At 41.1% G+C, this 144,179-nt stretch overlaps 1 protein-coding gene across 2 annotated transcripts; it reads right to left on the minus strand.

The window, feature by feature from the left end:
* Nucleotides 1–10,545: 10,545 nt before the first annotated feature.
* On the minus strand, nt 10,546–97,776 carry plppr1 (phospholipid phosphatase related 1). Of its 2 annotated transcripts, XM_077243272.1 has the most exons (8): nt 97,552–97,776; nt 63,999–64,095; nt 33,699–33,887; nt 28,057–28,189; nt 15,932–16,182; nt 14,383–14,559; nt 12,686–12,817; nt 10,546–10,686 (listed from the first exon to the last, which is right to left on the minus strand). In XM_077243272.1, the coding sequence occupies exons 2-8, from the start codon at nt 64,056–64,058 to the stop codon at nt 10,654–10,656; spliced, it is 975 nt and encodes a 324-aa protein (XP_077099387.1). In that variant the 5' UTR covers nt 64,059–64,095; nt 97,552–97,776; the 3' UTR covers nt 10,546–10,653. The 2 variants fall into 2 exon arrangements, with proteins under 2 accessions (XP_077099387.1, XP_077099388.1); XM_077243273.1 differs by lacking the exon at nt 33,699–33,887 and having other exon boundaries at nt 97,552–97,753.
* Between the last annotated feature and the right edge of the window lie 46,403 nt (nt 97,777–144,179).

Genomic DNA, 144,179 nt, shown 5'->3' on the forward strand with positions numbered 1-144,179 from the left:
AACTCAGTGTCCAAACTTTTTCTCCAAGAGCAGGGATGCGCTGGCCCACATATGGCCCCGTTGCCCCCTCTATGCTTTTCCCCCCGTCTCGCTCCTGCCTCAAGTGCTGGAACGAATCAGGGAAAACGGATGCCCAGTGCTGCTCGTGGCTCCGCTCTGGACGAACCAGATTTGGTTCCCAGTCCTAATGCGGCTGACCAGCACTCCCCCGTGGCCTATACCAGTGAGGAGAGACCTCCTCTTTCAGGCAAAGGGCTAGATTTGGCATCCTCGCCCGGAATTATTGTCCCTACATGGATGGGCCATCAACGGGTACCCGCTAACCTCCCGGAGGGAGTGTTAAACACGATCACGCAGGCTAAAGCCCCGTCTACTAGACGGCTCTATTCCTCGAAATGGTCAGTATTCTCTGCCTGGTGTCAAGCTCAGGGCTTTTCACCCGTAGACTGCGGGATCACGGAAGTGCTCTCCTTCCTTCAGGAGCTGTTGGATAAGGGCAGAACCCCGTCCACACTCAAAGTATATGTGGTGGCCATAGCGGCGTTTGCAAAATCAACGTCTGGCCAGTCACTGGGGAAAAACGACCTGGTCGTGCGATTCCTCAGGGGAGCTCGGAGGCTGAAAGGAGGAGGATGTGAGTCTCCTTTGCCCTGTCAGGGCACTGAGAGCTTATGTATCCCGCTCATCTGTCTTCTGACAGACCAAGCAGCACTTTGTTTTGTTCGGTGGACGCTCCAATGGACTGGCTGTATCAAAACAGAGCCTATCCAGATGGATAGTCGATGCCATATCGCTGGCTTACACTTCTAAGGGCCTGCAGTGTCCTTTGAGTCTCAGAGCGCACTCCACGAGAGGCGTGGCCTCGTCGTGGGCGTGGTCTAGCGGGATTTCCTTGCAGGATATCTGTATGGCGGCAAGCTGGGCCTCGCCGTCTACATTTATAAGATTTATAAGTACATCTAGAGGTTCCCGCCTTACAGGCCAAGCTGCTGTCGGCGCAGAATGCTGAGTTTTGCTTGTGCATCGCTCACTGATCGATAGAACAGCTCCACGGGTGTTGAATAACCCGTACTTATACCCAGTTCAGGCTGAACACGTTCACCCTGTCTGCGTGAAACACTGTTAACATAACTAGCTCCTGTGGGATGCTATTTCATGGGGAATGATGCTTGTAGCCTCTCTTCTCCGACTATCTGTGAGTCTACGGTGATTATACACTATATGAGCCCCGGGCTACTGCCCTTGGGAATTTGGTGTCGGATCCCAGTACGCACGGCGTGTTGCATTGTGTTCCCCATAGCGTAAGATATTACGCAGTACGAGATATACTCTCGTAAGAGAACGTACTCGATTACTAACATAACCTCGGTTCTCTCTAGAGAGGGAACGAGTACTGCGTATCTTGCCGTGCAAACAACAGCGCTGGTTCGCTTCAGTGATGAAAACCAGTTTGTATCAGCCTGTCGAGCATATTTATAGGCCAAGGCCACGCCTATTCTGGCGGGACGTGACGAAATGGGCGCGAAGTGCCCCCGTTGGGTATCACGTCACACAGGGCCTCTCTCGATAGGCTGCTTCTGTTGCCACAGGGCAGCCAATAGGCGCGCGAGCCGTCTTGCCTATGTCTGCATGCTGCCGCACAGCCAGGGGCGGCGCCAGATAATTTTTAACGCAGGTGCTGAGGGGGTGCTAGATCATTGACAGGGGGAGCTGCGCAATTATATATATATATATATATATATATATATATATATATATATATATATATTAGGCTACACACACACATACACAATTATTTAAATGAGCAAAAAGTATGATGAGATGTGCTCCAATTCACGTGCAATGCAATCGCACCGGCGCCTCCATATCATGATCATATTGTCTGCTATATTTGCTTATTTATTATATCCAGGCCATTGGTTGATGAAAAATTGATTAAAATTAAGATACAATTTATAAAAAACGAAATTCACTTTAAAGAAAGGGTTTCTACAAAACAAAACCTAATTTAGTGGTCAAAATCATGTCTGACCCATCATAGGCTATCTTCCAATATATTGAGAATCTTACTCATGCTGTTCAATTTCCATAATCAGCATAGATGTAAAAAAAAAAACATTATAATTTAACAAAAATGAAACTAAATGCGCTTATTTAATGGCACGATAGTGGGCCTACAGACTATCTAAATATTGAAATTAACATTAATAATGCTGTAGAAGAGCAGTTTATTAATAGTAAATGTTAACTAATTTAATTAAGTTACCGATTTTTTTATACACCGATTCAGAGGTCTCGTGAGTTCAGTGTTGGACAGGTCAGTTGTTTTAACTATTCATTAAGGTGAATGGTTAAAATGAGTCGTTTGCTTATCGGACGTGTCATAGTGGACGTCCAGCCTACGGCACGCTTGTGTGATTATTTAGGCAGTTTAGGACATCGCACAAGATTTGCGTCAATACAGAAAACATTTAATCACTGGATAGGTTTTTTCGTTTAGTGAAATGTGGTTTATGTCAGCTGAATGGGGGGAACGATTTTTAGAGAAGGTAGGGCAACGTGTTCTCTTTCATCATCTCGTGTTCGAGATCCACCTATGGGAAGGGCATCCGTACCTGACCTCTGCAGAAGCATCCAATTGCACCAAGTCTGGCTAGACAGACAGAAGCGCGCAGCCAATGCCAGGTGAGGCCACACCCCCTCACCTAAGGGCATATAACATCTGGGCGCGCTGCTATTCCTCAGTTGACATTCGCTTCTCGCGATCTCTGCATCTCACAGCTCGGTTGGATTTTTACACTGCTCACCTCGTGTCTTCAGGAGGACATATCGACCAGATCAGCCTCCGCCGGACGTGACAGTTGTTTATTTTTCAACTACTGCTGCTTTGCATTCGGAGCCGCCCACGCTCTCGCTATTTTCACCGTTTCTCCTCACGGCTGCCCGCCACGGATTTCTCCGTTTTCTTCGCTGGTATGTCACTGTCTAAGCCTGCAGCCTCTCCAGGGGATAGCATGTCACGGGCCTGCCCGGCCGCGTGTGGTGCCCTCATCGCAGCTAAGGATCTTCATCAGCTTTGCGTGGTCTGTTTGGGTCTTAAGCACGCTCGGGAAGCCCTTGAAAACCCGGAGAATTGCAGTTTCTGCCTCTTGCTGCCTAGGAAGCTGCTAAAACGCCGTCTTAAGGTGGCAGTGACACAGTGCACCGGGCTCAGCCCTTCTGACTCGGACGGGGGACACGGTGATGACGACGCGCTACCGGGGGCCTCCCGGGGCGCAACGTCTCTCGTCTGGGCTGACCAGCCCAATCCCGCCTTCCCCGAGGAGGACATCTTCGGGGACAACCTCACTCTCGTCCACGACCTGCCCGGTTCTGGCGAAGAGGAGGATGCGGCCATTCTTGGGGTTTCAGAGGACGAGGAGGCCATCCCGCCCTCTGGTGTTCCCCAGGCTACGGCCCACGCGGTTCTGCCTCAAGCCATCCTCCTGGAAGTGTGTGAGCGAGCGGCCGCTCGTCTCAACATCGAATGGCCGGCACCGCAGAGCGCCACCGACCAGGAGAGGGATATTTATGATGGGAAAGTGCTGGGACCCCCTCCCGGCCCGAGGAAACAACTCTTCCCCATCCTCCCGGCGTGCGCGAAGCACATGAGAAATTATTGGAGCGACCCGCTCGACTTCAAACACGGTCTCACGGGACTCGAGGTTAAGGACATGGCGGCGCACGGTATGGGCGAACCTCCCACCGTCGAACCTTCCATCGCCAGGCACCTTAACCCCGCTCAGGGCGGGCTGCTCGCTCCCCCCAAGCCGGTCTTGCCCAACAAGATGGACCGTTTTGCTGCCTCCGTTCACCAGGCAGCTTATAAGTCCTCGGCCGTGGCTGTCAGGGCCCTTAACGTTTCTTCGCTCCTCTCCGCCTACCAGGCGGAGATCCTTGAAGAGTTAGGGCAACAATTGGAAAAGGGAAATCCTTCTGAAACCCTGTGGAAGGAGATCCTAACGGTGAACGACCTCGTCCTCCGTAACGCTCGGCAGGCCGTCCAAGCTTGCGGGCGCTCCATGGCGCTTTCCGTGGTCGGAGAGCGCGCGCTCTGGCTGAACCTGTCGGGACTCCCTGACAGTGAGAAACGGCGCATCGCGGGCGCGCCGGTGGAGCCCGGCCGGGCTCTCTTCGGCCCCGCCGTCGCACTGATGCAACAACGGTGTGACGATAAGAAAAAGGAGGATGAGGCCTTCAAACTTTGCCTTCCTAGGAAGTCAGTCCCACGCCAGGCGCCCCCTGTGCGTTTGCCTAACCCACCGGCCACGGGACGACAGTTTCATCAGGGCAGAGAAAAGCCCCGCAACAAACCACCCCCTCGGCAACATAACCCAGCACCTACACACAAGCACTGGGGTAAGCCCGCTCCCGCCGCGGCCGCGGCCGGGAGACCTGCGAATTCCAACCCCACCGACTCGAAACGCAAGCGGCCTGCCTGATGTTCAGCCGATGGGGGCTTCGAGTCCATGTTCACGGGCCGCAAGCCCTTCGGACTCCCCTCCTCTTCTAGGACCCCCGTCCAAAAAACCCAGGGGGTCCCGCGGATGGGTCAGCTCTCCGTGTGTAAACGAGACTGCCCAGCTCGTGTGTTCGAGAGATGTGTGTTTTCCCCCCACGTTCAGGGGGCCCTTTGTAAGGGAAAGTTTAAGCTCAGTGACACCACACTGCCCACACTCTGTTCCCCTCACTCTCTCAATAAAGGCTTCGGCCCCAGTGTTTGCCCAACACAAAACACACAAAACACAAAAAAATACGAATCAAATGAATTCGTTTCGGCGGGAAAACCTCTCTCCGCAGAGAGAATTCATCTCACTGCAGAGAGAGGAAATCCCTCCGAACCCCTGCATGTCGCCTCTAGTGTACCCACTAGATGGCGCCATTGCATCACAAATAAACCTGTCGGTCTCACACAGCTCCGCTCTGGCCCGAGCGGGAGCTCTCGCGAGTCACGAAGCGGCTTGGCGAACCGTTTCAGCTCCCGAGTGGGTGATGCGTACAGTAATGCAGGGTTACAGATTGCAATTCGCAGTAAAACCCCCGCATTTCAACGGCATTCTCTTTTCTCACACGGAAGAGAACGCCTCTCACATTCTGAAAGAGGAAATTTCATCTCTCTTAAACAAGGGAGCGATTCAGGTGGTACCTCCCAATCTGATGAACCAGGGTTTTTATTCCCGTTATTTTCTGGTCCCGAAAAAAGGCGGCTCTCTCCGCCCTATCTTGGACCTTCGAGTGTTGAACAAACATTTGAGGAAATACAATTTCAGAATGCTGACACAAGGCGCACTCGCCCGTGCCATAAAACAGAACGACTGGTTCACATCAGTCGATCTGAAAGATGCTTTCTTTCACATAAGCATCTATCCTCCGCACAGGAAGTTTCTTCGTTTCGCCTACCAGGGCATATGTTACGAATTCACAGTTCTTCCGTTTGGACTCAGTTTGAGTCCCCGGTCTTTCTGTCGGTGCGCGGAGGCGGGCTTAGCACCTCTGAGAATATCAGGTCTGAGAATCCTGACTTATATAGACGATTGGCTCATCATAGCCGAATCAAAGGAGAAGGTGTTGCAGGACACCGACCGTGTGCTCGCGCACATCACATCGCTCGGGTTTCAAGTGAATGTGAGCAAGAGCAATTTCACGCCCAGTCAGAATGTCATTTTCTTGGGCTTGGAGTTGAATTCGGTCTCCATGCGAGCGCGCCTCTCTCAAGAGCGCGTTCGCTCTCTGATGAACTGTCTGACGCAGTTCAGAGAAGGGGCGAAAGTGCAATATCGCACATGTCTCAGGCTACAGGGTCTCATGGCTTCATCCACCCAAGTTGTGCCATTGGGACTTCTGAGGATGAGGGCGTTCATGAAATGGGTCTTGTCACTACATTTCAGCCCGATTCGCGACCTTTGCCGCTCGGTAACAGTGACACGCGCCTGCTCGGCGACCTTGCGCCACTGGGAGAGCGAGAACTTTTACGCACGGGGAACCCCTCTGGGGGCGGTTACGATGCGGAAAGTTGTGACGACAGATGCGTCCTTGACAGGCTGGGGTGCCACCCAGGAGGGCAGAACGGTGAACGGTCTGTGGCCAAACAGACTACGTTCAGCGCACATAAACTATTTAGAGCTTTTAACCATTTGGAAAGCTCTGAATCATTTTCTGCCTCGCCTGCAGGGACATCACGTTCTAGTACGGTGCGACAATACCACGGCTGTGGCTTATATCAACCGTCAGGGCGGCATGCGCTCGTCGAAACTCCACGCTCTAGCTTACAAGCTTTTGGTGTGGAGCAGACGGGTTTTCCTGTCGTTACGCGCAACTCACGTTCCGGGCATTCTGAACAGAGGTGCGGATCTGCTATCAAGGGGAAACCCAATCTACGGAGATTGGCGTCTTCACCCTCAGATAGTGGAAATGCTATGGATGAGATTCGGACGGGCGAGCGTAGATCTATTCGCCTCGCGCGAAAACTACCATTGTCCTATGTTCTTCTCTCTAAGGGACATGGACGCGCCCCTCGGGGTAGACGCACTGGCCCACCCATGGCCCAGAGTGCTCCTGTATGCTTTTCCTCCCCTGTGCCTGATAATTCCCTCATTGGCCAGGGTGAGAGAGCAGGGCCTGTCTCTCATTCTGATAGCACCCAGGTGGCCCAAGGCACCATGGCTGGCGGAGATAATTCCTCTGTTATACGCCGAGCCGTGGCGCCTTCCCGTTCGCACGGATCTATTGTCCCAAGCCAACGGGGAGATTTACCACCCCCACCCGGACAGGGTGGCTCTCTGGGCCTGGCCCGTGAGAGGACGAACCTGAACGCACTTGGGCTTTCGCCGCGTGTGGTCGCCACTATTCAGAATGCCAGGGCCGTCTCTACACGGTCCTTATATGGCTGTAAGTGGCACGTGTTCGAAGGGTGGTGCGATGGGCGCGGTCTCACATCTTATCAGTGCTCAGTTCCTGATATTTTGTGTTTCCTTCAGGACCTCATGGAAAAAGGGAGGTCTTTTTCCACCATTAAGGTCTATTTGGCTGCGATTTCAGCCTGTCATGTGGGTTTTGAGGGCTCTACTGTCGGGCAGCACCCTCTAATCCGCAGATTCATGAAGGGTGCACGCCGCTCGTTGCCAGTCATCAGGAGAACTGTTCCGGAATGGGACCTCTCCATGGTGCTGGAAGCACTGTCTCAACATCCTTTTGAGCCCCTGGGGAGTATTTCCCTTAAGCTGCTGTCCTTCAAGACAGCTTTGCTCTTGGCCTTGGCATCTGCCAAACGTGTCAGTGAGCTACATGCACTCTCGGTTCACCCCTCGTGCACTAAGTTCTCCCTCAGTGGAGATAAGGTTTCCCTTAAGCCTAACCCGGCCTTCATGCCGAAGTGCTTCCCTGCGTTCACTTCGGAGGTGTTGGAGCTGTCCGCTTTTCACCCTCCACCTTTTACCTCTCTGGAGGATCAGAGGCTGAATGCTCTGTGTCCAGTCCGTGCTTTACAGGCTTATATGACCAGGACCAGCGCTTTCCGGAAGAGCGACCAGCTCTTTGTTTCATGGGCCCCTCCGCACAGAGGGAGTCCCATATCGAAGCAACGCCTCTCACATTGGGTTGTGGGCGCTATAACTATGGCTTATGAAGCAAAGGGAGTGCAGCCCCCAAGGGGCATCAGAGCTCATTCCACAAGGGGCTTAGCCGCCTCTTGGGCTTTGTTTAGGGGAGTGTCACTGCAGGACATCTGCTCCGCTGCCAGTTGGGCTTCTCCTCATACCTTTGTGCGTTACTACCGGCTGGATGTCACCAGAACCTCGGTAGCACATTCGGTTTTAGGGGTTGGGTCTTCTTAGCTCTTCCCTGTACCCTGTTGAAACCAATAAGAGTGAATGGCCCGGCTGGTCATGTTCATTCTTGCCACCAAACATTTACTTCCCGTTATGGGTTTAGTTTATGTGCCTTGGTGGGTTGGGGGTACTTTCATGTATGTGTCTCATGCATGCTTCATGTCCTGCGTGTCCACAGCAGTCGGTGTGGCGTCACCTTTGCAGGTTCATGATTAATGGACGTGTCAGGCACCGCCTCCCCGGGGTGACCGTCTTTCTCTGGCTTTCAGAACCTCACTGTGAGTGTATTGGGCAATCGGGGAGCTGTCCATGTCTCTCCCATAGGTGGATCTCGAACACGAGATGATGAAAGAGAACAATAGGTTACTATCGTAACCCCGGTTCTCTGAAACATCGAGTGGAGAGATCCACCAGCTTTGCCCCGCTTGCTGCACGAGAAGCGAATATACTTACTGAGGAATAGCAGCGCGCCCAGATGTTATATGCCCTTAGGTGAGGGGGTGTGGCCTCACCTGGCATTGGCTGCGCGCTTCTGTCTGTCTAGCCAGACTTGGTGCAATTGGATGCTTCTGCAGAGGTCAGGTACGGATGCCCTTCCCATAGGTGGATCTCTCCACTCGATGTTTCAGAGAACCGGGGTTACGATAGTAACCTATTGTTTTTTTAGCACAATTCGCACACCGCGGTAATTCAGGAGAAAAAAAAAATCTCCAAATGCTCCACGTGAAACTGTGGTCTTCCGACCTTTTACTATCGTGTCAATTGATTTTGATTAATATGCGCGAGGGAGAGAGAGCAACACAGCCCTCGTGTTGTTTGAAGAGTGCGCGCGCGCGGCCTGTGCGTTCTCTCTCTGTTCGTTTGCGCCCTGTCAAGAGCAGCAGTCATTCTATTCTACATCACTCACCGATCAAAAAAGGCTTTGCGGGACAAAAATTTGCTTTATCAACCGCCAAAAAAATTCAATGCAGGAAAACCCCTGTTATTATGTCGAAATAAGGAGATATTATATTGACATAACGACTTGAAATCTCGAAATAACAAGATAAGTTTTCTTTTTTCTTCACCATGCGGCTTCCAAAGAATACAGCCTGAATATAATTGATTCCAGACATTATGTTTGGGGGTGCTAGCGGGGTGCTTTGGTCTTTCTTGGGGGTGCTGAAGCACCTGCTAGCCCCTCCCTAGCGCCACCCATGCGCACAGCGTTTAACATTAATTCAAAATTAAGGATAATTTTTGGCTTCAATATCTCGTGGAAAAGATATTACGCAGTACGTACGAGAGATACTCTCGTAAGAGAACCGAGGTTACTTTAGTAACCGAGTACGTTTTATGCTTCAACCACTAGAGGGCCAATATTATTGAAGCTGATCTGCAAAATTAGTACAGTATTGTAACGACCCTGAGTGTTCTCCTTACCTGATGCTGGCAGTCTGTGGGAGTTATGAGTCACTCCCCCATGTGAATTGCTAATTAGTGAAATGGAGCATATAAATGCTCTGAGTTTTCATTTGGTTAGCACTATCTGTGGGAGAGTTTCTCACAGGAGCGGGTCTTAGCATCTCATTGATTCCCTTTCTTATACGCATCTTATATCATGTAGCTTTAATATTTTATTGTAGTTGTTTTGTTTATTATTTCTTTGTTTCTTTATTTTAGTGGTTATATTTGTTAAAGAAAATAAAAAAATAAAAATTAATTAATTGAAAGCTGGTGTTTGATCCCTCTTTTATGTTGCGGCTTGAAACGAGCTGGCCGTGATATTATCATCAGCTCATATTTAATGCTTTTTTTGTCTTCTTGAGATGTAGATATTTACTAGAAACAAAATACAGCATTCTGGAGGAACTTTGTGATTTGTAACTTTGCAGACCTTTTTCATGCTCAAACAGCAGCAGGAGTAAGTAAAAAAAAAAAACAGTTAAAAAAATATTTTACAAAAAAAAAACATAATAGGACACCTTTAAACACCACTTGGCTGAAAAAAAGTGTTTTTAACTAAAGTGGTAGTAATAAGATTAAAAGCATTCTTGTCATCACGAAATTATGGCACAAAATACATTAACATTCTTAAAAATGAAGCCAACTCAAGTTATTGGACTCAGCTACAGACTATTTATTTGACAGACTACTCAGGAAAATATATTTAGCATTTCAAATGAAATGGCAACTTTAAAGAAAAACAAAAAACAAGTCGAGAATAACAGGTTATTCAAACAGTGTTGTGTATTACATGCTGAGTACATGGCCATTCAAAGATGCCCGAGGAGAATCAGATACAACGATGTGTAACAATTCAACATGTTTTCTTTCAAACTTACACCAAAAAATAGGTATACCAAAAACATTCCTGGAAAATCAGCAGGCAAAGTTGATAAATGCTTTATACAGTTAACAAAAAGAATACAAAAAGATCTTTGTCCAAAAATGTACAGGAAAAAAATCTAAATAAAATCATTCTTTGTACAAATACCACATAACAACATCGATATTTGAATTACATTATATATATAGACTGTATATATTTACTTTGTGATGTAAAACATGACAAAGAAGGCAGGAATTTGGACATGAATTGAGCAGTGTTGACATTATGAGGGAAAGCTACAGCACTCTCTTATACAAAATGTACAAAACAGCTGCTTCTAGGTACAACTAGTTACAACATAATACTGTCTTTTTCCTTTCTTTCTTTTTTTTTTTACAGTATGCCACAGTACAAAAAAATGTTTTGTGCCTAGAAGTGTTGAGGTGAAGCGAAAGTGACTCTGTGCTGCCCCCTTAGTCATGTGACTTCAGTCATGGACGCCGAATGGTTCTGAAAGACAAACAAAATTGGATTCAGAGTCGTGCTGTGCCGTTGCAGACGGTAATAGGCATTTGGCTTCTCACTTAAATGCTTATTACCAATCAGGCACATTTAGCAGAAACACCAGAGAGACACGGAGCAAAATGTGTAATTTCTCAATGCCAATTTCTTCAATTATTGTACTTGTCCAGATCGTGATAGAACACATGATTTTCCTTGTTTTCCAAACACAGTGACTTGCATAGCCAGCTATAAAGTGCTCTAGGGTGTTAAGCGGTGTCTAAAGCAAAGGAGGATTACTCTGACCCACATCTGTTGCTCAAGCGCTCCAGGTATTTCACTGGCTGGCTGTCAATAGAATCGTCTGACAAGACATTCCCTGCTGAAAACCGTGCCGGAGTGAAGCCACATTCGAACTCCCTGCTGTATAATGTGACAAATTGCATCTTTTTGGAGGATAAATGTACAAACTGCAAAATCAAAGCCAAAGCATGGAGCTACTATCTAACTAACAAACTAATTAACTAATACATTTTTTTTAAAAAATTGTGTGTGTATGTAAAGAAATTTCATAAAAACATGCAGGTTATCTGGTTCTATAGAGTTTTGAAAAAAGTTTAACGCGTTTAAATTTCACACATGGCTCATGGCATAAGACACTGAAAAAACAGCTTGGCATGAGACAATGACTAAAAATGTCAGTCTGCATATTTATATATACCAAAAATTACAATAAAATATATATAATATAGAATAAATAATATATAAATAAATCAATTGCAGACGAAACAAGAACTTGTCATGTGTGAACAACTAACTCAACCAAAGCATCTCGATAGCACAATGCATTGCTGTGGACTGAAAGTCAGTGATAATGGATATGGAATGTTACTAGTATGCCACAATTATGTAGTAATTGATAATGATAGTTTAGCTTAATTTGCTGGCTTTTCTCACCAAATATTGATATACGCGACATGTTAGCGTAGTGAAAATATCTAAACCACATTGTGCCTGCAATGTAAATTACTCTAGATTAAATGACTGTTTATGTAACTGTAACATCACATTCTGTACTGAATATCAGCATGATCTCATTCTAACGATGCTGATATTTAGTGCAACAACACCCTTGGTTGTTAGATATTCCTTAAAGAAATTACTTATTAATGCAAGTTAATTCAGGGGACCGGTTACCACAACTTAAATAAATGAATGGATGCAAGTTAAAATTTCAAATTTATTGTTTCAATTAATCCTTTTAAGTTGCAAACATTATTTTATCGAGTTCTGTTGACATAATAATGCTACATTACATTAACTTAATATCATCTGTAATTTAAACCTCAAATGTATACGTTAATCTGATTTTTTTTATTAGGTTGTAGTAACGTAATGAAATTGTTTTGATAACTTTGGAAATTAGGCAGTGGATTTCTAGTTCCCAGCATGCTTTGCATAGGACTGGATAAGGAGAACAAATGTTGGAATGAAGAGTTAATTTATTTGTTTTTAGTGAAGGGAAAGACCTGTTAGAGTTGTATTCTGTAATGTAGAAGTTGTGCCCCATTGTGCTGAAGAGTAGATACATGAAGGTAAACACTACATTGACTCAATAGGCAATGACTGCGCTAATGCCAGTGACAAGTAATATCTATTAAATATACATGTTAAATAAGTTATGTTAGCATATGCTATGATAGCTGTTGATTTGAAAGAAATAGATATGGTTAACTGGTTCCAGGGCTACAATTCTAGCAGTTGAACACAGATTTTTAAGTTAATTACTCAAAAAAATTAAGTTCCTCTAACTCAATGTAGCTTGTTGGTTGAACATAAATTCACTCAAAGTTGTCATAACTCAAACACATTGATGCAAACTGTTGCTTTTTTTTGTTGTTGTTGAGTCAACACATTATTTTTGGAGTGTGTGTAAAATAGCAAGAGCTGATTGTGAGAAGGATAAGAGATCGATGATTTACTGAGGGCTACAGATTATGGCAGTTACCTGTGCGCTGAGAGTCTCCAAAGGGCTTTCCACACGAGGGAACGTCATCAAGGGAAGACCACGATAATCCTCCTGCTTCTGTTTGGTAGGAGTGGAGAGGGTCCCTTTGAAGTTGTTCACTACACAGATTCCCTATGGCGAGAAAGGAACTTTTTGAAGATTGGGATGGTTATGATACCGACTACAGCAAAGTCATGAAAAAACTTTATTTCTTAATATAAATTTGTAAAAAAAATTTGAAATGTATTTTATTCCTGTTATGCAAAACTGAGTTCTCAGCAGCCGAGAATCATGTGACTGCTATTACGGTCTTCAGTGTCACATGATACTTAAGAAATCATTCTAATATGCTGCTTTGTTGCTTAAAAAAAAACATTTCTGATTATTATTGGTTGAAAACAGTTGTGCTGCTTCATATACAGTATATATAGTGAGTATTCAGGATTCTTTGATGAACAAAAAGTTTAAAGGAAATGTGATAAAGTCACATTAGCTGCTACCGCTGGGGAAGCATCACTGGCACACACATATACACACAAATACTCACATACATACTGACCACATTCATCCACTTCTTGTTCCTCCCTGCCATTGCCGCTATCATAGGAGCGGGTGAACACGCGATGCTGATAGCACCTGGGGCCGGTTACATAAACATAGCCATTACGTTAAGACAGTGTCTTAAGTTCTAATATGACCCACTAGCAGTTATTCAGGGGCAGTCAGTCTTACTTTTCGGTATTAAATTAGGCCAATCTACGTTTTTATGTAACTGATTTAAAAAAGCTATGAACAGTCTAAAAGAAACAAATTTGTCTAACTTGTAAGACTAGTCTTAGAGGTTTATGGAACCGGGCCCTGGACATTCATCCACTTCCCCACTTTCCATATTAATTTCCCGGTCATTTCATACACTTACACTACACAGTCTTGTCGTTTTGTCCCTGTGTTGTTTGTCTGTGTGGGCGTAGTCAGTCTTACAGCGGGAAATTTGCACCGGCCAAAACGAACAATTGAGGGGCGGCCGCTTATGAGATAACGGCTGGGTCGCGCTAGTGCAACGAAACCAGACGCTGAAGAAATCATTGTCGAGTGTGAATAGGTGTTTGTGTGTGTATTTAAATGCAAATATTATGTGTTAAGTGTATTATGTGTGAATGGATTATAGGGGCGGGGTTTGGCCTATTTAAGCCAAGGCCAAACCTGAAATCAGGACTGCGATGCCTCAAGCAAACCTTAATATACTGTGGATACGGTTTGGGAACTTTTCATCTTTATTCTTTTTGGTACTTTAGGTTTTTGTGTGCACCTGTATATATATATATACTTCACTGTGGACTGTCTTTCTTATTGACACTGTAAATAAAATCCACCTTGCACTATTGCACCATCCTTTTTTTTTTACATCCTCATGGACCCCAGTTACACCCCCCCCCCCCCCCTTTTTTTTTTAAAGCATCATGACAACCAAATAATACAAATTTTACCAATTAGCTGATTTTATGATGCATCATGTTACTGTATTTACTAAATATATCACTTTCATATACAAGTAAAGCGCTACAGAGCACAAAATTGTATTTTGTATATCAATACAGGGGAGAAAAAAACAATCAGAGACAACAAAATACATATTTAAAAATTAGAAAATATAAAAATGTTTTATTATTTGAGTTACAGCAAACTATGAAACCCACCAGAAAAAGAGCTATGGAGCTTCCTAATATGAAGCCAGCAATAACGTCAGAGCAGTGATTGCGGTATTCTGATACCCGGTTCAGGCCGCTGAGGAAAGCAGCGCACAGGATACCCAGACAAAGCACAGGCTTGGCCAAACGACTGCTTTTCGTCTTGATGGTGCTTGTGATGTACATCTGAAACAGGCAAACACACACACACACACACACACACACACACACACACACACACACACACGTTAAGGGGCAGATTTAATTCACTGGATTTGTTGTGCAGCAGCAGGTGACTGTGGAAATAAACTTAAATAAATACACAGCGCTTACTCCACCTCAGGGAAATTATTGCCAATTATAAAGAACGGAATCCGAGTAAAAAAACTCTTATACCCATGAAGGAGAGATAAGGAAAAAAACAAATCCTGGCAATTCAACATCACTAATCTGATAATGAAACGCATTAAAGGCAGAATTCAGTGAGAGAGTGAGAAATAAAATCAATTTTGACAAAATGTGTAGTTACACAAATTGCCTTTGTATGGTAATGTCGGAGATATCTAGTAAATACATATGTAAATGTTTTGTTTAAATAAAATAAAAATCAATTATCTTGTTTTAAGTATTTTAGGTATTTTACGTTTGTACTTTATTTTTGTATTTTAATTGCATTTACATTTTATTTACTAAATGTTTACGTGAATAATTCTGTTAGACACGTGAAAAACATCCAGCACCATATACTACATTTGTATCTTCTATTATGTTTTACTTGTAATTTGTTCTATTGTTCTTTATTTTTTATGACCTTACATAATTGAGAAATATTTGAAGGATGCGTGCCATTGTTTAGTTTATTTTGATAACATTTAACGTTTTAATAGCATATTCGTTTTTTTATATCTTCATTTCTATTGAAAATTTCTCTAGTATTGGTATCAACTTTGCATAAGAATAAACAGTCACACTTTATATTAGAGATCTTTAACTACAGTGCACTTTTTTTTAATAAAATATTATTAAGTTCAGTGTACTTATTGTGTTTATGTTGTGCTGTTATTGCGGAGGGATATGGGTAAGATTAGGACAGGTTGGTAGTTTGGGTTAAACAGTGTAATTATCGATGTAATCACAGAAATTAATTACAGCTGTAATTACATTCAGATGTTTAAATATAAATATAATGTAAAATCATGTATGTAAACAATAAGTGCATTGTATCAAATGGTTAATTTAAATGTCATAACATAGTAGTATATAATAATGTGGGACCCAATATATTCTTTATATCTTAGTCTTTACATTTAAAATGCAGTGTAGCTCACCTTTGTTTTCCCTGTATAAAACTTATTCACACAATTTACCATGTTTCAAGTTTCCAGTGACAGGCATTTCAAGACTAATCGCTTGCCACTTTATTGCACTGGACTTGGTTGTGTAAAGCAAATTTCTTTTCAAAGTTAACAACTCATGAAATATGAGCCAGTTGAAATAAAGTCAACACATAAAAGTCAAATAAAACTACCCTTATTTAGGATGCACACTAGTGTCTTACCGTAACATAGACGGCAGAGTAGACACTGAGCGAAGCATCTTTGGATGGGAAAGACCTCCTGGCTCTTTCCACAACCACCTGGTTCCCAGTGCAGATGTTTCCATTGGCGATGAATTGGTGGCTGAAGTGACAATCCAACCCAGTGTAATTTGGCTTGCAGACGCTCAGGAAATATGGCGCCAGATTGCCAGTCACGATCTGGCCAGCGTTGACAAAGATGTCGGTGGCGAACAGACCAAATGCGAAGACACCTGCGGTAAAAAAAAAAAGAGGCAAAAATATATTCAGCTTGTTACTCCCAATCAAAGCTCTGAATATATAAGCAAATCAGACAAGGGTTTGGAAGACAGCCTTGAATACCAATGCAGTCTTGATGGAGCAATGTTATTTTTATCTTCATCCAGAAGTAATTACAAATGCCCACTAAAGCAAAAGCTACATTTGCATACACCATTTGGCACAAAAAAAATCTCCTATGCTTATTATCTTATGCATGTAATTATGATGTCCTCTAGTTATTTGAACTCTCTCAGTCTGACTTTTTCCAGATGATTTTGTGATCTTGCAAGGAATAAAATGTCAACCAACATGTTGTCATGTCTGTCTAGATTTTGGTTCTTGTTTCAAGTTTTCAATTTATGTTTATCATGCCATGTTTTTTACTGGGATTCATGTGATTCCCTGTTACCCTCATGTTATCTTGTCTAGGGTTGGGCATCGTTTGAATTTTAACGATTCCAATTCTGATTCTGCTTATCAATTCCGATTCTTATGGATTCCTAATTTTGATGAGGAATGAGTAAAAAATAAAAAAAGAAGAAACTTCAAGGCATAAAGTTTCCTCGTGGAGGGAGCTATGGATTGTAGAATGGTCTCCGCAACCTCGGTTGAGAGACCTGACCCTATGAGCTGGACCCCCTCAGAGGCCAAGCCCACAGGTTCCACAATTCGGGACTAGCTTGAGACAGTAGGTCCATCCTGACGGGAACCTCCATAGGAGGTCCGTTGAGGAGAGACACTAGATCTGCAAACCACACTCTGCCCGGCCACTGCGGGGCTATAAGAAGCAGGCGCAGATGGTCCCTGCAAACTCTCTCCAGAACTCCCGGGAGCAGAGCAATCGGGGGAAAAGCATACAAACGCAGCCTAGGCCAAGTCTGTACCATCGCATCCAGTCCGAGGCCAAGTATGTACCATCGCATCCAGTCCGAGAGGAGCTGGATGCGTGAGGGAGAACCAGAGTGGACAGTGAGACGTCTCTCGAGAAGCAAACAGATCCACTTGAGACTGGCCGAACTCACTCCATATCAGCTCCACCACCTCGGGGTGGAGCCTCCATTCCGCGGGCCTCGGCCCCTGTCTCGACAGGATGTCTGCTCATATGTTCTGGGCCCCCGGGATATAAGTTGCTCTGAGTGAAAGCAGCTTGCCCTGGGTCCACAAGAGGATTTGGTGCGCCAGTTTGCACAGTGGACGCGAACACAAACCCCCTTGATGATTTATATAGGCTACCACTGATGTATTGTCCGTGTGGACCAACACATGGTGGCCCCTGAGGTCTGGGAGGAAATACTTGAGAGCAAGAAAAACGGCCATCATCTCCAGGCGATTGATATGCCAGGAGAGATGATGGCCCCCCATAGACCCTGAGCCGAGCGTCCCTCTAGGATCGCTCCCCAGCCCGGGAGGGAGGCATCTGTCGTTAGCATCCTGCGATGACAAGAAGCTCCCAACACGGGTCCCTGGGACAGGAACCAAGGTTTCTTCCACATAACCAGGGCACGTAAGCATCGCCGCGTAACCTTAATCATGCGAAAGGGGTTGCCCCTCGGGGAAAACCCTTTGGTCCTGAGTCACCACTGCAAGGGTCTCATGGGCAGCAGGCCAAAAGTAATAACGTTGGACGCTGCTGCCATCAGACCCAACAGTCTCTGAAACTGTTTCACAGTGAGCGACTGGCCTAGCTTTATCCTTTTTACGGCTGACGGAATGGACTCTATGTGTGCCGGAGACAGGCGCGCCCGCATCGACATAGAATCCCAAACTACCCCTAGATAAGTGGTTCTCTGTAGTGGAGAAAGTACACTCTTCTTGGCGTTTAGCCGTAACCCCAGCTCTTTCATGGATATAATTTCTATTCTTAAAGTAATTTTATTCTTAACATTTGAAAAAAATGTTTTATTGGTGTTGGCATTGATAGTACTTAGCGAAAATATGCTGTTCAACAAATATAATTTAAAATATACTTTGGGAACACTGTGTAAACATATTTATGATTACAAATTTAAAAGGGTCATGAAACCCTAAACTTAATTTTTCCTTAATTTTAACAGTTATGTTAGTTGAACATCATTGAAGATAATGTTACCTTCCTTTAGTTTTAATAGTATGAGAAAACTCGTAAATTTTAAGCTTTTTTTGCGTTATTTTCATCTTCCGGGTTAAAATTTGTCTTCGTGTCAACATCACAGGATATACATGGTACATCGATGACTCAACTAGTGTTGTCAAAAATGTCAACATTTCGATATGTATCATTACTGAAATATCTATAATGGTTACAATCCTCCTTTTCTTCAGTATCAATAAACCGATACCAGCTGCTCTGTCTTACTCTCTTCTCTCTGACGGTGAATTGACACATACCATATAGGCAAGGCAAGGCAAGGCAAGGCAAGTTTATTTATATAGCACATTTCATACACAATGGTAATTCAAAGTGCTTTACATAGAAGAAATTAAAATAATCAAAAGAAATCAGAATAATTAAAACAGTTTAGAATAAAAGATAAAATACAGAAATCAGAATAATTAAAACATAAAATAAAATACAGTGCAAACAGTCGGACGAACAGTGGCACATCTTCCCACATCTTCCCATATATTACCACAGGTTTTGTGCTCACACCAAAAACGTGCGCACCACTGAAGCCGGCTCTCAAATTGAGTGGCATACTGTGGTTAAATGGTCAAATACACACAAAATTATGTCAAAATGACCGTCTTGGCGAGTGATCAGTTAAACAGTCAGTTTTGGAACTTAAAGTAAACTAAACCCCTGGTCAGAGCCTGACTCCACCCCACTGGCAATATTTGAAAAATGCTGGAAAAGTGGGCAGAGCCCAGGGGAGGGGGGCGTGCACCTGAGATGCATCTCTTTGTATGGAACCTGGCTACGTCACCTGCAACCGCTACGTCACGAACCACCGCAAACATCCAATAGGAAAATTCAACTGCTGTAGCCACCGTTCAACCTGAAGAAGGCAGCACTCAGACGTTTTTAAACCATATAATGTAGAATTAAAACACTTTAAACCCAAATGTCAAAACATTTACTGGAATCAATGAAAAGCATTTATGAAGCTCCATTCTTACAGATCATTAACTAAAAAAGGTTGTTTTAGTGTTCAGTTACCCTTTAAATAGTTGAGAAAAAAAATGCTTGTTGTGTAACAGTATATTGGATCCATGCATAAGATCTTAAAATGACAGCAGCATAATATTACTGCTGCAAAAGAGAAAATCACTCACTGCTCTTGACTGAATCACTTTTGTAGCTTTAATTGCAAACATTAATCTGTATTTAATTTTACAATGAAGACTACCCAGTGTTATTTTACATTGTATTACTTTACTAGTATTTCTTTTTACATTTCTATTCATTCTATTTTATTTATTTGTGCTATCATTTGCAATTTCTTTATTTTGTTCTTATTGTATTACTAACTTTTTACTTTTTCCTGTAAATTTAGTTAAGAGTTTCAAATAAAACCTCCCTGTGCTATGTATAAGCTCTATAATTATGAGATGATAATAAAACTATATGCATGGCAGTATATTAGGGTATCGAATATCGATATTTTTCAAGGTATCTGATCAAGTTGGAAATTCCAATATTGTGGCGCCGCTAGACTCAACATTGTGTCTCATTATTAATAATGAGACTGCTTGTCCTTATTTTATGAGAAGATGCCTCGTTTAATTCAGGACAACACGCGTTGATTTCCTTTGACAGACGCTTGAGATTGCAAACAGAACAGTGAGATCGCATACAGTATGTAAGAGATGCATTAATGGAGCAAAAATTGGTTTGTAAGAATGGTTGTGCGCTTATTTGGGCATTACATTATAGCTGTCACAGGATATGTATTTGACATTTTGGCCAATGCAGATTATTTCTTAATGGCTGATTAATCAACTTGGCTCATAATACTAAAAAATCCTGAGCAAACACCACTAGTAATTCTTTAGTGAGCTCTCAGAAGTAAAAGTCCAAGACACATCCAATAAATATTTGACTTTGTTTGGTTGTATGATTTACCTGGAGATTTTAAAGTAAAACCGCAGAGTTGTGGCTATTTTATTGATTGGGAATAACACCACCTCCAAAACGCATCAATTTTAAATGTTTTCTACAGACATAATGAGAGACACAATCAACAAAACTTTCTTTGAAAATTTCCACTCAAGGTATTTCTTTGATGCAGTCATATTTTCTTTTAGTACACATTTCCATGTTCCCAACCAAGTTCTTGATGTAAAATGAAAGTAAAAGCATGGGGAGCACTGGATTTAATGGATGTGATGCATAATGTAGTGGAGATTCTGGTAATGGTGTCCTCTGAGGCTTGGGATTGCAGTGATATGGACCATCGTATTGCAGCCTTTTCACAATATTGAGCAATTGTGGCTAGAGCGAATCCCAGCACTTTTTTTTTCTTTTTCACTCCAGTTTCTTTTTCCTTTTTTTTTTTTTTTTTTCTTGCTTGCTTGCTTGCTTGTTTTCAGTAGCTCAACTTTTTGGTCATATAGGAACCCTTCATACTTTGAGGCACCATGAATTGTAATCTAGTTTCTGTTCTAAAGTCCATAAAAGTGCATCCATCCAACCATGATAAAAGTGCTCCGCACGGCTCTGGGGGTTAATGAAGGCATTCTGAAGTGAAAACACTTAAAAATATATATATGGCCATTCACTGCCAGTATAAAGCTTGGAAGAGCCAGGACATTTTGTTTTATATAACTCTGATTTTATTCGTCTGGGGTGATTTTTAATATTTGGGTGAACTATCCATTTAATTGAATGAAAACAAATTCAAAATAAACGCGTGACATCACCGTCGGCCGGAGTGACTGCGAAAAAGTCTGAGCGGCAGCATTTGTTTTCAGCGTGAATGCCACGAAAAACCCACAAAACATCTAAAACGGGAAAGAGCTTTGCGATTGACTGTACAACTAGATTTGACAAGAAATCTGAGGTATATTTTAAAGACTGTGAAAGCTACAGAAAAGAGAAGCATATATACCTATATATATTGTATTGTTATAAATTGTATTGACAACTCATCAATTAAATGTTTATCGTCATATACTATGCATAATTGGATGTTTTTAAATAAACAATGACAAAAAACTACAAGTTTTAGGGCTGGACGATATGATGATATATATATATATATATATATATATATATATATATATAAAACATTGATATTAGTGATCACATGGATTTAGACCTACATATTTTATTTGTTCACAGGCAAATGTGCTTTATGTATTTCCCCGGCGTCGAAATCAGGCAAATATAAATGTCAGGAAAAACTATTTCTGGCTGCATGTCAATATTCATGGATCACTGGATCTTTGGTAAGCTGTAAGGAACACTATATTGAGTCCAACCTTTAGTTTCAACTGGTTATCGTTCGTTTTACTCGCGTTTGGTGTGTTCCAGCGGGAAAGTGACATCAATGTATACCCTCTACAGTGTTGGGAACTTTACTTTAAAAAAGTAATTAGTTATAGTTACTCACTACTTGTTCCAAAAAGTAACTGAGTTAGTAACTAAATTACTCTATAATAAAAGTAACTCGTTACCAGGGAAAGTAACTATTTGCATTACTGTAAAAAAAAAAAAAGCTGCTATATGTCAAAGAATTTGGATTCCTTTTCAAGGGAACTCGTGTTGCAACGATTGATGATGTTTCGAAGTGCTCTGTATCAGGGTTCGGAAGCACGCGCTGCAGTTTCTTTCGCCCCGATACACGCACCAACATTTCAACTATCCAGTTCCGAGGAATTGGATGTTGTAAGTGTTGATACACGTGAGTCTGTGGATTCGCCACCTCAGTGTCACGCATATGAGGAGCTTGTTGAGGTTGTGACGAGAGCGTTCGAGAGACTAAATATAGATTGGCCGTCAGATAAGCAGGACGTTCGTTCGAAAAGCAAGCTCGACGAATGCTTCCTGCCCTCTCGTGCACAACCTCAACACTGGGGTCTCCTGTTTTTCCCCGATCTTCACACTGAGGTGTCGAGATCGTGGGAGAAACCAGTGTCATATAGAGTTTACAGTGCACAAACATCACACTACTCAAATATTTCACAATATAAAGAGCACGGTTATGGGCAGATGCCAAAGGTGGAAGAGACGCTTGCGAGCTATCACTCCCCTGATGCTGCATCTTCCCTTAAGGTCCCGACGTTACCCACCAAGCCAGTTAGAGTTACATCTGCTTTGGTGGGTAAGGCTTATTCTGCTGCTGGTCAGGCTGCAGCATGTTTACACACTATGTCGCTGCTGCAGGCTTACCAGGCTTACCAGGCAGAGGTGTTAGGATATTTAGATGAAGGCGGGGGTATTGGCCCGAACGCAGTTTGCGAACTGTGTCGGGCGACAGATTTGTCTCTCAGGGCCGCCAAGGAGATGGTTAAATCAATCGGCCGGTCTATGGCAGCCCTGGTGACCACTGAGGGTCATCTCTGGCTAAATTTAAGCAGTATTAAAAAAAGAGATTAGCACTTTCTTTTGGATGTGCCGGTCTCGACTTCTGGCCTCTTCGGCGAGCGGGAGCAGCCCCAAACATCAAAAGCCAGCTCCTCACACCGTGCCACTCAAAAACAGAGCGTGGCTTCCCATGCTCCCCCACAAAAAAACTCGGGACAGGGAAAGCCCCCTCAACAGCAGCCTTCAAGGCAAAAAACGGATATGAGGACCGTTATTTTGTCCAAGAAGGCTGCGAAGAAAAGGTCCTGATGTCCGAGGGCGCAGGCCATCTAGGGCAGTTCCCCCCCAAAAGGAGAGCGGTTAACACCTCATTATACGGTGCCCACCTCCCTTCGGTGCCCTCGGGGGACCGTTATGCCAACCCTTGGGATCTTGGGATGCCCGCCCCCTCCGAGGAGGCTTCTAGAGCAGTCAGTTCAGTCGTTCCCTGCCGGTTCGCCGTTACAGGGCGACGAGCTGATTGCTCAACAACAACTAAATCCAGAAACCAGTCTCAAAGGGCTGGTAACTTTTAGTAGAATTTTTGACAGCGTGGAAGCTACTGCCAAATGTTTCCCAAATTCAGTTTGGGTCTCACCCACCCAGGTTTATGGTGGACTTACCCACGGTGGTGGACCTTGAGCAGGAACAAGGAGTGAAAATCTGCTGGACAAGGGGGCCATAGAATATGTACCTCCCTCCAGCCGGGACTCCGGGTTTTACAGCCGATACTTCATCGTTCTGAAGAAGGATGGGGGGTTGCGTCCCATTTTGGATCTTAGGGTTCTGAACGAATCAGTCATGCAGCTAAAGTTCAAAATGTTAACGTTGAGACAAATCGTCCCACAGATCAGATCCGAGGACTGGTTTGTCACGATAGACCTCAAGGACGCATACTTCCATATTTCCATCCTTCCATATCACAGGAAGTTCCTAAGGTTTGCTTTTGGGGGCAAAGCATACCAATATCAAGTTCTTCCATTCGGTCTACCACTATCACCCCGCACTTTCACGGAATGTGTGGATGCAGCTCTGGCGCCACTACCCATACAGGATATCTGCATCATGAACTATATCGATGATTGGTTGATTTTAGCTCAGTCACATCAGTTGGCGGTTCAGCATCGAGATGTCGTCCTCGCCAACATGAAAGAGCTGGGGTTACGGCTAAACGCCAAGAAGAGTGTACTTTCTCCACTACAGAGAACCACTTATCTAGGGGTAGTTTGGGATTCTATGTCGATGCGGGCGCGCCTGTCTCCGGCACACATAGAGTCCATTCCGTCAGCCGTAAAAAGGATAAAGCTAGGCCAGTCGCTCACTGTGAAACAGTTTCAGAGACTGTTGGGTCTGATGGCAGCAGCATCCAACGTTATTACTTTTGGCCTGCTGCCCATGAGACCCTTGCAGTGGTGACTCAGGACCAAAGGGTTTTCCCCGAGGGGCAACCCCTTTCGCATGATTAAGGTTACGCGGCGATGCTTACGTGCCCTGGTTATGTGGAAGAAACCTTGGTTCCTGTCCCAGGGACCCGTGTTGGGAGCTTCTTGTCATCGCAGGATGCTAACGACAGATGCCTCCCTCCCGGGCTGGGGAGCGATCCTAGAGGGACGCTCGGCTCAGGGTCTATGGGGGGCCATCATCTCTCCTGGCATATCAATCGCCTGGAGATGATGGCCGTTTTTCTTGCTCTCAAGTATTTCCTCCCAGACCTCAGGGGCCACCATGTGTTGGTCCACACGGACAATACATCAGTGGTAGCCTATATAAATCATCAAGGGGGTTTGTGTTCGCGTCCACTGTGCAAACTGGCGCACCAAATCCTCTTGTGGACCCAGGGCAAGCTGCTTTCACTCAGAGCAACTTATATCCCGGGGGCCCAGAACATATGAGCAGACATCCTGTCGAGACAGGGGCCGAGGCCCGCGGAATGGAGGCTCCACCCCGAGGTGGTGGAGCTGATATGGAGTGAGTTCGGCCAGTCTCAAGTGGATCTGTTTGCTTCTCGAGAGACGTCTCACTGTCCACTCTGGTTCTCCCTCACGCATCCAGCTCCTCTCGGACTGGATGCGATGGTACATACTTGGCCTCGGACTGGATGCGATGGTACAGACTTGGCCTAGGCTGCGTTTGTATGCTTTTCCCCCGATTGCTCTGCTCCCGGGAGTTCTGGAGAGAGTTTGCAGGGACCATCTGCGCCTGCTTCTTATAGCCCCGCAGTGGCCGGGCAGAGTGTGGTTTGCAGATCTAGTGTCTCTCCTCAACGGACCTCCTATGGAGGTTCCCGTCAGGATGGACCTACTGTCTCAAGCTAGTCCCGAATTGTGGAACCTGTGGGCTTGGCCTCTGAGGGGGTCCAGCTCATAGGGTCAGGTCTCTCAACCGAGGTTGCGGAGACCATTCTACAATCCATAGCTCCCTCCACGAGGAAACTTTATGCCTTGAAGTTTCTTCTTTTTTTATTTTTTCTTTTAAAAAGAAAAAAAAAGTGCTGGGATTCGCTCTAGCCACAATTGCTCAATATTGTGAAAAGGCTGCAATACGATGGTCCATATCACTGCAATCCCAAGCCTCAGAGGACACCATTACCAGAATCTCCACTACATTATGCATCACATCCATTAAATCCAGTGCTCCCCATGCTTTTACTTTCATTTTACATCAAGAACTTGGTTGGGAACATGGAAATGTGTACTAAAAGAAAATATGACTGCATCAAAGAAATACCTTGAGTGGAAATTTTCAAAGAAAGTTTTGTTGATTGTGTCTCTCATTATGTCTGTAGAAAACATTTAAAATTGATGCGTTTTGGAGGTGGTGTTATTCCCAATCAATAAAATAGCCACAACTCTGCGGTTTTACTTTAAAATCTCCAGGTAAATCATACAACCAAACAAAGTCAAATATTTATTGGATGTGTCTTGGACTTTTACTTCTGAGAGCTCACTAAAGAATTACTAGTGGTGTTTGCTCAGGATTTTTTAGTATTATGAGCCAAGTTGATTAATCAGCCATTAAGAAATAATCTGCATTGGCCAAAATGTCAAATACATATCCTGTGACAGCTATAATGTAATGCCCAAATAAGCGCACAACCATTCTTACAAACCAATTTTTGCTCCATTAATGCATCTCTTACATACTGTATGCGATCTCACTGTTCTGTTTGCAATCTCAAGCGTCTGTCAAAGGAAATCAACGCGTGTTGTCCTGAATTAAACGAGGCATCTTCTCATAAAATAAGGACAAGCAGTCTCATTATTAATAATGAGACACAATGTTGAGTCTAGCGGCGCCACAATATTGGAATTTCCAACTTGATCAGATACCTTGAAAAATATCGATATTCGATACCCTAATATACTGCCATGCATATAGTTTTATTATCATCTCATAATTATAGAGCTTATACATAGCACAGGGAGGTTTTATTTGAAACTCTTAACTAAATTTACAGGAAAAAGTAAAAAGTTAGTAATACAATAAGAACAGAATAAAGAAATTGCAAATGATAGCACAAATAAATAAAATAGAATGAATAGAAATGTAAAAAGAAATACTAGTAAAGTAATACAATGTAAAATAACACTGGGTAGTCTTCATTGTAAAATTAAATACAGATTAATGTTTGCAATTAAAGCTACAAAAGTGATTCAGTCAAGAGCAGTGAGTGATTTTCTCTTTTGCAGCAGTAATATTATGCTGCTGTCATTTTAAGATCTTATGCATGGATCCAATATACTGTTACACAACAAGCATTTTTTTTCTCAACTATTTAAAGGGTAACTGAACACTAAAACAACCTTTTTTAGTTAATGATCTGTAAGAATGGAGCTTCATAAATGCTTTTCATTGATTCCAGTAAATGTTTTGACATTTGGGTTTAAAGTGTTTTAATTCTACATTATATGGTTTAAAAACGTCTGAGTGCTGCCTTCTTCAGGTTGAACGGTGGCTACAGCAGTTGAATTTTCCTATTGGATGTTTGCGGTGGTTCGTGACGTAGCGGTTGCAGGTGACGTAGCCAGGTTCCATACAAAGAGATGCATCTCAGGTGCACGCCCCCCTCCCCTGGGCTCTGCCCACTTTTCCAGCATTTTTCAAATATTGCCAGTGGGGTGGAGTCAGGCTCTGACCAGGGGTTTAGTTTACTTTAAGTTCCAAAACTGACTGTTTAACTGATCACTCGCCAAGACGGTCATTTTGACATAATTTTGTGTGTATTTGACCATTTAACCACAGTATGCCACTCAATTTGAGAGCCGGCTTCAGTGGTGCGCACGTTTTTGGTGTGAGCACAAAACCTGTGGTAATATATGGGAAGATGTGGGAAGATGTGCCACTGTTCGTCCGACTGTTTGCACTGTATTTTATTTTATGTTTTAATTATTCTGATTTCTGTATTTTATCTTTTATTCTAAACTGTTTTAATTATTCTGATTTCTTTTGATTATTTTAATTTCTTCTATGTAAAGCACTTTGAATTACCATTGTGTATGAAATGTGCTATATAAATAAACTTGCCTTGCCTTGCCTTGCCTTGCCTATATGGTATGTGTCAATTCACCGTCAGAGAGAAGAGAGTAAGACAGAGCAGCTGGTATCGGTTTATTGATACTGAAGAAAAGGAGGATTGTAACCATTATAGATATTTCAGTAATGATACATATCGAAATGTTGACATTTTTGACAACACTAGTTGAGTCATCGATGTACCATGTATATCCTGTGATGTTGACACGAAGACAAATTTTAACCCGGAAGATGAAAATAACGCAAAAAAAGCTTAAAATTTACGAGTTTTCTCATACTATTAAAACTAAAGGAAGGTAACATTATCTTCAATGATGTTCAACTAACATAACTGTTAAAATTAAGGAAAAATTAAGTTTAGGGTTTCATGACCCTTTTAAATTTGTAATCATAAATATGTTTACACAGTGTTCCCAAAGTATATTTTAAATTATATTTGTTGAACAGCATATTTTCGCTAAGTACTATCAATGCCAACACCAATAAAACATTTTTTTCAAATGTTAAGAATAAAATTACTTTAAGAATAGAAATTATATCCATTCAACATATTTGAATAATTTTTAACATTTAATGAGCAAACTGCAGACTAATGTTTTTGTTTATCATTAACTTGTTTATCATTCATAATACATGATCAATATATATTTTTTTAAATGTCAAGAAATTTACACCAATCATCCCTTAAACCCATAATTATAAATGTTGCAAATCCCAACTATGCATTATCTCACCATGGTGCCATCAGTTGTGACAACTGGAAAATACACATAGGACCCAAACAATACTGAGCTGAAATGTTTAGCACTAATGAAAACAGAAGACTCACCAATGAACCGAATGATTCTGCGGATGAGTGGGTTTAGGTAGCAGCACTCTCCAGTCACAATGGTTTTCTCCTGGGATATTAGGGCTTCTCTAGTGGACTTCATGATATACATGGAGATCTCCCCAACAAATATCTACAGACAGAAAAAAAAAAAGATTTAAGCAGTTAATGCGTAATGTGAGATTCATGTCTATTATATTTTTGGGGATTTTGCTCATTACTTGAATTGGAGGAACTATATTCTTAAGTCGTTGTGTTATTCAAGTTGTCTTGCACCAAAAACAGTCACACTTTGGTGTAAAGGGTCACTTTCCCAATGTCGGGCTGAACAGTTTCAAGAACGGTAAGTAACGGTTCCAGATTTATCCGCTTGAGCTTAATTAAGCACGGCACGATTACAAACCATTACCGCTCTGGAATTCTCATCACGGTTGGCTAACCATGCTGAACTGTGCTGTTCGAATCCGTGTAGTGACGCATGGGATCTTTGTTGTACTTTTACTTCAGAGAGGTCACTAAAGAATTACTAGTGGTGTTTGCTCAGATTTTTATTCTATATAATGTATAATTAGTATTAATGGGCCAAGTTGATTAATCAGCCATTAAGAAATAATCTGCATTGGCTTAAGTGTCAAAATAGGTTTGTCAGTGGATAAGTACATACACTAAATGAAAACCACCCCAAAAATGACCATGTTGAACGTGTGTAGTGATGTCACATCGCCACTCAGGATTAGTCACTTGTCTGTTGCCTGGCTACCAGTTTCTCTGTAGCTGGCCAAGCTTGCTATTTCAGCAAAGTAAACAAGTTTAAAACAGAAATATCTGATCATCCTCCATAACACAGTCCCTATTTAAATCTCATAGCATTTGTAAACTTGTTTGTTACAAAGGGAACGACTGGCGCATTTGTATTACATTCCAAAGAGCTCTGTTATCAGCCCCACAGTGGAAAATCAAACCATGTCCGCATCGGCTAGGTTAAGCAAACAAGAATGGTTTGGCCTGACAGTGAAAAAGCAGCTATTGACATCAATGTTTCAAAATTTCAATTTTGAAACCATTAAGTTTTTTCTTATGTACTTTTAAAGGGGTCATGAATTGAGAAATTTAATTTCCCTTGATCTTTTGGCATGTAGGAGGTCATTATAGAAACATCCTCTAAGTTTCGAAACTCAAAACCTCCCCAGTCCAAAAACAGCTTTTATTGAAACCAAGCTTCGAAGACGACTAGTTTCGGATTTCGTCACATTATGATGTAATAGTGCAATGAAAAACCACCTCTGGGGAATCAAATCAGCCAACTCCTACATTATCACATCTTTGGCCCCACCCACTGACGCATTAGAGAGATGAGAGAACAAGAGATACAGGATCACTGGCCAAAAAAGTCATTACCTTCCAAAGGATCCTAATGCTTGGAAAGTGCTTATTTATGTGAATGTCTCAGTACTAGCATTATTTGTTTGTTTGGTACATTTCACTGTGGATTATATGGTAAACCAGTCGCAATTTCAGGGCAGGCTTTGCGAACAGACTTTCACAGTAAAGATATGGACCTGACAGTAATGCCCCACAACATGTATGTGGCAAGCAGGGCAGGCCCGGGAGCCTTGGGAATGGAGCGAGGCCAGTGGTGCGAGTGCTAATGAGTGTCGCGTGCCACTCGGACTTACGTCTCATGGAAGGAGATCCGGAAGGATGAAAATAGGAGTGATGACAGAGAGGACCAGGCCTGTACTTTATGTTGGTGTTTTTATTGTTTATACGAGGCAGTCATCTGTGAGGTCCTGTTTTCACATGTGAGAGGGGTCCTGTTTTAACATGTGAACTTTATGAAACTTAAAAACATGTCAATTTGACAGTTTAATAAAGTAGATTTGCTCAATTGGATGCATGTTTCCCACAGCATCAGTCACGTTGCACATGTGTACGTCTGTATACAAATGGCAAAACAGTCACAACGGTTTTCACATGTGAAAACAGGAGCGGTTCAACACATTGTATATCAGGACGGGTCGCTGAACTGCCACAAAGGCATGTACACAATATAAAAATGTGGGCAGTCATATCGTGATATCGTAACCATGATGATTTCTGAAAGTTTCAAGTTTATGTTCTGGGACATAGTGAATGTTAGAATGACATATTTAGAAATCTTTGTTGAAAGAGTTTGTACTAAGAGTTTCTATCTCCATTTTACTAGCTAAATCAGGTTTTCGAAGTCCTTTGTGCCTTGAAATTGAATGAACCTCTAATGATCAGTTCACTTCGCCCTTGTATTATTTTTAATAAGCCAACTGTGACTAAACATGGTGTTTCGCACTACTGGTAATAATAATGACGATGTACAAACCAAATTCATACTTTGTCACCTGGCACAGATTTCATTTGTTGAAAAGTATTCAAGGTATTCAAAGTATTCAAAGTATAACACATCAAATATTATAAAGACATTTAAGCAATATTTCACCAAAAAATTAATATTGTCATGATTTATTCACCCTCACGTTATTCCAAACCCATATGCTTTTATTTTATTTGTGGCACACAATAGTAGCATTTCAAAGAATCTTTACACAGCTCTTTTTTTCTCTCCATACTTTCCTTCCATCAAATCTCTAAAATATTATCCTTAATTATGCATAATCAAAATAGCAGATTGTGTTGGCTACAACATACAGTACATCATTCAGAACCAAATGCCTTTTGATTATGATTCTGAATCAGTTTCGGTTTCAAACACACATGGCTGAATTAAACCAATATTTCCACTTGCCATATGCAGCGTTTATCCAAAGACTGTAGATATAGAAAGGGACTTTGGTTTACCTGAGTAGAGTTGACTGAGTGGATCTCTGAGCTGGAGTGAGTGTGTGGAGGCAGGGCTAATTTGAATATTCATGGTTCCACGTATACTAAATGAGGCAAGGGTTTAGAGTTACATTCAAGCTAGTTTAACGTAAGGCATGAATTTAAAAAAAAAATCACAGAAAAAAAACATTAAAATATGCCATTTTGAACTAATCAATTAAAACCAATCGCAACTTCTGTTTAATGCCGACTTTAAATAAATTGTCTGTTCCTCACATAATAATGTGTTTTATTTATTCATCTATGCTGGGAACGTCATTGATAAAATTGCATGTGCATTTTCTTCACCCAAATCTTCCAAAGGAATTATACAAGTTTCATATCCATTACATACATCATTAGAAAAACAAAATAAATAGTGTAGACTCTTTATGAAACTTAAAACCATCTCAATTTGACAGTTTAATAAAGTAGATTTGCTCAATTGGATGCATGTTTCCCACAACATCTGTCACGTTGCACATGTGTACGTCTGTATACAAATGGCAAAACAGTCATAAAACATAATAGCAAAGTTAAAAGACGGAATTTACTAAGAAAGACCTGTTGATGGAATTAATTTGCACAGAAAGGAAGTGTGTTTGAGCTGAAAAGAATGATAATGACAAAAGAGGAGCCGTTTGGGGAATTTTCACCTAAAAGATACAGCATTTCACAGGCCACTTTGAAGTCAGATATTACTCAGCCACTGACCAATTCTCAAGTTACCAAATGCAAGAGTTTTTCTATTTTCTGCCATACAGAGGAGAAATAAAGTTTGTGTCACAGGGAGGGGAAAAAAATTCAAGACCAGATGAATTCTGTACCGGAATGATAGAATTGGACTGCAGTGTTCATCTCTTAGAATAGTACAGTACAGATATATGCTTGAGATATAGGCAGGGTTATAAAGATTAATAACTAGACTGGGAATGTCCAAAACTGTTTGAAAAAGGTAAAGGAACCTACAGGTTGGAAATAGATTTATACATGTTCAGCCTGAATGTCATCAAAGCTATCATGAGCCATATTCCATATAATAAATAAATTGTTATAAAAAAATATGCAAAATTAAATATTTTTTTTACTTGCAGTATGCATATCTACAGAAAATTGTTTCCACCACAGAATAAATAAAAAAGCTTGCAAGTTTATATCAACATTCTGAGAGAAAAACAAAAAGAAAAATTTAATTTCTTGCAATTATTTTTTCCAGAATTTTGTGATATAAACTTTCAATTGTGATAGGAAAGACAAAATAGTAAAACAACATTTTTATGTTGTGCCGTAAACAAGCTTCCATACATATTCCCAATTCATATTACCACAATTAAAAAACAACACAAATAATAATAATTGTACAATATTTTATGATAGTAGTATTTGTTGTACTGCTTTAATTTATGTACTAAGGAGATCATGAGGCTCGTTGAGGAGAGGTGTGTTACTTATTTAGACCATCAGATTTTTGCCTGGCCAACAATAAAACAAGCAATACACCTCATATGAATATCAGAGAGACTTGACAGTGGGTTTTTGACCCAGTAACCGCCCACCCAGAACACCTGAACTTCAGGTTCTGGAAACACATTTCAAATTTTCTTCTGCAGTGAAAATAACCTCAGAATGGAAAATAAATCATAACAGTCTAAAAATAAAAGCTTAATTTCCTTAATTTTGTTTGGATACTGATTGACCAAACCAAAGTCAGAATCATGACAAGGATCTACACTGAATACGTTCATTTCAACCTCCAGCACATCAAGAATAACAACTTAAATTTCAGTGGTGAACTGTAGTTATTCTTGATTAAATGTACAGTTAAATGATTACATACATCCTCATGGTGTGTCTAATCTGTATAACTTCTAACAGCTTCAAGGCACATTTTGCCCAAACAAAGGCTGTAAAACTGAGATCATCATTTTCAGCAGAAATTAAATAAATTCACTCTAATTTGATTAATTTGATTTATGGTCCATGTGCCTATTAAAAGGATATAGGTCACACAGAAACCCCACTCTGGAGATTACATTTAATTTCCCATTTATGTTTTACACTATAAAACAAAACAAAAAAAGCATGCATGTAGTATTTGTGTGTATTGGTATTGCAGTGCCCTCTGGTGTTCATGTCCAACACATACAAGAAAAAATACACTTTATTGGGGGAGGGTGGTATTTAATATATAATAATATTATTTATTATTTATAACAAGGCTTCATTTCTTAATATTAGTTAACTTTTTTTTATCTTTACCTCATTACCTTGTAAAATGACTTACTTAAATCACCAGAAACTAAAAACCAAAATGTACAAAAAAAATACATCTGAAAATACATAATTATATTAGACAAATATGCTTGCCCTCTGTCACTGAGTAGATTTTTTTCACAAATATTACCCCTTTGTATTATTATACATTATATTTAAATTAGTTATTAAACTTAAGCACTGAAAACTTCTCACAAAGTAATTTTCATTTTGGGTGAACTATACACAATACATATGGTCACTATCCATGATCCATGTTGCATTTTTGTATTGCGATATATTGTGACACGATATATTTTTACACCCCTAGTAATTAACTAGTCAGTAAACTAATTTGGACGACTAGTCGAAGATCTTGAACCGTTGCTACTCACAATGATTAAAATCACCAGAAACTAAGAACTAAAATGCAAAAAAATAATAATAATCTAAAACAAGTTGACCTCAGTAATTGACTAGACAGTAAACTAGTTTAGAGGACTAGTCTTGGACCATCTTGACCCATGTCTACTCACAATGGCAGTGGGTGCCGCTGCCACCACGCAGTAGAGGACGAGAGGAGGGATGAAGCTGCTCTCCTCCGGCCCGGGGTACGGCTTCATCAGGTCAGCATCATTACAGAAGAAGCCCTGGACATGGATCCCAAACGTGTCTGTGCATTCAAAGTAGTATGACAGCAGCACCGTCCCGGCCATGATGACCAACTGGAAAGACAACAAAAAGCAACAAACTTAACAGAAGTATCTGTCGAGATCTTTCAACATTTCGCCAACACTTCTCAAAAATTGGTCTCATGTCCGCTCGGAAAACCTCTTGTAAGCAGCTGTGTCCATCTGTTTTTCTGTTTGCATTAGGCCCACTTGGAAGTCATATTTGTATCCCCTTTCATTTCCAGCAGGGTTACATAAAGGGCCTTTCATGAAACATTTGACACAGCACTGCAGAGACTACAACTCAAGGCAAAGTTTGGCCACGTCACCACCGAAATTACCCAGAACAATTTGTTCAAGGAACTTTTTCCCCCCAGATCTGTTGCTTTCTGCATCCCCCCCGCGGTCTAAAGTACCTAACCGGAGCAAAGTAAAATTCTGCCGCTGCTGAGAAACTAGTTCCTGTAAATGTAATGCGATCATTGAGATGAAAGGGTAGTTTGATTTCTAACATTATTCTCTCAACAGACAATTGCATCGATAGTCTGGCGTAATAATTTATTTGCTTTTGGTGTACTGTAGAGCGGGTAAAACTGTTTTTAATGGCAGGCTAGCAGAAACGGTTGCCCCACGGTAGCCTAGCACCGGCGAACTATGCAACTGGAAGGACTGGATGAAAATGTTTGAAAACTGTCTCCACTGATAAATAACACCCAGGTTAACTTGGAAATTAGGTCCGATGTCCAAAATCCTGAACTTACCCTTTAATACAATAGTAAGTACATTCCGTAATGTGTAACTACGTTACCTTAAAATAAAGTTACCAAAAAAAAATACTATTTAAGTCAATTGGCATTCTTCAAAATATCTTCTTTTTTGTTCAAAATAACAAAGAAACTCAGGTATAGAACAACCTGGGTGAGTAAATATTGACAATTTTTTATTTTTGAATGAACTATCCCTTTAAGGTATTGTAAAACACTTTTGCTGTTATTCAGGTGGGATACAGGTAAGGTTAGGGACAGGTTTGGTAATGTGGGTAAGTTTAAGGGTAGGTTAAGGTGAAAGGGAAGTCTCTAAAGTGCAATTATAGATGTAATCACATTATAGGAAAAAAGTAATTATTGGGATTTAAGAATCGATGTCGGTTCATCAAAATGAGAATCAATTAAAATCGAAAAATCATTATTTTCAACCGAATCTTAGTTTTCAAAACTGTCTCGTTTGGAGCGTTTGTTTCGAAACCTGACACTTTTAATCTTTAGTTTGTTTAATTTAATATTTAATATTTCCCTTCAAGACCGGAAACGGTGAAAGATGGGATTTAAGTACACAATTCTTGTCACGATACACACACGGGAACGATAGATCCAGTTGCAGTATTTAATGAAGTGTTATCCAAATCGTAGTCATCCAGGCAAGGTCAAAGTCCATATATCAATCCAAAATACAAAACAACAATAAACAAAACAAGTAACAGACTAGAAGGACAGTAGAGGTGTGAACCTACACTGGTCTCACGGTTCGGTTCGATTACGATTATCAAGTCATCGATTCGGTTCGATTCGATTATCTCGATGCATCATGATGCATTGACGATGCAGGATGCACTGCATCCTTATTTTTCAATCTTGCTTCACATGTATACAATTTTGTCAATAAATACAAGCAGTCAGATATATGAACTGAACCTTTAATTTTACCTCAAAAAACACGCTTCTTGAATGCATCAAACATCAAATAAAACTCAAGTCTGGGCACAGAAGACAACAGCAGCATTAGATTAGAACACACAAAAGTAAGTACTAAAAGTGCATAATGCAGGGAGTGTACTTAAATACTTAGTGCAGTGTACTTTATTGTAAAGCATTTAAATATTGACAAATGTATAAACATGAAATTAAATTACAAACCAAAATAAACAAGAGGCCAAACCTACTTGAATATAGTAGTTCACACCGCCGCCGACTTGAGCTTCCAAAGCTACCGGAAGTCATTCATTTACAATGGAAGATGGCTTCTCTCAGCTGCAAGGGGCGCCAAATCCATCGGCGTCGCGTTTTGGGCGTTTTGAGCATCTTGAGCGTCAATCAGAAAGTTGACAGTAGCTCAACTTTATGGCAATGAGCTATGACGCGGTTCAGCGTCAAGCAGCGGCAAAAGCCAGCAACCAATCGAAATATAGACGTCCTCCGCGCTGGCTGATTCCGGAGAAACACACGATGTAAACTTTCGTTCCTACCAAAACATTAGTTCCGATAAAATGGAGGAGAAGCTAATAATCGCCGTTGCTGGGTTTCCTATCATTTATGATATGACGTTGTTTGCTTATAGGGACCAGTTACAAAAGAACGAGGCATGGGATAAAATAGCTGGGATAGTTTACATTTTTGTTCTTAAAGTTGAACTTATTTTAACTTGAATGACGCGTTTTTTAAAACGCTGTGACATGCGCGAGACGCGGCAAAAGACACAGAGCTCGAGCACACAGTCTAGCGCGTGTTTACATAGTTAAATAGAAAAGTTGTGAAGTGGAATGCAAAAACACCAATCTCATGTGACATTTCATGTTGTGACACTTCTCTTCTCCCTGAGCGACCAAAGCGTCAACAAGCTTCCCCGTACTTTTTGACAAGCGTCCTTGACAGGGCGTCCATAGCTTCTTTGCCGCTCAAGTCAGCGGCGGTGTGAACGTACGATAAGCACGCGGTGCTGACGTCAGAAATGCGTCAGTACATTATAACCGGTTATGGGCTATTGCTGAACCGATAACGAATCGTCCTCATCTGCATCGCGGTGCACCGCCAAAAGGATTAATTTTGACACCCCTAAAGGACAGACCTTAGAAGTATGGCGACAATTAGTGACGACTCCGTGACAAGGACTAAAACAGACAGGGTATTTATACACAGAAAATAAACAATGTAATAAGAAACAGCTGCGTGCAATGATGAGTAATGAGGACAGACAAAGGATCATGGGAAATACAGTTCCAGAATGAACGGTGACAGTAAGGGAGAGAAACCTCTAGTGGAACACCCCGGGGAAACACAAACCAGACATTGGGACAATTCTTTACTGCAATTAGTGAACAAATTCTGTTTCAATATTATTCTTACACAAATGTTGCCCCATAGTCCTCCCCAGTAAGTGCATGAAATTGTTTTTACCACTAGGCAACGCCACCAACCTCTAAATCAATGATAGGTCACACCACCACATCAGAAGTCATATCATGACAGAAGAAGAGCATCAAAGCAGGTTGAATATTATCTTACTGCACTTCTCAAACTCTGAGTCTGAAACAACACGAACTCAACCCTGCAGCAATATACTGAGTCAGCACCTCATTAGTATTTCATGAGCCGACGTAGCATGATTCCTCATGCTTGACTTAAGCGATAATATAAGGGCATCATACAGTGCCGAAAGGGAAGCATGTCTAACCCAATTACAGTCGCTATCCACTGACACGGCACTTTTCTTTTTAGTAGCTTAATTCAGAAAATCAGCCTCAAACTATAGGTGGAACATAAAGGTTATTCGGGGCAAGTATAACAATTAATACTTCACTGGAATAGACAGCCTTGCAAAAAAGCACTTGAGGTAATTAGGTAGTAATGCTATGCTACATTGCTTTGATACATACCATGGTACTGAATGATTACCGCAGTCATCTAGCGACATTTAGTGTGACTTTAGCTACATTACTTTGAAAGGATTTCGGAACACTGCAGCAATGTGAGTTGGAGGCAAGTAGTATTAGCTTGTTAGTTAGATACAGGATGGTTATCTAGATTACCAGTGTTGTTAACTGGTTTGTTTAAATAGCTAGCGCCAGCAAACATTTTTGTTACATAGCCAGCAGGCCTGTGTAATTATTCAAGGCTTTTCCACCATTGTGGCACGCCAATTTGAGTGTTTGTTTACCATCTCTATTTCTTGAGCTTCGTTATTTGCTCTTGACTTCCATTCGGCCTGAACGGGTTAAATCAGTTTTAAAGTCAGGTAATGAAGTGTAGTCGTGTACAGTTGAGCAGCAATGTTGTAAATTGGTGCATTTTAAAAGGATCTCATGTGAAGAAAGTTACTATTTTATGGGGTGGTAATTTTGTATGAATTTTTGAATGAATTTGATGTGATTTATATGGAACTGTAAAAGTGTGCATGAGGTTACACCCCTAAGCCTAATCATCAGTGGCAACATTATACAAATTAGCCAAAATTTCTCAAAACGTCAGATAGTTACGGATTGCTATGAGTGTTGTGCATTTTCAAAGTATTCAACTTATATGTAGTTTCAAATCTGTGTATATTGGCTACTTTACAATGGCTTTAAATGTGGCTAATCCAGATCAAAACGATCTATTTTTATATCAGTTTGATTACAGGGCTCCAGACTATGACCTTTTTTCTCGCTGGTGCGGGCAAATTTTGCTAGTGTCACTGGTGCCACCATTTTACAGCATCAGCTGAACCTTCTGAGATTTAATGTGCAAAAGTGCTTTCTCCACTTAGTCAAAGGGGGATGTTGTAGCTTTGAATACAATTTTTGCTTTTCTGAATATATTGAAATTAAAAGTAATATTGACAATTTAAAATGTTTCCATTCTCAGAGAATATTTTTTTTGTGTGCGGTTTATGGAAGTATAGGAATAAACACAATGTTGTTTTGAACAATTTTATATTTATGAATTGTATAGCCTACAATTTTTGTTAAGACTTTCAAAGAAATTAAGTAATTGAGATTACATCAAATCAGTCAAAGGTGAATTAAAAGTACTCATGTACGATACTGTAACGTACGGACAGAGGCGGTCGGATCCATGTGCAGAACTTTATTAGAACTGGAACATAAGCAGAAATGAACCAGGCACACAAATAAACAAGGGCAATCCAATAACTCGTGGTGTTAACAGGCGTAGGTCGAGGTAGGCAGCACAGGTTCGCAAACAGTCCAGGATACAGGCAAAGGTCGAGAGTCCAGGGAAACACGGAGAAACAGAACAGGGAATACCGCTCAGAAATGCACGCTTACAGTGTAACAAGACTTCGCAAAGGCAGAGGAGAAACACAGGTTTAAATCAGGAACTCAATAACCAATAATGAAACACAGCTGAACAGAATAACATAATGAGTCAATGGGGAAAACATAACACAATGAGAGAGTGCCCTCCAGTGGCTCTCGAGGGCACAACAGCTGCCGATCGTCACAGATACATTGGGGTAACTTATTTTTTTTCAATGCAACAAGTTTCCTCAATTTAAGTAGACAGAAATCAGAAAAACTTGTTAGTTTTAAGTTAAGTAGATTGAAATTAAGTAATTGCAATTTAATTTGATTAAGTTATTCCAATTTAAAATAACAAGTTATCACAACATTCACATTACTTAAAATGATTAAGTAAATACAATTGAAAAAATTAAGGCAGCGGGTTTCCTCAAATCTTTTAAGTAAAGTCAACTGATCACTCGATTCTAATTTGAGCAGCGCAGCGTGGACAGTTTATCAGCTCAGAGCAATAATAGAGAGCGCAGTCCAAGCTCAGAACAGGTTTACTCGCGGGCCGAGATCCAGTGAGAAAGCGCTTAAATTCACTGCAGTATTAATAACATCGCAACGAGATCTAGTGGGAAGCATTCAAATTCAGCGCAGAATTTTCTGTTATAAACCACGTCATCTTTGTTTGATCTGATATGAAAACCAGGAGAAAAATTGTGCCATGAACTAACAAGTTATAGAAGGCTTTTCAATTCATAAATCACCAACATTCGCCATGGATTTAACTGTAACCATGGTATTGTGGCAGAAACAGTTAATGTTTTTACATGATTAGTTTCAGGGTTCGTACAACCTTTTGAAAGTGAAATTCAAAAGGACTTTCAATTGCTTGATACTTTTTCCAGCACTTCAAAGCTCTAAATATTATCCATGTCATGACCAAAAATAAGCAATAAAAAATTGAATTGTAGAACTTTCTACTGCTCTCAAATATATGTCTGGAGCCCTGTACTGTTTTTTTTCTGTTTTTTTTCAACCCACTGATCCAAATTGATGCATTGTTACATTACATTTTAATGCATTCTATTTAATAATTAGCAAGACACATTATTTTTTCTAAATATATGTTGAACTATTACCCTGTGAATGTCAAACTACAGCATACATGTGGGTAATAAAGTATTTCCAAGAACATGAAAGCGTTTTCTTATAAACCCTAAGGACTGAACACAGTACACTTAATAGCGCTTTACAACAAAGAGCTCTGAGCAAATCCAATGTAGATGAAAATCCAGAAAAACACTGCACTACAAACAACACCAAGATTTCTCCCTAGAGTTTATTAAACAGGCTTTTATATGACGGAAGGAAAGTCTGGCTTTTATATGACGGAAGGAAAGGCTGCCCTACAAATAAGTAATATCCGTCACTTTCATGGACTGAGTTTTAACATTTCCGACATGGTCTAATTTTAGGGCCCAGACAACTGTGGACCCTATATTGAAACTGCTAAGTTTGTCAAGTGTCATGACAAAGCCAATATTAACATATTTAGTATTTAAAAATGACAATTAATTTGAAAGACTAAGCAATATCCTTTTGCGAGCAAAAAAAAAGAAAAAAAGAAAAAAGAAATACTTATGGGAATAAAATACCTGAAAAGAATTTACTTAAATGCTAACTAAATGTAATGTTTTCAGACAATTGCATGCAATTAAATGAAAATGTATTATAGTTTAAATTAATATTAAATGCAATTAGCTGAACTTTAGTTTTTTTTTTAGAACTGTTTTTTTTTACCCACTTTGTACATCTGTATATGTAATTTCATAAATATTACTTCTGTTATCTTTGAAATATGGTTAAATTTGCTGATGAATGTACTGACAAGCATTTATGGTAAACTAAAATATAACGTCATGTCTATTGAATTCTGGATGTCATGTATTTCAATTCATTTGTAATTAAACATTTGTAATGATGAGTCATTTTTAGCCTATTACCTTTTATTGTAATATCAAATAACACACAAGTTAAAAAATTACTTTACATATGCTTTAGTATGTTAGTCAACACAAAAGAAAAGTATGACAAGAGATTAAAAAATGATTGAAAATATATTTTAAAATAAAACTTTAAACTACAATATGCATTTAAACATGTATTAAAAAACAGTCATGAAAGTAGCATTTAACTTATATTACATTATCTGCAAGTACAGTTGTGTAAATGTATTAAGATATAAAGTACACATACAATACAATTAAGTGCATTTCTTATTCAAGAGTAATGAAACAAAAACAAAGCTTTATTAGTTTATACAGTTAATATACATTGTTGATAAAGATTTGCACAACACCAAATGTAAAATTTTGGTCAACTAAATGTTCTTTTTCATGTCTTTGATACAATAGAGTCATTAGTGTCTCATGCCAACACACTCATCACATCTTTAATGCATAAAGGGGGGGATGATTAAGACCAAATCTGTTCCGCTGTTAAAGTGATTTTATGCTGGATACACTAATTACAGCTCAGTTCTTGAGATCACGTGATCATTTCCCAACACACTGCAATAATCAGCATGATACAAAACAAGCCAGACGCCACACGCTGCCTCAGCTCTCCTACAGAGGGCAGTGCGCGGCTACAAAAGGGAACAATGAAGACAAGACCGACAGAATTTGTGTATAGAGAGAGATCCTTGCTTACTACATACTGATCTGCAATCACTGTATACTGCCTACTAAGGCAATAAAAAAAGTGCTATGCTACAATTTTGACAAAACCTTGTTGTCTGCGAGTGACATCTGGTCATTATCTTACATTTGTATATGATGCAGTCAAATTCGTCACCAATAAAGACAGACATACTAAAATGTGTAATTAATTACAGCTCATTGACCACAGTTTATGGAGAACATTGAATTATGGGATACAGTACAGTTTTAAGTAGCGTGTTCTGAATGATGTACATTTATTCTGCAAATTTTGTAGCAGGTCATCCGGGTTTTCCATGCATATAGATCATTTGCATATATTGCATAGTATACATCCTGCGGAAATAGTAAGAGTGGCGTTGTAAGTATTGCCATAGTGAATGGAAAAGAAAGAAAGAACAAATTAGACAAAAAGATGGAATTCCTTAATACTTAGAATCCAACTTGCACCTCTTGTGTAAGGGCTGCATGATTAATCAAAATAAAAACAGAATCGAGATACAGCTTAGTGCGATTATCAAATAACAAAGGATGCCTTTTGATTATATAAATATATGTGCTGCTTGTTTCAGAGTGAAGCGCGACACTGTGTTCATTTACACGCGTGCCGCTCATGATGGTGTTTCCAGTGTCTCAGAGGGGCTGAGTTCACAGTAAATGCTGCTCCACACGAGTCTCAGTCCCTTTAACGTGCATTTAGGAACGCAACATCTTCTCAAACTTATCTTCTCATACTTTTAATGAGAAGTGCTTATCAACAATAGTTTTATGGGTTTAATGTTTGAAAATGAAGACATTTATTATTGAATAATTTTACAGTTAAAAAAATGAAAAAAGAAAAACAGAACAGTTAGGCTACAATAGTAAAATTACAATAGTAATATTTCTTATTGTATTTTTATTTAGTATTTTTTTATTTTTATTTAGTAATGATAGTAAATATTTTTTATTAATACATTACATTTTATTGTAAATCACAACATTTGACAAATTGTGCAGCCCTAAAAAACAATTACATCAAAACAATGGTTTGTTGTATCGCAATGATACAGAGAATAGATCTTTTCTCCAAATCATGCAGCCCTACTTTGTGTCATCAGCCCTTAAAACTGCCACCACATACAACATCTGAATGTCACCCTCTACACATTAGACAAATCACAATGGATGCCAAGCTGCTTTAAAGGAATTGTTTATCTAAAAATGAAAATTCTTTGTGGAAAAAAATAATAATTCACAGATAAACTTTTCACCACAGACCATAAAATTCTCAGTTAAGCTTCATAGGTTTTCTCCTGCATTGTATTTTTGTGCTGATGGTGCAAATCGTGAGAGTTGTTAAGAACTGATGATATTACTTTTCTAAGCAGTCGGACTTGTGATTTGCTCTGTGGATATTAAAACAGTCCAATTGATTAAAACAATCCCCTTTACTTTACAGTAAATGAAGGACCAGAGATAATACTGTAGCTCACTCAAAAAATAAAATTCAGTCATCATTTACTTACCCTCATGTTGTTCTAGGGATGCACAATATATCGGCCTCCATATCAGTATCCGCCGATATATTTAATTTTGATATTATATTTTGATATAATAAAGTCAATATATAATGGATTATTTCCTTTAGCTGAGACACTTCAGATGCGCACTGTTCACCATGATGGATTTGAATTCCTTGAAATGTGATTGGAATCACTTCAAAAAAGGAAAATACAGTGCAACATGTGCCTTCAAAAAGGCTGCATAAAATGAGAACATTATAATGGTGTGCTTGGGACATGGCTTTCAATATCTGGTTGGGCCAGACAAAATTACAGAAGATACTTGTTAAAAGCAATATTAGTGTTGGGGTAAAGGGCACATGGCAGAAAGTCGCAAATTGACCAGAATTCGAATCCGGCTTTTGCCGAACTTGCTCCTTTTTCTATGGAAGCTTGTTTCCGCCACAGAAGAAAACATTTTAAAAGATAAATGTGACTTTTTAGCTCACAATTTTAAGTTTACATCTCACAACTCTATAACTTGCAATTCTGAGAAATAAAGTCAAAGTTAGAATTGCGTGATTTGGGAGTTATATAGTCCAATTCTAAGGAACTTTATATCTCACAATTCTGACTTTATAACACGCAATTGCGACTTTATATCACGCAATTCTGAGATAAATGGTCAGAATTGTGAGATGTACACTCGCAATTGTGAGAAAAAAAGTCAGAATTGTGAGATAAAAAGTCACAATTACCTTGTTTATTTTTAATTCTGTGGCGGAAACAAGCTTTCATCCTTTACCCATCAGATATCAGATTTGAAAGGCATTCAATTTTTATTTTCAATAAAAATTCGGAAAACATTCGAAAAGTGTAAATAACGTGTCTAACGTGCGTTTAATAATTAAAGTGTTTAACGGGTAGGGTTAGGGTGGGATATAATGTCCCAATAAGTTGGCATCCATTTAATAATTTTAATAAATATAATCATTTGCACTGTTATTATTGAATATGTTTAATGCCCAACAACACTGAGGTGCAAACAGTATCAAATAGCATATAATTACTATTTATACAGTCTATTGGAAAGAAAATGCTGCCATTTTACATAGTGTAAATAGAATATATCGCTATTTTCACTCAGTAAACAGCCGCTGCCATTGATTTATTCTGAGGACCACAAAAGATGATATTAAGAAGATACTGGATTCAAACAACATTGAATCCCATTGATTCTTATTGTATAGACGGGGTAGGAATTATGTTATTTTGTGTTAGGAACGACATACGGGTGGGTAAATAATGATAGAACTTACAATTTAGAGTAAATCTCTTTAATAGACAAAAAAATAATAATAATCGACTGCGATTTAGCACCAATTTACAGCAGGATTTATTCTTAACCCATTTTGCACCAAAACTTTGGAACAGTCTTCCTAACATTGTCCTGGAAGCAGAAGCAACACACTCTGTCAGTTCAAATCTAGACTAAAAACACATCTCTTCAACACATTATAGACTTCTATAATATAATGTTAGACTGAATAGATTAGGTGTCTGCCGGAACCGGGAAAACTTCCCATAAATCCTGATGTACTTGTTACGCCATAAGAAGGATGGCGGCTACGCTAATATTAGTCTATCTGTTTATCCAGAGGTTTACCGCAGTCCGCTGGATCCAGGCCGGATACGGATCTGATGAAGGGCCTGCGTCTGGACACGATAACAACGCAGTCCTGAAGTGTCAACTAGTCTCTCCCCTCTGAAGGCCTCCTTCCCTTTACCTCTTTACAGATAAAACGTTGTCAGGATAATTCCGGTTCGTGTGGATACGCGGAAGCGATAAAAAATGATGTATTATACATTTTTCAAGGCTTGTACCTTGGAACCTATTTCATGGTTTGCGTTCTCGAGCCACCAGGCACTGTTTTGTACGCAAGGGTTTTCTGTAAGAACTGTGTCGTGTTAGCGGCCCCTAAGTTAATAAATGAATGCTGCGACGGAAGTGAATCAATCAAAACTAACTTTAGCAGGACAATAACTTTATTCTAGAGCTGATGTAAAGCCAAAGCAATCTTGGTTACTTTAATTTCCTATTATCACGGTAAAGCTGCTTTGAAACTATCAATATTGTTAAAATCGCTATATAAATGAAGGTGACTTGACTTGACCTGAATAAGCTTTCGATTGGACCAGCAATAAGCTACCTAACAACTACCCAGACGACCCTAGCAACCGTCTCGCAACACACTAACAACCACTCAGAACACCCAACCACCGTGGAAAAGCACAACTCACATATCCTCCACAAAAAATCCAAAAATGCAGTCCACACAAAGCCAACGGTCAGCCATAGGGCCGTTTTTGAGTTTTCGTCCTAGTTGCCAGTCACCTTTAGTCGTTTTGGTGTGTTCAAGCACAGCTTTTTGACCGAGACCCAGTCGACGAGAGGCGACAACACAGTCAGCTTTCGTCGCCGCTAGATCTTTGACATCAATTTGGTGTGTCCCGGATTTATAGATAAGAAAGCACATCCCATCAGCTTCACTTCCAGCCAGAGCAGGTCAAATTTAAAACCAAACACTACAGCTGTTCCAGACAACCAGAATCAATCATAAAAGGCTGTATGCATCATAAACATGACCAGTCAGCCAACTTACAACACCAGCGGTTCAGTGGGACGCGGCCCTAAAACACACATGAAGAACGACTTCAGAGAACCATGATTCATCATTCTGTTCACCGCTGAATCAAACCAATTACATGAGGAGATGATTCACTCTATTTTTGTAATGTGTGCTGTAAAAATAATTTACAGTGTGGCAGTGTGCTTGACACTGCATGATCAAACAAGGCCTATTTTTAAGGATTAGGCAGATATTATAATTACTGATCATCTTTTTTTTACCTATAAATTTAAAGATTGAATCAATTTAAAATGCAAAAATACGGTTTTCTTGCTAATGACACAATGGAGGCAGAAACTGTGTTCAATTTTTACATCAACTTATTCATATGTTCTGTTAATTGGGTGGTTAATTTAAAATAGCTCATGCTGGTTACAAATTAAAGCAAATGAGAAGAAAAAAATAATTTGCATAATGATATTTTTTGCTAAAATAAACATCAAAAGCAGCTCACAAACAATTAAATATTAAAAGAGACATGACCTACTAACGATCTAATGTGACCAGACTTCAGAAGATAAGAAAGATCACATGCTTAGAGGAATAATTCACAAGGAAATGTAAATTCTGTTATTGTTTATTTATATTGTTTCAAACTTTAATGCAGTTTCTATAAAACACACAAAAAGAATCTTTTCTTTTTCACACTCTTCTTTTCCACATATAACGTCCTGGTTGCTATGCAACCCACCGTTCCCTGAAAGAGGGAACGGAGGACGTAGTCGACGTCGACTGAATGGGGATCGCGTCTGAGAGCCAATGTTCTTTGAGTACTATTGAACGAGCCAATGGAATTGGCGTGCGTGATTCGCATCACACACTCCACCCCCGCGGTGCGGGTATAAATACGGAAGTGGATGCACGCACTAGTTGCTTTTTCGCTGAGGAGCCGAGCGTTACCCGGAGTCAGCGATGGTCCAGCGAAGTGGCAAGGGAACTACGTCCTCCGTTCCCTCCTTCAGGGAACGGTGGATTGCATACGCAACCAGGACGTTCCCTTTCAGTCGATAACGTCGGACGTAGTCGACGTCGACTGAATGGGGATAGCCTTTGAAAACGCCACTAAAGCTGCCACCTTCCAGTGCCTAGACAAAAGCCTCCTGATGCCCCCGCAAGGACAGGGATTAGGCCAGGGAAGTCACTGCTGTTCCTACAGGACCACTGGGAAACCGTTCCCGTACATTGGAAGGAAGGGACGCTGAGGAAGCCACATCCTACCCAAGGGCAGGTAAGTGGAGAATACACATATGAACTGGGCGGATGACCGGGCAGTACGACATATGGAATGTCCCTGGGGTGGCTCTAGCCTAAGACGGGGGGAGACTCACCGGGCAGTGACGGCAGAGAGCTTTTGCCGAGGGAAGACACGAGCTTGACCGTAGGGAGCCGTATCGTGGAAGAATACACATATGGGGTCGCCGTAGGGACCGCAACATATGGACCCAGCCAAACACAGGTTCCACACTGCTTACAAGTGGTAGGCCTAACACCAGACGTTCCGTACGTCCGACGTCGGAGGGGTGTGGAGGAACTCAACAGGGTTCAGATTTAAGGGAACTCAACTGGAGTAGAAAGGCGCAAGAATCCAGTCCATAGGAGGGGAATGGCGCAGCAAGCCGATACTCGAACCGGGCTCATGGTGAAACTGGCTTCATGAGAAGGGAGCCCACAGGAAGCAGCGGTTCATCTAGGTGTCGTCCAGCCCCCAACTCTAGAATCTGTTTAGCAAAGCATATCATCAACGCCCAGGCGGAGCACTTTACACTCATCATAGAGGAGCTCAACACCTAAGTGGACATGTTGCATCTCGGATCTTTGCCGAAATGAAGGCAAGCACTAAGTGCAACTTTGTATGGAAACAGCCTTCCCTCTCTGCTGAATTCCAACAGATATTTGAAGAGCTGGTCTGAGGTCTATGACTTGCATGCTGTACACGTCCAAGCGAACGGACAGAGAAGCCAGGGCTGGATCTGCCTCCTCCAGGGCAGCGCTTAAAGGCTCACCACCTGCTCCTATTACGGGAGAGGTAGGAACCTTGGGCACAATCCGAGCCGGGGTCTCAGCTTGTGAGAGTTAGCCGGCCCAGACTCCAGGCACAATACGTTGACCGAAAGCGAGCAAGTCCCTACCCTCTAGTAGAGACCACGCGAGCAGTAGAACTGATATAACAGAATTTTTAACTCACTGCCTGCAGTGGCTCAGGGGCGGTCTCTGCAGTGCAGTCACACCAGGGACAAGGCCCAAGAGGATAAAGAGGGACACAAGGATTTACAAGACCTTGCTCCTCAGGAACCTGATGATCAGGACGTGCTTCTCCATACTTCTGCATCACGATAAGCGTTGTTTAAACACCGAGGCAACATCATTTTGAGGGTAAAGGAAAAGAGCCTACTCCAACCCATCTTGCAGGAAAGAGAGCACTGAAATGATCGAAAGCTTTCAGGATCTCCTCTGGAGAGAAGACGCACTCAACGACTAGGTTCTACTTCTAGAGGCGTAAGCACGCTACCCATTTCTACGGGGTGCTCGCAGAAGTGATGGTAACTATCACGTCTCTGTGATAGACACCGGAATCTCCAGGGGTAGAACGCGGGTGCCATCATGCCCTGTCCCTGAAAAACTGTACAAGGGAAGTCAGGAAGGCTGTCGATGGGAACCAGGTCTGGTTGGGCCAAAAGGGGCAACTATGAAGACCTGCTCCCTCCTGACTTGGCACCGTAGGTGCAAGCGACGGCGCAAAAAGACGAGGTACAAGGAACTTCACTGATTTTCAGGAGCATTTCTGCTCAACATGAAGTGTGATGAATTCACTGACTTGACCAGGCGCCAAGCGACCATTAGTCGTAGTCGCTTTTTAGGAGGCTCACTGGGGAAACGCATTTCTGCGGGCCGCCGGGGCAGCTGAGAGCCAGTGTCTGTCCAAGGGTTGTCCACTCGGACAGAAATAACTGGCAGCAAGATGAAACCGGAGAGGCAACTAAGCGGCCCCGGAGTGGTCATGACCCAGCTGGACCCCAGGGGATAGAGTCTCCACTCACCCTGGCTGTACTGACGTGAGGCTCGGCGGCGGCACAATTAAGTAGAGCGGGAAAAGTGGAACAAAGCGTCCTCAGAAGCTGTGACAGGTGAGTTGTGACATGCAATGGAAGCTTGTGCAACGGTTGCAATATCTAACAACTCGAAGCATGAATGCCCGTGTAGTCGAGGGTTGCCCAAGCCCCTGTTAAAACACGCCCTTTATACATGGCCCCTCAGTTGAAGAGGGTTTGGCAGCAGACCGGGATGAATAAGGTCACGGGGTGAGCTCCTCTGCCACGGTCACCTCGGGACTTGATCATGAAGCTAGTGCTGAAACGGTCATATATGGAGGAAGCCAATGGCTGCATCTACCATATGCCCCAGGGACCCTTTCTCACTTCAACACCAGCTGAACACACTCTCATTGGAGAGACGTGTTAGACCGAGTCCATCTCCAAAACTGGAAAAGACATACTCAACCCGTGGGCGAGATTACTCTCTCCCAGTTGACCTGAAGATCCAACGGGCTATGGAGCACTCGAAGGGAAGAACGCTGTACTGATACTTCAAGCCGCACACGCAACACACAGGATGGCCTGTGGCGCGGAAGGTAGAGATCTGAAGCACATGTCTTCCAGATCGGAGCTGCAGACCAATCTTGGGCCAAGATGGTCACGACCCACCACCTAGAAGCACGAAGAACGAGTTTACAACTGGCCTTCATAGCGGCTGGAGGAGCGGCTATATCAAATCCATCGCCAGCAGGATAAGATAAGCACGCGCAAGTCAAGAGCACTGCTCAACACTTGGTGTGATGAATATCACTGGATTTTCAGGAGCACGTCTGCTCAACACCTAATGTGATGATTATCACTGACTTTAGCGGGATAGCCGAGCCTGAGGTGGGCAAAGTAGAGAGAGTGGTGTTAGTGTGCTGTGCACTGTCTCAACTAGCGGCAGGGGGCGCGTGAGAAGGCGGATGACCGGGTCGTCGAACGCACCAAGCTGCCTGCTGGCGACCAAGGGGGAGCTGAGGGGTGTAAGGCTATACAGGTCACACCCGCCAGACTGGCCCTCTTGGGACCCAGGAACTGATGAATTTGCTCTCTCTTTGAAGTGTGGGTACCACTTGCTCCGATTTTTTTTTTTTTTTTTTTTTTGGGGAGCCAGCAGGCGGAACAGACACACACACACAAAGACTCCACCCGGCACTCACCCGGGGGGAGGGAGTGATCATGCCAACTCCAAGAGCATCTCATCCATCCCTGGGCGGCCCACTCCAGAATGCTTTCGCTGTCGCTTGCCACCTGGCTTGGCAGTGCCTGGAGCGGGCTGGGCGTCTCTACTGCGGCCGGCTCCATTCTGAGGCCTGGGTAGAGGCTGCTGCGGAGGCCCAGCAGGAGCGGGGGCCGGGGAACGACCTCGGCGATGAGCAGGCGGAGGAGCTGCCACCGGGGGCGGGTGGAGGCAGCAGCTGGCCGTCGGGGCAGGATGTACCGGATGACCTTCGTCTGCGCTTGAGCAGCAGAGAACTGTTGGATGCAGTTATCTGCCGTGTTGCCGACCAGCCCAACCTGGAAAATTGGGGAGACTAGGAACCGAACCTTGTCCGCCTCCGCCATATCAACCAGGCTGAGCCAACAATGGCGCTCCTGGACCACTAAGGTGGACATCGCCAGACCAATCGCGCACGCTACGACACTCGTGCCCAGGAGGGCGAGGTCGGATGCAGTCCGGAGTTCACCTATGAGCACACGGTCTGGACTACCCTCGTACATGTCCATGAGTGCCCTGGCCTGACAGACCTAAAGCAATGAAATATACATCCTCTCTTCAAATGTATTACATCCCTTTTTGCTCTTCCTGTTCCCAGTGCGAGCAGACAGGAGGAGAGCCCTTGCCCTATATCTTTTGATTATAGGGTATTACAGGGTATTTTAATTTGAAAATTGGAAATTTGGAAACTGGCGAAATCTGGTGTGAACGACACCATAGGTTAACATGGGCGCCGAAAGGAATCGGCCTCCATTCCGCGCCACTTCTGCGTCGCTTCAGCGTCCGGTGTGAACCCGGCGTTACACTCCCAGAGGGAGATAACACAACCAAGTTGTAATTTCCAGAGGCCAGCTCACCCTCGGATGCTGCTATCGTCATCTTATCCTCAGGGGGAACCCCCAATGAAACAGCTGATCAGTCCATTTGAGAGGGACCAGCATGCTCAACAGGAATTCCATTGGCTGCGGTGTGATGGAGGAGTGAGGAGCCCACAGGGAATGATTACCGGGCGAGACATTCATCACTATCCTCCGATCACCCATCCCACACGGCACTCGGGGGTGGCGCATGGTAGTGGGGACTTGCGCTTTGCGGACGAAGGCAAGTCTCGACCTCAACACCGCGACAGTCATATTCTCGCAATGAGAACATGAGCTGTTCACAAAAAATGCCTCAGCATGCCGAACATATAAATATATATATATATATATATATATATATATATATATATATACACATATTTATATACATATAAATACATAGTTCAAACCCATGATGCAACAATTGTGACCGTCAGAGAGGAAAAGGGAATGACCGCATCCAGAAACACACAGGTGGAATGACATCTTGAAAAAGACGCAAACGCACCTGTGTTGCTCTTTCAGAAAGCAGGACCATTACCAGTGCCGGAGCACTCAGGGGAATGACCGCGGCAACACTGAACAGTGAACTGAAACAGTGAAGCACTCACTTTTCCGCCGTCAACACACCGTCAACACACACAAACATTTAGAATTTGTTGCTGTTAAAACAGCAGTTGAGAGCTCAAAGCTCATGATCACCGCTGCACTCGCGCTGTAGAACACCAGCACTGGGAGAGTCTTCCTGAAGAACACCGACACACTCGCTCGTTGTAAACAACAGCACTCTCGGAGACATCAAACGATCGGCTCCGCAGCGAAAGACAACTAGTGCGTGCATCCACTTCCGTATTTATACCTGCGCCGCTGGGGCGGAGTGTGTGATGCGAATCACGCACGCCAATTCCATTGGCTCGTTCAGTAGTACTCGAAGAACATTGGCTCTCTGACGCGATCCCCATTCAGTCGACGACGACTACGTCCGACGTTATCGACTGAAAGGAAATGACAGTTCATTGTGACCACAAACTTTTTGTGAATGCTTTTCAGCAAAGACACATTAAATTGATCAAAAGTGATCAAAATCACTTTGTGATCAGTTACGAGCAGTGGGGATTTCTTTAAGACTGCAAGGGAAGCTTGGCTTCCCCTATAATGTCAAAAAATTTATGGGCAAATATGTACATTTGTGTTAACATTTTCTCAAAGATGAGTTGGATCAGAATCGGCTACATATAGCAGGTCGGCTGACTCGATTTCCTTCTCATACATTCCCGGAGCGTCACATTGCATTTCCCTGTTGAAGAGCGTCCAATGACTTCAATGGAAGTGCTTTGAACAGTTTTTTTTTCATCGCTTCGTAACTAGAAGGTCATTGGACAAATGCTGTGATATGTCCTGCTCACAGACGCTCAGCGTCTCTGGGGAGAATGGACGAGCAAGCGGGGCTACACTGTATGAACAATTTTTATGATGTAGGCAGAAAAATAGCTTCCCCTCTTTGAAAGACCAGCAGCAGCCACTGGTTACGACATATACAATAACCATAATAAGACCATAAGCAATTATTCATTGAATTTTCAAAATCATTTTTGAATCTGACATTTTTTTTTTTTAATTTTCATGTCAACTAGTCTGCTCCTCCACTAAACCTCTGAAATCTCATTCACATTCAGTTTAATTTGGTACGACCTTCATTTTATAGAAAAAAAAAGAGATCCTTCCAAAATTCTCCTTTTGTATACATTACAGCATAAAAGTTAATAATGACATAAAATGGAGTATAAAAAATGGCTTTTTTTCATTTTCATTAAAGATCCTGGGCTTAATCTGTGCTTGTGGAAAAAGAGAGAGCGGTTTACCAGGTCAAATTTGACTCAGCTCATTTATTTTAATAGTTTAATTACATCTCCTCAAAAATATTCACCAGTGGGCCTGTCCTAAACTGTCGTACAAATAATTATACAGGCAGCACATAAAGCGTTTGCTGTTTTTAGTATTCAGATTTGTTGTCAATGCTGCCAACATTTTTCTAGAGCAGATGTCAATCATATCTATATGCCTGATTTTGAGCAGCTTCACTACGTTCTTCCATGAACATAACAAATAAACTGAGACAGTTTGACAGTATATCTCTGATTCTCTGTGGGGTTTAAAAGAACCGAATTCCTCTTATCATTCTTGCATCTTCTGACGCAATGCATTTGAAATCATATGCAATTGAGTATCAACTGACAGCACAATACATGCAGTTCATGTTGAAACCGGTCTACAACAGTGTTAATGAAGCAGACGATTTGTTGATGTTGGAAGGTACACTGTGATAAATGCTTTTTAGGGGTTCAAGCACGTAGCGCTGAAACCCTATTGTAATTGATTGAATGTCCAAAATGTGATCAGCATTCTCCCCTAAAGGTGATCGACCAGACCATACCGTAAGTCAGGGGCGGTTCTAAGGTCAGTGGATAGTTGGGGCTTTAGCCCAAACTAAAATCTAAAATTGGGTATTTTTATTTAAATGAATTAATTTGTTATAAAAGCGATTTAAGGGAATAAAGAAAAAAAAGGCTTTTTGTATTAGTGAAATTTAAACTGTTTGCAAATAATATTTTATTTTTAAGTACGCATACATTCTCTCAATGTAAATCAAGGAAATTATAGCATATTTTCAATTCAAAAAGGCAAATTTTAATTTTAAAAAAAGTTGATTAATTTGTGTCACCAGATACCTTTCGGTAGTTGAACATTTCTAATGTAAAACAGTTGTCAAATATTAAATGTTTATCTACTTACATTTTACCAGGCATTCGTTCACTGTTAACACCCTTCTGTGAAAGGTAAGCTCCGCTTTCTTTAATCATTTTGACATTGATGAGTTAGACCACTTAACTTTTAGGCCATCCTAGCAACAAACAGAACGGCTAATGAAGTGCATCAGAGCAGCATCAAGAATATCGGTCCCACTTTATCTTAAGTGGCTTTAAGTATTATGTACTTACATTGAAAAATATGTACAATGTACTTATTGTGTTCATGTTGTATTGTAAACCACTTTTGCTGCTATTGAGGTTTGATACGGGTAAGGTTAGGGGCTGGTGTGGTGGTATGGGTAGGTTTAAGGGTGGGTTAAGATGTAAGGGAAGGGTCAACAGTGTAATACCAAATGTAATTACGTACATTAATTACATCTGTAATTGCATGCAGCTATTTCTAAAATATAAGTACAACGTAAAAACATGCATGTACACAATAAGTCCATTATATCAAATTATTAGTTTCAAAGTAAGTGCATAGTACTTAAAGCCACTTAATATAAAGTGGAACCAGAATATCAAATACATTGTAGTGAATCTCTTATTTGCATCTTAAGTTTATAGCCAATAATAATGACAGGTTTGCAGCGTGTAGAACTCAGTGAGCTTTGAAATTTCAATTGACGTCCGTGACGGGACGCCAAAATGTTCAAAGTAGCTTTAGATGCCTGTGAAAAATTCGAAAGTAATTGGCCTCTGGGGGCGACTTTTCGCGTGCGTAAACGATTGTAAATCGTGCGATTTTTCGCACATACCCACGACATTCATAATACATGGTAGAACCAAACCGTTAGCTAAATATCAGAGATTATTTCAAAAACTTACTTTCGTGAACTAGTCCTTTCGTAGACTTTCTGGCTCAACCTCGATAACTATCAAAAAGTTTTAAAACATATTTCCTTACTAAGTTGTCTGTTTTAGCTATAAATGGTCTTTTCCATCTAGGCAGTTACATCCTAGCTAAATAAAACAATACCTTTTTTTACGCATGTGCTTTAAGTCCTTAAAATGTTTAAACCCCGTTTATTGCTGCTTGCAGCTATATTTCTGAGTAGTTTTTTAACAAGAAAATACTATTTCAATTTTCAACTTTAAAATTTTGTTTAATTTAATGTATTACTTGCCATTTGTTAGTAATTGTTTGCGATATTTACTATCAATTTCGGAGTGAAAATTGTTTCTACACCATTGTGTAGGGAATGGGGGTTCATTGGGGGGAAACATTTAAGTTAGGATGCGGTTTCCTAATGACTCCCACAGTTTGCTGGATAGTCCATATTCTACCTGGAGGCCTACAATAGCCGCTTTGCCACCGCTGGGGCCGAACGGTTCCAAGAACGGTAAGGAAAGGTTCCATTTATATTTCCATTTGAGCTTGAATAAGCTCGGCATGTTTACAAAGCGTTCTCGGCCCAGAGTTCCCATCACGGTTGGCTAACTGTTGGTAGAACGCGTGTAGTGACATCGGCACTCAGGATTGGTCACTTGTCTGTCCTCAGCAATTCTGAACCAATTTCTCTTCAGCTGGCAGAGCGCACTAATTGAGCAAAGTAAACAAGTTAATAAAAATACCTGACCATTCTCCTTAACAGGGTTGTTATTTACATCTCAAACAGTCTGTAAGCACTTGACTCACCAAGGCAACGACTGACGCATTTGTATTACATCCGAAAGAGTTCTGTTATCAGCCCCACAGTGGAAAACGAAACCGATTAAGCAATGAAATGGTTTGGCTTGACAGTGGAAAAGTGGCTAATGTTAACCATTCAAACATTGTTTAGGTTCTTAGTTTAGTTTCAGTCCAGTTAATTTGCAGATAAAACTTCAGCTTTAAAAAAATTCAATATCCTTTCAGACAGACACAAAACTACAGCTCAAAGTAGTGGAAGGCTGGAGAGGCACTTTGTGGCTGGACTTTTAGGATGAATAATTAATTGTGTCTGATATTATTGGGGAATAGGTGTTCTTAACAGGGACCAGACCACGAGAAGTACCGTCTCTAAGGCAGGGTCCAAAATAAGCGAGCCAAAATTAGTTTCGACTATAAAACATTACACAAAAGGTCAAATTATCATCTATTTTTCTACATGTAGTTGCAGGCACATAAACTTTGATTTTGTGGACAAAAGTTTTATTCATTTTTTTCTCTATAAGAAATAAGGTTTCTGTTAAAAAATGTCTTCATGGTATCAGGACTTTTGTATCATGAGGAGATTTTTACTTCATGCCCTCAAAAAAATATGAAAATAAATTTTACATAGACAAAAAAATGTGTGCGTCGGGTGTCATGTACGGCTGAAAAATATAAAAAACCCAAACAAGATGTGATAAACAGTCTTGATGGTTTTAGCGTTTAGTGAAATTCCAAAAACTTTTAGAAACTAGTTTCATACTCTCAGCAGCCAATAATTCACTGTACTAAACCATTTATTTTACTCGTAAAATACGCACAAGCAAATCGTTATTTGCCTTTATTTCCTTCTGAACATAGAACTTTGCAGGTAGATAAAGGAAATTAAATTTGCTCACCATTCTATAGTGTTGCTGTAGTAGGAGAAGCCACTGTATATAACAATTTCATATATCATAAATTACTTGCACCTCAGAGCACGCAGACGACACGCAATAAAGTAATCTTGCTTTGGAGGCAGATGCTGCTGTTCGGGAATGCAGTTGTGTTAGACAGTTCTGGGAGGAAATATTACCGAACCACTTTTGATGAGAGACTTTGCTCAGGCATTTCATAACAACCAGAACAATAAATTAAGATGCTGTGCAACGACACCGGTCCACTGGCTAGTCCAGTTATATCGTCCCATCATAAAGTCACGTCTTTTTTGATGTGCATCGAGGAATTTATTCGGTAAATGTGTTTCCATCGTCGTTTATGCGTTAGTTTTCTTATCGGATAAAAATTTATCGAACTCAATTGAGCACACAAGTTTTTAATGTGCATTTTTAGAATATAGTCTCATAGGCGGGGAAGCGTTGTGTCATAAATGACGGAAAATTCCGTCAATGGCAGGGGAAAGAGTTGTTCGGCTTAGGTCCTGAGTTCGAACACTGCTCAAACGTAGCATTCGTCTTGAAGGCTTGTGATGCCAACACAGTAACTATGCATGCGTTATATAATTATAGCATGCATGCCTGAATATTACTCTGATGAGAGCTAACACTGAAAATAGGTCAACAGATGGTTGTGGTGTGGTCCAGGTATACGGTCAGCATTACTGGTGAAGATAGATGTGTAGTTTGGCTCAAATAAGTCAGTTTAACAGAAATTTATAACCAAGAAAACCCCACCAAATTATTTGTACTAGACACAAGATCTTATAGCGGCAGCCAATTATTATTTGATCGTTTGCCTTGTTATTCGTCGATCAGTGAAAAACAGGCCCAATCACTGACCACATAAACAGGAACAACATGATCAGAAGATGGCCAGTGTCCAGTTCCTGCACAGTCAGTAGCTGGAAGAGAAAAGTAGCTGGCATATGTCACCATATTGGATACGCTTCTCAGATCGAGAGCCTTTTCGCAGGAATAATCTCTCTACAGAAACTGAGCACACGACTGTATTTCTCAGTGCCTTCACATCTTCACTAAGCAAGCATTAGACTGCATGATCGTTTCTGTGTGGCCTAGTTTCCTTCTCTGATGCGTCTTGAAAGCTTCAAGCAGATCCAGAGGCAGAGAAACAGAAACACACACACACACACTCACACATGTCCATTTAGTGGAAAGCACTGTGGAATTGAGGGTTCGCCCTGTAAAAGGAATCTCTGTGACAAGCTGTGTTTTCAAGTGCATTTCATCTCTGTTTGCATGAAAAGTCCCAACTGTAGTCTGTTTGAGAACCTACTAGTATAGATTCACATTTTATTTCTCTCGAACACTGTTTGGCAAGTGGTCTGGCAATTTGCTGCCAATGTGAAATCCCTCTATTTTATGCAGTCACAAAAGGAAAGAATCATCAGCACTAAAAGGGGAAGTTAGCTGTCATTCAAATGCATACTCAGTAGGCAACTAAAAATCAAAACAGTTACAAGAATGCAATAGCAGACTATATATCTCAAGTCACTATCACAAGTTTAATTTACTAATTAGTGGTATTTGCTAAACAAAGCATTGGATATAAGCAACGATTGTGCTCTCAGCAATGGATGATTACTTGAAAAGTTACAATTTCTCACCGTTTCTCTGTCACATATTGAAATGCAATATTCTGACATTACATGAAGCTCACCATGCGAACGTAAACATTGACTATTTTTGATCGACATTGAAGTGGCAATGTTTTTTTCTTCTCGATTGTGATGTATATCTGAGTGAAACGGCTTCTGGGACAAATGTAGGGCAGGGTTTGATTTTATCAGTGGGGAATTGATTGGATGGTTGTGGCTTGCTATTGGTGGATCTCATGTGATTGACAAGTTGCCCCGCCCTCATCATCAGAGAAGAGGAGAGATGAGCTGCAAGAGGGAGGGAAAGTTATTGTGCTTCAAGATTATGAGACATGAATTTAAAAAAAAATATGTACACATGAATACTGCAATATTCCATTAAAAGTAAAAATTATTCATTTGATTTCATGGTGACAAAGAAAAAAAAGTTCAAAAGATAAATTCTTAGGAGATCGTGAAAATTTTCCTAAGTGCAATTCCTGCATTAAACATTAGCAAACATGGCGACGACAAGAGTAGATGTTGATATCCCATCCTCATTCAAATTAGAGGAGAGACAGAAATTAGAGACAGAATTAGAGACAGAATTAGAGGAGAGACAAAAAATAAAAGCGGATACTGCAAAAAGATGTTGTTGATATAAACTAATAGCACAACAAGCATGATGCAGCATATAAACCAACACCACAGTGAGAAGCTCCAGTCACCTCCGTCTACACGTAAAAAGCTATTAATAGGCCAAACCACACTGGTTTGCAGCCCGACTCGTGGCGTCGAGTGTGAGACACGGAGATCACAAGGTGTTGTTACAGAACCAGGTATTTTATTTATTTTACTCTCTCTCTAAATGTGTATATGGATTTTTTTTAATTGTTTTTTTTTAATAATTTGTTGATTATTGTACCATATTTTTTTTAAATTAATTCAAGAGTAACTCTTGCAAGTGTAATGATACAAATTATAAGAGATAATATTAATAATAGTGTTCTCACATACTGGAATTTCTAACTTTGAAATGATACCTTATACTGCGATGCAGATCTTTTTTTTATCATCTCATATTTTTTTTAATAATTTGGGTAATGATGCAATAGTTTACACAGGGAGGCTTTATCTGAAACTTAATTAAATGTACAAAAAAAGTAAAAAGTCAGTAATAAAATAAAAAAACAAATTGCAAACGATAGCACAAATAAATACAATCGATCGAATAAAGAGACAAATGAAATAAGCACAGCTTTAAGTTTTTCAGGTGGGTCTAACAGTTGTGTCAAAAATGTCACCAAGGGTTTTACACTAGAACGTTTTTTGTTTGTTTTTTTGGGGGGGTTTTTGTCCCTTGGAAGCAACCCCAGATGATCATTAAAGTCCTTCACACATCCCGTTTTACTAAACTCATAAATAAACTCAGTCTTAAATTAAGAAAAAAATACTGAGGAAAACGTTTTGGCCAACCTATACTTCACCTCAGCCAGACATTCATAAAGAGACTGAAGAGAAAATTGCTCTCCATGTTTCAGTGGAGGATAAATTTGATCATTAGCATACAAATGAATAATGAATGCCATGTTTATCAAAAATCTTTCCTAATGGAAGCATATTAAGGGAGAACAAGACTTGTCCCAAAATTGAGCCCTGAGGAACCCCACAAATAAGGGGCAACAGAAGAAAAATAGCTCCCTATACTAACTGAGAAAATGCACCTAGAATACTGTTTAACACTTGATGGCTGCTCTGTCAAGTCTTCGTCATCAGTTAGGAACCTGGGTGTGCTCTTTGATACCAATCTCTCATTTGAAGGTCACGTGTCTAGTATCTGTAAAAGCGCAGTTTTTCATCTTAAAAATATATCTAAATTACGTCATATGCTCTCATTGACAAATGCGGAACAATTAGTTCATGCGTTCATGACCTCAAGGCTAGATTATTGTAATGCTCTACTGGGTGGTTGCCCTGTACGCTTAATAAACAAACTACAGCTGGTCCAAAACGCAGCCGCTAGAGTTCTTACCAGAACCAGGAAGTATGACCATATTAGCCCGGTTCTGTCAACAATGCATTGGCTCCGTATTAAACATCGTATACATTTTAAAATATTGCTGATTACTTTCAAAGCACTAAATGGTTTAGCTCCGCAGTACTTGAGCGAGCTCTTAACCCATTATAGTCCTTCACGTCTATTGCGATCTCAAAATTCTGGCCAGGTGATAATACCTAGAATATCAAAATCAACTGCTGGCGGTAGATCCTTTTCCTACTTGGCACCAAAACTTTGGAACAATCTTCCTAACATTGTCCGGGAAGCAGACACAGTCTGTCAGTTCAAATCTAGACAAAAAACACATCTCTTTGGCTTAGCATACACATAACACATTATAGATTGCTATAATTCGATGTTAGGTTGCATAGTTTAGATCAGCCGGAACCGGGAACACTTCCCATAAATCCTGATGTACTTTGTACATCATAAGAAGGATGGCGTTTACGCTAATATTAGTCTCTCTGTTTATCCCGAGGTTTACCGCAAACCGCCGGATCCAGGCCATATCTAGATCTGAGGAAGGACCATCACATGGACACGACGACAACGCATCCCTGAAGTGCCAGCCTCATCAACACTGTGAAGGCCTCATGGACACCTCAACAAACTCTCCATACCGGCGTGATGACTCCGACCCCTAACCAGATGAACTGGATAAATATTGTGAAAGTTCTGATCCAATCTGACTTCTGACCTATTATGCCGCCTAAATCATAATCATACACTGTTCGTTTGTTGGCCAAAGGAGGACTGGCCCCCCGACTGAGCCTGGGTTCTCCCAAGGTTTTTTTCTCCATTCTGTCACCTGATGGGAGTTTTGGTTCCTTGCCACTGTCGCCTTTTTTTTTCGCCTTCATTCGCCATTGACTTTTGGCTTGCTTAGTTGGGGACATTTAACATTTAATTTTGAATTTAACAATACTATTACAACTTTACTTTCCTGTTATCTCTGTAAAGCTGCTTTGAAACAATTTGTATTGTAAAAGCGCTATATAAATAAAGGTGACTTGACTTGACTTGACACATTGTTTCAAAGTAGCTTTACAGAAAATCATGATGTCAATGTTTATAACATCTCAATATCTTCATGCCCTAAATTCATATTTAGCAGATTAGAGCTGAGCGATGATATAGTTTACATTTTGCAATGATGCAAGCGATAAAACAATTGATATATATATATATATATATATACACAGGTCCTTCTCAAAAAATTAGCATATTGTGATAAAGTTCATTATTTTTCATAATGTAATGATAAAAATTAAACTTTCATATATTTTAGATTCATTGCACACCAACTGAAATATTTCAGGTCTTTTATTGTTTTATTGTTTTAATACTGATGATTTTGGCATACAGCTCATGAAAACCCAAAATTCCTATCTCAAAAAATTAGCATATTTCATCCGACCAATAAAAGAAGTGTTTTTAATACAAAAAAAAGTCAACCTTCAAATAATTATGTTCAGTTATGCACTCAATACTTGGTCGGGAATTCTTTTGCAGAAGTGACTGCTTCAATGCGGCGTGGCATGGAGGCAATCGGCCTGTGGCACTGCTGAGGTGTTATGGAGGCCCAGGATGCTACGATAGCGGCCTTAAGCTCATCCAGAGTGTTGGGTCTTGCGTCTCTCAACTTTCTCTTCACAATATCCCACAGATTCTCTATGGCAGGCCAATTGAGCACAGTAATACCATGGTCAGTAAACCATTTACCAGTGGTTTTGGCACTGTGAGCAGGTGCCAGGTCGTGCTGAAAAATGAAATCTTCATCTCCATAAAGCTTTTCAGCAGATGGAAGCATGAAGTGCTCCAAAATCTCCTGATAGCTAGCTGCATTGACCCTGCCCTTGATAAAACACAGTGGACCAACACCAGCACCTGACATGGCACCCCAGACCATCACTGACTGTGGGTACTTGACACTGGACTTCAGGCATTTTGGCATTTCCTTCTCCCCAGTCTTCCTCCAGACTCTGGCACCTTGATTTCCGAATGACATGCAAAATGTGCTTTCATCCGAAAAAAGTACTTTGGATCACTGAGCAACAGTCCAGTGCTGCTTCTCTATAATGCAGGTCAGGCGCTTCTGCCACTGTTTCTGGTTCAAAAGTGGCTTGACCTGGGGAATGCGGCACCTGTAGCCCATTTCCTGCACACGCCTGTGCACGGTGACTCTGGATGTTTCTACTCCAGACTCAGTCCACTGCTTCCGAAGGTCCCCCAAGGTCTAGAATCGGTCTTTCTCCACAATCTTCCTCAGGGTCCGGTCACCTCTTCTCGTTGTGCAGCGTTTTTTGCCACACTTTTTCCTTCCCACAGACTTCCCACTGAGGTGCCTTGATACAGCACTCTGGGAACAGCCTATTTGTTCAGAAATTTCTTTCTGTGTCTTACCCTCTTAATGGAGGGTGTCAATGATGGCCTTCTGGACAGCAGTCAGGTCGGCAGTCTTACCCATGATTGCGGTTTTGAGTAATGAAACAGGCTGGGAGTTTTTAAAAGCCTCAGGAATATTTTGCAGGTGTTTAGAGTTAATTAGTTGATTCAGATGATTAGGTTAATAGCTGGTTTAGAGAACCTTTTCATGATATGCTAATTTTTTGAGATAGGAATTTTGGGTTTTCATGAGCTTTATGCCAAAATCATCAGTATTAAAACAATAAAAGACCTGAAAAATGGAAAATAATGAACTTTATAACAATATGCTAATTTTTTTGAGAAGGACCTATATATATATATATATATATATATATATATATATATATATATATATATATTAGGGCTGGGAAAAGATTAATCGCGATTAATCGCATCCAAAATAAAAGTTTGTGTTTACATAATATATGTGTGTGCACAGTGTATAATTATTTTGTATATATATATATATATATATATATAAATACACACACTTGCATGTACATATTTAAGAAATATTTGCATGTTTATACTGTATATATTTATTTATAATTTATATTATATATAAATATAAATATTTTATATATAAATAACAATTTTTTCTTATGTGTATACATGCATGTGCGTGTATTTATATATACAAAATAATTATACACAGTGCACACACATATATTATGTAAACACAAACTTTTATTTTGGATGCGATAAATCGCGATTAATCTTTTCCCAGCCCTAATATTTATATATATAGTCCTGTACATGGATTCTGTATGTATGCCAATAAGGTAGGCCATACTTACAGCTGGGTGATACTATAGTTAAAATAAATTATAGTTGAGATTTGCTATGTATCACTTTGCAGGAGTGTACTGTTATGTATGCAGATAAAGTTTAATATGGTTATAAAGTTTTATATATATCACAATTTATATACAGAGCTGTTAGATAGATTTGCTATATATTATTGTTTTTATGGGAGTATACAGTATGTAGGTAACGCACTGTCAGTTGAGAAAGAGATATCCTTTTGACAAGCATTCAATATTTCTTGATCCAGCAAAGCAACTGCCATTGAGATGAATGTGAACGTGTATAGCTCTCTCCATGCGTTTTAAACCCAATTGCTCAGCACTCCATGAGTAACCCGAGGCATCATGATCAAAGATCCAAATGGTGATGATAGTTCATTGCTCAACCCTTGCAGAGCTTAAAAAATAGATCTTTGACCACTAGGCTACAACTCCACCACATGGTTTAGGATCCAATACTAGCACATAATTCTGCTGTAGAACAAAGCTGGATGTCCTAAATACTTTTCCACAGTATCAGCAACACACAGCTCTGGATATCTGGCATCCAATGTTCTCATGTTCAGGCAAATGGCACAGCGGTTCATCTCACAAACCCAACAGTGCTGTCTGGGAGATATGCACAACTCGTCTCGCGGAGGCAGAAGAACGCTTTGATGTGCCGACACACAGTTCCCAGTGATTAAACTGGATTTGACAGAAATTTAAATTAAATATCCAGCCAGTTTCAGAAAAGAAAGGACATCTTAAAGCCGTATTAGAGAGTAAGGAACAGCACAATATAGAATATTATAGCAAGTGAAAAAATGCAGTTAAATATTAAGGTTTTGGATGTAAAAGAAACTTACCTCTACAAATATGAAGCATGGTATGATGGAGTAACTACGGTGTGTATTATCTGAAGCCATTTTGCATCAATTCAGTCTAAGTTCCACAATTGGCAATCTAAAGGAGAAGGAAGTAAAAAATGTCAAAATGATTAGAGCATTTAATAAAAATCATGAATTTACTACCATTCTGTGAAATGCAGAGACAAGAAAAACAGGAGAAAGAATGTGGAGAAACAGGAAATAGTAATCACCCATTTTACTTGTAAAGTAGTGCATTTCATGTCACATTTTTTCTTTAAAATACAAATTCATACATTACTGTTCAAATGTCTGGTGCATCAATAACTTTATATATTTACATAGCAAAGAACACATTAAACTGATCAAAGAGACAGCAAAGACATTTAGAATGTTACAAAAGTGTTCAAATAATCCATTTGTTTTAAACTTCATTGAAAAATCCTGAAATAAAACTCAGTTTACACAAAAATGTGCATCATATCAGCATAGTAGAATGATTTCTGAAGGATCATGTGACACTGAAGACTGGAGTAATGATGCTGAAAATTCAGGTTTGATCACGGGAATAAATTACAACATATGCATTACATAATATATTCAAATAGAAAACAATTATTTTAAATTGTAAGAAAATTCCTGAGAAAGCCTGTGGCTTGGCAATGCTAATTCTCCTCTGGGTTTTATGGCTACAGACCTTCACAGCTCTACTGCATTGACTACTTACATTTTGGTATTCTGACCAAAACTGTGCGAGTGAGAGGTTGTAAACTGCTAATAGTCCACTGCAATTGAGTTCAGGTAAATCATAAATGTCTTAAAATTAATTATGGAATACCCAAACAGTATATGCCACAACCAAAGGAGTTCATAACAAACGCCGAAATTGAAGGGCATCATGTCAGTGGAAAGGAAACAGAACAAAGACAGAATGACAGAGACAATACTTTAACTGTGCAACATTCTCATTAGAGCAACACAAGGTTAAACACAAACACACTTTTTCTGATTTTCTTTTCATACATCATTCATACATTCACACACAAAAAAAAACATTTTTACACAGGAGATTCATTATGCAAATTTGCTGTCTCATAGTGCAGCAATTAAAGTAGAGGGTAAAACATATTAAGTTTATTCTCAGAAAAGTAAAAACACTGGCATTGTGACACTATCTAAAAACGTTGCTCTGGTTGAACGTTTGAACCAGCCTGATGCAACAACACTGGCTGAACACATGGCGTAGGTTTGGGGTGGAAATATTTGGACCCGTTTACACCCGGTCCCCTCATGCATTTCCTCTGATGGGATATCTATCCGGTCGTGAAAAGACCAAGTGTAAATGCCCTCCGAAATGCTTTCAAGACAGATTTAAATCCGATCACTCAAACCACTTCAGGAGGTGGTCTGTGAATTGTATTCCTCCCAAAATGTTAAAAAATAAATGTGTGAGAGAGAGCAAGTTTTAGGCTTTTTGACGTCACAGCCGGATATGAAACCGCTATTGAAACACGCATCACCGCAGATGAGTATCTCTTCAGCAAGCCAAAGCACAAACTGGCGCAAATAAAAACTGCAAGTAAATTGCGGACACTCAACACACAATCATCTTCATTAAAGTAATTCAACTAAATGATCTTGCCAGTGCTGATGCCACTCTCTCTTCTATTGCGGTCTTTGATCTTGAAATTAGCTGATGATAGATAAATGAAGCTCATATCTGTTGCTTTGGTTGACGTGAATTCAGTTAAATTTGCATATAGCATTGGAACTTAAGATCGGATTTATATCCGTTTTGCAAATGGATCCATTTTAACAAATCAGATAGTTATCTTAACAGTAAAAAAAGCATTCAGTGACACGTGTAAATGGGCCCTATGACTAACCGATTGAAGACTAGGAGACTGTTTGGGGAACTTGTTTAAAATCATTTATTGTTTTTGTAATTCCATTTGGTGACGCTAGTGGCAAAGAAATCAACAGTCCACCAACCTGAGGTAAACTTCCATCCTATTTGAAATGACAGGAGGTAGTTGGTGGGTCAAGCTCTTGAGACAATGACCAACGGGTTTCAGAACTGATCCAAACTTTTTCCATAGCAAATTTAAAGCCACAATACAGAACTGCCAATTGTTTTCCATGGAGACTCTGTAATTAAGTGTCTATCTATGCTTTCTAGAGCAAATACACATCACACACACACACACATTCACAGTGAACTACTGCATCATAATTCTGTGCCTTACAAATGTTTGTGCTGCTCTTGTATTTTCATGAGTTTCAGGTGAGGTTGTTCAGTCTGCCGCCTCTCTTCTGAATAAACAATGCCCTAAAAGGTATTTAGACACCACCGGCGATTACCAAAAAACTGCCCCCGTCACAGCCCTAGATATAGGTCACAATAGGGAAGAAAAAACTATCGCAACTTCCTTTTCATGATGACTTTAAGCCACATTTCAAAATGTCTAATTGTCATTGCTTTAGATATCAAAATAAGTGCCATCTTTTAGGTGGAAAATAACGCTAATGGTTTTCTCTTCACTTCAAAAATAACAAAAAAATCAATTTTCACCATTACAGAGAATTAACAGAAATTTAAATAGTATGAGCTATTTTTCTTTCACTTAAATAAAATTGAGAACCGGTAGGTGTAATCTGGTGAATCTAAAGCCCAAAGTTTAACAAAGTTACATAAAAAAGGTAGATTGGTAAAGAAGGAATAACCCTTTGGTTAACTCCTAGTTGGTCAAACTAGTTCTTAAGACACAGTCTTAACATAGTGGCTAAGTTCCTACAACTAGGGGTCAATGGTCTGGTCATAACTGCAACTCTAAAAGGTACACTGAAAACAATCGGTGTAGGACAGGCTTTCTCAAATCTTGCCCTGGAGGGTCAATGCCCTGCAGAGTTCAGCTCCAACCCTTTGAGGAACCCTGGTGTGGGATTTACTAATTTTTTCACTCAGTAACTGCTACTTAATTTCACTAATAATTACTAAGAAATGACAAATAACATATTGGATTAAATCTGAAATTCTCTTACAGCACATCCCAGTCACTGTGATCGGACACCCCCGTTTACCCATCTATCCATGAAAGGCTTTTCCAAGTCCTGAATTTTCTCCACCCCATAATGGTCACTCAAAGAAACAACCAACCAACCAATATTCCTGGAAATAAATATGCTCTATTCATGGAGCAGTTACATATTTCTCCATCTGCTGTTCTTGGAAAAACCGAAGCCCTGATCACTCCTTTAGCCTGTGCTGAATTGCTGCATCAATTCAATACTAAACATCCTTTCATTCAGGCCCAGACAATGATTCATGATACTAATCCATGAAACTGACATTGCTGTAGGTCCAACACTTCCGTCAACATGAGGGTCTTGCCAACACTTGCCATTTGGTATTGTTTGCTTCAAATCTAGCAGATCTGGAAGAGTGCATTTCCCTTCCTTACTGCTAGCGTCGCTTGTCAAACATTTGACAATGTCAAGGTGAACATCTCAATGGACATTGTCAAATTGTTCACAGCTTTCAGGACACCTGACAACTCTTTCCTGAAGAGGCAAAACTGGGAACAAGAGTGGAAAATTTTATTTTGGTAATACAAACAATCGCTTCTTCTGAAACAACCCACATTTCCACATAAATAAACAAATAAAACTCATCTACTAACACAATATTTTGTTACATATAGTTATACATTCAATTTAACTTTTAAATGAAAATGTTCTCCCTTCTGATTTACGTGGCGAAATAACAGTATTGTTTTGCTTTAAGAAATTCCAATGTTACAGTTGTGTAGCTGCAGTGATAGAGTTACATGTACTTCTCAAAGAAAATACTAATTACTAGGGATGCACAGTATATCGGCCTCCATATATATATATCATATATATCAGCCAATATAATTTTTTTTTTTTTTTTTTTTTTTAGCGTTATCGGCCCAATAAGAAAATTTGGCCAATATATTGAAGCCGATAAATTATGGATTATTTTCCTTCAGCTGAGACACTTCAATTGTGCACTTTTCACCATGATGGATTTGATTTGCTTGAAATATGACTGGAATCACTTAAAAAACGAAAATACAGTTAAGTGTAACATGTGCTGTCAAATAGGCTGCATAAAATTATAATGAGAACATTATAATTGTGAGTTTGGGACATGGCTTTTAATAGTGAGACTTTTGTTTTTGTAATTTGTCACGCAACACATACAAACATGGGAAGAGAACTCAAGTGCAAAAACAAGGAGGATTTAATAACAATAAACCGTACAAACACAAATCAAAAACCCACGAGGGGGAAAACATAATAAATGAACATGAAACCAACACTGACTCTGAACATAAGAACATCAACAAGGAACTGGGAAGACGTATGACAACGAACCGACAAAGACTGCATACAAGAGGAGACTTAAAAAGGGAACAAATAAAGAGCGGACAGGTGGAACAACTCAAACACTAATCAGGTAACGAGGGGGAGGGATCAACAATCACAACAGCACATGGCACAACATAACAAACACCCATGTGCAACACAAGACAGGACAGGCATGTGACATAATTAGGCTCACAAAAATGATATCAAATTTGAAACTAAAATTTCATATCGGTGCATCCCTACTAGGGATGGGTACTGAAACCCGGTATTAAACATGACCCGTGGCTGAATTTTGAAAGGCCGCAGTATCAATAAACTCGGACGTTATCGGTTCTGCTGGCGGTACTGGAGAAATTAAGAAAATACATGTACTATTTATTATTGCTATAAAGAGGTTATCTTGAACATGTTTATCCTGCCAGCCATTTCTGTATATAACAATATTAAACCATTTGTCTGCAATTTTTCTATTCGCAGTCCAGAAGAGAGAGAGAGCGATCTCTCACGCGGAGCCACGGGCGCGCACAACAGGACAGCCCTGCTTAATAAGTGACAATGAGGACAGAACTAAAAAAAAAAACTAAAAAAAATCAAACGTGGTTACACTTTAGATCTGGGATATTAGTCTAATTCTATTTTAGATTGCGGCTTCCAAAGATTATAAAAAGAAGATATTTGAGATAAAACTATGTTGCTATCTTTTTTGCCATCTTTCTCTTTCTCTCTCTCTTTCCTTTCTCTCATGTTTACTTGTTTTAGATAATTCACGTTTATTTTGTAATTTTCTTTTCTTTTTCATATGATGTGTATATGTGTGATGCTCTGTCTCTGTTTTTAGGGTGACCGTTTAATATTCTGTATTTAATATTCGGTCCACAGATGAAAAATAGCCTTTTGGGCTAATTCTGGCACGTTTACATTTGTTTATTAATGTGGATTGCCCCTGTAAATAAAATAAATCAGATACAACTATTAAAAACTAGACGCATTCTGTCTAGTGCAACTTTCTTCCCTTCATTTCTTCTTAAACCCCAAACATACCGTCAGAATCAGAACGATCGGTCTTTGTTGTAAAATGCAGACTTTACTGTTGCTAAATTGCAGACACGTTTGATCATAAAAAAAGCTATTAAAAGCACAAAAATCTGCGTAAGATACGCTGTTCACAAGGCGGTGCGCGCTCCGAAACGGACTTGAGACAAGAAAAGTATTAACTTTGGGTTTCGTGTGCGCGTCTAAACTATCAAATAAAGCTCTGAGATTCACTAAAACAGAGTTTATGTCTTAAATAGTTGGGAGAAAATGATGGTGCATCAGTCGCCTATTAGATCTGCACTCGGTCTTAAAGGGGCAGCAGTCTAATAAACCTGCTGAAGATTGAGCCATTAATGCGAATTAATCAACAAAAGGCTGAGAAAATCACTCACAGCTCTTGAATGAATAACTTTAGCTTTAATATGCATTAATATAACTATGAAAAACTATGCAGTGTTATTTTACATTTGATTACTAAATTAGATTTATTTTTAGATAGAAACACTTACCTGAAAAGTAATGTTAGTAGACCTTCCTGTAATTAAAGAACTGTGTATATAATTTGTATCTTTGTTTAATTGTATTCTTTTTTTGACCATGTGTCTGTACTTGTTTTTGCTTATCGTGTCCCATCTTATGTATATAAAACAAAGAAGTCTACACACTGCTCCATAACAAATAGATATTTTATTCATTTTGTTAAAGCATTGCTTTTTCTTTTCCTATAGATATTTTACATTTCAAAATATAAAGCAATGTAAAAATTCGTCCAAAAAAAACGATAAGAATACCGTTAGAGTAAGAGTAGTAATACCGTTAAAACCTTAACGATACCCATCCCTAATCCCTACTAATTACCAATATACCTTTTCTGCATATAATCCTACACAACAGCAGGTAGGCTATAAAAATGAGAAATGGGTAAACAAAACAAAAAAGACATTAATATGTTGGAAACAAAAATAACCTCTCTTTTACGAACATAACAGTTGAACTCGATAATCGAAAACCCAACACAATCTCAAGTCAATGTGTAAGTATTTTACAATTTAGTGAATTTGTTACAAATTGTCTTGCAGATATTTTACCTACAACTCAAAAAAATTCTAATACAAAGTCAGATCATATGATTCGCATTTCAGAGCGTATTCTTCATTCTACAGCAAGACTCACTGACAGCAAGAAAGTCCTACAAATCATATATTCAAACAATATGTCGCCCGAGCAAGTAAGTACTGTAGGATTTTTGACTGGTGCTACATGAATACATTTCACAATATCTGGATTGTGAGAGCTTTTCAAAGAGGCCGTCTGAAATGTAAGGTAGGAGCAGAGCAGTATCCCAAGGATTTCTATGAATCAGGACAGCAACTGCTCTGCAAGTCCTGTCAAAACACAGTTGACTGGACTTGAAAGAAGATCCATGATGGCCACTTAAAATCAAAAAACACCTTCAGGAGAAGCTAAGGCCTAATAGTACATCTTCACAAAGTACAAGAACATTGTCAGAAGCAAAACTTGAAGTCTTGCATTGCCAACAAGTTAGATGTTGTCTCTTGTTATATCTCTGATTGATGGAAAACACAGCTGCATTCATCAAACAGTTCCTTAAAGGGTTAGTTCACCCAAAAATGAAAATTAGCCCATGATTTACTCACCCTAAAGTCAGCCTAGGTGTACATGACATTCTTCTTTCAGATGAATACAATCGGAGTTATATTAAAAAAATGTTCTGGCTCTTCATTGAAAATGTTCTGGCTCTTCAAGAGCCAGAACATTTTTTTAATATAACTCCGATTGTATTCATCTGAAAGAAGAATGTCATGTACACCTAGGCTGACTTTAGGGTGAGTAAATCATGGGCTAATTTTCATTTTTGGGTGAACTATCCATTTAAGGAACTCAAGCTTTATAATGGCAGTGAATGGGTGTCTGTCTTTAGAAGTCCATCAAAGCGCATCTATTCATAATAAAAGTGCTCCACGGCTCCGGGGGGTTAACAAAGGCCTTCTGAAGTGAAGTGATACGTTTGTGTAATGTAAAAATATCCATATTTAAAAATTGATCAACTAAAATAACTAGCTTCCGGTAGACGCCTACACAAGTCGACTTACGCCAAAAGAATAACACTTGACGATGTATGATGTAGGAGTAGCGTAAGCTTTGACGCCTCTCGCGGTTCAAACAAACAGGGCTGGGCAACCGCGTTCGTCATTACGTTGTGCGTCATGTCAAAGGTTACTCTTTCGCCGTAAATACGGCCTTCTGCCGGAAGCTAGTTATTTTAGTCGATAAAGTTTTAAATATGGATATTTATCTTACACTAATGCACTGCTTCACTTCAGAAGGTCTTTTTTTTACCCCCGGAGCCGAGTGGTGCACTTTTATCATGGATATCTATTTTGGGATTTTTGGGAGTAAAAAAAGCCTGATAACGATATACTGACCGATAGTATTTATGTGTATATTATAATACAATAGCAATATTATTTATGTGTATATTATAGTACAGAACCAGTCAAACGTTTGTACACTTTCCCATTCGTGTAAAAAAACTTTTGACTGCTACTGTATATAGAATACAGCATACATAAACATACATATACACACATATGTATATATATATATATATATATATATATATATATATATATTCTAACACATTCTTTGCAATGATCACTCAAATGTTTTTATCAAACACTTGTGTGACAAAGATATGTAATGGAGGCAGGGTGAATGATAGAATGAGAATGATACATTTGAGCTGTAACAAAACTAGTTTGCATTGCATGTTCTATTCTAAATTATATTTTAAATACTGTTGCATGATATTCACTAATGACTGTCTTTTTATTTAGTCACGTTATATGAAAAATAACATATCAATAAATATATCAAAAGTGTCACTGGCAAAACCTTGTTATCTTCTATTACCAGTGAAGAAAGAAAGTACTCAGATCTTTTACTAAAGTAAAAGTAATAATACCTTAATGGAAACATGTTTAATTACATAAGTACAGTACTTTTACTTAAAGGTGCAGTGTGTGACTTTTAGCGACATCTAGCGGTTCGGTTGCGAGTTTACAGTAAGGGCTCAGCCCACCGCTCACCCCTCCCTTTCGAAGAAGCTATGGTGGCTAAAACGTGACAAACATCGTCGTCTGAGACGGCAGAGAATAGCCAGAGTAAACCAAGTTTCTATACCACAGTCCATTATAAACCACATCATGGATAAAGTTTACAAAGCCATTTCCAGGTGAGGATCAAGGGTCTTAATATATAATATAATAATAGTAATTAGTTGATTGTCTCACGAACGTAACCAGCACATTTCTCCCCACATAGCAAACTCATAATACAGTGAAGGAGAAGAACCACATGAAACTATGCAACTATACATTTTTTCTAACAGGGTAGTAAAAGTTTAGCTGGCTAATATGAGCTGTTACTGTGGCTGAGCTGGTTAAAGCGTTAAGTCTTGTTTATACTGGACGCGTCCGCAAGAGCCCAAAGGTGCGCGCGGCAAAAATAACGTGATTGAAACAGCGCGCGCGCCTCCGCATCCCCTAGACACCATTTACTACACACAATAGGCTTTTTTTCTCTGATTTTCGAAACTCGATCGACTTAAAATGCTTCCAAGACCGACGGGTTGGTGATTCCTGTAACTGTTTTACGGTCAATGACAAGTCCTAAGTCCTAATCAGCTGTCTCACGAACGTAACCAGCACATTTATCCCCACATAGCAAAGCCATAACACAGCGAGGGAGAAGAATTAAGTTACATGAAACAATCCAACTACATATTTTACACCACTGACAAGGGAAAAGTCACTATTCACGGTGTTTATGGCTAGCTTCTAGCTTTCTGCGGCTTCACTTTCAAGGTAGTGACGAAACGCGCGCTGTAGCGCTGTGTGTTCGCGTTCGGCTACGGTAGAAACATGACGTCACAATATATGTCGACCTTCATAGAAGGGGATTCCCGCGCCTATGTAGATATAAATGCCTCATTCTAAGGTAATAAAAACATTACGGTTTATTAAGTAAGTTCTTTATACACCACTGAACACATAGTTATGGATGTCATATTGCATTTCTGTTAATAGATACTCAAAATATTTACACATTGCACCTTTACATAATATTTTAAATAAGTAGTCAGCAAAATGTACTAAACGTGAAACTACTCATTATGCAAAATGGCCCAATATAAAGAGTTATAATCAGGGCTTGACTGGCCATCGGGCATACCGGGCTAGGCTGATACATATCATACTTTAAAAAAATTTTTTTTTTTTTCTCTGAATGGCCCCTAAAACCCGTACATCAGTGGCCGATTCGTTTAGTTTTGCTTAATTGGCGGCGCTGGGATCTTTGTGCCAGTGTAATGCATTGGGCAAAAAAAGTCAGAGTAGGTTGTTTTTTTTCCACACAGACCGGCCCACGAAACACGTAGATCAGTGTTATCATTGGTTATTTTCTTGATTGACACTGGGCTGGTCCAATCACAGCTTTACATACCTCCTCCTCTGGGCTCTGAGCGAGCGTGCAGTGTCAATGTGTATCTGTCAAAATATTCAGAGAGAGCGTGAAAAAGGGAACAGGCCCTTCAAGTGGCTGATGAGGATAGTGAGGAGAATAAGGAGAGAAATTAGTGAGTGCAGAGAACTGTGGTAAGCAGAACTAGGCTACTTTCAGAACACTTAGGCTATGAGTGTACAGGAACCCATCACCCAGTTACGCATTATTTCCACATCTGCATATTTGAAGATTAAGCATTTTACTAGAATTGTAATGAGACGCCTTTGTAAACCATGTTTTCCGCCAAAATAAAAGCTCAATGCAGTTTCCATCAAAATGAAAGATCATGTGTTTATCTCTTTCAAGCATAGAAATTAGTACAAAACTAATTATGAAAGTTGCTTTTATTTTTTAGTGCATTTGCTTTACAATATATGGCTTTAACTGTCATGGGATTAATATTATAACTATTATTATGTAGTAGTGTAATATAGACAGACACTAGCCTATAAAACAACTAAAAGAGTTTTGAGTTTTTCTTTGTTCAATTTGCACAATGAATATGGGTTGGGGCTCTTAATTTTGAACTCTCAAAGTGCACTAGATTGATGAATTTAACATTAAAAAGCACAACATTTTCTTACGGGGGAGCATGCCCCGAAACCATCCAAGAGGGACAGAGGTCCACTCACCACAGATTTACCAAAAATCCTGTGTCAAACACTGGTATTGCTATGCCAATGCACCTTATAGCTTGTTTTAGGATTCATCACTGTGGAGTATAGTTATTATAGTTATAGTATAGTTATAGTTATTTCATCTGTTAACTCTTACTCATTCCTACTCACTCATTACATGGCATTAGTGGTAATATTCAAGGGCGTGCAAAGATCGGTTGTGTTTATGATCATATCACATCTCTGATTATAATGGGTTCAACTCTCTTTTGTCGCATCGCGCCACTAGCGTCCGGTGTCTTGCTCAGGCAGCAGCAGACAAGCAGTCAAGCAGTGTCTTAAAGGTAAGTTGCTAACTAGTTAGCAGTGCGGTGGTGGCATGAGTCTGTTGAATGTTGACTAAAAGCTACGTTGTCACCAGGTGTGACACTATAAAGTAAATAAACAATGCCCCTGTCTTTTACTCTCATAACAAGCTTATCATACTCATTTGCTACATTAGCTAGCTAGCCATGTTTCATACATTGTCAGTGGAGTGGAAGCTAATGTGTGCATCGTACACCTTGTCTGAAGAGACCTCTTTACTGAAGTGAAAGGGTTGGCTGGTGTCACTACAGTGGGTCGCCAGTAGCAAACAATGGAGCGTGCACTGCTGGACAAACTACGTAGTTACACAATTTACAAGCATTTTATCCGCGTTACATGTTCTGTAAAAAAAAGTTTTACAGAAAAAAGTTCATATTGGCGGCATATCTGCGTCATATATGCCGATACCGATATATCTGCGACAGGCTCATATAAAATGCCATAAAATCGGCAGACCGATCAATCGGTCGGGCTCTAAACAAAATAATACATTATTTATTGGCCAAATTTTCTTACTGGGCCGATAATGATAACCTTAAAAAGGAACGTATATCGTCCGAAACCGATATGGAGGGTGAAATATCGTGCATCCTTATTTTTTATTAATTAACTGCTTTCTTCATACTTTTAAAAATGTAAAAATAAAATAAAACTGAAACCATAGAATTAGTTTAAAAAAAAAAGTGGCATCTTTAAAAACATAGTGTTCGAAAACAGTAGGCAAAAACTTCTGCTGAGATTGTGAAGTGTGCATTCGATGGACACTTTACGAGGCCACAAGAGGGGATTTGATGCAACTGGCAGTGAAAAGATGCAACTGATGCTGGTAGGTCACATGATAAGAGGAACATGGTGGATGTAGTACATATTGTTAGTCTTTTGTCTCAAGTCTTGAACCACTTTTGTCAATAGCTTTCTATATGCTGCTGCTGTTTAGTTCTTAAATAACTAATTTCATACATTGTATAGATATTAGGCATGTGCCGGTATCAAATTTTCATGCTGCGATTAATTGATTGAGCTTTTATCACGGTATACGGTATTATCACGATATTTTAATTGCACAAGAGAAACAGACGGATTGGGGGTATCTAAAAAAAACTTGCAACACAATGTGTAATTGTGATTGTCAAAACATTAATTTTATTTTTTAGTGACAACATGTTATAGTGTTTACATGGTTACTGAGGCTACTGTTTGTATTATTGCTTAACACAATTTTCATGATTTCAATTAAATTCTTGGATTTAATTTCAATCTTGATTCAATATTGACTCATTTGGATAAATATTAGGTAGGCTACAGTAGATAGCCTGCATTTAAATGTTTCTCAAGAAAAAATATATCTCACATAATGCTGTAAACATACAGAGAGAAATTAAATATAATGCATACAATATAAATATAATAATAATATAAATATAAAAATGTAATATGCCGTAATTTTCATTATAATAACAATTATATAATGACAAGTAAACATATATTAAAATAATATAGTGCACATATTTAGCAAAATACTCCTCTCTATAGCTATTTTCTTATAGTCAACTAACATTAAATGGCTTTCCTGAGGTAAATGTAACGTTCTGTGACATAATTGTTCTCCTGCAGTGTTATTGACCTCTTTCCGTGGTTGAAAAACACTGATTGATCGAAAGTACGTACCTTTCGGTGGGTTGTACTGTATCTTTAATAAAAAGTAACAGATGATCGGTTTACTTGATCTGAGGCGCGCGATCTGTCACGTCATTTACAAGCACCAAAACAGTATTTATTGTCTGAATTTCGTTATAAAACCTGAGAGCTGATATTTTTTTCATATCAAAAGTAACCTGCTCTGTCTAGTCTGTCGGTGTCAGTGTCCTCTTTGCTCCGCGATTTTTCTCTGGGTGAGAAAATGGATGTGTGGCGCGAGACCGTGTGAAAGTGTCAATTGCGTGAGTCTCAAGCTGAATGCGTGAGAGTTGGCAGCCATGCGGGGGATAAATAGTCGGCAGCGTTCCTCCTTCCGCCTTGCTTCTTCTCCATGTGAGGATTGTTTACATTAGACTAGAGTGCGCACTGCATGCACACAGTGCTTATACATGGGATGTGGGGATTGTTTACATCAAAGTGCACATGTGTTTTGCGCAGCATATACGCATTGTTTTTTAAGCGGTTGATGGAAAATAAGCTGATGCGCGTTCTAAAAATCTAAATTCGGATCTATTATTTTTCACGGTATTTCGAAGTCCCCGCGATAACAATATCGTGCATATTCATTACCGCGATTTATCGCATTACCGAATACCGGCACATGTCTAATAGATATTTATTCATTAGACCCAAAGTGTCTAAAGGCAATTTTTTTTCAACTTAAGTGTAACTCAGATTTTCATCTGTGGTCATTTGGTCCTCTTCACTTCCACACCTTACTTTTGTAATGTGTGTGAAGGATTTGCACTTGCCTGTGCCAAACTTGTTGCAATGATGCTATTGTAGGGTATTGTGGGTGGATGTTAGAGCATTGCTAGGTTGTTGTTTACCGGCCTAAGTCGAAAGAATCCACCCACAAGTGTCTATCGCTTGGGGTCCTTCCTTCAGACCAAGTATGTGGGTTTCTCTTCTTTATCATCCATAATTCCAACTGCTTAGTATTAGAATTAGCATCAGAACCCCTTTCTTCAACAAGCCACACAATTTGAGCCATCACTCATGTTTAACGCGGCGTTTCGAGGCATAGGCAAATGAGGCAGTTGCTAATGGCATCGGGAGCTGGAGGGGGTACCTATAAGTTCCTCAATACTCACGATAACATTAAAGTGGACCTATTATGCAAAATTCCCTTTTGCATGGTGTTTGAACATAAATGTGTGTCTGTAGTGTGCACAACCACCCTATAATGATAAAAATCCACCCACTCCTCTTTTTGTATCCACACAAATCATAAGCAGTGTCTCAGAACAAGCAGTTTGCAGATTATAGTTTTAGTGATGTCGCATATGCTTAGGCCACGCCCACAACTGCTGATAGACTCCGCCCTATTAGCATAGACCCACCCTCAGTGAACTGAACACATTCTATGTGTATCTCCTCACCAGAGCATTTAACAGCAGCATTCACCTTAGAAATGTATTCTTAAAGCTACTAAAGTTATTCAGTCAAGAGCAGGGAGTGATTTTCAGTTTTTCTTTTGTTGTTTGATTCATATTAACAGCATATATATAGCAGTAGAAACTGTATATTTCGCTGCTTTCACTTTAATACACAGATCTAAAATTTGAATATCGTGCAACAATTCATGTATTTCAGTAATTCAAATGAAAAGGTGAAACTAATATATTTAGTATATATTTATAGTAACTATGTACATATGCATGACTATACTTATCGAAATTACTACAAAAAAGTTTACTAAACTCATATCTGTATAATGAAAAAGGCATTCATGTTATATTTTTATGTTAAATTAATTGATTGTCTTAAGTAATGTTAAGTAATATTAATAAACTATTTAATATATACTGAGACTTGAGCTAATTTAAGTGTTTAAATAAAGCATGTTTTATTGAAAAAATATTAGGCTACTGTTGCATTATTGAAAGTGAATAAACACTTTATATATTTTATGTTTATTTGGGAATAAATATAGATGTATGCAAACTGTAAAATGAGAATATTAAGTGGGAATAAAAAAGATTATGTGGGTACTTAAAGGGAAAAAAACTATTTTATGAAGTTTAAGGTCCTAAAAGGTCTTAAATATGTTATAAGTGGAATAACAATCTTTATTATTTTAAGAGGTCTTAAACAGGAATTGGAATACAGACTAATTTGATTAATTAAACTTTAAAAGGATACCAAGAAATTCCATATGATCTGCTATTAATGTAATATGACAATGTTTACTTTATGGTGTTTATATTGTAATATGTAGCAGATGATTGCAAGAGTGCACTGCATATTATTTTTATCTTCTTTTTTTTTTAAAGAGAAGCCAGCAATATTAAAGCATAGACATTTCAAGTTTATTTCGGGTTTGTTTATAATTGAAAGCCATGCATTATGCATAAAAGAAAATCTCCTGGTTATTATTGGCATTTTGGTGGCTCAATAAACTATATCTGGCATTAATTCAAAGTAAAGCTTCTGTTTGGGCTGAGACTAAGAACATTATTTAAAACCTTATTCAATATAAAGATTTTACTAGTATCGGCAAGATAACCTGTGTGTGTGTGTGTGTGTGTGTGTGTGTGTGTGTGTGTGTGTGTGTGTGTGTGTGTGTGTGTGTGTGTGTGTGTGTGTGTGTGTGTGTGTGTGTGTGTGTGTGTGTGTAAATATTTTAAATATTTATACATCCCCCCCCCCCCCCCCCAAATATACCCGAAAACTCCTAATTATCCTTAAAATAGTCTTGATCGCCTTTGATTATGTGCACAAACTTGTTTTATTTTATCCTGTAGGAAAAACAAAATGAGATGTCACATGCATAGATACCATATAAGACAAACTATGCAAAGATGCAAGACATCTGCATGAATGTGTAGGAAATCCCCCAGAACTATGTTGATGTCAGATAAAGCCCTCTGGCTGTGTCCATCCCAGCCAACACAGCATCTGTCCAGCTCATGTATACTGTATCTGAGCCTGTGATCCAAGCACTGTCCTGAGGGACAAGCTGTGACATTTCTCCAGCACAACGTCTCTCTGACTGCCATCAGTGTAATGTGATACCAGTCAGAAGCCACTAATGGACTGGGGGTTCATGAAGCCCAGCTCAGATAAATGATGAAGCACCAACTGCTGCACACAGACTGCAAAACAAAGAAAGCTGCCTCCTATCCACGGCTGAACTGGAGCGCTCTTCATAGGCACAAATTCTTTAGAAAAACTGTAAATGATTTTAAAAAAAATGCTATTGATTTCAACAAAGATACAAATGTTAGCATGTTGCTAAGCTAACGGCTCGATACTCTAAGCTTAAAGTCGGCATGAAATGTAAATTCCTCCATTTTCTAAATGCATCTTAGGCCGCATTTACATTATATGGCTCAAGTGACCCAATTCTGATTTTTCCTCCCATATGGCACAGATGGGATATGACCCACGAACGTGTAAGCAGGAAAAAAAGCACATGGATTCCGGTATTCTCAGAATGGTTTAAGGCCTCATTCATATGAGGAAATAAATCTGAGATATGAGTCAGATACTAATTTTCATCTTCCATGTAAGCAGACAGATCAGATATCCCTGTCAATGTGAGTCGTATAATATGTCATTGGAAAAAGCGATAGAGGCGAATGACGTCAGCTCTTTAGTGTTGTCAAAAGTACCTACTTTGGTACCAATTTAAAAAAAAAAGTGACAATACCAGCATTTCCTTCTAGCATTTTGAGCGCTGTTGAACGAATTCATAAAGACCTCTGATTGGCCTTCGTCTTCACGTGCTCGAGATATGTCTCTGAGGCATAAAAAAAAAAGTTTGGTTCCGGTTGGTTGTCAGTTCAGGTCATGGGTCTGTAGGGATGTTTTTTTTTTCTCCAGTGGCAGCAAGGGATAGGAAGGAAATTATTATTATTTATTTATTTATTTATTTAATTAACAGTAGCGATGGATAAGCTACTCTATTTTTTCATAACATAGCCTACCTGTACATGTACTCTACCACCTTGTGTGTCCCAGCATGTTACACCAACACACACACAAGCTGATTTTAAATGTGTGCGCGGAGGCAAACGGGTATCTTCATCCCCACCAATGTCAATGTCACTTTCCATTAAATCATTCTGCTCTCTTTTGTCACAATCCAGTTTGCATAGGTCTGTACACTTAAGACCATTAGCTAAACAGGTACACTTTGGAAGAGTGCATGAGCGTGTACATTTGCACGATATGAAGGCAAGCACTGCCACTGGAGCTGCTGGGCCAATCATCCAGTCCGGCTCCAGGTCGCCATTCGGTAACACTTTATTTTGATAGTCCACTTTAGACATTCTACTAAATATAAGTAACGTCTCGGTTACGTATGTAACCCTCGTTCCCTGAGTACAGGGAACGGAGACGTGTCGTCGGGGGAGTTCCCTGACGAATTGGGATCACGCTAGGGAGACCAATTGCCTTCGAGTGAATTAAAACGAGCCAATGAAAATTGGCATGCAAGATTTGCATTCCGCGACCCGCCTACCAGCGCGGGTATAAAAGGCGGAAGTAAACATTGCGCAATGCTTTTCGCTGAGGAGCCGAACAGTGTCCAGTCCTCCGCGAAGGTACAGCGACATGGCGAAGGGACGACACGTCTCCGTTCCCTGTACTCAGGGAACGAGGGTTACATACGTAACCGAGACGTTCCCTTTCGTCCTGGGAACTCCGACGTGTCGTCGGGGGAGTTCCCTGACGAATTGGGATCCCTAATAAAGCGCCATGGTGCTGGCCCCTTCCAGCGCCCGGCTAAGCTACCCTGCAGCAGTTTCTTGAAATAAGTTGCGGGAGCTAGCACGGGAACCACACTGCTGTTCCGCAAGACCCGCACAGTGGACATTGGATAACACTGGGAAAGCGTTCCCCAAGAGAGGGGGAAAGCTGCGGAAGGCCCAGCCTGACTGACCAGGAATACACATATGTACTAGCCCAATGGGGTAGTGAAACATATGGCAGTCCCTGAGGTGGTCCCAATCCAAGGGAAATGGGAGCGCACTCAACAGGGATGACGAACGAGTCCGTCAAGGGGAAGACACGGCTAAACTGCACGTGGCATGATGGTTCACAGTAGAGATCACTGGAGCACCCAGTCTACTAACAACTCCTCACTAGAGGTAGCAGACCTGGCGCCGGGCGGTCCGCCACGCCCAGCACCGGAGGGGTGAAGGAGGAACTCACGAGGCTCACCAACGTAGGGCGCCATACGGAGCAAGAAAGCACGTATCCGCTGTTCGAGGCGGAGTGGCGTAGCAAGCCGACACAACTTATTCCCTCGACCCACTGGCCGTAGCCAGAACTCGGGAGGAAACAGGTTCCACACGAAGGCTATAGAATCTAGCGAACGTGTTCGGTGTCGCCCAGCCCGCAGCTCTACAGATGTCTGTCAGCGAGGCGCCTTGAGCCAAAGCCCAGGAAGCGGCAGCACCTCTAGAGGAGTGAGCGCGCAACCTGGGAGGACAAGGCTCACCCAGAGACTCATATGCTCGGGTGATAGCATCCACTAACCAGTGGGCTAACCTCTGCTTGGAGACGGCCTTCCCCTTCTGCCGGCCTCCGTAACAGACAAAGAGCTGATCTGAGGTTCTGAAGCTTTGCGTTCTGTCAATATAAACCCGCAGGGTGCGGACAGGACAGAGAAAAGCTAGGGCTGGGTCTGCCTCCTCCTGGGGCAGCGCTTGCAGGTTCACTACCTGGTCCACGAAGGGAGTGGTAGGAACCTTGGGCACATATCCGAGCCGGGGTCTCAACACAACGTGAGAAAGGCCTGGCCCGAACTCTAGGCACGATTCGTCGACCGAAAAAGCCTGCAGATCCCCGACCCTCTTGAAAGAGGCCAATGCCAACAGGAGCGCTGTCTTAATGGACAGGATATTAAGCTCTACCGTCAGCAAAGGCTCAAAGGGAGGACTTTGAAGAGCTCTAAGTACCAGAGCAAGGTCCCAAGAGGGTACCGAGTGCAAAACACGAGGTGGATTTAACCTCCTGGCACCCTTAAGGAATCTGATGACCAGGTCGTGCTTCCCCAAGGACTTACCTTCCAGTGCATCGTGATGCGCGGCTATTGCGGCGACATACACTTTGAGGGTGGAGGGAGACAGCCTTCGCTCCAACCCATCTTGCAGGAAGGAAAGCACGACTCCGATCGGGCAAGTTCGGGGGTCCTCCTGACGGGAGAAACACCAATCGACGAACAGGTTCCACTTCAACGCATAGAGGCGCCTCGTAGAGAGGGCTCTAGCGGAAGTGATGGTGTCTACCACTGCCTGTGGCAGACCACCTAGAACCTCCGCGTCCCATCCAGGGACCAGACATGGAGTTTCCAGAGGTCTGGACGCGGGTGCCATAGAGTGCCCCGTCTCTGAGAAAGAAGGTCCTTCCTCAGAGGAATCGGCCAAGGAGGGGCTGTCGCGAGGAGCATGAATTCGGTGAACCAAGTCCTGGTGGGCCAATACGGCGCCACAAGAAGGACCTGCTGCTCGTCCTCCCTGACCTTGCACAGAGTCTGTGCAAGAAGGCTCACTGGGGGAAACGCATACTTGCGCAGGTCCCGGGGCCAGCTGTGAGCCAGGGCGTCCGTGCCGAGGGTCCCCTCGGACAGGGAATAAAACCACTGGCAATGGGTCGTGTCCGGAGAGGCAAACAGGTCTACCTGTGCGACTCCGAAGACACTCCAAATCAGCTGGACCGACTGGGGATGGAGTCGCCATTCTCCTGGCAGGGGAGGCAGCCCTGAGAGCTCGTCTGCCACACGGTTGAGCTCCCCTGGAATGTGAATGGCACGAAGCGACCTCAGATGCTTCTGACTCCATAGGAGGAGGTGGGAGGCGAGTCGCGACATACGACAGGAGCGTAGACCACCTTGATGGTTGATGTACGCAACGGTCGCAGTGCTGTCCGTACGGACCAGTACGTGCTTGTGTCTGAGAACCCCTTTGAGGCGACGCAAGGCTAAGCGTACTGCTTGCAACTCTAGGCAGTTGATATGCCAATGCAGTTGAGGCCCCGTCCACAGACCTGAAACTGCATGCCCGTTGTACGTGGCCCCCCATCCGGTGGCAGAGGCATCTGTGAAAACCACAGCATGCCTGGAAACCTGGACTAAGGGCACTCCGGCCCGTAGAAACGCAGGATCCGACCACGGGGAGAAGGTTTGGCGACAGTGCGGGGTCACTTTGACCCGGAACGTGCCGCTGTGCCACGCCCACCTCGGGACTCGATCGTGAAGCCAGCGCTGAAGCGGTCTCATATGTAACAGGCCGAGCGGCGTTACTGCGGCTGCGGCTGCCATATGCCCCAGGAGCCTCTGAAATTGTTTCAGTGGAACCGCTGTCCTGCCTCGAAAAGACCTGAGGCAGGTGAGCACTGACTGGACGCGTTCCTCCGTGAGGCGCGCAGTCCGGGCGACCGAGTCCAGCTCCATACCGAGATAAGAGATCCTCTGCACGGGGCAGAGTTTGCTCTTGTCCCAGTTGACCTGAAGACCCAACCGGCTGAGGTGCCGAAGCACCATGTCCCTGTGATCGCACAACACATCTCGCGAGTGAGCTAAAATGAGCCAGTCGTCGAGGTAGTTGAGGATGCGAACGCCTTGTTCTCTCATGGGAACAAAGGCCGCCTCCGCGACTTTCGTGAAGACGCGGGGTGACAGGGCCAGCCCGAAGGGTAGGACTTTGTACTGATACGCCCGACCCTCGAAAGCAAACCGAAGAAATGGTCTGTGTCGAAGGAGAATCGAGACGTGAAAGTACGCGTCCTTCAGGTCGATCGCTGCAAACCAATCCTGGGGACGGATGCATTCGAAAATGCGCTTCTGCGTGAGCATCTTGAACGGGAGTTTGTGCAGGGCCCGATTCAAGACCCGCAGGTCCAGGATTGGCCGTAACCCACCGCCTTTCTTGGGTACAATGAAGTAGGGGCTGTAAAACCCGGACCTCATCTCGGCAGGAGGGACCGGCTCGATCGCGTCCTTCGCCAGCAGGACATCGATCTCTTTCCGCAAGACAGGGGCGTCCACCGACCGCACATGGGTAAAGTGGACGCCCCTGAACTTGGGAGGCCGGCGTGCAAACTGAATTGCATAGCCGAACCGGATGGTGCGGATGAGCCATCGGGACGGACCCGGAAGCGCTTCTAGCCAGGCTTCCAGATACCGTCCCAGTGAACCCACCCGAACCACCGGCGTACCCGCGGAGGGGCAGCGAGGTGGAAGACAGGGACCCGGCTCTGGTGGCGTTGTAGCGACCGAGAGCGGGGGTCTGGGTGCGCCTGACACCAACCTGCTTCCACCGAGGGGCAGACGGCAGAGAAGGCTCGTGGGCGTTCTGCTGCGGACTGCCCGGTGGCGAGGGGAGGGGGAGAGACGAGGAACGAGGCCCTGACTCCTCGTATGCTGGTCTCTGCGCCTCCGGGCCCAGCTGCAGACCGGAGCGACGCAGCTGAGGCTGCGTCACTGCTATCTGCAAGCTGGGGAGAGGGGAACGGGAGTGGTGCAGCTCGGGGGCGGCACGCACTGCCATTCTGACCCTCTCGGACGGAGGAAACTGGTCTTATTATACTGCCAGTCTCGACCGTGAGGGGAAACGAGGGACGAGGCCCGGGGGCATCGAGTCCTGGTATCCCCTCACCCAGCGAGAGACGAGAGTGACAAGGCCGTAGCCCTCACTGCCATCTGAGCGCTGGGGCCCGTGAACGACTCAGAGGAAGTGGACTGCTCAAACTTTGGGTACCGCTGATTACTGGATAACCAGCGGCGGAACAGAAACTAAATTCTCCACCCGGCCCTCCCCCGGGGGAAGGAGTGGTGATGACACGCACTCCCAAAGAGCAGATCGTCACATACTCTGGGTCGCTCCTCTCAGGGTTGCTTCCCTTCCCTTGGGAAAAACAAACTCCGAGCGGGCTGGTTTTGAGGTGCTTCTGGACCACCAGTGTGGACATCGTCTAACCGAGGGCCAGCGCTGTGACTAATCACGGTCAGTCACTAAGCACAGCTCAACCCCGAGTTAGAACTACGCACGTGCAGTGGTAGTGAGAGAGGAAAAACTTCTGCAGATTTAGGCATGTTTGGCTTGCCATATTGGCACCAAAACGCTTCCATACTGCCAAAATTCTTCACACACATCCAGGCGCTTTAGAACAGCCCAGGAAAGTGTGGCTGTTAAGTCTGAATCTTCAGCACGAGAACACGACATTATAGTAGGAACTCAGCATCATTTTCAGAGTATAACAGCCCTCTCTCCGATGTAGCGATCGACATCTGTCCTCCCTGGGGCCCCGAATGAAATGCTTGGTCCCTCATGAGAAGGACCAGAATCCCATCCGAAAGCCTCGACGGCACACGGCACGCTGAGCGGCTCAAGCCTTTACGAGAAAGGGGAGACGAGCAGCACGCCGACGTGGTCATGCACTCCTGAGAGAACATGAACCACCCACGAACGAAGTCTCAACACACTGATTAGGCATGTGAAACAGTGATCGTGGCCGTCAACCAGGCATGCAAGATAGTGAACGTGGCCATCGCTTCGATGACACACGGCACGCTGGGCGCTCAAGCCTTCAGGCAAGGCGAACAACGTGCCGACGTGGTCATGCTCTCATAAGAAAGCATAAACCACCCACGAACACAGTCTCAGCATGTTTGCGATGCGCTAGAGGAGTGAGTGGTTCGTGCTCACTGAAACCCTCAGATCACCAATGTTATTCGCCAAAGTAGCCCTCCTCTGGTGCACCAGAAGAGAAACTAGATCGGGAAATAAGCAAAGGGACTCACCTCATAGAGGCACGCGAGTCTTGATCTTGACCACGCATCTTGAGCGCCGAATGACGCGCGCTGGGTTGCCGTGACAACCCGCGCTGTCAGCCGGCGCTCGACGGCACACGGCACGGTGAGCGGCTCAAGCCTTTACGAGAAAGGGGAGACGAACAACGTGCCGACGTGGTCATGCACCCCTGAGAGAACATGAACCACCCACGAACGTAGTCTCACACACGGATTAGGCATGTGAAACAATGAACGTGGCCGTCAAATAAGGACAGGGAACGATCGCATCCAGAAACACACGAGTGAAACGTCATCCTGAAAAGGACGCGATCTTCACTCGTGTTGCTCTTTCAGGAAGAAAGTACTCTCTCTATCGTGCTGAAGCACACAGGGACCCAACGCGGCAACACAGCGGGGAAACTGCAAGCCCGCTGTGCGCACTCAACCGTTTACCAGCTGTGAAAACAGCTTTTGAATTAACAGCATATAGACGCAGCCGGCAGACAGGAACCGCGCGGTCGCTGAAACGCCATCTCACCAACACAGAGAGATCCCCTCCCGAAACAGCAGACTCGTAGCAGTAAGAAAAATACAATCTTAAAGCTCACTCACTCAGAGAGGACACAATCGGTCGGCTCCGAAGCTAAAAGCATTGCGCAATGTTTACTTCCGCCTTTTATACCCGCGCTGGTAGGCGGGTCGCGGAATGCAAATCTTGCATGCCAATTTTCATTGGCTCGTTTTAATTCACTCGAAGGCAATTGGTCTCCCTAGCGTGATCCCAATTCGTCAGGGAACTCCCCCGACGACACGTCGGAGTTCCCAGGACGAAAGGGAACTTTGCAGTAACATGTCAACTAACTGTCATTAGAGTATTAGTAGACTGTCTGCTTAATATCTGCTAACACTTTATTTTGTTGGTCACCCAAAAGATATTCTACTGACTATAAGTAACTTAGCAACTACAAGTCAACTTGTTCTCCTAACCCGAACCCTAACACCTAACCATAACCTAACAGTCTATTGACTTTCTACTACAGCCTACTAATACTCTAATGAGAGTTAGTTGACATGTAGTTGAAAAGTTACTTATAGTTATTAGAATGTCTAAAGTGACTATTGAAATAAAGTGTAACCCACCATTCTTTATCCACCCCTTTCCTACCGGGCTAGGGATAGTAGGGCAAGCCTCCAGACAACGTCGCCATATGCCAGCTTGATAATTAGCTCTGGTGACTAACCATACTAAATTCTTCATTGTTCCAGCATTCTTGATAATCTACTTCTTCATAGACCATGGTAGGAGCTGAGGTCTTAGCACTGGCATTGTACGCATCTGCCATGGTTAATTTCTGCAGGCACAAGGCTGTATCTATCTCCACTAACAAAGTGTAAGTTACAGACTGTCCCAGGCGATTCATCATTTGGATCAATTCAACATTTCCTGTAAGCGCCTTAATAGCATAAGGAACCAAAATATGCTTGGGAATTCTTATTCTTCCTCTAGTCACTGCATAAGTTATTTATTGTCCAAAGACAAGTCTTTGTACCTTTTCAGAAGCCTTTTCAAATGAGTCGCCACTCAGCAATACAGCCATAAACTCTCTGATTTCACCAGCTAACTTTACTGATTTCTGATCAAGTTCTGAAGCATTAGGTGGCCATCACACTGAAGGCCGCTCTTTCTTGATGGCTGTGCGTTGAAGCAAAGCTGTTTCCTCTATGCGGCCTGTATAGGTTGTTTCTTGACTAAGCTTGTCACGTATTTCACTGTTCTCCACAACAAGATGCTCCATAGACAAAATGTCAGGATACATCAGTATCCTGCCATTGTTAAGACCTGCAAAAATTTAGGGAATCACCAAACTCTGCCTCTAGTCTTCTTCTGGGGTTCTTTATCGTTGATTCCATCAGAGTATCAAAGCCATGTTTGTGCATATACTCTCTGATTTTACATGTGAGAATTGGAAACTTCATAACACAAGAATGTTCCATCAGTTCTCCCCGAATGTATTCAAACACCTCGTCAAATGCAGCTGCTTCTTTGGCTTTATACCCGTTTTCTTCATCAGACACTACTGACCTCTCTGAAGGGGCATCATGAGATGTAAGGAGTCTGGTATAGTTCCTGTAACAACTCTTGTGGTAGTGAGCTTCTGCTGCTATCAGCTCTCTGCTAGTAACTGCAATCATTCTTTTATCCTGGTTGGCTAGAGCTGCATTTCTAACGGCAGCATCAGACTGCCAAGACACTGACTGCATTAATGACTCTCTACTTTTTGTTCCTGGTCTGAACTTTGAATACTTCTCACAAAAGATTTTTGCAGATTTTTTTTCATAAACCAATGAACTAGAGCTCTGAGTTCGTATGGACCTTCTAGCCATTGTTTATGTTGTAGTGTCTAATGGCTTGCTTCTGAGTGTTTCCAAATCCCTTTTCATTGTAAAGAGACTCCGGCACCTCCTGTGATACCATATTTGTGGAACCTCTCCTTCAGAACATCTCCCAGCCAATTCTAATATGTCTTTATGATTTCTTATTTCTGCTGCCTTAACCAATGTTGTTCACGAATTCCAGTCCTTTGGTGTAGTTAAAATCTTCTCTGGGTCCTCTTCAGTGCAATTTATTAAACACTTTTTTTCAATTGTAAGCCCTTTTTTTAGGAGATCTGCCTTATACATAATTCTGCAAGCAGTAAATTAATTTGATGTTTATTGTCTGCCTTCAGGAGTGTAATATAGTAAGTGTCTTCTTATGTGCGTTTCTGCATATGTGTGTGCATGTATTATATCTATAGATCTATATCTATAGATATCTCAACATTGACCAGTCAACATCTCACCAGTACATTGACTTGATAGATTAATCAATAATTGTATAATATATAACATTGTAAAATCCATTCTTACCTGTTACATGGAAGCATATACAGACTGATATTCAGTTTAAAACAATGAGTGAAAGCTGAACACCACTATGTTTTCTGCATAATTTTCATCATAATAACAATATTATTGAAACAAGTTAAGGTTTTGACAATATTCCAACTAGATATCATCAAGTATAAATGGTTTGGTACCAAAATAAATAAATAATAATAATTAAAGAAATAAATGACCTTCTATGGAATTCACCAAATTTTGGGGCTGTCATACATAAAATTGGTGATTTTGTACCTTAAGCTACCCAATAAGAATTTCTATCATGCATTTTAGTGGTCCAGGGACATCCCTCAGTTGAATAAAAAAAAAAAAAGAGTAGCATTGGTGCCCTCTTATGATACTAATTTCTGAAATTTGGGGGTCTGCCTCACGGACTATGAGTTCAGTGTTGAACAGATCAGTTGTTTTAACCATTCATTAAAACGAATCGGTTCAAATGAGTCATTAGTTCGCGAACTGGACGTGTCATTATCGGACGTGTGCGCGTTGTGTTATTATCCCGGCGGTTAGGACATGGCACAAGATTTGTGTCATCACAGAAAACATTTCATCACTGGATAGTTTTTTCGTTTATTTAAAGTGTGGTTTATATGTCAGCTGAATGTGTGGAACGCTTTTCAGAGAAGATAAAACAACATATTTAAGCACAATCCTAATATCACTGTGACGTTTATACTTGACGCGCTCGCCGTTGTGCTATTCTGTGAAACGACAGGGGGCGACTCGGAGTAATTCTCCTCTAAACCACCAGGACTCAGCAGTGAAGAAGTAGTTTGCCGTTTATTAGTAGTTTATTAATAGCTGATTCATATTAAAAGAGTAATAAATGCAATAGGTTTATTGTACTCTTTTGTACAAACTAGTTAAACAACTGAAGCCTTATTGAACAGTGTTTAAACCTTAATTGCATCAGCAGGGCTTACTTCTGCTATTGTAGGCTTATTTTGTATATGTAAGCAGTTACTTTAGACAAGAGCAAACTGGGTCCTTAATACAAATGTTATCCTATTCACAAAATGAGAGGCTTTTATGGTCGCCCATCAATGCAAATGCATCTGTGTATAGAAGGATCATAAACATGCTGGTACAGACGTAGAATGGAATAAATTATAATTGATTAACATTTCTCATGTTCATACGGAAACCCCGCACTGCAGCCGATTTCATTGGTCAAGTCAACTGACGAAAAAAATGCAGACAGGATGGGTTTAACATTTAAAATATTTGAAAAAAGAGAAATGCTGTAAATATTGTAACTTCACAGTTCTACAATATTGTGCGTTATATTTCATCCCATTCAAAATAATACAAATGCCCCATCTGTATATCTAAAGTATTTGACTCAGTTCACTTTACTGAAAGGGGTTTGAGCTGGTTATTGTAAAGAATTGTGAGATTTCTTGTGAGAAATCCAATGTTTTTCATAAAAAATTTAAAAAAATTAGCTTCCCAACAAAATCACAGCAATAATTATATCGTGGATAATTCTATCCAAATAATATTCAAGTCATCTGGTGAAAATTCCAGTATTTTCATATTGAAATAAAGCTACAGTAAAACAAAATATCACAAAGTCAGTTTTTTTTTTTTTTTTAAATGGCATGCAGCCCTACTAGGTATATGGAAATTCGGTCAAGAAACGCTACCCTAAAAAACAGAACAATAACGCTAATGCTGTAAGCAACACCCTGGTGACCACAGAGCAACATTATAAACCACACAGAACACCTAATAACCACCCACAACTCCCTAGAAAGCTTTGAATGGCAAACGCCACTCACATTTCCAGGAGAAAACATTACAAACTAGTGTTAGCATGTATATGGAGCAGCGCTCTGACATACTGCATATTAACTGTGACACTAAATTATGTTTTTAACTCTGAAGGGTTAAGTATTCATCTAACCCGTTTTAAAAACGCCAGCACAGAAATGAGCAAATGAAGCGCAGTCAAGCAGAGTTCAGTTTAAATGTGTTCTCTGGAACTAAAGCATAAATCCAAAGAGTCTCGCGTGGATAATTCTCTCTTCAAACACTTCAAGAGCTCTGCGCTATATCCTTTTTCCAATCCACCAGCAATTAACAGACAGGGAAAATCCATTACTGGCATACAGGAAAGTCCGCCGTTGTTCTACGGGGAAACCATGATTCTCATTCGCATTTCAACTACTGGGTAATTAAAATCTTGACTGAGGCGTTTCCGATTAGAGAATTAACCACAGCACTTGAACAGAGTTTCAGAAAGAAACTTCAGAAGAATGAAAAGGGTCACAGCGGATCTCGGTATTCTTCATCTTCCTGTTCTCTCCATTCCAGCCGACTTCACATCTGACGGATAGGCTATCTGACCTGGCACAGTTCTTAGCAGTTTCAATTAAATGGTCAACTAAACAATCAAGTAGATGTCTATATATTCATGTTGCTCATCCCCTGCCAGGACACTTTCCAAATGAAAATCTACAAATAAGCCCTTGGCAAACACAATGTGCTCAAACACAGCACTTGTCTCAGTCTCACAGATGTTCCTACTGAAGTTAGCATACATCATGTGTGGCGCTTCACATTTGCTGAACCATCAGATCTTCAGGAAAGAGGTTTAAGCAGTCCCAATATTTTCTTTTCTTTGTGACTGAACAAATGACATGATATTTGCTGCATTTTTGTGCTGTTTTGCAGCGTCCATGCAATAGCCTATATACAGTCCAAATAAACAAAGCATATACTCTGTACACACAATACCATTCAAAAGTGTGGGGTCAGTAAGTTTTTTTTTTGTCCTTTTATTCAGCAAGGATGCATTATATTGATTAAACTTGACAGATAATAAATATTGTATGATTTCTATTTTAAATAATGCTGTTCTTTTAAACTTTCTAATCAAAGAATCCTGGAACAATGTATCCGTGTCTTCAGAAATATGAAGCAGCACAACTTACTTATAATAAGAAATGTTTCTCGAGCATCAAATCATCATATTAGAATGATTTCTGAAGGATCATGTGACACTGAACACAAACACAATCTCATTAAAGTGTGCACCGATAACACGAATGTTATTTCTCGTTCCATTTATATGCCAAAAATGGTTTTTGAGTGCATATGCAATGCACTGAAAACCCTTCGGTTAGGATTAGGGGTGGGGAGTGTGTGCGTATTACACGCAAAAAAGTGCGTATTATATGCACGTGAAAACTGATTATCATATGCACGCAAAAACTATTTTTGGCAAATAAATGGCACGAGAAACAATATTCGGGGTATAGATTCGCACTTTCATGAGATCGGGCTCTGAACACTGGAGTAATGATGCTGAAAATTCAGCTTTGATCACAGGAATAAATTATAGTTTAAAACATATTATATATTAGATATTCAAAGATTTACTTAAATTATGTAGATGTGCATTTGCTGAATGTTAAAGGTAAATGATAAAGTACTTTAGCCTGATTGTTTGCCTTTTCTATTAAAAATAATATAAAAGCCACGCTTTACTTTTTTGCATACCATTTACTTTCTTTGTTTACCAGTTCTGTCTAACAAAGTATTAGATATGACTGACAGAGATCGTAAACTAATGAAGACGGAGAATGCGAGTGAGCGCTGTGTGATCAAAATAAAAGTCTGGAGAGCGGTCAAAATAAAAGTCCTGCTTCCAACACATCGGCCAATCAGAAAAACTTAAAGGCCGATGCCGACATTTTAAAAATGCCAAATATCGTCCAATATATCGCCGACCACTACTTCGTTCAAAAACTTCTTTTTAAAAAAAAAAAAAATCTTACCTACCCCAGAACGTTGAACTGTAGTGTAATCTGTACATTAATGAATTTTGTGACTTTTTAAATTTTTAAATTCCCAGGCTTTCTGATAGATGCAAAAACACGCTAATGTTACATCTATTGAACTTACTAATTTTGTCTAAGTAATTGTATCTATTTTATAAGTTCTGTAGTTGTTTGCGGGTGGTGACTATGTTCAATAAATTTCTGAAACATCAAAGAAGAAAACATTCTTCCGTTGTTCAACAAACGGTCGTCCCCACTCAAACTCGCACCATTGGATGAGCCAAAATGTATCATGTCAGGATGCTCAAACAAACAGAGCAATGTTTGGAATCACACAAAGCAGCTTTAACTGCCTCTCGGGAAAAAAATTTAGATAAATACCAATATAAATCAAATATTTGATTACAAATATTACAAAATATTACAAATGCTTTGTAAGCCCTCTTACCACAGAAAATAGTGACATTTCTTCACAACTGCTATGAATAATCCAGGAGCAGGAATTAGCCTCCTCTTTGATAGTTCAGGCAGTCTGAATCCATCTATCAGCCATGTGTTCTCCACACATGTACAGGTGTTACTAAATGAATCCCACTGTAGGCTTTTCCTTGTCCTAGAAAGGCTCTTCAACAAGCCAATCAATCAAAAAAGCTGAAAAACATATTTAAATAAATAAATAACTATTAAGTATAATTAAATACAGATGTAAGCACTGTGATTCCGATTCTGCTTATTGATTCCAAGTTTCAATTCCAATATCGTAAAAAAAAGAAATCCAAAAAAAAACAAAAAAAAAACAATTAGATAACCAAACATATTTGTTTCCTAGTTTTTTTGCAAAACAACACTGCAGTTGAATACCATGAACAAAAATCAGCAGCCCTAAAGAACAACCAACCAATAAACTAGACTATTATACATTTCAAACATTGAAAGTAAAAAGGAAAAATAAAAGGAAAGTAAACAGTCAGTATAGAATAAGAACAAATAGGCTACGCAAATTAGAAATATCACAAATAAATACAACTGAACAAAGTTCAGAAATTTAAATCAAATGTAAAATAACACTGCATAGTTTTTTTATAAATAAAATATAGATTAATGCTGTTTAAAGTTACAAAAGTTATTCAGTCAAGATCAATGAGTGATTTTTTTTTCTTTTGTGATTAACTTTAATGACACAGCCCAATGGGTTTGTAAGGCTACTGTCACTTTAAGGATGTGTTCACACTTATAGTTCGGTTATCTAGGTCCAGATAAAAATAAAAAAACACATTTACTCTTGGTTCGTGACAACACCGGTCACACCGGAAGCTCAACTTCCAAAGGGATAAACTGAAAATGCTCGCTCTGATCCGTGCCAGTGGACACGCACCGTTATGAATTACCATGCGCATTTCACTTTCGCTTTCAAATTAGCGGCAATTCGGGCAGAGCACTTGCTTGAATGGTGGGTTCATTATTATTCTTAATGAAAAACAACAAATCAGAACAATGATAAACTCGCTTAAATAGGAGCTTTGAAATTTTGCTTTGAAACCAAATCTTCCACCATCGTCTTGTCAATCGAGAGTGAGGTGAAATGGGTGAAGTGAGGTGAAATCTGAATCCTGCTGCTGATCTGAGCTGCAACTCTTGTTCGGCTAACGCTGAATTGAGCAGATGTGTTAAGTTTTTAATTGTATGAACTCTTAACTGAACAATTTTTATTACTATGAAAAAAATCAAAACGACGGTGGGGGGCTGAACACCGGTAACACCGACTACCGCAGCAAGAGTTGGGCAACATCGTTACGCTTCAGCATTCTGCCTTTTTTTAGGGTTGCATCTGGTGTCTATAAAGTCTATAAAACTCGTCAAAACTCTGCAACAGACGTAACAGTCACACTATGAGGTCAGACTCTGCGTGTATGTCTTAGAAAACATAATTTAACATATAAATAACACTTTTTTAATAGCCCACACTTAAAGTGTTTATTACAAATAAATTACTAAATGTTAAAAATGCTGCTGCACCCCCAACACCCCGACTTCCCGTGACCCTGACCGAGATCCATCGTTTCAGAGGTCTCTATCTGCTTTTGTTTGGTGCGCACCAGGGTTCAACTTCGGATGGCAGCATTTATACTAATTCAAATGAACCGCACTAACAGAGCAAATGCACAAGAGCTCGTTTTAAATAAACCAAACCTGCCAAGTGTGAACACACCCTTAGATCCTCATGCAGGATCCAATATACTGGTACACATGTGTTTTGTTTCTCAACTGTGTGTATCCGATTCCAATATCGGAATTGATTTTCGATTCCAAACCCTAATTGTCAGCTATGTTGGATATTTAAAGGAGTTTCTGTAACTTTTTTTAATGCTTGAACGCTTGTGCTCAGGCTGTGGGCACTCAGTGATCCTGAAGTCAGTACTGACACCAGTATTTTCTTATGTGGGTTTACACATTAGACCAACATAAGAACATTTAGTTTGACAAATGTATTAAAGTTAAGTTAAACATACTAGAGTAAACTAATTTGACCTAAACCAAAAGGTCAAATTATAATTTCATTTTTTCTGAATTTTTGATAAATCTTCTCTGTGTCCATACATCAGATGAAATCCTGAAGGCACCCATGTACAGTACGTATAAATAGTAGTAAAATCTTACCCTGTCACAAAAAAGTCACTCTAGAATTAAAATTTTAAAAGCCAAAACAAATTTGGTTAAATAACCAACACTGAAAAAAAATTCTGCTTTTTGCTGCTGTTCCAATTGCTTAGTTAAAATGAGCTAAAGCAACACAATTGCTATACATTTAGTACTAACTTTATTTAATTGTGTTCAATCCACTTAAATGTATGCAAAATTTAAGTTTACTTAATCCGTTTGTGTTGGGATTACATAAATGATTTGTGTTGCATTAACTGAAACTAGGTGGTGCTTGTTAGTTCCCAGCTTGCTTTGAATATGGCTGAATCAAGAGAGAGTAAATGTTGAAATTAAGTGTTATTTTATGTGTTTTTTAACAAGATGAGAAAAGGGGAAGACTTGATAATGTGTATTAATGTTCAATTATATTGGAATTATTAGAACCCTTTAAATTACACTGGGTTAACATTGTGGAGAAGAGTGGAGCATTTGCTTAGGCTGTGGACTGATACTGTTAGTTTCTTAGCTGGAGGAGCATTTATTGATTAGCATTTAAGATGCTAATGTGCTATTTCTAGCTAATACAGTCTCATATATTCAGTTGTGTGACACTAAAATATATTAAATCAAATACCTGAATCATGTCAGACTCAAGGAGCCATATACAATTCACTGTGAGACTACTTAAAATTACTTAATTCCATGATGTTGAAGTTACATTAACAAATTATGTTTGTTTAACTTATTTGATTCATGTGGGACCGATGCACAAGATTAATTTTGTAAAAAAAAAAAAATTGGTGAACCGAGACTTCATATTTTACAAATCCAATAAACACACCTTATTTGTATCTCTGTGGGTTACAATTTACTAATCCAGCATTAGGTAGCGAGAGTCAAGCTGACTAAAATCCACACATAATGCATGTAATCACTTTTAATTTAATGCATTTTCAAGTTCCATACCCCTAATTTGGGGAACCACAGCAACTAGCCACCATCCTTTAAACATGCAATGTGTTGCCGACTAATGTGAGGATTCCCCCATCATGTGACCACTTCACGTCTTACAGAATATACATCCTGCATTATGTTCTTTGCATGCAGTAATATCCCAAAAATTAGGTAGGAGACCCTGAATCAATACACAAATCACTAAATTCTGCTGATCTGTCCGAAATATGTATCTGATTGAGTGCATTGTCCTATGAGCTGAACCCAAAGTCTTATGTGGAGCCATATGTGTAGCCAGCATTACTGACACTCCAGATGACAAACCAGATAAACCATGTCAAATGCATCTAAACATAAAATACAATGCGCGTAAATAGAGGCTTCCTGTCATTTATTTCGTTTGCCAAAGCACAAAATCTTTTAAACTTCCCTAATAGTGCATTTTAAACGCGAATTCTATATAGCTGATGCATCATGCCATGAGGACAAGTGTCAATCATCATGAATATGAAGCACAAGAACGTATGAGGAGATCACTTGTTTCCAGCATGTAGCTTTCACTAGGTGTCCGAACAACCCAAGTTGTACATGATTTACAATTGCACACCGTTGCCGCATCTTGCTTCGAATTTATTGTCGATATCCAAAATAAAAGGTGGTTTACGAAATGTCACCGTTTCTTTGCCAACAAATGTAAAACGGACACAAAATATCAGTGGACGCACAAGACAATAGCAGGTTGCAACAACTACCACATGCTTCATCATTTCACCCCCCGACCTCCTCTAACAACTTACCGTGCGATTGGTGTATATTATTCCCCAATTAATCCATCAGTGTTCATTTGACATAGATTCGGAAAACGGATATTCCATTATCTGTGTTTTCTGCCGCGTTTCTGCGAAGCTGGGTTTGGTGTTTGATTGGAGATCAGTGATTAAAGGCGATCGTGAATGCTCAAGGAGTACAAACACACACACACACACACACACACACACACATATATACACACATACAGAGAGAGAGAGACGCTGAGAATAGTGGGAGGCGGGGCCGCCCGGGAGCCCGAATGTGCCAGTCCTGCCTCATGAATATTTATGACGCAACGCGACGCTCGTCCAGTAGTGTTATCAGCGTGGTGTAATTAATACTCAGAAGCCTAGCAGTAGCAGTAGCAGAAAAGGGACATTCTGGGTGGAAATTGGATCTTTTAATTGAATCGGTATGTTCGGACGGTATTATTGAACTGGCTCAAATAATCGATTCCGAGTCATTTTTGAGAACTGTTAAAGGTGCACTGTGTAATTTTATGAGGATCTGTTGACAGAAATGCAATAGCCTATCATATACATAACTATGTTTTCAGTGGTGTATAAAGACATTCCATATTGAGCTGTTATGTTTGAATTACCTTAGAATGAGCAGTTTCTATCTACATACACCGCGGGTCCCCTATGTAAAGTCGCCATTTTGCGCCGTCATGTTTCTACAGTAGCCCTAAATGGACAAACGTGTTTCGTCACTATGTTATTCTTCGTGCAAAGAAACTAGCTAAAGTCAGCAAATAAAACACTGACACAATGATGAACAAGTAACAATAGTATTCGAAATAACATTTTGTTTTACTAAATAATTAAGTAAACATAATTTCTTACTTTATCTTTGTAAAGAACTGGCAACTCTCTGCTGTCTCAGATGTCGACATCTTTTCCTGTCGGCCACCGTAACTTCTGTTGGTTCTGATTCGCAACTTCACCACTAGATGTCACTAAAAATCACACACTGCACCTTTAAAGGGGTGGTTGATTGCGATTTCCCTTTTTCATTTTAAATGGTGTGTAATGTTGCTGTTGGTGCATGAACAGTATCTGTAAAGTTGCTGCACTGAAAGTTCAATGTAAGCAGACATATCGTCTTTTAAAAATCAGGAAGTTTAATGCCTGCAAAAACGACTCGAATGGGACTACAACTAGATACTCCCGGGTTTTATACGTAACTAACCCATAACCAACCCTCCCTCCGGAATATTCAAAAAAGGGGGCATGGCCATATTTCTACTGCTTTGTCGAAGAGGAAGAGTTGTAGTGGAGAGCAGTAGCCATGCCGTCGAAAGTGTTTTATTTTCACCCAGCTGTCAGGTCTTCTGTGTTCGGGCTTCCTACTGACGCTGTAGTTCGTCAACAATGGCTACAATTTATGTTTGATTATGTTCCTGAAAATTACAATCGTAATTTAGCTCTCTGTGCTGCGCATTTTACGGAAGACAGCTTCCAGAATCTCCACAATTCAATCCCGGATTCAACAACAAACTGTTACTAAAGCATGAAGCAGTTCCAACTTTAAAACCAGAGGCTGCAGTTGTTGGGCCACAACCTGTAAGTAAGACTTAATAATTTTAAATGTATTTGCATGTATAATTTCAGACGTAATGTTTTAGTTTTATCAAGGACGTAAACAAATGCCAGCGCTGGCTTTAGTAGCCACTTAGTTATGCTATTTCGTGTGTCTATGACAAACGCGTACAAACATTTTGGACTTGAATTTGTAATTATGTAATAATTTTGTAAATGTATTTTCCATGTATACTTTATAACGTAATTTTTCGATTTGATCAAGAACATAAACCAATGCCAACGCTGTTTGTAGCTAGTAAGTTCTTTGCTATTTTGTGTGTAAAACAAACATGTACCTAAAGAAAACGATAAACTGAGTAAACTAAGTTTTGTGAATAGGTAAACGGTTGTCATAATATCGATAAAACAATAACTTTAGAAAACGGTATTACTCTGTCATTTATTCAGTTATATTAAAGGTTTAATCAGGAGAAAACCGTATCTCAAAAGCTATAAGCAGCAGTAGCATTTTCAAGTAACAGCGTATCGAAATTCGTATATAATAATACAGAATAGAATATAATAATAATAATAATAATAAAATGTACCATTCAGAAACGTTTTGTAAGAGCCGTGGGGAGGTTCTGCTTGACCCTCTTCATTGCCGCTTTCTGGGTCTGATTCTGGCTCAAACCGATACGGCAGTAGGCTATTGACACTATTTACATTTGACCGGAGCACATGCAGCTTTCACCTGTAAAGGAAATGGGCGTGAATTTTCCAGACTACGTGCACTACGCAGTTTAGCCAATTACAACACACCAGCCCAACTAACCAATCTGAGCCCATTGCCTGTTTCAGAGGGAGCGGTTTCATAGAATCAGGAAATCAACCGGTCGTTCAAATGACAGAGGAGAAAGCGGCTTACAATAAAGGTGAAATTTATGAAAAATAAGGATTTTAAAAAAAACAAACACACACTTAAGACTTATTCGCACGGGATAAGTATTACCTGGTGACCTCTAGTCATTTGTAATAATTGCGGAGTTTGTCTGAGATCTTTATCCCGTGCGAATCGGCCATGTCTGTAATTTGTAAAGTAAAAATTCCCCCGCAAATTACCAACTATATTTCGCCGAACACCGAGGTCCTGTGATAATATTAGTCCCGTGCGAATCGGCATCTCTGTGATTTGGCCGGATCGTACATCAATTTTTCAAGGTTTTTGTTTCATGTGCGTCTTTGTATCCATCTTTCGGGAAGAATAGAGGCTGGTTTGGAGTGTTTTGATAGTATTTTGGGTGCTGGGTCATATCGCTGTACACAACTACACAATTTGCAGAAAGTGAAAGCTGAAAATCATCAGAAGAGCAAAAACAAAAAGAATGATTGGATGGAGATGAATGACATGTATAGCAGCATGCGGTAAGGAACTTTATTCTGTTTATGTCATAATATATCATACAGCTATAAATTTCCAAGCAATAGCCTATTGACGACATATCCGGGAGATAAGTCGGTAAATTTGAGTTAAATCACAGGCTTCGGTTATCCCGTGCGAATGCGCCGCATGAAATTCAGATGTGGCGGGGTAATTTTTAAATCACACGAGGTCCCCAGATAGTACTATTCCCGTGCGAATAGGGCTTTAGACATGTTATATTGCACCCCATAAACACAATCATGCAAAGAAAAAAAGCAGTAAACCACCCCTTTAAAGGGATAGTTCGCCCAAAAATGACAATTCTATCGTTAATTAAGTTTGTGTCGTTCCACACCCATAAGACCTTTGTTCATCTCCGGAGCACAAATGAAGATATATTGATAAAATCCAAATATCAATATCAGTATCATAAATTTTTTTTGATACGATACCCTGCACATATTTTTTTATGTGCCTTGTAGCCTATTTTTTTTTTTTTATCAAAATCTCTTCCCCTCCCTTTAGTGACATCTCTTCTCTGATGACTTGATTTCTGGTGCTAGGGCAGGGAAAACTTTCACTCACATAAGACTGACCAATAGCAAACCACGACGATTCAACCATCCAATTCAACAAGATCTAGGCCTATATGTGTTATTGTTTGAGAAGCCATTTCACTGGATATACAGTGTCACCAAAGAGAAGAAAAGACTATTGCAACTTTTGTTTCATGTCGACTTTAGGGAGCAATTACATTTTCTGTTGTTCAGCAAATTTTTCATTATTACAAAATTTCATTAGGAATCCACGCAAACAGGAATTATATGTGATGAGAATGATTTAGCCTACCCACACAGATTTTACAACAGGTTCAAACTGTCCGTACCAGCTTGACCATCAAAATACTGCTTGGTAAAGTTACACTAATTACAACAGACAATGGACATTTTTTGCTCTTGAAATTTAGCCAAAAATTTAGAAACAATTTCTTGCTTTGTTATTATCCACTATTAGCCAATTAAAAATGTCCCCATCACCAAATTCCTTACTGTCTTATAATCTAAAAATGTTCTGACAATCACTAATCAAATTATTGTCAAAAGATAGACGTTTTGTGCTGTTTACACTTGTTTTCACTATAGGCTACTGTATGAAATATAGATTGTTTGTTATTTTTCAAGCATCACTAGACTCTTAAGCAGAGTTTGTAATATTAATAATAACTAATTTTTATATTAATAATTATACTACGCATTCCCCATAATGTTTACAATATTGTCCCAAACTCACATTTTTAAAACTTCGCAAATGTTTTCAACCGAATCATTAAAAAGAATCGGTTCAAAAGAACGATTAATTTGCGAATGTGACAGACGAAACTGAAATGTGTGAACAGGAAAAGCAAACAAGCAGGGCCCCGTAATGGTTTCCAAACATAAGCTACTGTGATTTGACCCGCAGTTGACTACGTTTGCGTCTGCTCTTGAATTATTTATTAGAAAAGGTTGTGAGACCATCACGACACGCGTGTTTATGAGGTGAAATAAAGGCTAGGCTACTGACAGAACAGAGCGCGGGATTCTACGTTCGTGTTTGAACTGCTTTCGTCTTGAAAACCCAAACCTCAACGGCAAATGATGTCCATCTGAAACATGTTTACGTATAAGAACAGGTCCTGTTAACGCCCTCCAATCAGAATGATGTTTCAATGATAATTTGTCATGGCAGGCGCTACACACGCATCTGTCTGAGGGAAGGATGTGCCGTCAAGCGTTTAATGTATGCAGTTTGGACAAAGAGACTGGAGGAATGCAGAGAGCGCATGTTGCTTTGTGGTGTGTGTGTGTGTGTGTGTGTGTGTTTCCCCCCTCAGGCCAGCAGCTCAGTGCGTCTGCGAGGGGAAGACCCTCCTTTGTGTTTAATCATTAACTATCGGGCCAAATCCTCATTCCATAGCTGCATTAATACATGTAAAATCTCATCTGACATTCTTTGAAGGCTATTTGAAATAACTAATTTATCTTTCACACACACACACACACACACACACACACACACACACACACACACACACACACACACACACACACACACACACACACACACACACACAATGTAGGCTACATACATGATCCTTAAGAAATCATTCTATGCTGATTTGATGCTCAAGAAACATTTCTGATTATTATCAATGTTGAAAACAGTTTTTCCTGCTTAATATTTTTGTTTGAAGGAATGCCATTCAAACATTTGTGGTAAGATTGTAAAAAATATATTCTTTATTAAACTGTATTCATCAAGAATGCATTAGACAATTTGTCAAAGGTAACAGTAAAGACATTTATAATGTTACAAAATATTCAGTAAATGCTGTAGTAAATGTAATAAATAAATGTAATCAAATGTAATCTTTCCATTCATCAAAGAATACTGAAAAAGTATCACCATTTTCACATACAAAAAAAGATTAACCAGCAAAAAGTGGTTTCATCATTCATCACCGGTAGTGTGTAGATATGTGAGTTGTGGATGTCTTCTGGGTAAATTATAATATTTTAGTTACTTTTGATTGCATTATTTACATATTTGGTTAAATTGTATTACATTAGTGGAAACTAAATCAAAGAGCATCTTGTAATTGAGTAATATATTTGGTGACTGGAGGTTGCTTGTTCTGACGTTCCTAACCAGTTTATGTTTACATGACATTTTGGCAGCATGACTGTTTAGGATTATTATATGGCTCTTGTGTTTTTGCGATATGAGTGCATCTGGGCCTGAAAATGGCCTCATGTTCTGTCTGTAAAACAACAATTAAGAAGAATCATCAGCTCTAAAGACGCCCATGAAATATATCTAAACCATTACAGATCCCGCACAGAGTAGACAGTTGGCATCACAGATTGTGGGTTTGTGTACTTCATGCTGAATCGAGGAAGTGTTGTGAAAGACAACTCATCAGACCGTATTATATTTCTACTTGTGCTTTAGCTTTTGCGTTGTTCATACCCTGAAAGATAACTGTAACGATGATTATAGATATACGTAGTCCTAAAAATCGTTCTAAATATAAAAGAATAGCAGAGTTCAAACCAGAGTTATCACAAAAACAACAAAGAGGAACGATATTGATGACGCATGATTCAACAAAACGTCTCGGGTTACGTATGTAACCCTTGTTCCCTGAGAAAGGGAACGAGACACTGCGTCGGTTACGACACTAGGGGAACGCCCTTCAGCGTAGCGCGTCTGAATTTATGAATGAAACCGAATCCAATCCTATTGGCGTTGCGTGATGACGTAGCGTGTGACGGCATAAGGGGATGTATACAAAAGCACGCCGGCACACAGAAATGTCAGCTTTTGCTATGAAGCAAGTGCTCCAGGCGGGGTGAGGTGTGGTGAACCGACGCAGTGTCTCGTTCCCTTTCTCAGGGAACAAGGGTTACATACGTAACCCGAGACATTCCCTTTCGAGGGAACTCGAACTGCGTCGGTTACGACACTAGGGGAACGAGATACCCACTATACCACAACGAACCCCGCTCATCCTAGTGTGAAGCTGTCTTCAGGCACAATCTTGGACGAAAGCACTCGTGCACCGGGTGAAGAGGAAAGGTCCAGACTGTAAAACCTCATGAATGTGTGCGGAGTGGCCCAGCCAGCCGCCTCACATATGTCATGGATAGAAACCCCTGAAAGGAGGGATCTAGAGGACGCCATGCCTCTGGTTGAGTGAGCCCTCACGGCCATAGGTGACGGCAAATTGCACACCTGATAGGCCAGGGAAATAGTCCGAATGATCCAGTTGCTGATGGTCTGCTTAGAGGCGGGAAGCCCCTTCTTGGGCGACCCGAAACACACCAGCAACTGGTCCGACTTCCGCCATGAGGAGGACCTCAGGATATAACACTGAAGTGCTCTGACAGGGCATAGCAGATGAAGTCTCTCCTCATCCGTCGTCACATGAGCTGGAGAATGAAATGCCTGCAGAACCAAAGGCCGTGCCACATTAGATGGCACCTTGGGCAAATAGCCGGGCCGGGGGTGCAAGATGGCCTTACTGTTGCCTGGAGCAAACTCCAAGCACCCATTGGAAATAGAGAGCGCCTGGAGATCTCCTACCCTCCTCAGAGAAGTAATGGCCAACAAAAAGACCACCTTAAATGAAAGTTTCTTGGCCTCAGCCGACTCCAATGGTTCGAAGGGGGCCTCGGCCAGCCCTTCGAGAACCACTGCCAGGTCCCAAGTGTGAACCCTGGTGTGAGTCGCAGGTCTCATCCTCCAGGCTCCACGGAGGAAACGTACGACCAGGTGAGGCCTCCCCAGAGGACCATCACTCAGAGGAGCGTGGAATGCCGCAATGGCAGCCACATAAACCTTGAGTGTGGACGGGGTAAGCCCGGCAGAAAAGCGGTCTTGGAGAAACTCCAGCACTGAAGCCACTGGGCAGTGAACTGGGTCCAAAACACGCTCTCTGCACCAAATGGAAAAAACATTCCACTTAAGGCCGTATAACTTCCTCGTGGAGGGAGTTCTGGAAGTGAGTATAGTTTCAACCACTTCTGCTGACAGGCCGGCTTCTAGGAACTGTTCCCCCTCAGGGGCCAGACCCACAGTTCGCACAGCTCGGGCCGAGGGTGGAGAACTGAGCCCTCTGCCTGAGACAACAGGTCCCTCCTCAGAGGGATCTGCCATGGCGGGCCTGCCAGAAGCAGGATGATGTCCGAAAACCATACTCGGGCCGGCCAACACGGGGCTACTAATAGTAGGCTGACCCCGTCCCGACGGAGCCTTTCCAGAACTGCTGGGAGCAGAGCGATTGGGGGAAAGGCGTACAGACGCAGCCTCGGCCACGTCTGCATGATGGCATCCAACCCCAGCGGGGCTGGATGTGTGAGGGAGAACCACAGTGGACAGTGTGTCGTCTCTCGAGACGCAAATAGGTCCACTTCCACTGGGCCAAACCTCTCGCATATTAACTCCACCACCTCGGGGTGGAGTCTCCATTCCCCGGGCCTCAGCCCCTGCCTCGACAGTACGTCTGCTCCCTGGTTCTGGTCCCCCGGGACATACATCGCCCTGAGAGACGACAGTCTCCGCTGGGACCACAGGAGTATCTGATGCGCCAGTCTGCACAGAGGGCGCGACCTCAGACCCCCCTGACGGTTTAGGTAAGATACCACTGACATGCTGTCGGATCTTACTAGGACATGGCGACCATGGAGGTCTGGCAGAAAGCTCCTCAGAGCCCGGAACACCGCCAACATTTCTAGGCAATTTATGTGCCAAGAGGAATGATGGTCCTGCCAGAGACCTCTCGTAAAGCGGCCGTCCATGACCGCGCCGCAGCCCGTGAGGGAGGCGTCTGCCGAAATAGATACTCATACATAACGCCCCCAATTGGAACCCTGGGACAGGAACCAAGGCTTCTTCCAAATTGAAAGGGAACGAAGGCATCTGCGCGTAACCCTTATCAAGTGGAATGGATTTCCCCTCGGCGACTGGGCCAATATTCGCCTCAGGGGTGCTAGAGCTGCATCCATACACTTGGTAAAAGTGCGAGGGGAGAGTGCTAGGCCGAACGGAAGAACCCGATATTGGTAAGCTTCGCCCCCGAAAGCAAACCTCAGGAACTTCCTGTGAGATGGAAGGATGGAGATGTGGAAGTAGGCGTCTTTTAGATCTATTGTGACAAACCAATCCTCGGATTGAATTTGACTCACGATGATAGGAATAGTGAGCATCTTGAACCTGAATCTCCTCAGAGACCGATTCAGATGCTTCAGATCTAAAATTGGACGCAACCCTCCATCCTTCTTTGGAACTATGAAGTACCGGCTGTATAAACCGGACTCCCTGACTGGTGGGGGAACTAGCTCTATGGCCCCTTTTTCCAGCAGCGAGTGAACTTCCTGTTCTAACACTTGACCCTGCTGTGGGTCTACTGCAGTCCAAACCACCCCGTTGATACTTACCTTGGTGGGCGGACCCGGAACTGCAGCCTGTATCCAATTTCAACAGTGCACAGGACCCATGGAGAAATATTGGGGAGACATACCATGCCTCCACAAAATTCAGCAAGGGAACCAGCCCCTCAGGGCTGGTGTCAAGTGTCTTGTGAGAGCCCTTCACGATACCCTGAAGTGGAAGACCGGCAGGGAATAATCGAAAACGACTCTCGGTGTGCGGATGCCAGTGCTGCCTGGCCGCAAGCTCTTGGGGCAGACAGAGCAGCGTGCATTCGCTGGAAACTGATGTGTCCCGAAGCGCAACTAGCAGCGGGATGCTGACACCAGTTTCCTGAGGGCCCGGTGAGAGAGGGGATCTTGATCGCTCTCTTTCGGGGGGTACAGACCTCCAAGGTCTCACACAAGTTAGGACCTTTCTCCCGACGCCTTCCTGGCTTTGGGCGAGAGCGCCGCCTAGAATCCCAAGCTCAGCTTTTTTTTTTTTTTTGAGGGGGACCTCTAGAAGCGATACTCTCCTTCAGATGGTAGGCTGAATTAAAATATCTAACCAAGTTCTAAGTCAGATACAATTTTTAATTACTTTAACTCCTCGGAATTAAATGCAGCCATAACACTGGATAAGTGAAACACGGTCTGAATGGTAGGCTGTAGGAATTAAATGCAGCCATAAACACCAGAATACTGTTTTTAATTATACGATCTCGTAACCTACAGGCTGCCTCGGCAAACGCGAGATTCGAGCCGTTATAATTTGGCTTTCATCCCTGGAGAAGAAAGTCAACAGGCGCGAGACTGAAACACCTGACAGCGCACGGCTGTACGCGTCAAGATATTTCTCAATGAACACAGCCAGCACCCTCAGGAGCTGACTGTGAATGCCTCACACCTAAACAGTATTATTTATCAGATCGCGTGTGTCCCTTTTATTGCAGACCCGTAACGCGTTGCCTTAACAAACGCGAGATACGAGTAGTACACAATATCTTTGGCTTTCATCTCTCGAGAAGAAAGTCAACAGGCGCGAGGCTGAGATACCCGAAACGCACGTGTGCGGCGAGTTATTTCTCAGTGAACACAGCCAGCACCCTCAGGAGCTGACTGTTCATGCCTCATACTCACACAGCAAACTGCAAAGTAGACTCGTAACCTACATGCTGCCTCGGCAAACACGAGATCCGAGCTACTAGATTCTGTATTGCAACTGCAAGGCAACCTTAAACCTACGCGCTGCCTCGGCAAACGCGAGATCCCAGCCACAGAAACTTATTGCAACATACACTCGTAATCTAAGCGCTGCCTCGGCAAACGCGAGATCCGAGCTACTAGATTCTGTATTGCAACTGCGAGGCAAACCTTAAACCTACGCGCTGCCTCGGCAAACGCGAGATCCCAGCCACAGAATCTTATTGCAAAATACACTCGTAATCTAAGCGCTGCCTCGGCAAACGCGAGATCTGCAACTTACTTTAACAGGACATACAACACCAAATAGGACAGACTTGTTCACATATACACAGAGCGCTTGCTGAATAGCAAAAAGCTGACATTTCTGTGTGCCGGCCTGCTTTTGTATACATCCGCTTATGCCGTCACATGCTACGTCATCACGCAACGCCAATAGGATTGGATTCGGTTTCATTCATAAATTCAGACGCGCTACGCTGAAGGGTGTTCCCCTAGTGTCGTAACCGACGCAGTTCGAGTTCCCTCGAAAGGGAACTGTGTGTTTGTGTGCGTCTCACTCACTTTACAGACAAGTGTGTCTGACGCAGTGCAAGCAGAGAGAATTTACATCTCATTTCTGCTCGCCTTCAGCACAAATCGGCTCCAGATGTTATTGTTTCTATACGATGTTATAGTTTCAAATTTAGTAAATGAGTAAACTGTGTTTAATAAATACAGAAAATAATGTCATGATATATCAATTGAACATAATTGATTAAAATGCAGCTCGTGCCTCAGATACTCTAAACTACAGTCAATTATGTCTGTGAACGTAAACAGCAAGTAAAGAAATCACATGTGTATATTAGATCTGTGTATTTAAGTCAAAGCAACGTTATATACAGTATCTACTGCTAAATATGCTGTTAATATGAATCAAACAAAAGAAAAAAATTATCTGAACGATCACTCACTGCTCTTGATTGAATAACTTTAGTAACTTTAATAAGAATAGATTTCTTGAATGCTGCTGTTATCTGCTCTGTCGAGGAGAAAAACTTGGACTGTGTTCAGCTCACTAAAGGGGAGGAGCTATGCTAATAGACCTGCTGTCTCATTTTGAGACACTCTTTCAGATTTATGGGGATGGATGTGGTTGTGTACACATTGCAGACACATAAATATGTTTAAAAATATATATAAAAGTGAATTTTGCATAATATGTAAGCTTTAAATGTTCCTAATTTTGTTTTGGAGGTCTTTACAATATATTTACATGCAGAAAAGTTCAAAAAACACTTTAATTTTCTGAAAATATACATTGTATGCTGCATCACCTACAGCAGCTAATTAAAACGGATTGCTGGTGGTTAGTGAATAAGGCTGATGAGGTTGAGGTCTGACGTTTTTGGACTTCATTCAAATTCCCCAACATATTCTTATCAGAACATAAATGCTTGCATATTAAAGCTGAGGATGAGTGGCATTGGGATCCTGAGATAAACAGCACCAGGTGAAAGCAAGTTTGAAAATATGTAAGCATGCTTTGTGTGCATATACTGTATGAATGCTTTCTGGTTCTGTAGAAAACATGTTGTAATTGTTAAAATATAGAAAATATCAGGCTCTTTAACCCATAAAAAACCCTTCAGAATATTAGAGAATCACTTCAGAGAATCAAAAAGTGCAGTTTTATACACAATTAGGCCTATAGCAGCAGACATCATCGATTATTGAGGTTTTAATGATTGTTTAACTTTAAAACAGCTACTTGGTAAAGCCAGCATTGTGGGGTGATCTGTATGCATAGACCCCAACTGATATTTTATCAAGTAACACAACATCCACGGCCCTTGCACTGAGGGGTTGCCATGGCGATGCGAGAGGCTGGGACATAGGTATCTTAGGACAGCACTAAATCAATGTGTAGACAGTTTGGCTGAGCCAATATTTTGTAAATGAGACTCCAGGGAGACCAACCCACCCTGACAAAGGTATTCCTCACTTCATTCCCAGCTCTAAATCTACCCATTCAACTGCTTTAAGATCACTCTGTATCAGTAAATATACTAAAGAGTGCTTTTAATTGACTTCTATTTGAATTTCAGTTTGATATTTTATATATATATATATATATATATATATATATATATGTGTGTGTATGTGTGTGTGTGTGTGTGTGTGTGTGTGTGTGTGTGTGTGTGTGTGTGTGTGTGTGTGTGTGTGTGTGTGTGTGTGTGTGTGTGTGTGTGTGTGTGTGTGTGTGTGTGTGTGTGTGCGTGCGCGTGATATCACGTGATTTAGGTCCTAAAATATTCACAATAGTAAAGAAAAAAAGATAAAACTAACAAAGTAAGAATGATAACAGTAAATGATTTTTGTTGAAAACGTGAAACCGTGGTTATTTTGAAATCTCAGATATCCTCAAATTATCTCTTCATATTTCCAAATGTGCCACATAAGGACACATTGCACCATATTTGAGGTTAATCTGTTCCCATCCTCCTATATGTATGTGCATTTTGGGATATTGCATAAAAAAACAATGGATGGAAATGCCAAGATTTGCATAAATTCTAAAAAATGTATGCGCTCAATTATACATTGTTTATCTTATGAGAAGACATGCGCATAAACTTCGATGGAAGCAAATTTACTGAAAAAATCCCTCGGATTATAAAGTCACTCATGTGACTTTGCCTCAACAGTGGATGTGATTGGAAAACTGTACTAACCAGAAGATCAATTTAATCAATTTATCATTTTGTTCTGGAAACAGAACAAAATGGTGTGGGATGGAAACACTGCTTTATTCGCAAATATTTTATGCGATATTCCAACTTTGTGCATAAGATAAATTCCCAACACAACTAATGGTGTGCAATGACACTATTGAATGTTTTATAACCAATGACAATGAATATGAATATACCAAACCACAAACAAAATCTTACAATAATAGCAGGACTTTTACACATAAAAGCACTACTAATTCTATAGAACTTCAACTCATTTCTACAGAAATCAAAAACTATTTAGTTACTTACTTTACTTTCTTATTTGCAATTATGATTGCAGTTTTTGCCAGTGGACCAGAAATGGCACACTTCATTTTTGAAAGGTGTTGTTTTTTTTTTTTTTTTTTTTTTTTTACCACTGTCAGGTATTAAAGGACAATTCCTCCCAAAAATGAACCTAGGGCTAAATAACACATGAGTACCGAGTCGACCGTTCTCTGGGATGCGTTTTCATGATAATCGAATGTACCTAGTTTACTTTATATACTTTATAAAGACAGTACACTTCGCATATACAAGCAGGAGCCATCTTTGGAAAACAGTCTCGACCAGTCGAACCACGAACGCCGTGCTACGTGAGCTGAACTGTGACTATCGACCAGGACGTAGCACGGCGTAAGTGGTTCGACTGGTCGAGACTGTTTTCCAAAGATGGCTCCTGCTTGTATATGCAAAGTGTACTGTCTTTATAAAGTATCTTCTTATTAAACTGTCTGTACACTTACAAAGTTCCCAATGCTTCGGTTTGCAGGTAGAGACCCTAATTGTGCTACAGTGTTAGTGTGGGGCTATTTTCAGCCTTGTTAGTGGTATTAACTTGCGATTTTAATTTTTACTTATTCGATGCCCCATACACTAGCGTTATAAGCTAATCTGTGGTTAAACTAAAAATAACGTTAAAACTGGGCACATTTGATTATAATGAAAACACATCCCAGAGAACAGTCGACGTTGTCGACAACAGTGTTATTTAGCCCTGGGTTCATTTTTGGCCGGAATTGTCCTTTAACTAATTTCTCCTGCATGACCACAGACAGCAATACCTCAGAGATGGAATGAAAAATGTATTCAGGCTCTCTATCTTAGGCAGAGAAAGATTGTTGACATTTGTGTTTGCGTGAGAAAGTATGGACGCATGGAAATATCTGACCTCTCTTGTGATGGGTTTACTCAATGATCCCTGCTGGGATTCCCTTCTCTAGCTCAGCGGATCTGTGAGAAACCAGGAGAAATACAAATATAGTAGCATAACAGATCCAAAGAGTGCCGAATAGAATATCTCGGAGACATTTGTAATTCTGGTTCTCCTCATCATTTTGCACATAGGGCAGTGACAGCAGACCTCAGGGAATATCATGTGTAATTCCTATTACAGGGGATATTTTAAAATTACTCAGTTTGTAAAATTGCATGTCTAGTTCCATGATATTATCTCAAGTAGGGTTGTCAATTAATTAAAATACTTAATCATGATTAATCTCATTTTTTTTTTGTTAATGCATTCAGTCCTAATCATATAAACAAATAATATGTTTGGTGAATGTCTGGAATATATATAGCCTACAAAGACTGGACAGAGTAAAATTACAAATATTTAAAGATTAAAGTGTCCTTATTATGTTAAATTTGAGGTTTGTAATTGTGTTTTGGACATATACTCTGCTCTGATTGGTCAGATGGCCCAGTCTATTGTGATTGGTCTACTTTGCTCTTATTGGTCAGAATACCCAGTCTGTTGTGATTGGTGTACTCTGCTCTAATTAGTCAGATGGCTCAGTCTGTAGTGACTGAATTTCAATTATTTCAATTATTTAAAATTTTGAGTAGTCAGATCGGATTTGCAGAGAAATTATTGTGATGCCCCAACAGACATTCTACACTATAAGTAACTTTGCAAGTACATGTCAACTTATTCTAACCCTAACCATACCAGTCTACTAATACTCTACTAATACTATAATGAGAGTTAGTAGACTTGGTGCAATACGCTTATTTCACACAGCCGTTATTTTGAAATCGAAAGCGAGGCTCTGGTGGGAAGAAAACTGGAAGTGTCGCCTTTAATCACAGGAGATTGCGAATGCGATGGTGTATTGTTGTGTTTAATGTAGAAATTAGTTATTCTAAAACTGTACATACATGTCTTTCATACTTTAGACTATATACAGTGAAATTAATTCATAAATAAAATATTTTTTTAATATTTCAGAAAGTAAAAAAAGAAGCAGGAACAAACTATATACACATCCTATATTGGATATTAACATCCAATAGTGTAAATAGTGGCAGCAGCTTCAGGTTGGTAGTCCAAGGCATTGTTATTTATCTTTACTTCCGGGGTTTTTCCCACCAGAGCCTCACTTTCGATTTCAAAATGGCGGCTGCATGAAATCAGCGTATATTACTTATAATCAACATAATGTGTTAAGGGGACCATCAAAATAAAGTGAAACCCATTTGATCTTGTGTGTTTACATCATGACGGTACGGCTACTACATTGCCTGTGTGTGTTGTATAGTGTTGCAAAGAATTTAAACTTTGACCATTCTAAACGGCAAACCTCATTGATCTCTGGGGTCACCTATTGTCAAAACAAAGAAATCTCGAACTTCTGTGAGTCTGCAATCAAAAGACCTGAACCACAGCGGAAGATATTGTAAGACTGGAAAAACTGGAAGAACTGTAAGAGAGGGCTATTCTCTAAAAGAACAAAGAAAATTATCATTTGAACTCACTCTTGTGCACCATTCGAGACACAAGTCACACCCCAGAATCAGAAACCTTGACCCCCCATTCTCCCAGCACTTATTTTCTCTCATGCTGATATCATCTGAAATTCATCTAAAATATATAGGGTTTTAATGTGAACAATTATCATGCAGTTTTATACATGTTTAATATCATTTGAAATGTCTCAGTGCAACTGGTACAAATGTCTCATTCCCAAAGAAGTAAACCAAAAGGTAATAAAGTTCTTAGGAGTTTAGAAATATCTTGCACACAAAAGGGTGTGTCTGAGGGTGGGTCAGAAGGTGTTAACTAAAAATCAATTTCTGCCCCAGTAAGTCTGGGACAGTGATTTCCCACTGTGAGCTCATGTTTACACTTGAAATGAGTTCTGGGTATATCATGGAATGCAGCAAAAAGATCAGGGCCTTTTCAGTACCTCAGATCAGCCTGTGAGGCTGAGAGTTGTGGAACTCTCAGCTTCATGTATTTCCTAATGTTGGGTTTGCATCTTTTCTCTTTATTCCAGAGCGTTTGATGTTATTGTATTGATTATATTTAAACTGATTATGAAATTGGCATGATACATTTACAAGACATAGTAAATTATTACATTTGATTATTCTAATTGACTTTGACATGATTTTCATTGAAGAGTTTAAAAAGAATAGTAAAACATTTGCTCACACTTAATGATGCACAGATATCATGAAAACCTTTTCATTCATGGAGTCAGATGAAATAACGAGAATATACATATGAGAAAATGTATTGCATTTAATCAAAAATACTTTGCAGCGAGAAAAGACAGTAACACGCAGAGACCTTCCGTGTTGGTTGGATGCCGGACTTTGGGCCGACCAAACGCGAGTTTACAAGTGGTGACCCTGACGTGATCTCGCAACAAAGGTGAGCAACGTCTTTCCAGAAAGTATTGGAATTTTAAAATCAACAAGGTTTGAACATCTTTTCTTTCTTCTGCCGTTGTGGTAAGTCAATTCTTTTTGCTTTTTTAGAAATGTTGAAGAATGAAAACCCTTGTTATAGATTTTTAAGATCCCCTTGTTTCCCTACGCAACAAGAAACAAAACCTAAAATTGGAATAACATCTTCCAAATTATATTCTAGTACTCGATGAAGATCTGTAAGTTAGAGCCTAAAGTTTTTAAAAATCAGCAAATTGCTTTCTCCATTGTTCTATTGACCTCGTTGCAACAAACTAGCAACACTTGATGAGAATGAGAAAACGACAGAATGAAAATTCTAGGTTTGTAAGCAATGGGAAAGCATGTGATTTAAAAAACGGAAAGGCAAGTCGATGCATTTGTTTATGAAAAGCAAAGTTGGAAAAACACGATGATATAATGCGACAAGTTTAAAGGTTAAGGAAACTTTTTGTTTGGCCAGAATTATACCTCAGCTCGTTAGGATTTCTGCTACAAAGCAGACTTGCTATTTAATGTCTCTGAGAGTGGCTAACAGAGCACATGGCTAAACCCACTCAGAGAACGCAAATTTATAAATTGTTAAGTTTGAATTATTCTGACTGACTCTAAGATTGTTTTTCCCAAGTAGATTTCCACAGTAGATCAGATTTGTATGCTCCCGAAAATTTGCGTCAGATAGCGACGGCTATACTTTGGCACTAGTTCAAGTGTACTTGTTTTGTAGAGACGGGTTTTTCCGTTTAGGGCAGCAAAAGCGCTGCTTGACCAACCTAAATTTGGGTACGTCTAATCTACCTCAGTCTTAATTTATTGTGACGTTAGATAAGTCTATGTGAGAAATCACGGGCTTGGCCAATCCAAACTATTATAGGGAAGTATAGTTGGTCAACTCATGCCTATAATAGGGCCAAAACCTCTACTAAAGTAAAATGATTGAATTAAGTTCAAGTGTATGCAATTCAAGGGGACTAAAAAGAAAAGTATCTTTGATTTTGTTAGGGTGAATCCGACCTTCTGAGATATTAGTAAAAAACCTCTGTTTGGTGACCCAAAAACTGGCGAGATTGATAACGTGAGACCCGCAGAAGTTGCGAGGACCTCTGAGCGGCATAGTTTCCTAATCTGAGCGGGTAAAACATAGCCTGACTACGTCAGACTTCGTATATCCGCTCAATTTCATTTCACTTCTGTACTTAGTCTGAGACATCGACATGTCTCTCAGTTTTCCTCTGGCCTGAAAACAGCCGTCCAATCAACGAACAGAGGGCGGGGTGAGAGCCGTGACGTAGACGCTAAGCGCCGAGTTTAAGATTGGAGAAATCGAAAACGACCCCGGATATGGAGACACAGGACGCAATTCGTTCTGTTGTGGAGAACATTCCTGGTATTTCCAAACTGAAGGCCGAACAAGAAGAGTGTTTGGTACACATTTTGAATGGAGGTGATGTCGTGGCCCTACTCCCGACAGGTTTTGGTAAAAGTTTAATTTATCAAATATTACCGATTGTCAGCGAGAAACTAGGGAGGCCAAAGGCCGGCAAGGCGATAGTTGTGATTGTGTCCCCCTTGGTTGCACTCATGGAGGATCAGGTTAAGGAGGCAGCAAAACTCGGTCAGCCATGTTAACTCCGGTATTTCGCTCGATGGTTTAGTTTTCGCATCGTACATGTGTTTACAGTAGAAGTTCAATGCGGCTGAGCCGGCGAATAACACACGTCATAACCAAACGTTATGTGATTAGCTTACGGGTAACCAATGATTTTATACTTCAGACAAGCGACAATTCAGAAAAGCGAAAAAGACAATTTCTCCAAATTGCAATGATCCTGTTTGTATTTTCAAATTTGTAATTGTGCATAACATTGTGCTCATAGAACACACTTTATAGTTGTTTGTGCTACATGCACATAGCCAATTAAGTTTATTCTTTAAAACACATGATTGCTTTACTGCAAGGGTTGTATGAAACACTTAGGTAAAGGTTGTAGATGCCATGCATTCTAGGCCATGTATCTTGTGTGAACTGGAATAATTGTATTGGAATTGCATAGCAATTTCATGTTGCATGTGTCTATGTTGAATTTGTTTGTCTCCTTGGTGATAAACTGCTATTTTCAATATAGCTGCAGTAAAACCAGGTACAGGAGCATAGAATTACCATGTGGTTACAATGTGATTCACAAATGCATTAACCATGAAAATGCTTTACAAATTAAATCCATCACATCTAGAAAAAAAGGCGAATGTGCGTCTGGTCGAGCCCGATCTCATGAAAGTGCTTATCTTAGCATGTGCTTACGGTTCATTGGGTGTTCACAACAGCGGAGTTCCTCATTGGCTTTCACCGCTGTTGTACATACAATGCACGTGCCGGTACAGCTGTGACTGCAGGGCCAAATCAAAAGCAAAACGAACACTTTGACAACTAAGTTGTTCCAGAGACCAGACATAATATTATTTAATTTATATTATTTTTTAGATAATATAATTGTATTATAACTCAAATTATAATATACATTATATTGTTATCGCCAATCAGGGCATTAATTGGAGAAAGTGAAATTAATCCTTACAATTTGATTTCATTGGTGTGCTAGCCAGTGCCAAAAGGGGAGGAGGTGTGCTTTTATTTTTTGCTTTTACAAAAACACTGCGAGAAGTGTGGCACAGGTAATAGGAAACCAAATCATCCTCCACTGAGGTGCACCAACTCAAATTGAATCTGATCAGAAAAGTAAATTTACACGGAGGGTGTGAAATGCTGAACATCAGACAGAAGTACCACAGCCTTTTGCAGGTCACAAGAGATCTGCACTAATGTGGACACCACAAAAAAAGCAAAATGCTAAGCAGGCAACACCGAAACAGGTGAACTTATTACTGCCCACAGATTTGACTGTAAAGAGAGCAACTTTGAAGTAAAGCCATGGGCAACAACCCATTTGATCTTGTGACAATATGTGTGAGAAAAACTCGGACTATTGACACAGCAGACTGTGAAGGCTCAACTGCAAGGGCAGCTTTTAGGTGTCACACACTGCACTGAAACAACAGCAATAATTCAGGTCAATGAAACTCAGTTTCACATGACAACTGGAATTAAAATTGCAATGGACATGATAATGGAGCGAGTAAAAGAATTCCACATTTGAATCGGAAGCTGTTGAAAACATAAAAAAAAGTGTCAAAAAAAGTGTCACTTCACTAAAGATCTATTGTCCATCTCAACTCAGTTTCACGTGACAACTGGAATTAAAATTGCAATGGACATGATAATGGAGCGAGTAAAATAATTCCACATGTTTGAACCTGAAGCTGTTGAAAACATTTTAAAAAAGTGTCAAAAAAAGTGTCACTTCACTAAAGATCTATTGTCCATCTTCACACTAACAGAATCGGATAGCTTCACACACATAGGATGGTAAAGCTGATCCAATGAAGACAGTCTAACAGAGACGCACATAGCATACGCTATTCACAACACTCACATTGCCAACTCATGGGAAAACACTGTAATATACATATGAATGGCTACAGTCACAAATCAATGATGCAAATTATAAAGCAGAGACTTGAAGTAGAGTTTACAATATACTTAATTCCAGACAAATGAGAACTGAAAAGTCTGTGGCCTATTCCCAATTCACATACTATCTGTCCTAAATAGTATTCGAAAATAGAATTAGTACGTCCCAAATTTTAGTATGTTGAAATGAGTGTTCCAAAGATACCCGGATGGTCTACAAATTCCGGTCAGAATCCGAAGTGCAGTTCGATGCACACTCTAACGGCTAATATTGCCCACAACCCATCGCGAGTTGGAAGAGGATTCGGTTAGAACTACAAACACGAGTGAAAAGTGTTAAAAAACTACAGACATGGAGGACACACGAGTCTGGCGGTTATGTAGAGAGGTTTAGATAAAGGGGTTTGAGTGATTAATTATCAGTATCTAAGCTGACGAAAATGTATTTATTCAACATTGTCTAGATTATATTGCATCTGCAGCAGCATTGTGAACTTTTGTAAAGATGTTTAGCCATTACCTTTTCAATGCATCATTATATTCAAATTTCAAACACATGATGAGAGTCTCCACATGAAAGACCCACGACTGGCAGATGAACGTGCTCTCCGAAACGGTAGGAAATCAAATTAGATTGAATGGAGGATTTTAACTGTGACGAGATGATTGACAGGGCAGTTTACGGTGATGCACGCGACAGATCTGTCCGTTAAAGATGCCGTTATAGTATGTCCCAAAGCTTGCCTACTCTTTTGCTACACACTCAAAAGTATGTACTTTTTCTTCACAAAAAGAGTACATACTTTTAGGTCGTAGTATAATTAGGCGAATTGGGACAGGGCCTGTAATTTAAATACATGATAAATGAGGGAAATGAAAAACACCTGTGCAGATCAAATGAATCACCATGACAACTGATAAGAGGCGGGACAAAGGAAACATATGTGACTGAAAATAACAAACTAAAAGTCCACAAAAACGAAACTAAGATGAAAACATCATCCAAACAGAACAAAACTTTGACAAACATATTTAAGGCCCAAGCTCTGAAAGGGCGAAGGCCCTATTGTTTTCCTAAGGATTATTTATTAGGGCCCAAGCCCTGAAAGGGCACACCGTCAATTTAAAATGAATGTGCTATATATTAGATCAATATACAGTATTTGTTTTCCTTAAAATTGTAATCAACACTAACTTTATTCTCATCTGAATTATAAATAACTTATTTCTGTATAAAATAATACTGCCATTAAAAAACACATTTGATTTTCTATTGTAATCAATGTAGAATGTGTAACTTAAAAATAAACAAATTAGTTTTCTGTCTGAGGACAAGAAATGAAAACCAATGCATTATAATGAATGTCCAAAAGATAACCTACAACTGTCACCCACACACACACACACACACACACACACACACACACACACACACACACACACACACACACACACACACACACACACACACACACACACACACACACACACACACACACACACACACACACACATTGTGCATTCCAGCATTGCAATCTTGACATCACACCCTGTTCATTATAGCCTTAATAAAATATAATAATAAAATAGTCAACCTAACATATAAAAATTACACTGCTCTGTTTAAATAGTCAGAAGTACAATTACAGTACAGTAAGCACCGCTCCACTGTGATGTTTCCAAGCACATTTTTGCGCATGTGAAGAGGATGATTCTTTCTGTCGATTTTGGAACGTGAGTGAAGTACAAAGCCTATAATAAAGAATAGTTTAGCATCCAAATACATCGCAAATGTTGAAACATTTTGATTCTAATGAGAGAGTTACGTGAGCCCAACACCGCTTACTTTCACTTTAGCTTTAAATTAGTTAGTTTTTGCTTGTTTATGTTTATTTTTTTATTATATATCTGTTCTGAAAATCATTCAATTTAAAGGATTTGTTGTGGAATATTTTGAGTGTATCATAAAATCAGAATAATTCTCTCGTTTTAGTGATTCCCTAGTTATTTATTTATTTTATTCTTTTCATTGTTCTAATCAGGTCAGGCAAGTAAAATTCTCTGTGTCTTGTCCCTTACATTTTATTTGTAATATATATATATATATATATATATATATATATATATATATATATACACACACAGGTGCTGGTCATATAATTAGAATATCAACAAAAAGTTTATTTATTTCAGTAATTCCATTCAAAAAGTGAAACTTGGATATTATATTCATTCATTACACACAGCCTGACATATTTCAAATCTTTATTTCATTTAATTGTGATGATTAAAACTGACAACTAATGAAAATCCCAATTTCAATATCTCCGAAAATTAGAATATTACTTATGACCAATACAAAAAAAAAGGATTTTTAGAAATGTTGGCCAACTGAAAAGTATGAACATGAAAAGTATGCGCATGTACAGCACTCAATACTTAGTTGGAGCTCCTTTTGCCTGAATTACTGCAGCAATGCGGCGTGGCATGGAGTCGATCAATCTGTGGCAATGCTCAGGTGTTATGAGAGCCCAGGTTGCTCTGAGAGTGGCCTTCAGCTCTTCTGCATTGTGGGGTCTGGCGTATCGCATCTTCCTCTTCACAATACCCCATAGATTTTCTATAGGGTTAAGGTCAGGTGACCATGATCCTTAAACCAGGTACTGGTAGCTTTGGCACTGTGTGCAGGTGCCAAGTCCTGTTGGAAAATGAAATCTTCATCTCGATAAAGTTGGTCAGAAGTTAGACGGCTGCGTTGACCTTGAACCTCAGAACACAGTGGACCAACACCAGCAGATGACATGGCACCCCAAACCATCAGTGACTGTGGAAACTTTACACTGGACTTCAAGCAACGTGGATTCTGTGCCTCTCCTCTCTTCCTCCAGACTCTGGGACCTTGATTTCCACAGGAAATGCAAAATTTACTTTCATTAGAGAACATAACTTTGGACCACTCAGCAGCAGTCCAGTCCTTTTTTTCTTTAGCCCAGGCGAGACGCTTCTGACGCTGTGTCTTGTTCAAGAGTGGCTTGACACAAGGAATGCGACAGCTGAAACCCATGTCTTGCATACGTCTGTGCGTGGTGGTTCTTGACTCCAGCTGCAGTCCACTCTTTGTGAATCTCCCCCACATTTTTGAATGTATTTCGTTTCATATATATATATATATATATATATATATATATATATATATATATATATATATATACACACACTATATTTATATAGTTATAATAGATATTTTTTAATAATAATAATATTGACTATATATTGACTAGAGTAACTAAAGGCATGGGTGGCGGTGCCACCGGCTTGGGCCCGTCATCGCTGCTCGCAGTTATATTTCAAATTGTATCTGTGCTTTTGGAGAGGACCTTCCCTATTCCTAATGAGTCCTGTAATTTGGAGCACAAACTATGTGCTTTCTACAGATGGAATACAATACAGTATTTTAGATGCATGTGATGGAGTTACTGCATTGTGATGACAGAGCATTCAGGAGCATTTAAACTTGTGTGCAAAACAATCTCACAAACTGTTCAGGCCCTGTTATACCGTACATAAAAACAAATTACTTTAAAATGAATAGTTAAAGGAATAGTTCACCCAAAAATTAAAATGATCCTATAATTTACTCACCCTCAACCCATCCTAGGTGTTTATGACTTTCTTCTTTCAGACGAACACAATCAGAGTTATATTAAATATTATCCTGGCTCTTCCTAGCTTTGTAATTGCATTGAATAGAGTCCAAGTTTTTAAAGCTCCAAAAAGCGCATCCATCCATCATAACAGTAATCCATACGGGCTGACGCTACGCCTACTGTACGTCATATGTCGGGTCGGAGGTCACCCTTCCGCTGGAAATCAACTCTCTCATGGTCGTCACTGGAAGCCAGTGATTTTTTCTACCAAAAAAACATGGCTTTGCTTCAGCAGGAATTTATAAACCATATTTATTAATGTATGAATTACATTTGTGATGGATGGATACGGTTTTTGGAAAGTGAAAAACCCGGCTGAAAGAAGAAAGTCATATACACCTAGGAAGAGTGTAAAAAGTACATTTTCATGCCACCATCATATCATCTTAATGTACTGGATAAAATACGCAATTAAAAAAAATAATAATAATTTTATAATTTTATATTCATTAATTTTCATTTTTGGGTGAACTATTTCTTTAATATATGACTAGCTTGAAACCAATAGTAACGTCTCTAGTGCTCTGCGTTTGTCCAGGTTAAAGTCGACATGAAACGGAAGCTGTTATAGTCTTTTCTTCCCTATTGTGACGAGTGAAATGGCTTCTGGAACAAGAACAAATGTAAGGCAGGGCTTGATTTTGTTCAAGGGGAATTGATTTGATGGTTGGATCAGTGTGGTTTGCTATTGGTGGATCTCATGTGAGTGACAAGTTGCACCGCCCTCGTGCCAGTAAACACATCATCAGAGAAGAGATGTCACTGCAGGAAGGAGGGGAAGTGATTTTGATTAAAGATTATGAGGTAACATGAATTAAAAAATAATTATAATGATGTGCACAGATAAATAATTTCTAATAAATACTGCAATATTCCATTAAAAATATATATATTTTGATTTTCTTCATGAATAAATTAGAGGCATGTCCAATCAGTGCAGCCCCCTCTGTTGGTGAAAAATAATTACTACACTGATTTGTCTGGTAACCAGCAGACTGTAAAAAAGGGCCGTAAAGCAAATCCGTAATACAGTATTAACATCCGGACAAATGAAATTACTAAAATGATGTGAAATATTGTATGTGAAATATGTTATTTTATTTATGATACTGGGATAAAAGAAAATTAATATTATTTAAAGGGTAACTCAACCCCTGGTCAGAGCCTGACTCCACCCACTGGATATATTTGAAAAATTCAGGGCAGTGCCCAGCGGATGGGGGCGTTCACCTGAGACCGCGTCTCTCTGTAGGCAAGGGCGAGGTGAGGTGGTGCATGTCACGCAGTACCACAACATCCAATAGGAAAATTCAACTGCAGTAGCCACCGTTCAACCTGAAGAGGGCAGCACTCAGACAGTTTTACACCATATATTGTAGAATTAAAACACTTTATACCCAAATGTCGCAAAAATTAATCGAAACAATGAACAGCATTAATAAAGCCCCAGTCTTACAGATTAACTGAAAAAAGTTGTTTTAGGGTTTGTTACCCTTTAAATGTTTTTGTTTTTCATTGCGGATTTTATCCAGTATATTAAGATGATATATGGGGGCATGAAAATGTACTTCTTACACTCTTAAAAATAAAGGTTCTTTATTTGCCTCTATAGATCAATGAAGATCTTTTAACATCCACAAAATCTTTCCATTGCACAAAAGGTTCTTTATAGGGTTCTTTAGAACCTAGTGTTCTTCACACTAAGAAAACAATGGTTCTTGTAAGAACTGATCAGTTCTTTGGGGAACCCAGAATGGATGCTCTACTATGCTCTAAAAACAACAACAAACTATTGGAACCTTAATCATTTAGAGTGTAGAAGGAACAGTTCAAATATCCACGCCAAAAAAAGTGATTTAAACCCAAAATCGATGGAGAATCTGTAGGAAATGATATAATGTGCATTCTCAGTGCTTTGCTTGAGCTGTGATACCCACATCTCAACACGGTCTGTTTTCTTTGTTTCAACCCCATGTGTTTATATTCCAGAACACTGCTGCTATTCCAAACACATAATCTTCTTTAGTGGAGACAATACAGACAATCCACAGCCACAATATTCCTCATTCTTCTCTGTCGCTGCCATCTTGGCTCAGCACAGAACGTGTATGCCTGCAGTAAGAGCTCGCAGATACTAAAAATAACCTCAGCGGAGAGAATGTAGTCATGGTAACATCACAACGGATGCAATGGCAGGAGTGATCTCCAGAAAACATGGCTGAGTTAGAACAGCAGATTATGCGGGAAACACACACACACACACACACACCATGAATCAGATTTCGTCACGATTTAGGTCTGTGTTTTATGGTTTCTGTTTTTTTCGCACATGACTGGACAACAAGGCCATGTGTGCATGTAGATAAGGAGACAGTGTTGAATCTTTTCTCTTACACAGGGCTATATGCATTTGTTCTCCATTGTATTTTCTCCATTAGATTTTAAGATTCAAAAATTATTTTTATTTGCTGCAACTTTTCAAAATTTCAATGGTTTTGGTTCTGATATAATGGACCAACAGCTATTCAATAGACCTTCCATAAATTAGCACACTATTGTACTGCTCAAGCTATTTTATCAGTATACTTCATTTGATATGTATGAATGGAATAACAAGATGATACATTTGCAAAGATGAGTGTATAACCATTGCACGATGGGTCCAATATTGTGTCCCATGATGCAATTAACTGAATTTGATGTTGAATATTTCCATGTTGCCATAGCTGAATAAATAAGATTTCCATTGATGTATGGTTTGTTAGGATTGGGCAATATTTGGCCGAGATACAAATATTTGAAAATCTGGAATCTGAGGGTGCAAAAATTTGCCTTTAAAGTTGTCCATTTATGTTCCCGATTGTGCTGCATTCACTCACAAAAATAGATGTTTTATATATTTACGGTAGGAAATGTACAAAATATCTTCATGGAACATGATCTTTACTTAATATCCTAATGATTTTTGGCATAAAAGAAAAATCAATCATTTTGACCCATACAGTGTATTGTTGGCTATTGGCACAAATATCCCCGGGCACAGTCTACACAGTTCATGTTTACCTCCTCGCCAGAACATTTAACAGCAGCATTCAAGTAAGAAATCTATTCTTCTTAAAGCTAAGAGTGATTTTCTGTTTTTCTTTTGTTGTTTGATTCATATTAACAGCATAATAGGTTCTGCATATTACACTGCTTTCACTTTACTACAGATCTAATATACACATGCAATTTCTTTACTTGCTGTTTACATTCACACACATAACCGCCTGTGTTTATGTGAACTTTGTGTGTTTTTGACATATTCTTTGAGTATTTGATAGTTTAAGCGCAATAAGACGTGAAATTGAACTTACTTTAATACTCAGGGTATGACATCCAGTTCTCTGTGCGCTTGCTTCGGATGTGTACGCTCAGAAAACCAAATATCAGAGGTTTAGGCTGATATGGCTTTAAAACACATGCAGATAATACACTTTCATGATGATTAAAGGAATCTTCTGGAAAGGGGGACGGGGAGCAGCAGCTCATTTGCATTTAAAGATACATAAACGAAAACAGCATGTTTTTCCTTCCACTCAAAAATGGGCATTTACAACATGGTATAATAAATGATTGTCACGGTAGACACATTCTCTGTTCCTTCTCGTCTCGTGTTTATGTTGTGGTTTGAATGCACGTGGGTAGTGGGCGTGAATGTATGACATCACCTGATCCACTTCAGCTGATCCTCATTCACTTCACCAGCTGCAGTCAATCTCACCACTCTATTTATACTTACCGCTGTTCTATCATCCTTGTCAGATCGTTGTTTGATGTCGTTCGTGTTGGTGTTCCAGTGTCCAGTTCCTGCCTTGTGTTCCAGTTCCTGTTCTCCGTCTTCGTCTTTGGATTTCGTCTGCTGTTTCACCGTCACCGCACCATCGTCTCTTCACCACCGGATCCTGACCACCGAAGTCCCTGTGTCACCCGTTCTACATCTGCCTGTACTGCATCATCATCATCATCATCCTTATTAAATCTACTGTTTACTTGCATTTGCTTCTCGTCTATTATTACATGATGACAGAACGATCTGACCAGGAAAGAGAAGCAGCGAGTGCATCACAGAGATCGATGGAGGAATTCATTCACCATAGCATCAGGAGGATGGATTCGCAGCAGCGAGAGATCGGCGACACGGGACGCGCAGTACAGGCCTTGGTGACACAGGTGTCCGAGCTCACCCAGCAGATCCAACGCCTACAGGGTCCCACTGCGCCGCCCACACCGACCGTTCCTCCCATACCACCAGAAGGACCCTCCCAGCCAGAGCCCCGTCTTCCAGTGCCAGAGCATTATGCCGGTGAGACTACCTTTTGCAGAGCATTTTTGACCCGCTGTACGATGCATTTCGCTTTACAGCCCCGCACGTTCAACACGGAACAAGCGAAGGTGGCGTTCGTTCTCACTCTGCTGACGGGGAAGGCTGCGCTTTGGGGAACGGCGGTGTGGGAGAACCAACACCCATGCTGCGCCTCGTTCCAGACCCTCGCCGCCGAAATGAGGAAAGTTTTCGACAGGGCTGTCTCTGGGAGAGAGGCAGCCCGAAGACTGGCGGAACTACAGCAGGGAGAAAGGTCGGTTTCGGACTACTCTATTGAATTTCGGACCCTGGCGGCGGAGTGCGGCTGGAACGAGGAGGCGCAGTGGGATATGTTCCTGCATGGGTTGGCTGACCACGTCCAGAGGGAGATCTACGCCCTGGATCTACCCACCACTCTCAACGGGTTGGTCGACTTGGCTCTGCGGGTGGACGCTCGGCTGTCTAGGGTCGAGCGCCGAGCCCCGTCCACCCGTACCTTCGCAGGGACCGACCCTCCACGATCCAGCGGCAGGGACGTGGTCAGCCCCGTCTACGATCCCGAGCCCATGCAGGTGGGTCGAGCTCGGCTTTCCCGGGAGGAGAGGGAGAGGCGGAGATCCCAGGGCCTTTGCCTGTATTGTGGAGGAGCGGGACATTACGCATACAACTGTCCGGTAAAAGGCCAAGCCCGATAGTAAAACTGAGGCTACTATCGGGTGGGATCTCCGCTAGGAAGACCTCATCATCGATTACATCTACCTCCACACTCCTTCCGGTAAGACTAAGGTGGTCAGTCCAACAGCACGACTGCCATGCACTTCTGGACTCTGGGGCTGAAGGTAATTTTATGGACCACACTTTTGCACAGAAGATTCAGATTCCCCTCAGACCCCTCACTCACAGAATTGCCGTTCACGCACTCAATGGACAAGAACTCCCCACCATTTCCCTTTGCACTGAAGACATCACCCTCACCACTTCCGGCAACCATTCTGAGACTATTTCATTCTTCATCATGGACTCACCCCTTGCACCCGTCGTCCTCGGACACCCCTGGCTCATCCGTCACAACCCCCGAGTGGACTGGCACCATAGATCAGTACTGGAGTGGAGCAAGGAATGTCATAAGTCTTGTCTCGTGTCTGCCTGTTCGTCTGTGCCTGTTTCTGTGTTTCAGGAGGAAGCAGGGGATCTGTCTAACGTGCCCGCGGAGTACCTGGACCTGAAGGAGGTGTTCAGTAAGTCTCGTGCTGCTTCTCTCCCTCCGCATCGTCCCTATGACTGTGCTATAGATTTACTGCCAGGTAAGTCTCCGCCTAAAGGCAAGTTATATTCACTTTCTATTCCAGAAAGGGAGGCTATGGAGAAATATATTTCTGATTCTCTAGCAACCAAGTTCATTCGCCCTTCCTCTTCTCCAGCGGGGGCGGGGTTCTTTTTTGTGGGGAAGAAGGACGGTTCTCTGCGACCTTGTATTGATTACCGAGGGCTGAATAACATCACGGTAAAGAATACTTATCCTTTGCCGTTGATGTCTTCAGCCTTCGAGAGGTTGCAGGGAGCGTCCATCTTCACAAAACTGGATTTACGTAACGCTTATCATTTGGTTCGCATCAGGGAGGGGGATGAATGGAAAACTGCGTTTAACACCCCCAGGGGGCACTTTGAATATTTGGTCATGCCTTTCGGGCTGTCCAACTCCCCAGCAGTTTTCCAGGCACTGGTCAACGACGTGTTGCGAGATATGATCGATCAGTTCATATATGTCTACCTGGATGACATATTGATTTTTTCTTCTTCTCTCCAGGAACACGTGCAACACGTCAGACGAGTGCTTCAGAGGTTGCTAGAGAATGGGCTTTTTGTCAAGGCGGAGAAATGCGATTTCCATGCACAGTCGGTCCCGTTTTTAGGGTACATCGTCTCGTCTGAGGGAGTGCGGATGGACCCTGAGAAGATCAAGGCTGTGGTAGATTGGCCAAGCCCAGATTCCCGCAAGGCCCTGCAGAGGTTTCTGGGATTCGCCAATTTCTACCGGCGTTTTATTCGCAATTTTAGCCAACTAGTCGCACCTCTGACTGCCTTGACCTCCCCCAGAACTACGTTCAGGTGGTCAGACACAGCCGAAGCTGTGTTCTCCAAACTAAAGGGCCGCTTTGTTTCAGCCCCCATCCTTGTCGCCCCTGATTCTTCACGTCAGTTCGTGGTGGAGGTCGACGCATCAGAGGTGGGAGTAGGCGCAGTGTTGTCCCAACGCTCTTCCACAGACGACAGGATGCATCCCTGCGCGTTTTTGTCTCATCGTTTATCTCCAGCCGAACGCAATTACGACATTGGTAACAGAGAGTTGTTGGCAGTTAAGTTAGCGTTGGAGGAATGGCGCCACTGGTTAGAAGGGTCGGGGGTACCTTTTATTGTCTGGACTGATCACAAGAACCTAGAGTACATCAGAACCGCCAAAAGATTGAACTCCAGGCAGGCTCGATGGGCATTATTTTTCGGTCGCTTCGATTTTACTCTTTCATACCGCCCGGGTTCCAAGAACGTCAAACCCGATTCACTATCCCGTATATTTGATTTTTCCGAACGCCCGTCTACTCCCGAGTGTATTTTGCCCGAAACTCTATTCGTTTCCACACTCACATGGGAGGTCGAATCGAAGGTCAAGAAGGCCTTAGAAGGGGTAACGCCTCCGCCCGGTTGCCCACCGAACCGATTGTTTGTGCCGGAGGGATTACGGTCCGACGTTATTCAGTGGGGTCATAACTCCAACGTGGCTTGCCATCCAGGAGTTAATCGTACTAGCTTTTTGGTCAAGCAACGGTTCTGGTGGCCACTTATGGCTCGCGATATTCACGATTTTGTTTTGGCTTGCTCGGTTTGTGCCACTGGTAAGACTTCCAATCGACCTCCAGATGGGTTACTCCAACCGCTGTCGGTTCCTTCGAGACCCTGGTCCCACATCGCACTAGATTTTATTACCGCCCTCCCGCCCTCTCAGGGGAACACAGTCGTTTTGACTGTAGTGGACCGATTCTCGAAGGCAGCCCATTTTGTCCCCTTACCCAAATTACCCTCAGCTAAGGAGACAGCGGTTACAGTCGTAGATCACGTTTTTCGTTTACATGGCCTTCCGATTGACGTGGTGTCCGACAGGGGACCCCAGTTCGTGTCCAAATTTTGGCGAGAGTTTTGCAGATTACTGGGGGCGACGGTTAGTTTGTCCTCAGGGTTTCATCCCCAGAGCAATGGTCAAACCGAGAGAGCCAACCAGGATTTGGAGAGAGTGTTGCGATGTTTGGTTTCCAAGAATCCTTCCTCTTGGAGTCAACAACTCTCCATGGTGGAGTACGCCCACAACACGTTGCCAGTGTCGGCTACGGGCCTATCTCCGTTTGAGTGTAGTGTAGGTTACCAGCCACCAATTTTTCCCAGTCTGGAATCCGAGGTCGCGGTCCCCTCCGCTCACGCCTTTGTTCAGAGGTGTCACCGTACCTGGACTAGAGCCCGTGAGACTCTACTCCAGGTGGGGGCGCGCACTAAGGCTAAGGCCGATCGCCACAGGTCGAAGCCTCCCGTATACGTCGTTGGTCAAAAGGTGTGGCTTTCAACCAAGAACATTCCTCTTCGCTCCGTATCTAACAAACTTGCTCCCAAATTTATTGGCCCGTTTGCTGTCACCAAGATCATTAGCCCGGTGGCAGTCCGCCTCAAATTGCCTCCCGCGTACAGGAGGATCCATCCCGCCTTCCATGTATCTAAAATTAAACCCGTGTTTCATTCTCATATTAATCCGCCTGTCCCGGTTCCTCCCCCACCGCGACTCGTAGATGGGGAGACCACGTATTCGGTTAATCGTATACTGAACTCCAGGCGGAGAGGACGCGGATTCCAGTACTTGGTGGACTGGGAGGGTTACGGTCCGGAGGAGAGAAGTTGGGTGCCTGCTAGAGACATACTGGATCACTCCCTCATCGATGATTACAATCGACAGGGTAAGGAGTCTGGGAACGCCAGGAGGCGTTCTTAGGAGGAGGGGTACTGTCACGGTAGACACATTCTCTGTTCCTTCTCGTCTCGTGTTTATGTTGTGGTTTGAATGCACGTGGGTAGTGGGCGTGAATGTATGACATCACCTGATCCACTTCAGCTGATCCTCATTCACTTCACCAGCTGCAGTCAATCTCACCACTCTATTTATACTTACCGCTGTTCTATCATCCTTGTCAGATCGTTGTTTGATGTCGTTCGTGTTGGTGTTCCAGTGTCCAGTTCCTGCCTTGTGTTCCAGTTCCTGTTCTCCGTCTTCGTCTTTGGATTTCGTCTGCTGTTTCACCGTCACCGCACCATCGTCTCTTCACCACCGGATCCTGACCACCGAAGTCCCTGTGTCACCCGTTCTACATCTGCCTGTACTGCATCATCATCATCATCATCCTTATTAAATCTACTGTTTACTTGCATTTGCTTCTCGTCTATTATTACATGATGACAATGATGTGTAGGGTATTTTGAGCTGAAACTTCACAGAGACATTCTGGGGACACCTGAGACTTATATTACATCTTGTGAAAAGGAGCATAATTGGTCACCTTTAAGATAAATCAAAACACCAGATAAATGCACAAACACAGAGAACCGAGGTAAACAGAGATCTAAGATTTACATTTTTCAGGTAAATGTAATGTAACACTGTTCACAATATTCCTTATATTTGGGGTTGTCTAAGAAGCTTTCACGTTTGCAGCTGTGCAGAATGCAGTAGCCAGACTGCTGACCGGCACTAGGAAATGTTCCAGTATTACTCCTGTGCTGGCCTCTTTGCACTAGCTCCCAGTGGAGTTTAGGGTGCAATATAAGGTCCTCTTAATATTTTTTAAAGGCCTTCATGGGGCTTGCCCCCGTGTACATTTCGGGTCTTTTACAGCAGCAATGTGCCGCTAGACCATTAAGGTCTTCTCAAAGTTTGCTTTTGATGGATTCAAAATCTCGGTTTAAAACCAAGGGAGATCGATCCTTTGCAGTGGCGGCACCAAAGCTGTGGAATAGTCTCCATTTATATATCAAATCCTGTGATTCCATTGAGTGTTTTAAATCTATTTTGAAGACTTATCTATTCTCCGCTGCTTTTAACTGTTCTTAGGCATTTGTGGTGTTGAGTGTTTGGTTGTGTTCTTTGGTGTTTGTGTAATTTTGTTGAAATGTTGAGTCTGTAAAGCACTTTGGTCAACTCATGTTGTTTTTAAATGTGCTTTTGAAATAAATGATTGATTGATTGATTGATTGATTGATTGATTGATTGATTGATTGATTGATTGATTGATTGACAAGCAGTTTTATTTACACATTTCTGCAGTTAAAACACTGAAAGATTGCATGATAAATTTCAGTAAGTTGTACTATATCTTTCGACATAACTTCTGACGTTCATTCATGTCTATTTCATGCTAGTAGTAAAGTGGAAGAGATAATCCATTTATATGCGCTTCGCACTACAGCGATCTTTATTGTTTGAATTTCGTATTATAATTGACATTATTCAAAAGCTAAGGCTTTGTTTCATATCAAAAGTAACACAACTTATTGTGATTTATTGGATTGGAGGCACGCTACTGTTTAGTTAAGTTTTATTCACACATCAACTGAAAACAGTATTGATTTAAAAAAATCAATCACTGGGATCGATATCGGTGCCTGAAAATGATAATTGATTAAAATCGAGCAAATAATATTTTCAAACCAGCCCTAGCTTCTTCTTTCTTTCTTTTTTCTTTTGTTTTGCCTTCAGAATGTTCAGTTTTGGTTAACCAACCAAACTTTTACCCCTTGACCTAAAGCTGCAGGTCCTTAAATGTTTTGGGAATGTTAATAAGGGATAGAAATAGTTGATGTTAGGTGGTGTTCATCTTGATATACCTGAATCATTTCCTGCTGCAGACATGTCTAGGAGAAACTGTGGGTGGTTATGATCATGCTTTCTGTCCTGGAGACAAGACATGTCAAAACTATATATACCATATAAAAATCTATATTTATGACCATTTAGATTCTTTTACATTATGAGTTATTTGACTAATTCCAATTATTCCCAATAGTGATTCCCTTTAGATTCTTTAATTTAAAATGCAATAATAAGTAAAAAATATTATAATACATCTTAATTGATCCTCGATTTTTCTCACGCAAGTATTATTTTCAGTGTTCATTTAAAAACATGATTATATACATGGATGTTTGTGTGCAGTCTGCAGAAAATGACCAGAAAAATATTATAAAGATAATCGCTCTTTATATCACTCAGAACAGCTATTGCAAATCTACATTATTTACTCGCTGTTGTCACGATCACTGGTTGGAGCACAAAGGAAAGTTGGCAGGATCTAGAGGCAGCAATAATTAAACAAACTCAAAACTCCACAAAACACTGAAGAATCTCTGGAACTGAACAACCAATGTAGTAATGACATAGAACTGACAATGAACTGAAAGATACACAGGGTCGAGGGTTTAAATACACAGCAAACAGAGGAACTAATGAGACTAATTAACAAGACACATCTGAACTAAAAACTCAAATCAAATCAGTTACAATGGAAACAAACAGGCAAAGGACAAAACTAATTAGCAAACTAGAAAGCGAACTTAGGGTTTGTTTACACGACACCCTTTTTAACTAAAAATGTCAGCTTTTTCTGCATTTTGGACGTTCATTTACACGACAACAGCATTTTGGATGCCTGAAAACACAAACTTTTAAAAAACTGGTTTCAAAGTCCAAGTTTTTGAAAACGGTCTCCGTGTAGGCCTGAGCAGCAAAAACGTGAATCTCTGAAGACGATGATGTCATGCACATGCGTATTAAGTGTTCAGTCTATAGTGTTTCATTGTCATCTAAAGGCCTGGCAGCAGATTACAGCGTTTTTATGTAGACGTTTTCGCGTATCCGTGTGAATGGGGATCTTTTGACAATGGTGTCGTCTGTACGCGGAAAACTCAAAGGAAAAACTTCTCTGTTTTAACCGTATCGTTGGCGTGTGAATGTACCCTAAGAAACACAGACATTCACAGAACAGAAAAACAGATCAGAAACAAACTCAAAATGTGACAAACAGACTCAAAACATAACAGCTGTTGATATTTCCCTTAGGAACGAGCTTTCGGGACCCACTGATGACATATACAAACTAGGAATTCAATGAATATTTAATGACTCTCTCTGTTTGATGATGTAAGAGAATAATCTCACCGTTTAAAAACATCAAAGCAACAAAAGTGGCATATCCTATGTGTTCTCTGTATTCTGCGGTTGTTCACAGCTCAATTTTTTTGCCCACAGCATTTTGTGAAGTAATTAAACATGCCACATATGCTATCAAAATAATTCAGTGACCCAGAGATTGTGCAAAGCTTTAAAGTCAACATGAAATGGCATTCGTAACCTACTTCTCTTTACTTCACTAATGTTATGCATGTTGGCTTCACTTTACCCATTAGGAATTGATTGGATCATGATAAATGTTTTTTCTATGACAGCTTTGAGGGGAAATACTGAAAAAAAGAGGGTATCAGCCAAAAAGGGAACTTTTTTTTTTAGAGGCAAAGCAAGAGCAATGAAAATCACACAAAAGACGACAGATAGAAATGTGTTAATCAGAATCAGAATCAGAAAGAGCTTTATTGCCAAGTGTGCTTGCACACACAAGGAATTTTCCTTGGTACTGAGGCTTCCAGTGCACATATACAAATACAGATACAACAAGTAATAGTAATGCAAATAGTAATACAAATTCTACAAATAGAATTATAAAAAATATGAAAATACTATAAAAAAATATATGGTCACAGTTGGGTTTTGTCCGAATAAACATTTACAGATAATGAACATATTTACAGTATTTTGTATAGTATGAATAAATATAAATATCACCTGAATTTTTAAGATATTGCACTAAACAGTGGGAGTATTGCACTTACAGGCATTTGCCTTGGGAGATATGTTAACTGTTCAGAAGGGAGATGGCCTGTGGGAAGAAACTGTTCCTGTGCCGAGATGTTCTAGTGGCCAGTGATCTGAGTCGCCGTCTTGACGGTAACAGTTCAAACAGGAGGAGTCCAGGGTGAGTAGAGTCTGTGATGATTTTACCTGCTTTCTTCCTCACTCTGGAAGAGTACAGGTCCTGGAGGAGCGCCAGGGGGGCACTAATAATCCTCTCCGCAGTCCGGACTGTCCGTTGTAGTCTCTTGATGTCTGATTTGGTAGCTGAACCAAACCAGACAGTGATGGAAGTGAATCAGCAGCTCCTGTGGCAAGTTGAACTTCCTCAGCTGGCGAAGGAAGTACAGTCTCTGCTGGGCCTTTTTCACAGTGGAGTCAATGTGATTGTCCCACTTCAGGTCCTGAGAGATGATAGTGCAAAGGAACCTGAATGACTCCACTGCTTCCACAGTGCTGTTCATGATGGTGAGTGGGGGGAGTGCTGGGCTGTTCCTCCTGAAGTCCACGATCATCTCCACTGTTTTGAGCGTGTTCAGCTCAAGGTTGTTATAACTGCACCAGACAGCCAGCTGTTCAACCTCCAGTTTGTAAGCAGACTCGTCACCGTTTTGGATCAGACCGATGACAGTGGTGTCGTCTGCAAATTTCAGGAGCTTGACAGTGGGGTCTTTAGAAGTGCAGTCATTAGTGTACAGGGAGAAGAGCAGTGGGGAGAGAACGCACCCTTGGGGGGCGCCAGTGCTGATTGTGAGTGTCTTGGATGTGTGTTTCCCCAGTCTCACTCGCTGCTGCCGGTCCGTCAGGAAGCTGGTGATCCACTGACAGATCGAGGATGGCATGGAGAGCTGGGTCAGTTTGGCTGTGAGGAGACCAGGCATTATGGTATTGAAGGCCGAACTGATGTCCACAAAGAGGATCCTTGCTTAAGTCCCTGGTCTGTCGAGATGTTGCAGGATATAATGCAGTCCCATGTTGACTGCATCATCCACAGACCTGTTTGCTCTGTAAGCAAACTGAAAGGGATCCAGCAGGGGTCCGGTGATGTCCTTCAGGTGGGCCAGCACCAGTCTTTCAAACGACATGACCACAGACGTGTGAGCGACAGGTCTGTAGTCATTAAGTCCAGTGATTTTGGGTTTTTTGGGTACAGGAATGATAGTGGAGCGGTTGAAGCAGCAGGGAACTTCACACCGCTCCAATGATCTATTGACGATCTGCATGAAGACCGGGGCCAGTTGGTCAGCGCAGGCTTTTAAACAAGCAGATGAGATGCCGTCTGGGCCTGAGGCTTTCCTAGTCTTCTGTTTTTTGAAGACTCGGCTCACGTCCTCCACACAGACCTTAAGCTCAGGTTGAATGGCAGGAGAGGGGGGGAGTGGGAGTGCAGGAGGTGATGGTGAATGTGTGAAGTGCAGATCAGACCGGGTGTGTGGTGTGAATGAGGGCTTTTCAAACCGGCAGTAAAATGAATTTAAATCGTCAGCCAGTTGTTGATTGTCCACAGATCGAGGGGATGGTGACTTGTAGTTGGTGATGTTCCTCAGGCCATTCCAGACTGATGATGGGTCGTTGGATGAAAGCTGGTTTTTCTCTTATCAGAGTAGCTTCTTTTAGAAACTCTGATCTCCTTTGTCAATCTGTTTCTGGCCTGGTTATACAAGATTTTATCCCCACTTCTGTAAACATCCTCTTTGGCATGACGAAGGTGTTTGAGTTTCCCAGTAAACCATGGTTTATAATTAGTGAATGATAAGAATGTCCTGGTAGGAATGCATGTATCCTCACAGAAACTTATATATGATGTTACAGTATCTGTGAGCTCATCCAGATCGTTGGTAGCAGCTTCAAAAAAAGTCCAATCAGTGCAATCAAAGCAGGCCTGTAGATTCTGCTCTGCTTCATTAGTCCATCTTTTTACAGTCCTTATTTCAGGTTTAGCTGATTAAAGAGGTCAATTTTTTATTACAGGTTAAAGAGGTCAATTTTTGGTTGCATGTTAACTCAAAGCCTTAAGGTGCAATTTCAACCAAAATGTGGCAGGCAAAACGTCAATTGTCAATATTTTAGCAATGCATGAAGCACAGCTCATAAAGAAATCCCTTTCAAACCAAGCAGCTTCTGTTGGTCAATGTGGTGAATTTGCATGACCAACTGGAACACAATGTGGAATCTGTGTGGAGAAATCTACCTTCACAGGTAATTCCAGATTGCGTGGATTCCTATTAGATCCTATTGCATGGATTTCACCCATGAAATTTCACGATACAGCAGTAAATGTTAGTGCTGGTTTCAGGTAATGATAGTAAAGTCAGGATCCAGGTGCAACAATTCTGTCAAAGCATAAACTCAAAATAACAAGATACTCGGAATACAGGAACTATGAAAACTAGAACAGAATAATGCAACTATATCTAACAAAGACAAACAATTAGAAAACACATAACTTAAATACACATACCAAATCAATCATTGCGATGAATAACAGGCGTGCTGATCAATCAAACAATAAAAGACCATAGAAACTGATGAAAACCAAGGTAACTGAACTAAACATAAACCACCCAAAGCTTAAGCTAAAATCGCAATTAAAAAATGTTGCCACAGGTACGTTTTTGTAAAATAGATAGGCAACCCATGGTTTTCATGGATTGGTTCAAGTTAAACAAGTTAAAAGGTCTCTGTCAGCAACTGCTGTCAATGGCCACAAAATACAATTTAAACTCAACCTTCAGTTTGAAGTAAAAACGAAGAAAAAAATGTGGGTAACGTACTCGGTTACTAACGTAACCTCGGTTCTCTCTAGAGAGGGAAAGAGTTTTGCATAATATCTTACACTATGGGGAAAACCTCTTTTCCACGATATATTGAAGCCAAAAATTATCCTTAATTTTGAATATTAATTAAAAATTATAAAAAATTATAATAAAACGCATTGCAGCAGCATGCAGACATAGGCAAGGCGGCTTGCGTGCCTATTGGCTGACCTGCGGCAACAGCAGCAGCCTATCGAGAGAGGCCCTGCGTGACGCCATATCCAATATGGACGCTTTGCGCCACTACGTCACGTCCCGCCAAAATAGGCGTGGCCTTGACCTATAAATATAGCTCGACAGGCTGATACAAACTGGTTTTCATCGCCGAAGTAAACCAGAGCATGTTGTAAGCACGGCAAGATACGCAGTACTCGTTTCCTCTCTAGAGAGAACCGAGGTTACGTTAGTAACCGAGTATGTTCTCTTACGAGAGTTTCTCTCGTACTGTGTAATATCTTACGCTATGGGGAACACAGTGTAAAACGCCGTGCATACTGGGATCCGACACCAAAGTCCCAAGGACAGTAACCCGGGGCTCATATAGTGCATAATCACTATAGACTCACAGAGAGTCGGAGAAGAGAGGCTGTAAGCATCATTCCCCATAAATAGCATCCTACAGGAGCTGATCATGTTAACAGGGTACCACGCAGTCAGGGTGAACAGCGTTCAGCCTGAACTGGGTAGCAGTACGGGTCTTTCAACACCCATGGAGCTGTTCTATCGATCAGTGAACGATGCACAAGCAAAATTCAGCCTTCTGAGCCGGAGCAACGGGGCAGACAGAGCTGAGTACTAGACCGACAGAAGCATAGCCTGTAAAACGGGAACCTCTAGGTTATAAAACGTTATAAATGTAGACGGCGAGGCCCAGCCTGCCTTCGTACAGATATCCTGCAAGGTAATCCCGCATTTTAAGGCCATGCCTATCGTGGAGTGCGCTCTGACACCCAAAGTACACTACAGGCCCTTAGAAGTGTAAGCCAGCGCTATGGCCTCGACTATCCATCTGAATAGGCTCTGTTTTGACGCGGCTAGTCCCTTAGAACGCCCGCCAAACAAAACAAAGAGCTGCTCAGTCTGTCAGAAAGCAGACGAGCAGGACACATAGGTTCTCAGCGCCCTGACAGGGCATAGGAGACCCGTATTCTCCTCCTCATCAAGAACCGGAAGGGCAGACAGTGAAATCACCTGGGTCCTGAAGGGTGTGTTGAGGGATTTGTTCACGTACCCATGCCTTGGTTTGAGTATGACTTTCGAGTCATTAGGCCCGAATTCCATACATGTCGCGCTCACCGAGAGCGCTTGTAAATCCCCAATGCGCTTCACCGAAGCGAGAGCCACAAGAAACACTGTTTTGAAAGACAAATGTTTCATGTCTGACAAATGGATTGGCTCGAATGGGGCACCTTTCATGGCTTCCAAAACCGTAGAAAGGTCCCACACGGGGACTGAAGGAGGTCTGGGAGGGTTCAGCCTCCTAGCTCCTTTGAGGAATCGTACGACCAGATCGTTTCTCCCCAGTGACTGGCCAGACGCGATCCTTTTCCTGGGACGCGAACAGGTCCACCTGCGCTCTGCCGAATGTCTCCCATAGCAGTCTGATCGTCAGCGGGTGCAGCGACCATTCTCCTGCTGGAAAATTGTTTCTGGACAGTCTGTCTGGTCCCAGATTCAGGTGACCAGGCACATGTGCTGCTTTCAACAAAAGCAGGTTGTGCTGAGCCCAGACCAGGAAGCGTTCCGTCAGCCTGTAAAGGTTTTGGGACCTAACGCCACCCTGGTGATTTATATAGGCCACAACTGACATGTTGTCCGATCGGACCAGGACGTGGTGACCTTTATTCGGGGACAAAAACGCCTCAGCGCGTTGTCGACTGCCATCATTTCCATACAGTTTATGTGTAGAAGCTTTTCCCGTTCTGACCACTGGCCAAAGAATGGTCTGCCCTCGACCATCCCGAGGTGGAGGTGTCCGTGGACACCACCTTCACACTTGAGGAAGTCCCCAGACTCATGCCTGACTGATACCAGTCGATCGCCTTCCAAGGTTCCAGAGTTGAGACACATTTTAGATCGACCTTGAGGCGAAACAGACCGGAGGCCCATGCCTGAGGTGGAACTCGCGCTTCCAGCCATGACTGCAGTGGGCGCATGTGAAGCAGACCCAGCTGGAGTACCGAAGATGCTGAGGTCATAATACCGAAGATGCTGAGGCCATAGAATGAGTCTGAGACCCCCGTCTTTTTTCAGTACCAGAAAATATCTGCTGTATGCACCCCCTTCGCTCTGAGACTGAGATAAAGGTTCTATGGCCCCTTTGCACAGTAGTTTCGCTATTGTGGCTCGAATTAGGTGAGCTACCTCGTTTTTTACCGTAGTTTCCACACGCGCCGTGTAATGGCGGAGACGTCGAACGAACTGCAGCGAATAGCCTCTTTTTATAGTGTTCAGTACCCATTCTGACACCCCGGGAAGCTTTGCCCACGCATTTTCATGAATAGCTAGAGGTAGAATGAGATCTGGGCGCAACGTAGTGGCGACCGAAGAGCTCCGGTGTGCTGAAACATAAAAACTGTGTTTGCAGTGTTCAAGGCGGGGGGCGCGCTGATCACAGCGGGCAGCCTGGCCGCGCTCGACTTCTCTATGACCGTTTGTGGGGAGAGAGCGAGCGGGGCGAACCCCGTGGGGTTTAACATGTCTGTGAGGGAATGTGGGAGCGGGACAGCGGGCACACTCACTGCACTGAGAACACCGTCGGCCTGAGCTGACTGAATGTGTGTTGGTTACGTTTTTACAGAAACCGTGGGACATGTATCGTGTGGTGTTTGTGGGCACTGTGTCGTGGGCACATTCACTACGTTTAATGCACAATCGATATGAGTAGATTTCATTTGTGCGAGCCCTGTACTGTAGCGGGCTGTGTTTGTGTGTTGGAATGAGCACTGAGCAGTGGGTATTTTTATAACACTCATAACACCGTTGGCCGTGGCCGGAATACCAGAAAATACATTCTTTTTTAGATTTATCTGGGTCACCGTAAAAAACGGCGTTTGTGTGCAGGCAAGCGGGTTGCTCCGGGCAGACGGCTGTTTAGAGCGAACTGCTGCGGAACTAGAGCGCTTCGGCAAGAAGTGCCTCATTGCCTGTGAAGTCTTCTGAACCTCGACAAATCTGTCCGCGAAATCCTTGACGGCAGATCCGAAGAGGCCAGCTGGGGAGATGGGCGCGTCGAGGAACACAGAGCGCTCAGAGTCCGTCATCTCCGACAACGTCAGCCAAAGATGTCTCTTAGCCACGGTGAGAGAAGCCATGTTTCGCCCAATGTCTTGTGCAGCGGAATTCGTGGCGCGAAGAGCCAGGTCTGTAGCACTCCTTAAATCCGGCATGCTGATAGCTTCCAGTCCTTCCTCGTCCATTTTGCGGAGAAGGTCGGCCTGGAAGATCTGCAGAATAGCCATAGTGTGCAGTGCTGATACGGCCTGCCCAGCGGCGGTGTAAGCTGCTGGGCAGAAGTTGCACGGCAGGCTTTAGAGGGTAGCACCGTCTGGGCGCGCCGTCCAGCAGAGAGCGCGCATAGATGGGCTGCTACAGCTGCTTCCACCGGAGGAAGTGAAAGTTATCCTCTGTCTTTAGTACCGTCCACCACGTAGAATGCTGCAGAGACAGAGGTACGCAATCTGGCCGAGAAGGGGGCGTTCCAGGACTTCGTGACTTCTACGTGAAGCTCAGGAAGAAAAGGTGTGGGCCTAGACTGTGACGGGGCGCGGTCCTTTTGCAGGAAGCATCCGTCCAGCTGGTTACCGATTACCGAGGTTGTCGACGGCCTGTGAGAGCAGATGCATCAGCTCTGACTCGATGCCAGCCCTTTTCCCTGAAGGCTCGCAGGCAGAGGGAGGGAGGTCCACAGAGCTCGCCCAGTCCTCACTGTCCGATGCCAGGATAGAGCGGCACGCCTCAGCTGTCTCGTCGATCTCAATGGTGGAAGCGGTGGTGGTGTTTACATTAATGCACTTACATTATAAGTTTTTTTGGGCAATAGAATAGGAATTAACAGTAAAGATGAACAATTAATCACACTGTTTTGCAATAATTGCTATAACGTTAGCATGTTTGTGGAAAAGCATGTATAAAATGTACCTACCACCTGACAGATGTCACAGAAATATGTATTCTGAGTGAAAACAGTGTATGTGTGACAGCCCTGGTCTCTGTAAACACAAAAATAGTCAGGGGAGCCTCAGTCAACATTTAATTGCTACAATAGTAATTTCTCGCTAGAAATGTCATCAGAAGTGGAAAACGTTGGTCAAAGACAACACTATGAACACTGAGAGGAACAGTGAGAGCTAGAGAGAGAGAGATGTTTGAAGAAAGGGTGGAAAAGGATAGAGACAGCCACACATAGATCAGAGTGAGCCAGGAGAGCGCTGGCCCTCAGGACACTTTCCCAGAACCTGGTGAACCTTTCTAGCCATGAACAATGACTGCAGCAAGCGCTCATCCTCCTGCCTGAAGCCCGCTCCAATTTATCTGATTAAAATCACCATTGAAATGCAAGAGAGCTGCGCTATTAATCTTCATTACGGGCAAATTCAAAGGAGAAAAAACATGTTTTTGACAGAGCTCTGAATAAACAGCTCTGTGACTCATCAGCACGAATGAACTACACTCACAAAGGCCCATAACATCTGAATAAAGAGAAATCTAGAGCTCACAATTTAAGAGAAGACGCAGTGTTCAAAACATGCAATAGAACAAGACAGTTAATGAATGCATTCAATATGAGCATTAGCACAGCTGTTGTAATTATATGTAGCTATGGTATTGGATATTGAACTGCCCTTGTGAAATAGAAGTACATTTTTACATACTCATGGTTAACATAATACACCTTAAGAAAAAGCTTAAGTGCAAACTGAATGTATTGTTTTCTCTTAATTACATGTCATTAACTATTAAATGAAAATGTACTATAGTTTAAATATATTAAATGCAGTAAACTAAACTTTTGGGCCTGGTTCCCCAATAACGCTCACTCTTAGGGCGCTAAGAAGACTCGAAAGATTATCTTACCCAATTGTTTAGGTTCCTAAGGGTGTACTCACACTAAGCACGGTTGCCATGAACCGGGCCCGAGTACGATTGTCCCCCCTCCCCACTCCCCCTCTGGCCTGCACTCACATAGGGTTTCAGGATTCGTGCCGGAGCACGCTTACGTCATTATGGTGCGACGGTTTCGGAATAAACAAGACGAGCGGCGCTCTCTGAACACAATGGAGTCCATCGGTCTGTTTTCTTTGTGGATAATTTTGTGTCGTTTGGTCCACAGCCCTCTCACAGCCTCTTGTTAAACAGATGTGTCGCCTTAGTGGCGCGAAAATTTTCACGTAATCGTGCTGCTCGTATGAGGAGGTTTGCAAGGTACCAGCTGAAGTGCAGCAAGGACTTTGCAGCTTTGATTACGGACTACAGTTCCCGTACATCACGCGTCCTGTTCCGTGCTCCAGCACGGTTAGCGCTCACACTGCATGCGAACCGCGCCCGAGTCCAACTGAACCGTGCTCTGGCCCACCTCTTCCAAGCGGGCCAGGGCCGGCCAATCGAGCCGCGCCCGGGCACGGTTCGGAGCACTCACACTAGTCAAACAAACCGCGCTTTGGTGGTCAAACGCACTCGGGCACGGTTCAAACTGGCTAGTGTGAGTACACCCTAAGTGTGTTCCCCGAAGTGTCCCTTAGGAAGCTTCTTAGCACGCTGCCTCTTACGTTCAATGTTACAAAGGCTGTCCCAAGTGAAGGTGCTGAATTAGCTGGCATCGATTGCTCAGGGATCTATTTTCCACTTGACGCGAAGGTGCATTACGGGGTTGAGAAAGACAACACGTTCTATGCAAATGAAACATTCCTCAAATTATTCAAGTAACATTTATTTTAACATAGTTAAAGTTATCAGTAAAATATAGACTATTAATGAAATTATCAAATTGTCAGTAATATGTTCACGCGATATGTTTGGACGGGTAGACGAACCGGGTATCCCTCACTAATCATCCACCCTCCTTATCCTTTTGTGCCACTTGTGCCGCTTGTTGACGTGGGGTTAACGACTTCTAAAAATTATGTAATACACTTTTATATTAATTGTAAGTTACTTTACAATCAGAATTGATTGGCAAGCAGCTGCAGTTACTTCTGTTTAATGCGGTATTGATTGCCATTGGTTAAAGTTTACAATAAAAAGCAACCTTTCTACCATGAACAGAGAGAGAGAGATAGATACAGAATATGGTGGGGAAGCAACGTAAAAATAAGGGCACCAAGCTTCTTGTCAGAGGAACTTGAAGTTTTGCTGGACGAGGTGAGCTTGCACAAGGTGACACTGTTTTCCAGCTTTCGGAATAATTGTGCAACAGCAACAAAAAAGAGCTATGGAGTGACATAGCAAGGAAGATGGCTGCCTCCGGATCAGGCACACCAAGGTCCTGGCAGGCACTTCAAGTAAGAAATGTATTCTTATTAAAGCAACTGGGAGGGATGTAAAAAGAAAATGTTGCATCACAATAAGTGTATTGTGATTGTCAAAAGATTTGGTAACTAAACAGAATTTTCCATTTTAGTGACAACAGGTTTCAACATGGTACAATGACTGACCTGCCACTGTTTTTATTATTGCTTGATTTCAAATGTACAAATTTCACGATTTCAATTCAATTAAATTCTTATGATTTGATTCCGATCTTGATTCAATATCGATTCATTTAGATAAATATAACGTATAGCAGATAAATGTTAATAGATTTAAAAATAACAACTCAAATATAAATATAATGCATTTTTATTATAATAACAACGTAATAATATTTTAATGATATAAGTAAAAAATAAAATATGTTAATATAGTGCACATGATATTTAATTCAATTCAATTCAATTCACGTTTATTTGTATAGCGCTTTTCACAATACACATCATTTCAAAGCAGCTTTAAAGTGCATGAGTCCACATTACAATGTAGAGTGATTTGTTATCAGAGGGAGCTGTTTAAGTTAAGTATTTCAGAAATTTACATATATAAAGTTAGCCTGAATTTGTCATACTCAGATTCTAAAGTTGTGGGTGGGGCTAAGTTCGGCTAGCATCCAGGCTAATACAAAGTCACAGTTAGCTAAAAATTTATTAAAGTGCCCCTATTATGCTATTTTAAAGTTTTCTAATATTGTTTTGGAGTCTCCTACAACAGGTTTACATGCATCAAAGGTAAAAACAACTGTTTCATTTTCACATAATATACATTTGCACATCACCACAATTTCAATGATTCTCAAATGTGTCGTCAGATGAATGAAACTCTCTAAATCCCTCCTTTCCGCGAGATACTCTGCTCTGATTGGCCAGACAGATCAGTCTGTTGTGATTGGTTTACTGCGTCGAAAACAAAAACGCCTTTTGCCATAACAACATCAGCTGCCCTGAGGCTTCCTACACCGTAAACTAAACACAGTAGCGAAAAATGACGTCAATTGTACCATATCAATACGAGCGTGAGTCCGATGATGAAACATTGGAAGAACTAGTTATTCAACCCGAACCTCCATCGCAAGGACAACTCGAGCAGGACGTTTCTCAGTGATACACTATTCAGTTTGAGGCACATTATGAGATATTGCAACT

This window comes from Siphateles boraxobius, unplaced genomic scaffold, assembly GCF_051911475.1.
Source record: "Siphateles boraxobius isolate OS27281-9 unplaced genomic scaffold, OSU_SipBor_1 25, whole genome shotgun sequence".
Lineage (NCBI taxonomy): Eukaryota > Metazoa > Chordata > Actinopteri > Cypriniformes > Leuciscidae > Siphateles > Siphateles boraxobius.

Excerpts from the sequence above, each read along its gene's own strand:
- plppr1 (XM_077243272.1), bottom strand. The coding sequence starts at position 64,058 with ATGGCTTCAGATAATACACACCGTAGTTACTCCATCATACCATGCTTC. Across the intron at positions 33,888-63,998 it reads CATGCTTCATATTTGTAGAG|TTGGTCATCATGGCCGGGAC; the intron begins GTAAGTTTCTTT and ends TTGTCTTTCCAG. Across the intron at positions 10,687-12,685 it reads TGGAGACTCTCAGCGCACAG|AACCATTCGGCGTCCATGAC; the intron begins GTAACTGCCATA and ends TTTGTCTTTCAG.